A 144,179-nucleotide genomic window follows, 5' to 3' on the forward strand; every position below is an offset into this window, starting at 1 on the left:
GCATGACGAAAATATAGGGGCGTGGCTTCATGGGGAATGGGCATGGCCACAAACTAATACCAGTTCATATTATGCTGCACAGTAGTCTCCATTATTCAAATTACGCCGCACAGTAGCGCCACTGACACACATTACACCAGGTAGAGACACTCTTACACATTCCGACAGGTAGAATCCTCTTTTACACATTATGGCAGGTTGAGTCCCCTTTTACACATTATGGCAGGTAGAAACCCCTTTCACACATTACGGCAAGTAGAGTCCCCTTTTACACATTACGGCAGGCAGAGTCCCCCTTTTTACACATTACGGCAGAAGAGTACCCTCTTTTACACATTAGGCTGGCAGAGTCCCCCCTTTTACACATTTGGCAGGTAGAGCTCCCTTTTACACATTACACCAGGTAGAGCACATTATACATATTACCCCAGGTAGAGCCTCCTTATATACATTACGCCAGGTAGAGCACATTATACATATTACACAAGGTAAAGCCTCCTTATACACATTACGCCAGGTAGAGCACATTATACATATTACACCAGGTAAAGCCTCCTTATACACATTACGCCAGGTAGAGCACATTATACATATTACACCAGGTAAAGCCTCCTTATACACATTACGCCAGAGCCTCTTTTACGTGTGACGCCAGGCAGAGCCCCTTTTACATTGCCGAGGAGGAGGGGGAGGGAGAGTGTGTGTGTGTGTTATACTTACCTTTGGGTCCGTCCTCCAGCCAGCTATCTTTGTACTCCGCTCCCACCCTAACGCTGCAGCTCTTCTCAGCGCAGGACACTGGGGGTGGCTGTCCCAGAAGACCTGGTAGGGAGTGTGTGAAAAAGGGAGACGGGGGGCAGAGCTGGAGACAGAGACACAAGTTGCAGCATTGCACGGCTACCTATATGAGAAAAGGTAGCCAGGGTGCCAATGCAGCTGAGTTCACTGTCAGCCGGGGAGGTGGGTGGGTGGATGGACCCCACAATGCGGCGGTGGTGATGAGCACCACTGGCACACACCTAGTTACGGCCCTGCCTCCAAGCTTTTTAGGTGAGGGTGCTCCCCACTCTGCACATTACTCCCTGGGTGCTCCTCCACATATCATCAGTGCTCGCACACCGCACTGTCCATGTTGTGCTTAGGAGGGGTGAGGAGAGCAATATTTTCTCCCGTAGTGGCTCACTGCTGTACTCCTCAGATCTCTGGAGCACTGGCGCCTTGATTGTAGGCAGCCACCAGGGAGGCGACCCTCAGGATGTAAGGGAGCTGCATCCTCAGCATTTTATTCTGACGGTGTGGGGTCGGACTCGGATGGTGGGGCAGATGTTAAGAAGATTACATGTGGGAACATATATTTTCTCATGTGGGCACAAGATTTGGCGGCCAGTTCCGCCAACAGGGCTTCTGCGCTGTGCGACGGCACACCTTTAGCACTACCTTAGTTACGGCCGTGCATCAGGGGCTTTGGTACAGTACATGCAGTCACATTATACTATTATTGATAATGTTATAATGATGAGAGGAAAGCTGTACAGTTAAATGTACATTTTATTTTTTGCATAGATGCCCACAGGCACTGGTATAGATCTACTGCAGGCAGATCCTACAGTGATCTTACAGTCACTGAAAGATCACATAGGAAAGTTGAGGCAGCCTCATACAGGAAAGACTGCTGCAGCCCTGAGTCGCTGACTCCACTAGGGTAGCATCTAGTTTCTCTTCGAGGAGAGGACCTGGCTGTTGGCAAAGCACTGCTAGCACACACGTAGTTACGGCCCTGGTCTGCAGTGCCATAGACATTCAGTGGGATTTTTAAATGAGCCCCCGCTGCCTCGCAAACCTTGCCAGCCCTCCCATTTTTTTTTTTTTATATATTCTTTATTTTGGTTTTACAGAAAAAGTAGGAACGTTATCAAGAGTACAACAAGTCGTACAATATAGAAATACATGGGTTAAGATACCTGTAAAATATAAAACATCCAAAATCTACACAAAAACAAAACAAAGGTTAGAGGGGGGAAATGGGAATAAAATCAGGGAAGGGGAATGAGCGAGCTAATCAATCTTAACTAGATATTAGTTTGGGTTCTGTACAGCGAAGCGGGTTACACAGATAAGCGGCATCATGCTGAGTCTAGTGGGATCTGGTCTTTGTAGGTAGAGGTAGATTTAAATTCCATCCAAGAAAACGACGTGGCGACATAATCGGCACGTGAGTCAAGGACCGAATGAAAAATATCCTCCATTGATCTATAAAATTCTATCCGCTGAAACCATTCCCATATTCGAGGGGGGGCCGGAGACTTCCAATGGACTGGTACCACCGCTCTCGCTGCATTATTGAGGTGTTTGAGAAGGGAGTGTTTGTACTTTGCCAGTGGAATTGTAGAGTGGGAGAGCAACCAGACGTCAATTCCAGTAGGAGCCTGAAACCCTAGGATCTTGGAGGAGATTTGAATTATCTGGCTCCAAAAGGTAGCGATCAGGGAACAGTCCCACCATATATGAATAAGGGTGCCACACTCCTTTCCACATCTCCAACACAAGGGGGATACTGAGGGAAAAAACTTATGTAAAAGGGAGGGGCAGCGATACCATCTAGTAAGCAGTTTATACTGTGTTTCAATAACTTCTAAGCTTGTAGAGCAACGGGACATAACTTCACAGTGTTTCTGCAAGTTAATATGTGTCACAACTGAGGGCCTGAGCTGACGGGAGGCAGCCTCAGTTGTAGGGGCTGAGATGTAACGGAACCTGGGAGGTTGTATCAGACCCCTAGACATGTAAGTAACATGTAGAATAACTGCCCGAAGGCGTGACCACGACAACCAGGATAAAAGTCAATGATGTTTATTATGACAAACTCCGTAACACAGCAGCAGTAAAAGGAAACATAAAAGTCAACAGAGGATAAATACAATTCCTGGGTACTACAGGGTGGCAAGGGCCACAGGCACTGGTAGAGTGAGACAGTTCTTATAATCTTCTAGTTGGAAAGTCCTTACCAGGCCTGACTGTAGCAATGGAGAGAACCCAGGATCGTACCAGCTGATGTTCCAGGAAAGGCTGGGCTGCTGAAGGTAAAACGGCTGCTGTGGATACTGGCTGGAACCAGACTGTTGTTGGTACGGAGTGGATACTGGCTGGAACCAGTTAAATAATAAACGAACTTGAGAGCGATGAAATAATAATGAAGTTTGGAGTTTGAGAGCGGTGAAATAATAATACCGGTGGAGAGTGGTAAACTGCAGAAAAGGACACCGGCCCTTTAAGAGAAGCTGTACACTGCTGGAAGCTGAGCTGGAAGCAGGTGATGTTGTAGCTGGAAACAGGTGAGTCCAGAATGGATCGGAGAGTCAGGCTACACCGCAGATGGAATGCTGGTGCGGATCTCTATAGCAGAAGTCTGGAGACAGGAGCTGGAACCTGGAAGACAACCACAGGAGAGAGACAAACTGGAACTAGGTTAGACAACCAAAGCACTGACGCCTTCCTTGCTCAGGCACAGCATACTTATACCTGCAGCAAGGAAGGGGTTGGCTAGGCAATTATGCAAATCAACAATACAGACAGCAGATTGGTGGAAATAATCAGATGACAAAATCCAAGATGGCTGCGCCCATGCAGACACTTGGAGGGAAGTTTGGTTTGTAATCCATGTGAGAATTGAAACAGTAATGGCGACGCCGGCCACAGGAGACAGGAGACGCCAGACTGACAAGCGCACATTTAACCACGCGGGCACAGCGGAGGCCGCGGCTGATGAAATCACCACTCTGACATTCTGCATGTGGAAACTCAGGAACAGCGGAATCCGGTCCTGGAACGCTGAGCCAGCCTTAGGAGGCATCTGAAGGGTAAGTAATGGCGTCCAGATACCCGGATCGTGACAATATGTATCCCTCTAGGTGTGAGATCTGCATCCCATTTCGCACAGAAAGCGGGGTCACCAGGGAAACGACCATGTAGCAATATCTTATAGATACCTGATACAACATGCGAGGGTTCAGAGGATTGGGAGCACATTGCTCCAAAAGGGGTAAGACTACCAGTCAATGCAGCAGCTGTCCTGTGAGACAAAATAAAATGGCGAGTTTGGAGATAGAACCAGAAGTCAGTCGCAGGAATATCAGTTCCCTCCCTAAGGTCATTAAAAGCTTTGATCTTCCCTCCAGAGAGCAAATGTGTTATTCTAGTCAAGCCTGCCCTGCTCCACCTAGCGGCCACACCACCACCCATACCTGGTCCAAACAGCGGGTTGTCCAGGAGCGGGAGAAGCAGGGAAGTTGATGAGGAAAGACCCATTTTAAATCTCAGTGTTCTCCACAGAGCCAAGGTGGGTACAACCGTCAGATGTGAGGAACGGCCAATGGTTCCAAGCCAGGGTACTGCCTGTAAATGTAGACCCGAGGACCCTTTCTCCAAGTCAACCCACTGTTTAGAGCCGGTGCCAGATCGTGACCAATCTAGAACCTTATTCAAAATTGTAGCCTGATAATATGCCGAAACCATGGGTAGCTGTTGGCCCCCCTGAGCCTTCCTTAAGAATAGGTAGCAATGTTTAAACCTGGGTTTTCTGCCGCCCCAAACAAAGTGGCTGATAGCTTTGTGTGCATTTGCCAAAAACTGATGGGGGAGCTTTAAGGGGATAGTTTGGAAAAGATAAAGCAGCCGTGGCAGGATATTCATTTTCACAATGTTCATACGGCCTAGCCAGGAGAACTTCTGTTGGAGCCACTGCGACATTTCCTTACGCAGCTTGCGCAATAAAGGAAGGTGGTTCAGAGTGACAGTGGCCGAGAGGGAGGACGGGATCAGAATGCCTAAGTATTTAATATGTGAGGGGTGCCAGGCAAATGGGAATGCAGTCTTTAGGGACGAAACTAAATCCGTGGTGAGAGAGATACTAAGGGCCGTCGATTTAGCATAGTTAATCTTGAAATTGGACAATGCTCCAAAGCGTGCAAATTCTTTCATAAGACCAGACAGGGAAACAGCAGGGTTTGTAACGACCGCCAAAAGGTCGTCCGCGAATAATGCAAGTTTATGTTCGTTTCCGCCCACCCTCAGGCCAGTGACATCAGGGTTCTGCCTAATGGCTCTAGCCAGAGCCTCCATGCAGATAACATAAATTAATGGCGACAGCGGGCATCCCTGTCTAGTCCCATTAGAGATGGCTATCGGGTCAGAGAGTATTCCATTTACCCGCACTTGTGCCGAGGGTGCTCGACATAGTGCCAAGATTTTTTGCAAGAACACCTCTCCCAGGCCCAGTCGACGCAGCGTCTCTTCCATAAAGACCCAGTCGATGCGGTCAAAGGCTTTCTCAGCATCTATGGAGAGAAGCATCATGGGAACCTTAGCGGAGTTCGCATGGGCTATCAAGTCAATCACTCGTATGGTGTTGTCTCTTGCTTCTCTACCACGCACGAAACCAACCTGATCCGGGTGTATTACTGTTGGAAGCAACAGACACAGGCGGTTTGCCAAGAGTTTAGCATACAATTTTATGTCAACGTTAAGGAGGGAGATTGGCCTGTAACTAGATGGCAATGAAAGGTCTTTTCCGTCTTTAGGGATGACCGTGACATGAGCCCCCAGGGTTTGAGATGGGGGCCTGTGGAGAGACAGTGTTGCATGCGCGGAGCAGGAGGGGGAGAAGTTTATCTTGAAATGTTTTGTAATAGGATATGGGAAAGCCGTCGGGGCCCGGGCTTTTTCCAGACGGGGAGGACTTCAGAGCGGACAGCAATTCGTCGGCTGTAAAAGGGTCGTCAAGGGCCTCAATTATAGCAGGGGAGAGGGACGGGAATTTAATCTCTTCCAAATAATCCTCCACTACCTTCCCATGTAATGACTGCTCACAATGGGAGCGCTGTGACGCCAGATTATAGAGTTTCGTATAGTACGCATGAAAGATCTCAGCCATCTTACCGTCAGAAGCATGGGGCACACCAGAGGAGTCCTTAATCTCTCTAATATAAGTCAGGGATCTTTGGGCACGAAGGGCGCGGGCAAGAAGTTTCCCGGGTTTATTACCCCATCTATGGAACTTGTGTCGACAGCAGCGGAATGCCCTATGAGTGCCTTCATTCAGCAAGTCATTAAGAGAAGATCGAGCGTCTTGCAGCTCTGCTAACACGTCTGAGGATAGTGTGGATTTATGAATGAGTTCCAGCCGTTTAATTTTAGCAAGTAGAGCTTCCCGACATTCATTTTTTTGTTTCTTAAGGAGGGAGCCCAGTTGAATGCATTTGCCCCTAATCACACATTTATGGGCTTCCTACACCGTCACTGGGGAGACTTCATCAGTCATGTTAAGAGCTATATAGTCCTCAATAGCACTGTCCAATTGGGCCCGACAGTCTGGATCTCTGAGAAAATGCTTGTTAAAGCGCCAACGCCACTGGCGCGCGGGGGGGGGGGACAGCGCAAGGACAGGGTAACAGTAGTTGGGGCATGGTCAGAGCCGACTATTTGACCTATTGTGGCATCTACAAGAAAATCGAGGGAGTTATGGTCCACAAAGAGATAGCCAATACGGGTGTAACAATTGTGTGGGTGGGAATAAAACGTGTAGTCCCTATCTTTGGGAAGGAGCAGGCGCCAGGTATCCATTAACTGAAAATCATGTAAGATTGACTTAAAGCGTCTAACATCATTCATAGAGGATCTAGGCGCTCCAGTTGAAGTATCTAGAAGAGGCTCCAATGCCCAATTAAGGTCGCCACCTATCACTAATACCCCTGCCAGAGATTGTTCTATCAACTCCAAAGCCTCCCTCATAAAACGGATCTGACCCTGATTAGGGAGATAGAGGTTGACAAATGTAAAAATTTGGTCAGCGATGGTAGCCTTCACCATCAGGCCCCTCCCATCTCCAATAAGGATTTCTAATACGTCATGTAGTCTAATATGTTTAGCAAACAAAATTGCAACTCCATTGGCCTTAGCCCCAGAGAAATCATTATAATACCCCTGCGGGAAATGACGGGAGTGCAGCTTCGGAGAGGCACCTCTTTTAAAGTGCGTCTCCTGAAGGAACACCACGTCCGCTTTGTCGGTGTGCAAAGAGTGTAGGAGCCGGGACCTCTTCTCGGCGATGTTAAGGCCTTTTTACGTTAAACGATATTAACTTTAAATTAGCCATAGTGATCTAATATTCGTGAATACCAGCATTGCTAACTCGCTGTGGCACTCACACAACCCTACTAAAAGAGCAGCCGCCCAGAACACCTCATCTGAGTAAGGGGAGAGGGGTAGGAAAACACAAGAGGGAGGGAGGGAAGTAACAGAGACAAGAAGAGATAAAGAAAACAGCTGTCAATGCAACAGCAATACTCTGCATCGTTAGTCATGGGAGACCAGAAACGGCCCAAGATCTACAAAGGAATAGCAGAGCAAGGGAGGGTCTGGGGGGAACCGGGACACATCACCACAGGTAGCATTGAGGTATAAACAAAACTATTCAAAATTATTCAGTGGATAGAACAGTTCTAGTAAAGAAGAAACTAAATCAGTAAGCTGCAAAAACCAAGCAGGGCAGTAGGTACTTGGAGGCAAGACAACGTAACAGGGAGTGTTAATTCAGTATAAGAGCGACAACCTAGAAACCAGGAAACAAATACAGAAACCAAAGTACATAATGTGGCAGGGGGTATCAGTACGTAGGCATCCATGAGTGGCAAACGAGTACTGAAGTAGTCACCGGATTAGACTATTCAACCTGCATTGAAAGGACATTGTAAAAGAGAAAACAACATATCGTATACTCAATAAGCATATCCAATAGTCACGTGTCTTTGTAAATCATAGCCGGAGATCCTGTCCGTCCTCATCACCCCGTGCCATCCGTGGTACCTGTAGCATCAGGCACAGATGAAGATTCCCCGGACGTATCATTCCGCCGCCGCCTCCGAGGATTACGGACTCTCTGCCACCGTTCCTTTTGGGGTGGTGGAGCCAGTGAAAGTTCAAACGGGTCCAGCCAGTTAGGGAGGCTCGGGGCCGGGATATCCAGAGCTAAGCAAAAGTCCTTAACGCCCTCATATTCCTGCAGAACATAAAGGGATCCTTTATAGGTCACTTGGATAGATATTGGAAAACCCCACCGGAATTTGATGTTACGGCTTTTGAGTTCATCTGTGATGGGGCGGAGTATCTGCCTCTGCTATAAGGTAGACCACGAAATGTCCGGGAAGATTTGTATCCTATGGCCCTCCAAAGTAATGTCCGGTGCCCGTCTGGCTGCTCTAAGAATCTCCTCCTTCTCTTGAAAGTAGTGAAGTCTGCAGATAACGTCTCGGGGTCGTTCCGTCGGCGCTCCTCTAGGGCGCAAAGCCCGATGTGCTCTGTCAAACACCATCTGGTATTCGGAGTCCATCTCCAAAAGTTCATTGAATATTTTGGTTAGAGCAGATTCAAGATTTTGGGGCGCGACGTCCTCAGGTAAACCTCGTATTCGTAGGTTATTCCGGCAACCTCTGTTGTCCCAGCCCTCCCATTTTTTTGAATGTAGATCCAGACTGCGCATGTGCGACACTGGAAATGCAGGGGGCTTGCACAGGGGAGGCCACCGTGGGGCTGTGGGTAGCAGTGGCTGTCCTGCTGTGCCCGCAGAGCTGGGCAGTCTGAGCGGAGGCAGGGTCAGAGGAATAATCAGCAGAGCAGCCAGTCTAATGACAGCCAGGGCTTTGCTTTCCTGTGGCTGGCCCCACCCACCACACTCAGAGTGGGCTTCGTGTCACGGTTGATTCTATATCTGAGTGGGAGAAGGGACCTTCTGACGTATCTAGGGGAGGAGACCCGTCACCAGGGGGAGGAGCTACGGGCGAACAGGGTACCTGAAAAGTACCCTCGCAGGCTCGCTTCGCTCGCCACGCTTCGGGATCGGTGGCTCGCCACCTGATTACTAAAGGTAATAGTTGGTGGCGTGGATAGTAGAGGAACTATCCCACTGGCCTTGCTCCTCCCCCTTGTGTTGTGACTCCTCCCCCAGACGAAAAAGGTCCCTTAGCCCACTTGATTCTAGCATCTACCTTCGTGTTACAGCCCAGCCGTCCTCTTCCTGGTTCCTGCATGTGCTGCCTGAGCTGCCTTCCTCCACCACACTGTCCCAGGACAGCTCCCTGCTCTGCACAGGAAGGAGCAACAGAGCCAGATGGGTGCAGTATGTACTGGGGGTTATATGGGGCAGGGGGGCTGTGTATACTGTAATGTAACACTGGGTATAATATTGGGGGAGAAGGTTTTTTTTGTAGGGGGTGTATACTGTAATGTAATAAGGTGCCGTGTGTACTGGCTGTGATATTGGGGAGGGGGTCCTTGCAGGATGCCGCTGCGAGGAGAAGGGTTGGTGGCCAGTGTGTGTGGGCAGACCTAGACCCCTGCAGGGCCGGCTCCAAGCCTACTAGCACCCTGACCGAGAAAATTCCAAAGTGCCCCTACCCACCCACCATGCACGTGTGCTCCTGGAAAAGTACACACACACACACACACACACACACACACACACACACACACACACACACACACACACACACAATTAGCAGCCTTAAGGGCCCTACACACTTGCCAAGGTGCCCGACGGCCAATATGGCAAATGGGCGACCCGGTGGCAGGGGAAGGGGTGATAAGGGAGTAAAGTTTCTTCACTTCCCCCGTCACCCAGCCCCATAGCTGTGCATGCTAATATAGATGAGATTGTCCACATTGGCTTGCATGTTTAAACGAGCCGGCACCAGCGATGAACAAGCATGGGGCCGCGCATCGTTCATTGTTGGTGCCTACACACTGAAAGATATGAACAATGGGGGTCATTCCGAGTTGTCCGCTCGTTATTTTTTTGTTGCAACAGAGCGATTAGTCGCTAATGCGCATGCGCAATGTCCGCAGTGCGACTGCGCCAAGTAAATTTTCTATGCAGTTAGGTATTTTACTCACGGCATTACAAGGTTTTTTCTTCGTTCTGGTGATCGTAATGTGATTGACAGGAAGTGGGTGTTTCTGGGCGGAAACAGGCCGTTTTATGGGTGTGTGCGAAAAAACGCTACAGTTTCTGGGAAAAACGCGGGAGTGGCTGGAGAAACGGGGGAGTGTCTGGGCGAACGCTGGGTGTGTTTGTGACGTCAAACCAGGAACGAAACTGACTGAACTGATCGCAGATGCCGAGTAAGTGTGAAGCTACTCAGAAACTGCTAAGAAGTGTCTATTCGCAATTCTGCTAATCTTTCGTTCGCAATTTTGATAAGCTAAGATTCACTCCCAGTAGGCGGCGGCTTAGCGTGTGCAAAGCTGCTAAAAGCAGCTTACGAGCGAACAACTCGGAATGAGGGCCAATATCTCATTCATTAATGAATAAGATCGTTTATATCTTTCAGTGTAATCGGCCAGTGTGTAGGGCCCATTCCACATAACGTCCACAGTAGTGTTCCTTACACATGTCTCCAGTATAGTATCAGACACATAATGACCCCAGTAGTGCAGTGCCAGATACACATACGCCCCCAGTGGTGCCAAATACACATTATATGCCCCCAGCAGTGCAAAATACACATATGCCCCCAGCAGGTTAATTCATCTGTAAATTGACGATTGATCTCTGTGTCATAATCCACCCAGTCCTGTACGACAACTACTCCACCCTTGTCTGCTGGACGAATCACTGCTGGACGTTTCTGGTATAGGGTCTGGGGGTGCCCCCAGTACAGTTTGTTTATGGTGAGTTCCCTTTAGCCCACACCACGGGGATTATATGTTACTGTGACTTACATCATGCTGGTTATTTTCCCTGTATTGTGATTCGCGGTACGACGTTGCTATGCAACGACCACTAAGACTGTTGGATCCTTCCGGCTGGTGGAACGCACCCGGCGCATGACTTCCGGGTAATGGAACGCACCCGGCGCATGACTTCCGGGTAATGGAACGCACGCCGCTCGGCCGAGCGGCGGCGGTAAGCTCCCCTTCACAGGGCTTATTATATTTGACCTGGCGATATTGCTGTGGGCGATGTGAATACAAATATATATGGGGGATTGAGCATATTACTCTCTTTAGCATGGGAATAGGGTGATTTACCAATGTATCTGGGTTGATTGCACTTCCGGTCTTGTGCTCATATAAGGCATGCTGTGCCCATTAGGAAACACACAATCACACTGAATGGACGTCCATCTTCTGCCTCCAGTGGTAAGAGTTACTATTGCCCTCTTCTGATGAATATAGTTTTGATTGTTTGGCTTGATATCAGGTTAGGTTTATCTTTGAGATTTCTCATGATGCATTACTCATATTGCAGGGGGTTTATTGACTGATGTGCCACTGTATGGATAATTGCCCAGGAGTTATGTGTGAAGTAAGTGGAAGTCTTTGATGAATTCAGGTGTTACCTAGTATTACACCTGACTCTCAGTACGTTGGGAACTTGTAATATATATTTGTTGTCTCCCCAATAGGGCCCATATGCCGATTTGGCCGTCTGTCCTTTCTCAGTGTTGTACTGTTGAGTTATTTTATCCTAGTAAGTATGTTACTAGTACCTTTTTGGTGATTGGTCCTTGTTGGGTTTCTTTACTTTTCTTCACCTCACCTGGTATCCAAGAGAGATATATTTATATATATATATATATATATATATATTTTTATATATATATATATATATATATATATGTGTGTGCCAGTAGAGGAATGGGCGCACTTGGGTTGTTTTTCCACCCAATATTCAATGGGGAAAAACAGCAGTCTCCCTAAGATATTTACTCCTAATTCGTGAGCATAAAACCACATTTAACATGTTCCATGTAAAATTTACTACAACATAAAAGCAATGATACAAAACGGTATAGTATCTCTTCTTGCAGATAACACCATATAGTACAGAGGACCAGTTGAAATAACTTTGATAGATTCCTCCTTCTCCTTTGACAATTCGGAGATTTGATGTTTATGAACAAATAACCCGACGCGTTTCGTCTTACTCTAAGACTTCATCAGGGGTATGTCTCTAGTGCTTGATAAATACTGTTAGTGCATCAATGAAATGGCAATTACGTATTCTGGATACTTGAAAAAACCACACACCGGTGGGGTACATAGGTGAAAGTTAGATTAAGCCTTATGGTTAAGTGCTTGAATAACAAGTTCAAACGCATAGGCCTGAACGCAAGTTCAAATAGGTATGTGACCTTATGATTCAGGGATTTGGATAACAAGTTCAAATACACAGGTCTACCACAATTTCATATGCGTGTGTAACCAGTAGCTACAATAGCTTGAAGTCACAACCAGTATATATTTATATACTTGATTGTATTATTCCTGGCACTTTCTTCATTATGCATATTGCACTTTAGTGGTGAATTTCTGATTGGGCCCGTGAGACTGATTGCATTTATTTATTCCATGTATCTGTTATTTGGACAGGTTATGACCTTTTGCAATATGAAAATATGTATGGCTTGTCTTGATAAAGGCTCTGCTTGTTGAGCCGAAACGTCGACCTAATAAAGCCGATTATGATCTAAGAAAACACGTTTGGATGATTTGTGAAGGAGAGTGCCCCCAGGGAAACTGGAACTACGACTATATGTGTGGATCCACCGTGACTGTGTGGACTCTACTGGGTGCACCCCGCAGTTGATCATACACGGATGTGAGTGCAGGACTCCCCTGGATATTATGGACTGCCAGTATTTTACTGTCATTCTTTTCCTGACACCCGTCGCCTACTTTTGCCTTTTTTTCTTATATGTGAATGTATAATGTCAATCTAGAGACTTTCTGTATCAGGATTTTATGTTTATGTTCATGTCACTTTGATTGTCATTTATTATATTATGGCCCAAGGAGCAACATGTCTGTTCGATGAGGGACTTCTAACACAAGCTGAGCAAGGGACAGTTTTGTTTACTGACGATGAGATTGAGAAGGTATTGTTTGATAGAGTGGACTTTGAGGCACTACCTGCAGAGACGTCTGCTGATGTCTTCTACAGGTTGTTAAAGCTTAGACGACGTGAGGTTGACCTCCAGTTGCACGGTCGGCTCCTGTCCGAATACCATCGTCGTAAATTAATTCCTCGAAGATTTAGGATTAACAACATCCCGACACTGGGTCGTAGTAATCCAGTGTTTTGCACTAAATGGTGCGGGATATTAAATAAATGTTCCCTTGACCTCCTTGTGCTGGTAGTCGAAGAAGCTAGCAATGAGCTCAAAAAGGTTAAAAGTGAGATAGAGCAACTTGAGATCACGTCTATCCCTACTCATAGGGAGGATAAGAATTCTAGTTGGCTTGATAGACTACAAACTCAAGTTGATTCCTATCGTAAGGAACTTACTTCCTTTAAAAGGAAGAAATTAACTACAGTGACAACAGACTATCAGACGCATACGGTATATCATTGGTTACTTGGCAATAATAACCAATTTTCCACAGATAGACAAACACGTCCATATAGACAGCAGCGACGCCAATATTTCTCTAGGGAGCAGGGCTCCACTATCTCTACATCAGAGACTGATCTCTCAGACAGCAAAACAGGTGATTAACATTTTTTAGATTCAGGGGCCGATTCCAGGACCACACCCCCAGTGGGCACCGCAAGAGGCACCGCCCACACACGAGGAGGGGCGGTTGCAAAATGACAGGGCCGCAGGAATCGGACTTGAGTTCTGTATTCAATCTTTCTTCTACGGTATTAGATCACGCTGAAATACGTCTATTAGCACTGGGTTTGTCCTTTGTACCATTCTTTCCACACAAACCATTTGAGACTACTGTTGACCAGTATAGATTTGGTAGAAATTTACGCCTCAGAGAGTACTTTGCGGGTAAAGATAGTACTAAACCTAAGACACAGTTTAAGAAACACTCTAGGTTCGATCCTCTTTTGACTAATTCAAGTTTAAAACCCTTTCTTAGAATGGTCACCAAGGACACCCGTTCCATCAAACCACCCAGACTGTACAACAACCTACCCGCCGATGAGCGACAAGCACTTAAAAAATTGTGCTCCAATCCGAATCTAGTGATTTGTCCAGCAGATAAGGGTGGAGCAGTTGTCGTACAGGACTGGGTGGATTATGACACAGAGATCAATCGTCAACTTACAGGTGAATTAACCTACAGGAGAGTTAGGAACAACCCTTTGACACAGGTTAAAAGTCAAATTGACGCTTGTCTCAAGAGGGTCTAGACAATCAATGGATTGATGTAGATCTATTTGAATATATGACAGTTGAAAAACCTAGTTGCCCAATAATTTACACATTACCCAAAATACATAAAACCTTACATAGTCCGCCAGGACGGCCAATTATAGCGGCTGAAGGATCACTGCTGCAACCAATAGCTCAGTTTATTGATTCTCTATTACAACCATATGTCATTAAAAGTCTGAGTTACATTCGTGACACGAGTGACCTATTGGAACACCTGAAATCTTATCAGGATCTCCCTGAAAATATATTGCTTGCCACTATGGATGTACAATCTTTGTACACCGTTATACCTCATTCCGAAGGCCTGGGGGCATTAAGAGAATTGATTTCCCTTAAACCCACTAAGGGAATACCAACTGAATATATACTTGAGTTGACTAATCTTGTGTTAGGACTCAATCACTTCCAGTATAAAAACGAGTACTACTATAAGGTTTCAGGGACCGCAATGGGGTCTAACCTTGCACCTTCTTATGCTAATATGTATATGACGGTATTTGAACAAAGACATATATTGTCAGAGTTTGGACAAAATATTAAGATTTACAAAAGGTTTATAGATGATATACTTGTGGTTTGGCTTGGCACACGTGAGTCCTTCATTGCTATGATTGATCAGTTAAACAATTTAGACAGCCCGATTAAATTTACATTTGAGATTTCAGCTGAATATGTCAATTTTTTGGACATTACCATTGGACACACTGGGGGGGCTTTCACTACCACTCTCTTTAGGAAACCCACAGATAGGAACACTACATTGTTAACTAGTAGTTTCCATCCTCCTGCCTTAAAGAATAATCTGCCGGTCTCACAACTACTTCGAGTCATGAGAAACAATACTGATGACACTGTCAGAGAAGTCCAACTGAATGACATGATGCACAGATTTAGGCAGCGTGGCTATACTCCACGCATTTTGGGAAAATGTCTGCGTAAAGCACGTAACATATATTTGCACAAGGTTTCTAAATACCGTAAGAATACCAACAGAATGATTTATACTACCAAATATGACAGTTATGCATCAGAAACTAACAAGATTCTACGCAAACATTGGCCCATTCTAGCGACAGACCCTACTTTGCCCTTTACCCACACTAGGCCACCTATGATGGTCTATGGACGTGGGGCCAATTTGAGACAGATACTCATGCGTCCTACTCTCACTCCTGATGAGCGAATGAGCACTTCTCGAATGATGAGTTTGAAACCTGGCTGCTTCTCATGTGGGAATTGTACCACGTGTAGGGCTATGAGAATTGGGAATAGCTTTACACACCCACATACGGGAAAAAATATAAAAATTAAATACCATCTACATTGCAAATTAGACCATGTGATCTATTGTTTAATCTGTCCTTGCGGCTTGTACTATGTGGGACTTACATCTAGGTGTTTTAGAGACCGGATGGCAAATCATAGGACCACTATACGAGCTGCTATCCAAACTGGATCTTCTGACAAACCTGTAGCAAGACATTATTTGGAAAACAGGCACCAGGTAGCAAACCTTAAACGTTTGCTTATTGATTGGATTCCCCCCCTACCCAATGGGGGAGATAGGATATTGGCTTTAAAAAAGAAAGAAAGCTTTTGGATCAGTATGCTTGATACTGTTGACCCGAGGGGCTTTAATGAATACAACACCATGAACATTTTCCTGTGATGTGTCCATGATATATATATTTTTCTCTTTTCAGGCATGGACACAAGGTATTATTGTTCATGGGTGTTTTCTGATACAGATTATATCAATTGTTTTAACTGTGTGTATAATGTATTCATGTTTTGTATTGTAATTTGTTTATGTTGATTGTAAGTCTACACTCACGGGCCTGATTAGATACACCTATATATATGTTCGTATACTTATATGAATCTTTAGCCTTTGGGTATGAGACCTTGACATATCAGCCTCTGATGCATAGTATGATTGAAAATATGTATAGGATTCTGTGGACTGGTTATGTGAGTTATCCCCTATTCCCGCCCCGTGGACCCGTTTCTGGTTTAGGGTCTGGGGGTGCCTCCAGTACAGTTTGTTTATGGTGAGTTCCCTTTAGCCCACACCGCGGGGATTATATGTTACTGTGACTTACACCATGCTGGTTATTTTCCCTGTATTGTGATTCGCGGTACGACGTTGCTATGCAACGACCGCTAAGACTGTTGGATCCTCTCGGCTGGTGGAACACACCCGGCGCATGACTTCCGGGTTATGGAACGCACCCGGTGCATGACTTCCGGGTAATGGAACGCACGCCGCTCGGCCGAGCGGCGGCGGTAAGCTCCCCTTCACAGGGCTTATTATATTTGACCTGGCGATATTGCTGTGGGCGTTGTGAATACGAATATATATGGGGGATTGAGCATATTACTCTCTTTAGCATGGGAATAGGATGATTTACCAATGTATCTGGGTTGATTGCACTTCCGGTCTTGTGCTCATATAAGGCATGCTGTGCCCATTAGGAAACACACAATCACACTGAATGGACGTCCATCTTCTGCCTCCAGTTGTAAGAGTTACTATTGCCCTCTTCTGATGAATATAGTTTTGATTGGCTTGATATCAGGTTAGGTTTATCTTTGAGATTTCTCATGATGCATTACTCATATTGCAGAGGGTTTATTGACTGATGTGCCACTGTATGGATAATTGCCCAGGAGTTATGTGTGAAGTAAGTGGAAGTCTTTGATGAATTCAGGTGTTACCTAGTATTACACCTGACTCTCAGTACGTTGGGAACTTGTAATATATATTTGTTGTCTCCCCAATAGGGCCCATATGCCGATTTGGCCGTCTGTCCTTTCACAGTGTTGTACTGTTGAGTTATTTTATCCTAGTAAGTATGTTACTAGTACCTTTTTGGTGATTGGTCCTTGTTGGGTTACTTTACTTTTCTTCACCTCACCTGGTATTCAAGAGAGAGAGATTTATATATATATATATATATATATATATATATATATATTTATATACTTGATTGTATTATTCCTGGCACTTTCTTCATTATGCATATTGCACTTTAGTGGTGAATTTCTGATTGGGCCCGTGAGACTGATTGCATTTATTTATTCCATGCATCTGTTATTTGGACAGGTTATGACCTTTTGCAATATGAAAATATGTATGGCTTGTCTTGATAAAGGCTCTGCTTGTTGAGCCGAAACGTCGACCTAATAAAGCCGATTATGATCTAAGAAAACACGTTTGGATGATTTGTGAAGGAGAGTGCCCCCCAGGAAACTGGAACTACAACCATCCTCAAGATATACATATATCCATATATCCATATTCCTGTTATTACAATTTGTTAGGGAACATATATATATATATATATATATATATATATATACACATTTCCAAGAGTTCAGACCATGAGTTATTACCTTAGCTATCTAAATGTCTGGTTTGTAATTTGTCAGCTACAGCAAATTGAGTTTCTCTTCAAACTAGGTTCCTGGATATTTGTCTTTTTGTTTGTCCTGTCTTCAGATAAGACAATGACAATCCAGTATTTATTGTCTTCGACAGATACTGGACAACTCTAGAACAATGGGAGCAACCAAAGGTATTCTTCATAGTATTTCAAAGCTTTGCGTAAACAAGGCTGTCTAGTACATTGTATTAGAGTCTCTGGGAGGATAATTTATGTGTGAACCATCTTCTTGCTAATAGAAGGATGAGCAGACAGTGGGTGATTTATGCATTATATGGAATAAATATACGATATGTCTTTGTGGCTTTTCCATGCGAGTACAAATGCCTCCGTAATTACTCATACCTCGCGCTAACACTCACGACCGCATGAGCGATCAAACACAATTTGCGAATATGTGCACGCACGGCAGAATAAGTACGCGCATGGAGGCCATCTGTGTGATGTTTGTATGTGATGTGTGTACTGTAATATTTTCCGACTTCAACAGTCCACCCTTTGGCAGTCATTAATAACTGCCACTAACTAATCAATAAACAAAAAAATATTCCCTATACAATATATACAAAAGCTTGGATGATTGGGGGAGAGTGGTAGGTGGGAAATGTGTAACCTAGTGGGATAGTAAAAAAGCATTTTTGTATGAATCAATGTCTGAGGGGCATGTATCATCATGCCGTATATGTTCTAAATAAGCTTCAAGGTATTGCAAAGTATACATTAAATCCTTCTCATCCCGGATTAAGGGTCTGTAAATGGGCAAACAAACACTATCGAGCTCTTTTCTGCTTTTAATACCAACAAATGGGGAGCACATTTAGTTGATGATACATGGAAGGGGAATGTATGTGATTGCTAGTATATGTGGATAACACCTGTCGACTATGTGTGCCATTAACTGGAGCTTGCAGAGATGAAGACACAAACATAAAAATACATTCACATAAACATTTTGGGTAGGGTTGACGTCTTTTCCGGTTGGATGTATCTGGGCAGAAGGGGAGACAAACAAAAACGGGTGAAAGAAACAGTCCATGAAATTCATTTTTACAATCCTTATCATATCACAGTTTCTACTGAGGGGTCATAAATTAAATCTGCTGCTGTAACAGCGCTCTCGCTCCTTAGACTCATCAAATTTGTTCTGTGCTTGCGCCGCGTTAGAATTCGAACACACCTGAATATCAGACCAATAATTATGATGACTTCCAGGATACAAAGGAGAAACGCTTTCATAATGATATTTTGAGACCACTCTTCTAACCCTGAGAACCATTTGCGTGGGTTCAACCATGAGACCCAGCCAGTCAGTTCATTACCCACAGTTGCTAAGGTAAGGTTGTGCTTTCTCCTGAACTCCCACTTCAACTGTAAGATCTCATCCATCTTGTGATCGATTATCTCCGTGGGGTCGTCAGTGATGTTCTTAATATATGTACAACACTTCACACCATATTGAGTTGCCAGAGTAACACAGTACCCACCTGTCACGGCTGTAACATAATTAAGGACCATCCTGTGCTGGATCAGTTCCTTCTTGTAGGCTTGTAACTCCCTTCCCATATACCTGAAGGTGTCATCATACATCTCGGTGATATTGTCTATCAAGTTCACTAGCGCATGGATGTACCTATAATTTATAGTTCCTCTGGCAGTACGGGTGATATCTAATGCGAGAAGGAACTGAATCCCAGTGGATTTATGGATCAAATCAGAGGGTGCGTGCTCTGCCCTATCTATGAGGTGTCTCTTGATGATGTGTTCATAGTGGGTATGAATATAAGGAGTCTGAGCACTGCAGTGAACGTCTTTCATTTTGTCGTTGGTTATGGTCATGACCTTTGGCAGTACCCTTCCAATGTAACACAATCCCTCAGAGCTCGGAGCAAGCCACTTGTACGCTTTCCTCTCACATATGAAATAGGCATCATCTGGGAGAACATAGGGGACAAAATGTAACATCACCATATTGCAAACTTTCCATGTAAAGAAACCAATCCCTAGTTCTCTCATTTGCTCAGTACAAGTATCGGGCTGGATGATATGGGCAAATTACCCTGACAATACTTTTCCAACCCACATGGTCTTGCTTCCACGTGTATACCTATACCGAAAATACCTCCCACTGTTGGCTATCTGGCGTACAAGTTCAGAGTCAATAGGAATCCTATCAGCTCTGTGTGAAAAGGTCATTGTCTGGTTATTCCACGTCACTTCCCAATTTCCTGGTTTTCGGTAATTGGAAATATTAAAACACAACAGGGACCTATCTACGTTGTACTGGTGGAGCTTCAAGCTAGGGGGCCTAGAGATATTGAATTTCGTGTCCACCGGCCCCCACCCCGTAATTCGAGTACCTCATCTATTGCTAAAGGGTATGGTACTAATCCTGACTTACTCTGTCCTTGAGGTACCTGTGAGCACACCCAACATTCTGTCTGGTTTAAGACCTTACCCACTAATGAGTGGTAATTACTCAATGGATGTCGGTCCATGTCGATATTAATGTTGGACTGACATCTCTGGATGCACCCATCTTCAACTATGTTCTCACAATTCCTACAAATACAATATTCATCAGACAATAACCCTTCACATTGCCTCCGAGCTCCATGACTACCTGAGCGCTTACTGATACCAGCCTTTACTCGAGTGATGTGCTGCTCCTGAGATCCTACAAATTCGTACTCGCCATCAGAACCCATTCCAGATCCCTGCTCGACCTCTCTGGGACCCTCACCAAAACAAATTGTCCTGATCAAAAACAGAGAAGTAGAACCCGAAACGCAGTCTCTTGTGTTAGATCCATTTCGTTTAGGGGAAAGAAGGAAAAATAAGGATGAGAAAAGAAAGAAAAATGCAGGGGGTGGGGGGGGGGTGGTGAAAAAAGAAGATGGTGTGACAACCGCCTTGGTCTTGTTGCTCTCCGTGCTCAGGTGCCTTTCAACAGTCCTGCCTCTCAACTTTCCCAGAACAAACACTCTAGTGATACGAGGTTCTCTTCACCTTGCTCTTTGAACACACAGTTCTCTCCGGGTCAGCGACCTTCTTGCAGTGGGACGAGTGGACCCAAGTCTCTCTTTCAGCGACATTTAGTGCTGTCGTGCTGGTTAACAAGACTTGATATGGTCCTTCCCACCTGTCTATGAGGCAACCTGAGCGTAAGAAATTTTGAATCATCACATAATCCCCAGGCTCAATGTCATGACAATTACTGTCCGGTAGGTCAGGAATCACCAGCTTTAGATTTCTTTGTTGATTTCTCAGCTGCTGGTTCATCCTAACCAAATATTTCACAGTTATTTAATTATTGCATTTCAAATCATCCTGGGGGTCTATCATTACATGAGGTTGTCGACCAAAAAGAATTTCAAAGGGTGATAAGTTAAGCGGAGACCTGGGAGTGGTTATGATTCTGTACAGCACTAGTGGCAAAGCTTCTGGTCACAGCAATCCAGTTTCAGCCATCACTTTGCTCAGCTTGTTCTTAATAGTGCTGTTCACTCTCTCTACCTTCGCACTCGCCTGTGGTAGGTACGGAGGATGTAGCTTGCTATTAATTCCCATCAGTTTGCACATGACCTAAAAGACTTCACCTGTAAAATGGGTACCCCTATCACTTTCAATCATTCTAGGGATATCATAGCTACACACAAATTTCTGCACAATTTTCTGTGCAGTGAACGTAGCAGTATTTGTGGCAGCAGGGAACGCTTCTACCCAGTTGGAAAACACATCAATACATACTAACACATATTTCAAATTTCTACAGGGTGGTAACTGTATGAAGTCAATTTGTATTACCTGAAAAGGTCCGTCTGTAGGAGGGATATGGGATGGCTCTGTTGGTATTGTCTTACCAATATTCTTCCTCAGGCAAGTAAAACATGTCATTGCTCTCTTACCTGCATGAGAAGAGAATCCTGGCGCACACCAGTAGGCTCTTATCAGCTTGCACATACCCTCTTTGCCCAGATGAGTCAGACCGTGTGCCGCCTCAGCTAGACTTGGAAGATATGCTCTGGGTGCTACTGGCTTACCGTGTCCACCTGTCCTGAGGACTCCTGACCATACCCCTTTAACTTCCAGACCGCCTTTTCCTGTAGGGAACACAAATTTTGCATTTCAATTTTCTGTTGTGTGTTATCAGTTGTGTGAAGTAAACCGTCTCTGGATGAGAGAAGAGAGGGGAATAATAGTAAAAAAAAAAAAGAAAATGTCAGGTTTGGCATTCACCAACAGGCTGTCACACCAACATGCATATCGGTGTCTGTACACAGTCTCCTTTCACCAGTATTCTCATTCTCCACCCTTTGTGCATGACCAGGCACACTGCAGTAATACTGGTGTCCTTGTTCTGGTGACATATACTGGATTTGGGCAGAACTCTGAAGGACCAAGTAGGCATGTGACGTTTGTACTGTAATCGGGTCCATGTATTGTACCCTCCTGTGGGAGAACGTAAGATATGAGGAGGAAACTTTGAAGAAAAATCACATAGAGGTTAGTAACAGATAAGTTTGTAGAGGCAAAGAGGATTTTATAAAATTTGACAACTGGATTGGGCACTATAGGGTTCTATTACTTGGCCTATTCCCCTTAAAAAATATTCTATGTGTGTCGTATCTCTACTGGGACTATCCCAGCCATCAGTCCAGTGTCCTGTCCATTCTAAGTTCATAGGGAACCCGGTATCTGCGAGATAATTTCCTCTACCTGTGATGGACATGAATCTAGAACAGTGAAATGCAACATTAGTCTTCGTGGGTATCCAACATACTTTGTACTTCCTGTGCGCGAGCACGATATATGTATACCATATCTAACAAAATTCCTGTTACATTAATCAGGGGCCATTTCTGCTAGAGAAAGAAGCAAAAGTTTAGAGGCCTCATCTTAACCCCAGCAAGTTTTGTCAAAAGGGTAAAGTTGCATTTATTCCGTTCTTCCCATTAACCGAATCTGTGTTTTCTATATGGCTCGTGATTCCTTACTATATGTCCCTTGATCCCGTCTATGTGTTTAATAAAGTGGCTTGTTTTCTCTGTTTAGGGGTCTATATTGACTATGTGTCCTACTACTCCTACAATCTCTGGCAAAATGTCCTTTATTTCTACAAATGTAACATATTCTTGTTCGTGATGTACCACCAGGGGTCTGGGGTTTTGGCTGATGGGGCTTTCCTGTCAGAGCCTGTAGACTTACTGTCATCAGCTTCTCCTCCTGTTGTTCTCTTCGCCTAGCAATATTCTTGTGGTGTTCAATTGCGCACTCTCTAAGACCAGCTACTGTGACCCCTCTCCAATTAGGCAAAGATGTTTGCACCCTGTCCATTAATGTCTTATTGAGCCCGTCCATTAGCACAAAGACAGCCACCTCCCTGTAATTCGCATCGTTCCCTATATCCGATACCCCAATGTATCTATCCATTATTTGCAAAGCCGGATGGAAATATTCAGATGCCATTTCATTTTCTCTCTGTTCTCACTTAACAGTAGTGGGGAAATACAACTCTAGTTGCATGTTAATTCGTTCCACATTCTCCTGATTGTGTTCGTCAGTCATAGGACCATCCGACTCTAATTTACAATCAGTAATACATTTTTTAGGGTGTCAATATTAGGGGGTAGGCATGCTTTCAAAAGTATCCGCCAATCTTTGTTTACCGGTTCATATGCATTACACAGATCCTTTACCTACTTCTGACATCTGGCTAAATGCTTTCGGGGATCGGGGAATTCAGAAATGATTGACCGAAGTTCTGATCTGGACCACGGGCAGTACATTGCATTATTCCTGGTGAGGATTACTCCCTGACTATCGGTTCCCCCATTGGGAGTTACTATTTCCAGGACAGGATGTAATCCTACCATTCCATTCCTAATCTGCTCACTGTGAGGTGTTAATGTCTCTGTGTAATGAACAGTCTCACACTTACCGATGTCTGTGATCTCACCAGTCCTTTCAATGGGGGATACTGTTACTGCTCTTACCAGTTGGACAGGGCCCACCTGCATTTCCTGTAAGGCAATTGCCTGGATGAGGGCTGAGAGTGGGATGGATGCATCATTTTCCTCTGACTTATGACCTTGGAGTGAGTTCAAAACAGAATACAACTTGCAAGGGTTAAGGTTAACACATTGATCCTGCATTTTTCTATCATTTACAGATATACCATTGACTGTAGCCATCTTTTATCCTTCGACCTGTGTCGGTAATGGTGTGTTCATGCCCTCATTCCTGCTAGGTTTCGAACTTGCTTTGCGAGTTTGTTCCCTTTGCACCTCCCCCTCTTGTTGCCACAGGTTTAAACAATTGTTATGTCTAATCCTTTGTTTTCTGGATTTAATCAGACATATTTTACTACCTACATTCTGCAGTACCTCTGGTTCAAAGCTGCCCGCCCTAGGGAATGATACCCTATCTTCTGCAGTCATACGTATCCACTCATTGTACAAAGCCTCCGTGCGTGAACCATATTTCTCACACATGATAAACCTTGCTTACCCTTTTGTCCTCAATTCTCCAGCCTGAACCTTGCATAAACGTCTCTCACTTGAGCAACTGGCTCCCATATTTGTGGGTCTTTTTAATAACTAAAAATTCCCACAAACACCAAAATACTCAATGCAAGCAGTGAAAGTTACTCGAGCGCCTTTCACATGCTCTCGCCCACGCTGGCCAGTACAACGATACACTGTTGATAGTGGATCGCAATGTACCCAACTTAGGGCTCCTATAAGACCTTACAGCACCGTAACTTCTTTCGGTGGAGGTACTGTTGGAATATTTTCCTGAGAGAGGCAGCGAAAAATTCCTTTTCGGTATCTTTCCACTGGAATTTTGTAGGGTGCAAAATAGAGAAATTAGATAACTATCCTTCACCCTTTCCAGTGGAAGCCCACCAGGGAGATTTCCAGACGTTATCAAAGAAAAACCCCTTTGTCTATACAATCACGTCTGCGTATGCTATTCCACAGTGCATATGACACAATGGTATCACGATGTGCTGTGTACAACACACGGACATGCGATGCAATCGCACAGCCTATAGATACTAGTTATCTATATGCCCTACGATTGCTGTAGACCACCTGAAACACCTAGACCACTCTAGACCACCTGGTTGTATGGGACACCCAGACCACTCCAGATCACCTAGACCACCTAGTTCTGATCACGCAAGGTAGCGAACCCTACGCCACCGGGCCTCTACTAACCCAGTGTTCACCGACAGGATCCCGAATTCCCGGGTTCAGCTCCACTCACTCCGCTTTCACTCACTCAAATACATCTGGTTTATCTGTACAGAAAATTTCCACTCTTTCTGATCGGCAGCTTTTTCCCCAGAGGCAATACAGTTTAAACAAAAGTCTTATACTAATCTGCTTTTGAAATCGGATAGTTATGTGCTATTGTATTTAAAGTATACTATCCCACGTTAATTGAACAACTATCGTGTGGTTTTATTATACGCACACAACCCTACGCAAACTTGTGTAATTTCGCAACCATGCATACCTCTATGCCACGTGTGCAGCCTTCCGCCACATGCACATTTTTGTACGCTGTCCTCATGTTCCGTACCACGTGTACCGATGTGCGTACGCAATAAAACAAAATCACACAACTTCGATAAATGTGAGCAATAAAAACTACTATTGCCCACTAGACACAACCCACACTTGTTCTGTGTAACCCTTTATGACTGGGCCAGACCTGCGTGTTGTGTTTTTATAATTACTCCCTTAAATACATTTACTTCAAATTTATCTATATAGCAACAAATGTATCCGATTTCACACAGATCTAAACTGGTCTAGCAATTTATACTTTGTGGCAACAATATGTGAGAGGGTATGCAAAGTATCGGTGCCCTTTGTGTACGCTTTTGGCGCCAAAGAAAATTACACAGATTTTTAAATAGCTTTTTTCCTGTTTACCTACAGGTTCTATCAGCACCTCTGCAGACCAGACAGAGCAGACGCAATCTAACAGCACACAAATAGGGTTTTTAGAACATCCAACAACCAGAAAAAGGTTTAACGTAGATATCTTTCCACCCTTTGCTGATAGATTAAAGTCTGCTATGACCTGCTAGCCTGTGAGCATGTGAAAACCGGATGAGCTCCCAATTGTAAATGTTGATTTACTTACAGGACTAAAAAGCAACACTTTAAAAAGACATTCAATATACTTTAAATGGAGCCGCTGTGGCCGCTGTAATCAATCCTTAGCTTACGTACTTATTACCCAGTTTGCGTACAAAGCCCTGTACCATGTACGCACTTTGCATACAAACGCTGCGATGGTCGTAAAAAGTACACGCGGTGCACACACACACAAAGACACGCCATGAGCACTTTGCAGCTACACATGTGACTAGATTATATTTATATAACACTAGCAGGGAAAGAGAGACACAACACCAATTTGTATTTCAAAGACTATGTTGGGATCTGACCCACCAACGGTTCTTTACTAGCAGGGGGTTACAATAATAACAATACAATACAATAAGAAAATGGCAACAATACAATGGTACATACGTTTGGTTTCGCCAGCACCACGCGGTCCCAGTGCTCAGGTCTATCAGGCAAGATGACCCTTCAGAGAGAGAGAGATTACCAACCGGCTAGGCAGTTGGCTTTTTATACAGTTGATCAAAACATAATACAATAGACACTGTGTGCTCTTCTTCCATTGGTTTCGAGGTTGGACATATCCTGTGCACTGGGGATCATTGGTCAGCTCAAAAGGAGATGTGATTTCTGTTGTTTGTATCTTAGTTCCCGCCCCATGACCAGTTAAACCCCTCACATTAATCATACATAAATCTGGTATTATTAATAATTTATTGTTATAATATGTGACAATATTTCTTATTCCCACCAGATTAATGTTTACGTGACTCTGAACAATATGATCCCACACATGATATGATTATCTATTTCCATCCTCAAGATATACATATATCCATATAAACATATTCCTGTTATTACAATTTGTTAGGGAACATATATATATATATATATATATATATATACACACACATACATATACATAATTATATATATATATATATATATCTATATATATATATATAGATATATATCTATATATATACATATATATATAGATGTCCAAGTGGTCGGCACTCCTGATTAAATGAATATAATACCTGGTGCCTTCTCTTGCAGAGTTATCCACTGTATAAACAAATAGAATTGAGCGGCACTCTCAATATATATATATATATAGACACACACACACATTTCAGACCATGAGTTATTACCTTAGCTATCTAAATGTCTGGTTTGTAATTTGTCAGCTATTGCAAATTGAGTTTCTCTTCAAACTAGGTTCCTGGATATTTGTCTTTTTGTTTGTCCTGTCTTCAGATAGGACAATGACAATCCAGCATTTATTGTCTTCGACAGATACTGGACAACTCTAGAACAATAGGAGTAACCAAAGGTATTTGCCTTCTTCATAGTATTTCAAAGCTTTGCGTAAACAAGGCCATCTAGTACATTGTATTAGAGTTTCTGGGAGGATAATTTGTGTGAACCATCTTCTTGCTAATAGAAGGATGAGCAGACAGTGGGTGATTTATGCGTTATATGGAATAAATATATGATACGTCTTTGTGGCTTTTCCATGCGAGTACAAATGCCTCCGTAATTACTCATACCTCGTGCTAACACACACGACCGCATGAGCGATCATACACAATTTGCGAATATGTGCACGCACGGCAGAATAAGAACGCGCACGGAGGCCATCTGTGTGATGGATGTTTGTATGTGATGTGTGTACTGTAATATTTTCCGACTTCGAAAAAATTGTTTGGATCCCTGCACTCAGGTAAGAAAAGCGGACAGGATTCCCCGCCTTTAGGTGAGTATGGCTGTTGGGCTCTAAAAGGTAAGTAAAACTATTTGATTCCCAGCCTCAAGGTAAGTAAAGCAGACAAGACCCCCGCCTTTAGGTGAGAATTGCAGTTATCTGCAAGGTGGTAAGTAAAAGTGTTTGGATCCCATTACTCAGGTTATAAAAGCAGACAGGACCCCCACCTTTAGGTGAGTATGGCTGCCTGCTACAAGGAGGTAAGTAAATCTGTTTGTATCCCAGTCTTCGGGTAAGTGAAGTGGACAAAATCCCCGCAGTTAGGTGAGTATGGCTGCTGGACTCCAAGGAGGTAAATAGATCCGTTTTGATCCCAGCCTTTAGGTAAATGAAATGGACAGAATGAATGCCTTTAGGTGTGTATGGCTGTCAGGTTCCAAAGAGTAGGTAGATAAAACCATTTGGATCCCAACCCATAAGTAAGTAAACGGGCCATCTCTGCTTTCAGGTATATAAATCGGACATGACCCCCGCCTTAGGTGAGTATTGCTGCCGGGCTCAAAGGAGTAGGTAAGTAAAAACATTTGGAGATCGGGATTCAGGTATATAAAGCAGACAGGACCCATAAATTTAGGTGAGTATGGCTGCTGGGCTCTAAAAAGTAGGTAAGTAAAACGGTTTGGATCCCAACACTCAGGTAAGTAAAATGGACAGGAGCCTACCTTTAGGTAAGTATTGCTGCCGGCTACAAGGAGGTATGTAAAACGGTTTGGAGCTCAGCTTCCAGGTAAGTAAAGCTGACAGGACCTCAGCCTTTAGGTGAGTATTAATGTGGACAGGTAAGTGAAGTCTCTCCCACGTCTAGGAAATGCCATGTAGTCAGCCACCCTGTCCCCCTAATTGTATCCTTTAGGGGAACAGATCCCAGAAAAGTGCAGATGAGTCCACAGATTGGGAGAGTGCAGATGCCTTATTTTTAGCTGTACACCAGGTGCTTGATGTCTGGAACCTGACATTCAGGGAATATAAGGATATTTTCTCTTCTAAGTGTATGGTGAAGAGTCTGGTATTGTTTTCATCACAGGACTTGGAGGAGCTGGTCACCAAGACATGGACAAGGGTGGACCGTAATTTCCAAGTCCCCTGCAGATTTGTGTCAAGTTACCCTCTTGATTGGGGGGATACTGCTTAGTGGAAATCTTCTCTGCATATGTGATGCCTCCATGTCACCATCATTATCACCCATAGTACTCTATGTCCCTTATCAATGGCTTAGATCAGAGGATGAAAGACCTCCTGAATTCAGTATTTGTCAGGGACAAGACATCCCTAAAGGTGTGCACACACGGTGAGATCCTTGCTATGCCCGATTTTGACTATGCGATTTCTCTTGCACTCCCTCAGAGCCCAGATAGCACAGATTTTGACTATCTGTACTTTCGATTTTGACTATGTACGATTTTGACTAAGTGCCAATTTTGATTATACTTTGTAGTAGATCAGGGGTGGGGAACGTCCGGCCAGGGGGCCGGATCAGGCCTGCACAGCCTCTTCATCCGGCCCGGCGGCCAGTGCTGCATCCGCTGCTATGTGAGGGGAGGAGAGCGCAGTGCAGCACCTCTCCTGCCCCTCGATGTGCTCAATGATGTCTGGACTCCGGTCTTCGGTCTCCGGCGGCGGGGTGAATCTCATTGGTTTGTTATCCAGCCCAGGCTGCACATGCGATCGCACACTTGCATCTTGCAAAGCAAAAATACACTCCCCCATGTGCGGCGACTATGCGTTTGCACGGCTGCAAAAAGTAGTTAGCGAGCGATCAACTCGGAATGAGGGCCTAAGTCACCAACTTGGTTACCTGCGAAACATCCCCAAACCATCACATTGCCCTCCATGCTTAATTGTTGGCGCTACACAGTCTGGGAGAAAGCGCTCACCTGGACGATGATGCAGAAAAACCTCGGCGATGCGAGCCAAAAAGTTAAAATTTAGATTCGTCGGTCCAAAGCACCCTCTTCCAGTGTTCCTCAGTTCAATATTTATGCTTCTTAGCCCATGCGTACCTTTTTGCTACGCTTATAGCACGTAGAAGTGGTTTTCTTACCGCAACCCTACCACTAAAGCCATATTCCTGCAAGTGCCTGGCCACAGTCCTATTGGACACGACTCCATTCCTATTTCCGAAGCGGTCAAGTGTCTGTTATGCTTGCTAGTAGTCACAATGAAGTTGTCCTCACGAACAGTTGTTGTTTTTGTATGTTTGTTCGTTTTCTTGTAACATTTTGACCCGTTTTGACTTTCGTTCAATAGCCCGATGCACGGCCCCAACGGATACCTTCAACCATTTGTGGATTTGCCGCAAAGAATAACCTTCCCCCAAAACAATGATATATTTTGTTATTTTTTTTATCATACTCCATTCATGCACAAGTAGCAGAATGTACGAAAAACAAGCTTGTTTTTGATTTCAGGGGGTGTGCTCAGACATATATATATATCTATATATCTATATATATATATATATATATATATATGTATCAATGCAAGGACCAGCACTCCCACTAGCTCATGGCGTCCTGCTCCGGTGGCCTCTGATATATATAGACACAGGACTTACTAAGGAACAGTGGCACTCAGAAACTTTAGGCAGCAAAAATGGGTATACGAACTCTGGGTCGACACCACTTAGGTCGACACCCATTAGGTCGACACTCATAGGTGAATAGGTTGCCACTAGATATAGGTCGAAAGTATTCATAGCGCTTCACTTTTTCCACATTTATAGGGCGCCACAAGTGTTTCGCAGCACCGTACACAGGACAGTACAGGGAGACATAATTTAGCATTACAGTGAATAAATAACAGAATAGAGTACAGGTAACAAAGAGCACCACAATTCTCAAAACATAACACAGCTTAGATGTAAGTAGCGAGGGAGTAATCATTGTAGTACTTGGGGCTGGATAGATAGAGATGAGCCTTTACCAGCAGGAGAAAAAGCGGCTAAAGATGGTCGCTGAGTAGGAGAGAGCTGCGAGTGAAATGTGTCGAGAAGAGGGCTTTGACAACAAGAGGAAAGAGGGCCCTGCTCTGAAGAGCTAACAATCTAGTGGGGAGGGGTGACAGACAGATGACATGAGGTGCAAGCAAGCGGGAGGAGGCTTGATGGCAGTATGTAAGCAAAGCAGAGATGTTCAAGGCATGGGGCAGGGGGATGGAGGAGCAGCCTAAGGACTAGGTTATGCATCGGAGGGGTACTCTTTTATAAATAGGTAAGTTTTCAGTGTCCGTTTGAAGCTTTGCAAGGTCGGGGAGAGTCTAATGGAGCGGGGGAGAGCATTCCACTGAAGGGGTGCAGCACGGTCAAGATCTTGAACTCAAGCATGGGAAGCAGTGACCAGGGCAGAGGAGAGCCAACGGTCATTGGCTGACCGTAGTGGGCTGGAGGGAGTATGAAGGGAGAGGAGGTTGGAGATGTAGCGAGCAGTGGAATTAGAGATGGCCTTGTATGTGAGGGTAAGGAGTTTGAAGAGGATTCTGTAGGGGAATGGGAGCCAGTGTAGATTTTGTTGAAGGGGAGTGGCGGATGTGGAGTGGCGAGAGAGGAAGATGAGCCTAGCTGCGGAGTTGAGGACAGATTGGAGGGGAGCGAGATGGGAGCAAGTGAGGCCAGTGAGGAGAACATTGCAGTAGTCAAGTCGTGAGATGACCAGTGAGTGGATGATAAGTTTAGTTGCACGCTGCTGCCCCGCTGTGTGGGGTCCGTGTTGTAACCGCCGCCCGCACCCGCCGCTAATCCCGGCCGCCCGCCCCAGCCGCTCCGTCCGCGCTGTCGGGGCTCAGCGCCCGCCGCAGCACAGCCCCGCCGCCAAGAGCCGCTCCATGCCGCTCCGGCCCGCCGCACTCCGTGCACACTCGCCGGCCACACTTCCAGCACGGCCGCTCTCCTTATAGCGCGCTCCCCGCCTCCCTGCACTTACTCCGGACAGGTCCGGCTACCGCTCCCCGCTGAGACACAGCGCTACACGGAGCACAGGGGGAGGGGGGAGAGGTCTGCACACAGGCAGCACAGCTGCAAGGAGGGAAAAGCATAGGCTGCATGGTTGGTTCTATATCGGAGGGGCTGAAGGGACCTTGTGACTTATTGAGGGGAGGAGCTACGTCACCAGGGGGAGGAGCTATGGGCGAACAGGGTACCCGAAAAGTACGCTCGCCACGCTTCGCTCACCACCTAATTACTAAAGGTAATAGTTGGTGGCGTGGATAGTAGAGGAACTATCCCGCTGGCCTAGCTCCTCCCCCTTGTGTCATAACTCCTCCCCCTTACGGAAAAGGTCCCTTAGCCCACTTGATTCTAGCATCTACCTAGGCTGCATGGCTGCCTGCCATATTACATAATACTATGCTGCATGGGGTATAGTGTGCTGCATGGGGTATAATATGCTGCATGGGTTATATTATGCTGCATGGGTTATAATATGCTGCATGGGTTATATTAATAGGCTGTTAAGCCTATATTAAAGGCAATGTCAGGTACAGGTTATAGAGTCATGTATTGTAAACTGCCTTGTGATTCTAACTGTAAGCATGGAATGTGGGCCTTTTTTAACATGTTTCCTGTGTCTTCCTATGATTCCAGAACGTTCCTGTACTACATCTCTACTCCACCGGAGGCGCAGGGGTGTAAGGGTGAATTTCATATCAGGTTTCATATAGTACTGGCCACGTACACTGCACTGCGGCTATATATATATATATATATATATATATATATATATCTATCTATCACACCTTAGTAACAATTTTACTGAGTCGTGCAAGTGTCTGTCTTTGTTTATTGTGTTGTCTGTCTGCATAATGAGTACGGCACCAGCAAAGACTAAAAAAAAAAAAAGGAAGTTTTACTGCAATGTCTGTACATGAATCTACCACATGTTCAGTATGTTTTGTAGGTTTCCACTCCGGAACCCGGTTTCATTCCTATGTTACGCAAATGTAATGGCTTGGTTGCAATTAGAATTGGCCGCCGCTCGACACGAGCGGCAAGATCGGAGTCTCGGATGAGACCGCCAAATCTAACGGAGGAGTCTCAGCCGTTGCAAAGGTCCAACTTCACTTTGGCAGACATTGATAATGACCAGTGCGTCAGTCTCTGAAGTTTACAGAGACTAAGGAGCCTCCAACAAAACCACAGGGATCTCCAATGGGGTTCTTATTTAGGATATCTTAATAAGATGTTAGTAGAAACACAAAATAACCGAATAACCGGTTCTATACCTTCTACTTACCCGTTTCCACATCTACATTGGAGAATCCGCCATTGGTGGATTCGTCTGTGTCAAACCTTATAAAGACCCTTCAGATGTAAGATAGATTTGGGTCACTAAGGCGCTCTTTGTATGGGAACATTGACGATCACGTTATACTTATCGTTAATCAAATCTGAGAAGCTGCTGAGTATCTATGTACAGCTTCTGCTGCCGGCTGTTAGCTCGCTTCTCGCTTTTCATCGTCGCTAGTTACAGCACGACAAGTACTCTGGCTGCGTTCTTGGCAAGCGGAGTCAGAGGTCAAAAGAACGGTGGCCAGAAGTTGTTTGGTCCTAAATTGGACAAATGCATTTCTCAGGCCAAGGCGGGGAGGGGGGGGGGAAGTCTAGTTTCCTGCCATTGCCTCCACCGGTACCAAGACGGAAATACTCTGGTCCGGCGTTCAAAGCCTTTAGGCTTCAGTCCTTTCAAGGCTGTGGTAGAGAAACAGCCACGCCTTGTAACGCCAGGGCGCTAAAGTCACCAACAAGCCAGTGGCTTAACGGGCTCCCAGGCCATCTCGGATTTCCAATTGTGGGAGCGCGCCTTCAGACGTTACATTTGCCGGGATTCCAGACATCCACTGATGGATGTATCCGCTATTTAGTGTTAAAAGAAAGCTGTCTCCCGCCACTGCGCTTTTTCAAGACAGGACTGCCTCTGTCGGACGACAAGAAGGCGTTTTGGCAGATTGCCATTCAGTCTCTGCTGGATTCAGCAGTTTTTAATTCCAGCCCTGGTACACCAACAAGGTCAGGGTTATTATTCCCGTCTGTTTGTGGTACCGAAGCCGGAGGGCTCCGTCACAGTCTCAATCAGTAAGTCACTTACTACAGATTGCAGATGGAATTTCTGCAGTCAGTAATTGCAGATTTGGAGCCACAAGATTGCATGATTGCGCTTGATCTCAAGGATGCGTACTTACACATTCCGATTTGGTCACCTCATCAGAGGTTCTTGTGTTTTGCAATACGCCACAACCATTAACAGGCTCTACCGTTTGGCCTCTCGTCAGCGCCTCGGGTATTCACCAGATTGATGTCTGTGATGATAGCTCATCTCAGATCCCTGGCAGTGACAATCGTTCCGTGCTTAGACGATCTGCTCATAAAAGCTCCGTCTCAAGAGATGCGCTGCTAACGTACACCACGGTTGGAGTGTCAACTTCAAGAAATCGCATCTAATTCCGTCTCAACGACTTCAATTCCTAGGTATGATTCTCGATATGGTAAATCAAAGAATTTACCTACTACAACAGAAAGTACAGATTATTCGCCATCTGGTACAATTAGTGCTCAAGCCACGCACACTCTCGGTACATTTGTGTATTCGCCTATTAGGAACAATGGTGGTGGCTTTCGAAGCGCTTCAGTTCGGAAGATTTCACTCGCGTCCATTTCAACAGCATGTGCTCGCACAGTGGTCGGCCTCGCATCTGCAGATTCCCCACAGGGTGAGGTTGTCGGCAAGGGCGAGGGTGTCTCTACTCTGGGGCTCAAGGTACACAATTTAACCGCAGGCGGCGGCTGGAATTGAATAATTCTAACGGCGAACGTGAGTCTCAGAGGTTGGGGAGCTGTAGTTCAAAATTGTCAGCGACAGGGTCTCTGGGCGGATCACGACAGATTGCTGTCTATAAATGTCCTGGAACTCCGCGCAATTTACAATGCACTACGACAAGCAGTACACATGCTTCCCTCTCAGACTGTCCAAGTGCAGTCAGACAACGCGACGGCAGTCGCATACATCAACAACCAAGGAGGAACGAGAAGCCGCATGGCAATGCGGGAAGTAGCTCGAATCCTCAATTGGCCAGAATACCACCAGGTGATATTGTCGGCAGGGTTCATTCCGGGAGTGGACAACTGGGAGGCGGATTATCTCAGCCGTCGGGATTTTCATCCAGGAGAATGGGCATTAAATCAAGAGGTGTTTCAAATGTTGGTCCACAGGTGGGGTTACCCTCAGGTGGACCTGATGGCATCTCGCCACAATTACCAAACGCCCCAGTATGTGTCCAGAACGAGAGATCCAAGGGCAGTGGCGGTGGATGCTCTCACAATCACGTGGCTGTACAGCCTCGTGTATCTGTTTCCACTGTTTCGGCTGCTCTCTCGGTTGCTAAAACGGATCAAAAGAGAGTCCGTCACAGTCATACTAGTGGTGCCTCATTGGTCTCGGAGAGCTTGGTTCTCGGATCTCCGCGAACTACTCGCAGACGATCCTTGGCCGCTCCTACTACGTCCAGACCTGTTACAACAGGGTCCGTTCTTTTACCCCGATTTAGCGCGGCTGCGTTTGACGGGGTGGCTGTTGAGACCGCCCACTTAAGAAGAGAGGGCATTACAGTATCTGTTATACCAACCATGTTACGAGCTAGGAAGCCGGTTACGGCAGCTCATTATTACAGAATTTGGCGTGCCTATATAGGTTGGGGTGAAGCTCGGAAGTTTCCGACATCATCTTTCAAGTTATCCCGTCTTTTGTTATTTCTACAGACGGGGTTAGATGGAGGACTGCGTTTATCTACACTAAAGGTGCAGGTATCTGCGTTGTCAATTTATTTATTTTCAAAGACGATTGGCTCTATTGCCGTCGGTACACACTTTTCTACAAGGTGTCCTCAGAGTACAGCCTCCATTCATTCCACCTACAGCGCCATGGGACTTGAATCTGGTTTTAGATTTCTTACAGTCTTCATATTTTGAACCCTTACAGCAAGTGGATATTAAGTTTCTCACTTGGAAAACAATTTTTCTTCTAGCCTTAGCTTCGGCAAGGCATGTTTCAGATTTGGGTTCCTTGTCATGCAAGCCACCGTATTTGGTGTTTCATGATGACAGAGCGGAACTTCGGACGAATCCCGCTTTCTTACCAAATGTAGTGTCATCTTTTCACATCAATCAGCCAATAGTAGTTCCTGTGTTAACAGCACATTCTGGAACTCTGGATGTGGTACGCGCATTACGCGTTTATGTATCCCGAACGTCTACAGTTCGTAAGACGGATACGTTGTTTGTTTTCTATGATGCTGCCAAGATGGGTTGGCCAGTTTCTAAGCAGACCTTATCCAGATGGATAAAACTGACTATACGTCAGGCTTACCTTAATGCTAGGTTACAGCCGCATACATCAGTAACAGCTCATTCCACACGTTCTGTGGGAACTTCATGGGCAGCTGGTCGTGGAGCTTCTACGACGCAGCTTTGCCGTGCGGCTACATGGTCTTCAGTGCACACGTTTGTGCGCTTTTACAAGTTTGATACGTTTTGCGGCATCAGCATCTAGCTTTGGCCGCCTAGTGTTACAGGTGTCAAACAGCTCTCCCGCCCACGGGGGAAGCTTTGGTACGTCCCAAGAGTACTCCAGTGACCCCTAGTGGATGAAAAAGAAAATAGGATTTTGGTACTTACCAGGTAAATCCTTTTCTTTGAATCCATAGGGGGCACTGGACGCCCACCCAGAGCAGTTTTACCTGGTTTGTGGTAAGCTCAGGGGATCTTATGGTAACACATTTTCACCGACTGGTTAAAATTTTCTAGTTCTATCGGTTATGGTGTCAACTGTTTCGTTGTCAGTTACGTTATGTGTCAACTTTATGGTTGTCCGTGATGTTATAGGTAATTCTCCATTGTCAACCTCTCTATCGCTCCTGTTCGGCTCAGTAAAAAACACTGAGGTACTCTGGGAGTATGGAGGGGAGGAGTGTTGCTGAATTTGAATATTCAGTGCCCTGTTCCTGCGGAAGCCGTCCATAGCCAAGAGTACTCCAGTGCCCCCTATGGATTCAAAGAAAAGGATTTACCTGGTAAGTACCAAAATCCTATTATTTACTGAGGACAACAGATATGAATGAGACTGCAGGGCGCTGGGGCTAATTAGTTCAGGACTGGGAAACTGCTGGGAAGCGAGTCACTGAGCGATAGGAAGCCGAGGTTGTATAACTGTGAAGGATGTTCATAGGTTGATATAAGGACGAGGCTGAAGAATTGTGAAGACGAGTTAGTAGAATGATGCAATGGCAAGGTTGAAGAGCTGTGAAAGCTGGTTGCTAGAGAGTATGAAGACGTGGATGAAGAACTGAGAAAACTGGATGATGGATGATTTGAAGACATGGATGAAGAACTGTGAAAACTGGATGCTTGATGATTTGAAGACGTGGATGAAAACCTGAGAAAACTGGATGCTGGATGATTTGAAGATGTGGATAAAGAACTGGGAAAACTGGATGCTGGATGATTTGAAGATATGGATGAAGAACTGGGAAAACTGTACACTGGCGAACCACCATGGGGATCCTGCGGAATCCGAAGGCACCGGTGGGAGAGCGGGCGACTGTGACCGCACGCGGAAGTGCTGGCGGGCGTTGCACGGCGAGAGTCGGCAGAGGACTCAGAGAGCCAGACGGGACCAATTAACTGGAGATACACAGAACAAGCTGCGGGAGCACAGAGCTGAGGCACAGAGTAACTACAACAAAGCACTGTCACAGAATGCAAAAATCCCAGCCTACTTATAGGCAGCAGGGGATCAGGATTGGCTGTCACTCACCCATCACACTCATTGGTGCTGCACTTTGGTCTTCAACATGGCCGCCCCCATACTGCAGACACACAGGGAAGCTTTGGCCACTAGGTCCTCCCCCCTGCCTCCCAGAAGCAGTCACTCCCGCCGCCGACCGCGCCGCACTCCCCGCAGTCCAGCGCCGCAGCCAGCTGACCGGACCCGGACGGACCCCAGGGCCCACCGCCGCAACGGTAAGTGCTGCGGCTTGACAGCTGAAAGATGAGCCGTCACCCCAGTCTGAGGTCAAGAGCGCTCTGGAGCAGGTTTTCATCCAGGATGTCTCTCTACATTGCTGTATTCATCTTTCCCTCTATCCTGACTAGTCTCCCAGTTCCTGTCGCTGTAAAACATCCCCACAGCATGATGCTGCCACCACAATGCTTCACTGTATGGATGGTATTGGCCTGGTGATGAGCAGTGCCTGGTTTCCTCCAAACATGACGCCTGGCATTCATGCCAAAGAGCTGAATCTTTGTCTCATCAGACCAGTGAATTTTGTTTCTCATGGACTGAGAGTCCTTCAGGTGCATTTTGGCAAACTCCAGATGGGCTGCCATGTACTTTTTAGTAAGGAGTGGCTTCCGTCTGGCCATTCTACCATACAGTCCTGATTGGTGGATTGCTGCAGAGATGGTTGTCCTTCTGGAAGGTTCTCCTCTTGTCAAAGTCAGAAAAATATCACTATGCACACTGCCATATTTGCACCTCATACATGTCCGCTCTGCGCATGCGTACACTCTCCCGTGCGTGCGCATACACGCAGTCGCGTGCACCCGCAGGCGCACGATATGCGGATTTACGGTAGAGTTCATGTGTTCGTAGCGAGCGACTCAAACGTTACATATTTTCACTATATAATGTATTTTATAGATCATGGTCCCCTTGATAGATTCTGAAAGTTTAGTTAATATAGCATGTTCATGGACAGAGAGATCCCTCTTTGTCTGATACAATGGGTCAGACAAGGATTATACAGTGGTGTTTAGTATCCATCGGAAGAGTATTTAATTAGCAACATTCCGGTGTTGGTTTGAAGCGAATTAATCGCTCGTGCGAATAGTTATGGACATAAGAAGTTTATGTCCATTTACTATTATTTGCACTTACTTATCCATGCGGCGGGAAACCTAGTTTCCCACCCACCTGAGCAGTTGGAAATGGTCTCAGCCCACCTGTATGAATCAACCTATGACCTCTTGTTATAATGCGAAGACGAATTCCTGTGTCCAATGAACAATGAGATTGTAGGGACCATTGAATTGTATTGTGTGTGGGGCATAAATAGACAAGCCGATCATATCCAGCTCACTCTCTTCCACGGTTCTCATTGCTGATAATCGGGAGCTGGATATCGAGGCGCATGCGATCGTTTCCCCTTGTGCGTAAGTTTTTCTCCGCAATCATATTGTCTTTCTTGTTATTGTGAGCCATATCTCTCTCTCTCTCTCTCTCTCTTCTCCTCTTTCTCTCTTATATTCCCTTAAACATAATAGTATTGTATTGTATTTCCTGTGTAGTTATCTGGTTAGTTAGTCTATGTTATATTGTAGTGTATGACTTGTACTGTATTATTCTTTTTGCAAGTATAACATTCATATAAGGCGTTAGACCCTAAGCCCGGTAGTTGTGTATTTCTTATAGTGTTAAGTATTCTCAGAGCATCGGTGACGCTCGAACAGCTTTTAAGTTAATAAGGTTACATTGTGTTGCATCTACACCCTATCACTACACTAAGGTTTTATTGCATATTACATTGTTTATGGTTTAGATATAAAGGTTTAACATTGTGAGCGTCTGCGCCGCTGGTGATCTCCTCGTGGTCCCGAGCGTCCGCTACGCTATAGCGAACCATTACGTTAGTCAGCAGCCAATAGCGTGCCTGCCTGTGATCTCTTGGCCGTGAGCGAACGTGACGCTTGAGCGTCTCGACCACGGCTGAGCGATTGTTACGCAACGTGCGTACCCTTACGGTACTCCATACGTCAATAGCGTACAGTGTTCTTAGACCTCTTAAAGGGTTTTAAATAAGATAAATATTTAGCTTTATCAATTGGCGGCTCGTCCAGTCCTTCACATATCTCTGCTAGGTAATTTCAGCAGACATTATCCATCAGCAAAGGGCGGGAGATCATATTCTTCGCAGTGCTGACGGGATAAGCGTCTGCTTCGCTTAGTAAAGGGTGCTGAGGGAATCCGGAACCGGAGGTAAGAACAACACGCTAGTGTCTTTTAAAACTGTTTATTTCTGTCTTGCGTACGCACGCACGCATATATATATATCTGCATTTCTTTTTCACTCGTGTATTTTCATATATCACTCTCCTGTTTGCCATTTTATAATTGATAAACGTGCTAAAAGAGATTTGTCGCTATTTCATAGTTAAAGTGTAAAAGTAATATATTAAGGGATAAATTGTAAAGCGCATACGCAACTCTACCTAAAGGTACAAGGAGAGATTGGTGTGGTGCTCGGTAGACGATCGAGGATCATCTACATTGATAAACGTGTTAGTTGTGTTGCGGTGGACATTTGCTTTGTGTACACGTGTCTCTAACAAAAGACTGAGACTCACGTACGCAACTCAAAGGCCGACGCACGCAGCGTAAACTACGCAACGGAGCGTCTGGGTACGCCCACGTAACTCAAGTCACACGATAGTGTTGATTTTTAACAGGCGATAAATAGCGCAACAGGCGATAAATAGCGCAACAGGCGATAAATAGCGCAAAATGCGATAAATAGCGCAAATCTATTTTAATATCCGAAATTTAAATTAACAGATCCTTCTCCAAATTTACAACACATCTGGTCTAAAGAAAAATTTCTGCGCAGAAATAGAAATAGAAACAAAAGTGTACATGTGGTGAGTGAGTGTGTTGTGTTGTATACAATTTTGAGGTTGAACCACAAGAAAAGTATCGAGTTCTCGTGGAGGTACATACATGTAAGTGACGTGCATGGTGGCTTGGGAGGCATCCCTTGTTAAACATAAAATTTGAGCATTAGAGTATAGCAGACCAGGAGGTCATACTGTAGCACAGACCAGGAGGTCCAGAACAGACCAGGAGGTCCAGGTACAGCAGATAAAGAAGTCCGCTATAGAGACGAGTAGCACAACACCAGGAAGGGTTGGTGCGGAACCCATATAGGCCATTAAGCTCTGGCTGAAGGAATTCGCAGCCGTAATTTTCGATTCCACTGGTCGCTCCGCACATAAGATTAGTTGCTTATGTGCTGAACGATTGTACCGCACGTAATTGTGTGCATTAGTTAGTAATTTGACCCAGTACCATTTGTGTACACTAGAGGGGTCATAAACGCTATTTGTACATTTTAACGTGATTTGTGAATTTTTTTTATTTTAAGGGAAGTTCGCTGGTCACTCAGGAACTATCCAACAACCGATACTTGCTGGGAAACACGCCCCAGTAAATAAAGGTTCACAGGGGCCCTAGGTTGGGTACAACAGCTCTGGATACAGTGATTGCAGTACTGGCCAACGTGGGCGAGAAGTGAGTGGAGTACTCGGTAAACTTCACCGCCAGCCTGCCCCGGACATCTTGGTTTTTGTAAGGGTTCGCTGAAGAAAAGCAACACCTGCAAGTTATGGGGGCCAGTTGTTCAGGTAGGGGGCGATCAACCTCGGTTCGGGTTGATTTAGTAAACCGACCAGTCGGGTCGGCAAGGTACGTGATGTGTGAAAAATACGGTTCACACACAGAGGTTTTATGTGATGAATGGGAGAGAATGACGGTACATGACGGGGAGAAATTCCCAAGAGTAGGTAGCTTCAGCCCAGAAGTGTTAATGAATTTAAGGAGGAGGATATGTCTCATTAAATCAACAAAGAGACGAATCCAACATTATGATTATTTGCAGTTATGGCAACAAGAGGGTGAAATACAGAGAGGATTGGCTCTGGCGGCGGGATTTAATCCTATCAAGAAACTGATAGCCACGGCACCGCCGCCACCATACATTGCAGGAGAGAAATTGGTTGCGGAGAATGACGCACTAAGGTGTGACAAACAAACACTTAGCAACTGTGTAAATGTTAAAGATAATGTTAACCAATTAACCAATGCAAGTATTAACCCGTGCAAGTTGTACCCTGTTTTGAACTTTCCCCAGGAGTGTGATCAAGAGGACGAATCGGCAACAATATCAGCGCTCTTTCTAGCAGCCACCATAGCAGAGACAACAGTAGGCACAGCTCCACCCCCGAGATTAGTAACAAAGGCCCCTAGTGGAGGGATAGGTGAGGTCGTATCAACGGGTAAGTACGGCACCATACACTATGCTGAAACTGTTTCACCACAGGCTGTAGAATCTACACAGAATGATGTTGTTAGACTTAATCCTGTTAGGGTAATAGCAGTGCCAAATGGGAAAACGGACACTTCAGGAGTCACTCCTGTTAGGAACATTGCCATGTACAGCCCGTTTTCCCGAATGGAATTAAGGACCATAGTGTCTGAATTCCCTGACCCCAGAAAAGACTTAGTTGCTAGCCAAAAATACATCAGAGACCTAGGAAACACTTTAGAGCCCAATAACAAAGATTGGCAGATATTGCTGAGGGCATGTTTACCCTCCAATGTCGACGCAGCTCAATTTTTAGCTGACTGTGGATTAGATCAGGATGTACCTCTTACAGATGTGTACAACAAAGATAATGTAAAAAGAATAAGTTTACAGTTAAAGGAGTATTTCCCAGCCGTAGTTAAATGGAACAAGATATTCTCCATTAAACAAAAGGAGTCAGAAACAGCTGCAGAATATTTTCACAGGGCATTATTAGAGATGGCAAAATACACAGGCATAGAGGACATTAAAACAAACATAAACCATCGAGAAGTAGCAGTATCTGTACTAATGGATGGTTTAAAAGAGGCATTAAAGACCAGGGTACAGACCACGCAACCATGTTGGCGAGGTCTGTCGGTGGCTACTTTGAGAGAGGCTGCTATTGATCATGACCGGAATATCACCAAACACAGGGAACAACAAGGTGATAAATTAATGGCCGTAAGTATACAGGCCCTGACCACAAGGCAGCCTTTGTATAATTCACCAAACCCTGTGGGTAAGTCAAATGTGGTTACTTGTTATTCTTGTCTTAAACAGGGACACATAGCACGAGACTGTAGAGTGAAAAATTCACAGAGATCATACCAACCCCCTAGACAACGACACGAGACACGACATTGGGAGCAGGGTCCGCAGAAACGGAGTTATGAGCCACATGCAGGGGAAACAAAAAGATACCCCCCGAACAGAGACTGGCAAGCCACTGGTAGTTCCCAATTAACTCCGTCACAAGTAGTTGCTGCCAGCGGGATTCAGGGAGGTCACCATACCCATTAGGGGTGTGGCCATACCTGTAATCTGCAGCCAGTAAAATTGATTGCAAGTCTTGGAAGTGAACCTGAAATTGCAATTAATGTAGCTGGTAAAACATTAAACTTTCTTGTAGATACGGGGGCGGCCAAATCAGTGATAAATTCGACAGTGGGCATGAGAACCACTGGTAAGACAATTCCAGCCATGGGAGTAACAGGAGTAGTCCAGCACTACCCTGTTAGCAAACCAGCCGAGATTACAATAGGGCCTTTACATACCAAGCATTCCTTTTTGCTGGCTGCATCGGCACCGACTAATCTCCTGGGAAGAGACTTATTGTGTAAAATGGGGTGCGTCATTTATTGTACTCCTGAAGGTGTATTCTTGGACATACCTGAGAATCACGCTCAGGAAGTGCGAGACATGTTAGACTCCCCATCAAAATTAATGTCACATACCATTATGACAAATAGGACTCCATCCCAAGTAGAAGAAATGACATCCCAGATACCAGAGTCACTTTGGACTAAAGATGGACAGGACACTGGATTAATGGCAAACGTAGCTCCGGTAGTTGTACAAGTAAAAGATGGTAGGATAGCTCCAAAAATCCCACAGTACCCTCTGAAGCCAGAGGTGGAGTTAGGAGTGTATCCCGTAATAGAGCGCTTGCTACAACAGGGCATTCTGGTAAGAACATCCAGCACTGCCAATAGTCCCATCTTCCCTGTGAAAAAGAGTGGGGGGAGGGGTTATCGGCTAGTGCAGGATCTAAGGGGGATTAACAAAATAGTTGAGAGTCAGTTCCCCGTAGTGCCAAATCCAGCTGTCATCCTTATGCAAATCCTTACCACTGCGAAATTTTTCACTGTTATTGACCTCTGCTCCGCTTTCTTTTCGGTACCTCTGCACCCTGACAGCCAATATTTGTTCGCATTTACATACAGGGGAGTCCAATACACATGGACTCGATTACCACAAGGTTTCATAGATAGTCCAAGTATATTTTCTCAGGCTTTGCATGATTGTTTACAGTCTTTCCAACCAGGGAGTGGATCAATATTGATACAGTACGTGGATGATTTACTACTGTGTTCAGATTCATTGGAAGCATCCCTGAAGGATACGAAACAGCTCCTGTTTCATCTTTCAGACACAGGACACAAGGTTTCCAAAGACAAGTTACAATTATGCCAAACTAAAGTAAAATATTTGGGACACTGTCTAACACAAGGACTGAGACACCTGACCGCTGATAGAATTCAAGCAATTAGAGACATGACTCTGCCACAAACCCAGCAACAGATCAGAACGTTTTTAGGAATGTGTGGGTATTGCCGTAACTGGATCCCAGGATTTTCCATTCTAGCGTTACCTTTGCAGGAGATGGTCTCCTCAAACAAGCCTGATCGGATTTCGCATACAGACGAGTCCGAAATGGCATTTGAGAGACTTAAACAGTGCCTAACGCAGGCGCCAGCATTAGGTATGCCAGACTATGGGAAACCCTTTGAGCTGTACGGAACAGAAAGTGCTGGTTGCGCGGCAGGCGTCCTAACCCAAAAGCACGGTGATGCCAGCAGGCCAGTAGCATACTACAGCGCTCAGCTAGATACGGTAGCGCGATCCCTCCCCACATGCTTGCGAAGCGTTGCTGCGATAGCATTGCTAGTAACGAAAAGCGAAGATATAGTGCTAGGGCACAACCTCACAATTCATACACCACATGCAGTGTCAGCCTTGCTAAATTCTGCCCAAACCAGGCACGTCTCATCAGCGCGGTTTACAAGATGGGAATTGGCACTAATGGCCCCCGTAAACATCACCATAAGGAGATGCAGTGCATTAAATCCTGCAACATATCTCCCAGGTGTGCCTGGACAGGCACAAAGGGTGGAGGATGAGAGTGGTGGGGAAGGAGGATTTAATACAAAGGAGGACACACATGATTGTATGGAATATTTGACCCAAAATTTTACCGCAAGGCCTGACATCAGTGACAACCCACTGGAAGATGTAGATCTAACTTTCTACACGGACGGTAGTTGTCATAGACAGTCAGACTCGGGAGACTTGTGTACTGGATACGCAGTCGTAGATGACCAAGGCACCATAGAAGCAGAACCGCTAGGCCCACCTCACTCAGCCCAGGTTGCTGAACTGGTCGCCCTAACCAGAGCATGTGAATTGGCTAAGGGTAAGTCAGCCAATATCTACACCGACTCTAGATACGCATTCGGGGTAGTCCATGATTTCGGAGCCCTATGGCGCCTCAGAAATTTCATGACGGCAGCTGGTACACCGGTAGCACATGCAGCTCACATTAAAAGGCTTCTAACAGCGATACAGGAACCCGACAGAGTGGCTGTTATCAAGTGTAAAGCACACACATATAGCCAGGACCCAGTATCACTTGGTAACAGCCGAGCAGACGAAGCAGCTAAGTTAGCAGCTGGTACCCCCAGACAGACAGACACCACACAACTGATGGTATTTAATACCATCAACACACAGAAGTTGTGTGAAATGCAAAATTTGTGTTCCACACAGGAAAAGGCAGTCTGGAAGGCAAAGGGATATGGCCAGGAGTCCTCAGGACTCTGGACGGATGGACAAGGTAAACCAGTGGCCCCCAGAGCATATCTTCCATGTTTAGCTGAGGCAGCTCACGGGCTGACTCATCTGGGCAAGGAGGGAATGTGCAAGTTGGTAAGAGCATATTGGTGCGCCCCAGGATTTTCATCTCATGCGAGTAAGAGAGCAATGTCATGCCTTACCTGTTTGAGAAAGAATATCGGAAAGGCAATACCAACAGAACCATCTCATATCCCACCTACAGGCGGCCCTTTTCAGGTAATACAGATTGATTTTATTCAATTACCCCCTTGTCGAAATTTGAAATATGTACTTGTTTGTATAGATGTATTCTCAAATTGGGTCAAAGCATTTCCTGCGGCCACAAATACCGCTATGTTTACTGCTAAGAAAATTGTGCAGGAATTTGTATGTAGATATGGTATCCCTAGAATAATCGAAAGTGACAGGGGTACCCATTTTACAGGTGATGTCTTTCAAGGAATGTGTAAGTTGATGGGAATTGATAGCAAGCTGCACACTCCATACCGTCCACAGGCGAGTGCGAAGGTGGAAAGAGTGAACAGCACTATTAAAAATAAACTGAGCAAAGTTATGGCAGAGACAGGATTGACATGGCCAGAAGCTTTACCCATTGTACTGTACAGCATCAGAACCACTCCCAGGTCCCCTCTTAATCTGTCTCCCTTTGAAATCTTGTTTGGTCGACAACCGCATGTTATGATTAACCCTCAGGATGATTTGAAGTGTAACAATGAAGTGACTGTAAAGTACCTGGTTAACATGAGTAAACAGCTAAGGAATCAAAATGATAATTTGAAGTTGGTGATTCCTGATTTACCAGATAGTAATTGTCATGACATTGAACCTGGGGATTATGTAATGATACGGAATTTTCTACGCTCAGGTTGCCTTATTGACAGATGGGAAGGACCATACCAAGTCTTATTGACTAGCACTACAGCATTGAAGGTTGCCGAGAGAGAGACTTGGGTTCATTCGTCCCACTGTAAGAAGGTTGCTGATCCAGAGAGGTCCCGGGATAAGGAACAGACGGTAGAGGAAGTTGTATCACTGGAGTGTCTGTTCCAAGAGGACTGAGGCGGCACCTGAGCATTGAAGATCACAAGATCAAAAGCAGTTGTCGATTCCCTGTTCCCTTTTATTGTTTTTCCTCACTTCCCATCCCCTCTCCCTCAATTATTTTTTTTCCCCCCCTTCTCATTCTTCTCCGTTTCCTCCTATAAGATGGACTTGCCCCAAGAGACTGTGATCCGGATTTTCCTGTTGACCATGATGTTGACCAGAGCAGTCTGTTCCGGCGAGAGTACCATGGAGGTCGAGAGAGGTTCTGGAATGGGTTCTGATGATAAAGATGGAGGCGTAGATTTCCAAGAACAACATAATCAACAAGTAAAGGCGAGTATCAGAAAACGATCCGATAGCATTGACAATAGAAGGAATTGTGAAGGATTGTTAGCTGAAGAAAACTGTATCTGTAGGCTCTGTGACAACGTAGTTGAGGATGGGTGCATTAAGAAATGCCAATCCAGTTTTAATATCCACATGGACCGGCATCCATTGAGTGACTATCACTCCTTAGTGGGTAGTGTGTTAAATCAAACAGATTGTTGGGTATGCTCTCAAGTACCTCAAGGTCATAGCAAATCAGGGCTAGTACCATTTCCTTTAACGGTAGGGGAGGTACTTGAGCTAAAGGGTGGGAGACCGGTGGACAGGAGGTTTAATATCTCCAGTCCTCCTAGTTTGAAGCTCCACCAATATCATGTGGATAGATCCCTAATATGTTTTAACATTACCAATCCCCGAAAGCCGGGAAATTGGGAAGTGTCATGGAGTAACCAAACCATGACCTTTTCATATAGAGCAGATAGAATGCCTACAGATACAGAGCTTATACGCCACATAGCCAGTAGAGAAAAATCTTTCCGATATAGGTATACCCTGGGAAGTAGGATTACGAGAGTTGGAGAGGTATCACCAGGATACTGTGCACATATCGTACAAACTGATACGTGTACTAGACAGATGGGAGAATTAGGGGTAGGAGATTTCACATGGAGGATGTGTAATATGGTTATGTCCTACTCCGTCCCATATGTTCTCCCCGATGATGCATATTTCATATGCGGGAGGAAGGCGTATAAGTGGCTTGCCCCAAACTCTGAGGGATTGTGTTATATTGGAAAAGTACTGCCTGAGGTAATGACTGTATCACATGCCAAAATGAAAGATATACACCGTGTTGCCCAAGCTCCTTATACTCACACTCATTACGAGCACGTAGTTAAACGGCACCTGATAGAAAGAACAGAGCATCCGGCCTCTGACATGATCCATGAATCCACCGGGATTCAGTTTCTAATCGCGTTAGATTTCACTCGCACCGCCAGAGGAGTGTTGAATTATAAATACATATCTGCACTCGCAAATTTGTTAGATAATATCACTGAAATGTATGATGACACGTTTAGGTATACTGGAAGAGAACTTCAAGCTTATAAAACAGAACTGGTACAGCATAGAATGGTTCTCAATTACCTCACAGCAGTGACAGGCGGATATTGTGTCACACTGGCAACACAGTACGGCGTGAAATGTTGCACATATATTACGAATAGCACCGAGGATCCGGTCGAGGTCATAGACCAAAAGATGGACGATATTCTCCAGTTGAAGTGGGAATTTCGCAGGAGACACAATCTCACTCTTGCTGCTGTAGGTAATGAGCTGACTGGTTGGGTGTCATGGTTGAACCCGCGAAATTGGTTCTCTGGTTTAGGAGAATGGGCTCAAGGAGTCATATTGGATGTTGGGAAGTTTCTTCTATGTATCTTAGGTGTTGTCATATCCATTGGCTTGATATTTAGATGCGGTCAGGCTTTAATGAAGTGCAAACGTAGTACCAGGGTAATGAGTCTAAGGAGTGAGGAAATTGTAATTCCAATGGATTTGATTTATGACCCAACTGTAGAAACAATGATGTGATGAAAATGCGATTATACGGTCCGTTTCTTTCACCTGTTTTTCCGTTTTCTCCAAGGTAAAAAGACCCACCAGGACGAGGAATTTGATGATCCTGTATACAGACAACTGATGGATTAAAGAAGAAGTTTTGACAACCTTATACACAGATATTTGATGAACTATGCCATAGACCCCCAGTTTCCCTAGAAAATGTAAAATTACGCTAGCCCAACACTTTTGTAAGTCTATGGACATTGACAAAGCTTTTTGCCCACACCTATTGGCAAAAGCCCAAAGAAGACTGCATTCAACAGACACCGAACAAGACTTCAACCGACAAATGTTCATTAACCTGACATAGAATACCACTGCATTTACCATAAGTGTTCTTTATCTTCATCTCTACAACCTTCAGGTAATGACACACATAGTCGATAGGGAATACAGGCACAGATATCAGCAATCACATATTCCCCCATTCATGTATCATCAACTAAAATGTGCTTCCCCATTTTGTTGCAACCAAAATCCGAAAAGAGCTCGGTAAAGTTTGACAGCCCATCCACAGACCCGTACCACGGGATAAGAAGGAATTCAAATGTATACTTTGCAATACCTCGAAGCTTGATTTAAAACACGTACGGCACGATGATACATGACCCCCCAAACATGGATTCATACACACATGCTTCTGCTATCTCACTAGGTCATACCCTCTTCACACCTTCTCCTCTCTCCCCCCTTACCCAACCATGGAAATGTATTAACCCCTGACATATATTTTTCTCGTTTTGAAATGTTTAGAAGGTGGCAGTTATTGTTGACTGCCAAAGGGTGGACTGTCAAAGTCAGAAAAATATCACTATGCACACTGCCATATTTGCACCTCATACATGTCCGCTCTGCGCATGCGTACACTCTCCCGTGCGTGCGCATACACGCAGTCGCGTGCACCCGCAGGCGCACGATATGCAGATTTACGGTAGAGTTTATGTGTTCGTAGCGAGCGACTCAAACGTTACATATTTTCACTATATAATGTATTTTATAGATCATGGGCCCTCATTCCGAGTTGATCGGTCGGTATTTGTCATCGCATCGCAATGAAAATCCGCTTAGTACGCATGCGCAATATTCGCACTGCGACTGCGCCAAGTAATTTAACAATGAAGATAGTATTTTTACTCACGGCTTTTTCATCGCTCCGGCGATCGTAATGTGATTGACAGGAAATGGGTGTTACTGGGCGGAAACACGGCGTTTTATGGGCGTGTGGATGAAAACGCTACCGTTTCCGGAAAAAACGCAGGAGTGGCTGGAGAAACGGAGGAGTGGCTGGGCGAACGCTGGGTGTGTTTGTGACGTCAAACCAGGAACGACAAGCACTGAACTGATCGCACAGGCAGAGTAAGGTTGAAGTTACTCAGAAACTGCAAAGTAGTTTGTAATCGCAATATTGCGAATACATCGGTCGCAATTTTAAGAAGCTAAGATACACTCCCAGTAGGCGTAGGCTTAGCGTGTGTAACTCTGCTAAATTCGCCTTGCGACCGATCAACTCGGAATGAGGGCCATGGTCCCCTTGATAGATTCTGAAAGTTTAGTTAATATAGCATGTTCATGGACAGAGAGATCCCTCTTTGTCTGATACAATGGGTCAGACAAGGATTATACAGTGGTGTTTAGTATCCATCGGAAGAGTATTTAATTAGCAACATTCCGGTGTTGGTTTGAAGCGAATTAATCGCTCGTGCGAATAGTTATGGACATAAGAAGTTTATGTCCATTTACTATTATTTGCACTTACTTATCCATGCGGCGGGAAACCTAGTTTCCCACCCACCTGAGCAGTTGGAAACGGTCTCAGCCCACCTGTATGAATCAACCTATGACCTCTTGTTATAATGCGAAGACGAATTCCTGTGTCCAATGAACAATGAGATTGTAGGGACCATTGAATTGTATTGTGTGTGGGGCATAAATAGACAAGCCGATCATATCCAGCTCACTCTCTTCAACGGTTCTCATTGCTGATAATCGGGAGCTGGATATCGAGGCGCATGCGATCGTTTCCCCTTGTGCGTAAGTTTTTCTCTGCAATCATATTGTCTTTCTTGTTATTGTGAGCCATATCTCTCTCTCTCTCTCTCTCTTCTCCTCTTTCTCTCTTATATTCCCTTAAACGTAATAGTATTGTATTGTATTTCCTGTGTAGTTATCTGGTTAGTTAGTCTATGTTATATTGTAGTGTATGACTTGTACTGTATTATTCTTTTTGCAAGTATAACATTCATATAAGGCGTTAGACCCTAAGCCCGGTAGTTGTGTATTTCTTATAGTGTTAAGTATTCTCAGAGCGTCGGTGACGCTCGAGCAGCTTTTAAGTTAATAAGGTTACATTGTGTTGCATCTACACCCTATCACTACACTAAGGTTTTATTGCATATTACATTGTTTATGGTTTAGATATAAAGGTTTAACATTGTGAGCGTCTGCGCCGCTGGTGATCTCCTCGTGGTCCCGAGCGTCCGCTCTGCTATAGCGAACCATTACGTTAGTCAGCAGCCAATAGCGTGCCTGCCTGTGATCTCTTGGCCGTGAGCGAACGTGACGCTTGAGCGTCTCGACCACGGCTGAGCGATTGTTACGCAACGTGCGTACCCTAACGGTACTCCATACGTCAATAGCGTACAGTGTTCTTAGACCTCTTAAAGGGTTTTAAATAAGATAAATATTTAGCTTTATCACTCTCCACAGAGGAATGCTGTAGCTCTGACAGAGTGACCATCGGGTTCTTGGTCACCTCCCTGACTAGGGCCCTTCTCCCCCGATTGCTCAGTTTAGATGGCCGGCCAGCTCTAGGAAGAGTCCTGGTGGTTCCGAACTTCTTCCATTTATGGATGATTGAGGCCACTGTGCTCATTGGGACCTTCAAAGCAGCAGATATTTTTCTGTACCCTTCCCTAGAATTGTGCCTCGAGACAATCTTGTCTCGTCGTTCTACAGACCATTCCTTTGACTTCATGCTTGGTTTGTGCTCAGACATGCACTGTGAAGTGTGGATCCTTATATAGACAGGGGTGTGCCTTTCCAAATCATGTCCAATCAACTGAATTTACCACAGGTGGACTCCAATTAAGCTGTAGGAACATCTCAAGGATGATCAGTGGAAACAGGACCCACCTGAGCTTAATTTTGAGCTTCATGGCAAAGGCTGTGAATACTTATATACATGTGATTTCTTTGTTTTTTTATTTTTAAGAAATTTGTAAAAATCTCATAAAAAAACTTTTTTCACGTTGTCATTATGGGGTATTGTGTGTAGAATTTTGAGGGAAAAAATTAATTTATTTCATTTTGGAATAAGGCTGTAACATAACAACATGTGGAAAAAGTGAATCGCTGTGAATAGTTTCTGGATGCACTGTGTATAATCTGCCTGCCTCTTTTTTTAGGGGCCCCACTGTTTGAAGTGCCCCAGGCCCCCCATAGTCTTAATCTGGCTCTGATGCTGTGATGTGTAGTTCCACAAACTTGGAGGGCTGTATGGTGAATATCCCTGTCTTATTTGATCCAGAACTTGATATTGTCATTTACAGGTTACAAGGGTCAAGAGTTCTTATTTGCTGGTTAATACAGTACCTCTAGACCTGCAGTCAGTGTCCCAGATTAAGGTCATTTCAAACTTCAAGTAGTGTGAGGAGTCTTTTGAGGTCCACTCTCCATCCTTCAATATTTCTCATACCCCTTTTCCACTGACAAGAAAATCCCGGGTTATTGCACAGGAACCCGTGATTTTTGTCAGTGGAAACGGCACAACCTGGGTCCAGTGACCCAGGAATCCTACCCTGCTATCAAGAGGGTTTTCCCGTACCGGCGTAAGGCTCAATGTAACGGGTAACCTGGATTGATCCGACCCAGGACCCATTTAAAGCAGAGGAAGAGCCAGCGCTTGGAGATGATGTCGCATCAGAGTTGGATCAGTGTACAAAATTCAGATTGTGACCCGGCATTTTGATCTGATAGGGGTTATAAGAATTCACCCCTCTGTCATTGTACTAACTTCATATTTCATTTACTGTTTTTGCTGTGTTGTAATTTCCTGCTGGTGCTATGAAGAATACATATAAAAAAAAGAAGCCACTGTCCACATACACAAACTTTTTGCGTTTTCAGCAAAAAAAATAAATTATTTAATTCATCATAAATCAGCTGCCATGTCCTGCTACATACTGTATCAGAATGTAAACCTGAGCAATCTGGGGTTACACAGTCCAAAAGAAGCCACAAGCAGAACTTTGGCAGTTTATATTTTTGTTCATGGACCATTTAAATTATTTTGCCTCCACTATGTCATGTCGAGTTTGTTAAAACGTTTGGTGGAACTTCTCCTGTGACTGTGGGTTTAAATGCCGGATGCAACATGTATGGGCGTTATGTACTGTACTGTACTTATAGGTGGTTACATGGGGTGCAGTATGGTATTCCGGCGGCCGGGATCCCGGCGGCCAGCATACCGATGCCGGGATCCCGACCGCCGGCAGCTGGGTGAGTGCAAATGAGACCCTTGCGGGCTTGCTGCGCTCACCACGCGCGCCATGCTATTTATTCTCCCTCCAGGGGGGTCGTGGACCCCCAAGAGGGAGAATAATTGTCGGTATGCCGGGTGTTGGGATTCCGGCGCCAATATACCTTGTGCCGGGATCCCAACAGCCGGCATACTGAAGACCACACGTTACATGGTGTAGGGATAATTAGTATGGCAGTGTTTACCATGTGCATTGATACCCAGTTCATCATGTTTATTATAAAAAAATGACCAGAGGGAATATAAATGCCTCTCGATTCAATGCCCAGTTATAATGGTTTCTAGTAATATACTGTAAGGTGATCTAAATGATAGATCTAACATGCACTTGTCTTACAAAATCTGATAACTCACTATTTAGATGTAGCGTTCATCTTTACTGCGATGCGTACGTGCAGACATATGCACTGCGGCAGCCACTTGCATCGGGCTTCGACTGTTCGCGATCGCATAATATAACATCTATGGATCACGGGTGCGAATAGTCACACGTGTCCCCTAATATGCACGCGCATTGCGGCGAGCTAGTGGCACCCGTGAAGCTTGCTACAGCTGTTCATAGTCTGTTCATCTGATGGACTCGTGGGTTGAGGCCCTTGCAAAATTTAGAGATTGACACTTGTTCCATTTTTTTTTTTATTTTTTTTAAATTCTAGCAGAATTTCTCTTCATTAATTTGTCAGCAAATTATAAAATTCTACATTTTCAAACACGATAAAGGGTGAGGTAAACTAGGGCTATATTATTTTGACATTAGAAGGGAGGGTTAGGGGGTGGAATGGGGAGGGGTAGTATACTTACCTAGTGGGTGTCGGGATCCGACACGTTAGGATGCTGCTGTCTGTATTCTGACCGTTGGCAACCCAAGCTCCGGGATCTGATACCATCCCATTCTGAAGGTGGTAGGTTGCCAGTGTTTAAGATGAACCAGCCGCTAGAGATGAAGCCTGTACGCCTCCTAGGCTGTAGTCAGTGAGGCTAATTCAGAGATGTACATACAGTATATCTACGATTCTTGTTAATCTGTGCCTGCACAGGAACTGTACGGTGCATGAGTCGCAGTGCTCCCTAAGGCCCAGCACTATTGATTGCGACTGTTTGGGGGCAGAGGATGGGCACCGACGGCCAGCGTTACAGAAAACGGGGGAGAGGTCTTTGGATGCAGTGTGAATTACATGCCCGTCTTTAGTAACCCGAGGGTTACCCAAATGACCGATGAGGATTAGGTAAACATCGGAATGGTCTGGACCCGGAACGCAGGACTGGACTGGTTATTACCCCATCCCTGGACCATAAGGGAAGGCTGTAATCTCTCTCTCTCCACCTCCCTGATGACAGTTGTCACAGGCACCCCCAGGACAGGACACCCCCATATGAGGACAAGAACTCCAAGCTCCAAAATGGCAGAGGTTGCTGCAAGGAGCCGTTCCAGTTTGGCGTTCCGGTGTATACACCATTCCGGTTTTTACCCAATCCCTGACCGATGTTCATGCAGTTGATCCGATGCTGCATATTCGGATGCAGCTATGGATCACCAAAGCCGGCATTAGCATATCATAACACAGCACATGACCTGCGTCAATCTCTCAATCAGTGTTGTGATTGGTCTTTTTATTTGAAGCTATTGAAACCAGCAGCTGAGGAGAGGGATCTTAGCTGAGACACAGCCTTGTCCTATCAGGTGTAATGGGCCTTAAAGGGCACTGCAGACTGGGCGACCCGCCGCTGAGCTGCCCAACAGGCGATACGGCCGACACGGCAGCAGGGGGGGAGGGGGGGGGAGTGAAGTTTCATCACTTCCCCTGTCACCATAGCAATGCATGCTAATACGGACAATCTCGTCCATATTGGCCTGCATGTATAAGCGACCCGGCACCAAAGATGAACGAGCACGGCCCGCACATCTTTCATCGTTGGTGCATACACACTGAAAGATATCCCCACCCGACCCTCCCCAGGAGGGACACAATGCTCTGCTTCTGGACTTCCCTCTTAATGTATGATTGCCATCACCTGTGCTGAACAGGTTAATTAATAAGAAAGGTGTTTCACCACAGGTGATGGCAATCATAAGTTAAGAGGGAAGTCCAGGAGCAGCATTCTGTGCCTCCTGGAGAGGGTCGTTGGGAGGCATGCTTTCAGTGTTACAACGTAGTGTGTAGGGCCTATACAGAATAGAGCAAATCAGGCGCATGCTCAGTGGGGTATTAGCGACAATGGAGGTCTGCTTTCCACAAAGACTTATAAAACACACACACACACACACACACACACACACACACACACACACACACACACACACACACACACACACACACACACACACACACACACACACACACACACACACTTAAGATAAATGACCGCTATCATATGAGGACGCTGTAATAAGGAACGCATGTTTACATTTGGGAGCTGCAGCAGAACAGCAGCGGAGGGGTTAATGTGCTCCGCAGAGAATGCCGGGTATAGAACTCTCTCCGCCCCTCGGCTGGTTAGCAGCAGTACTACTAAGGACTTTCTGCCTGCGCTGCCGCTTACAATATGCATGGAACGTTGGGGATTTAAATGGCCACACATATAACGGAGGGACGGGCTCGGTGCGGCCATCGCCTCCCAGGCTGAGATAGGTGAGTGCTCTGTGCCTGCGCTGCGTAGTGTGTACAGTGCTATAATATAATGCAGTCACTGCCAAACATATTTGATGGGGTTATATATTGCAATGTATGGTGTAAACTGTATAGCAAATAACAAGAATGTGATGGGTTCGCTGATGTCAGTGTGCACACCCTAAAGCCATCATACACTGTGCACAACAATCACATCACGTCACACAGCGGAGCGTCACACTGCAGGTAATCTGATGAAAGGTGCGTATTTGTTTTATTTACATACAGAATGCAGTGAGGACATTCCCATCGGTATGCTGGGGACAGCAGGAGCTGCAAGCTAGAACCATATGAGGTGCTCGGTTCTGTGCTGGTGAAGAAGGTTAGTGCAACAATGTAGTGATTGCAAAATCTAAGGCCCCCATTTAACAACGATGCTTATTAGCAGCAGCATATTTCATTTAGTATTGCAGTGATCCTAACGCATGTGCCTTTGGTATGTAACATCACTTACCCCTCCGGCGAGGTCCCCATCCTTGGCGGTGTCCAGTGGCGCTTCTAGAGAGGAGGAGGCCGGTGTGCAGACTCTGCCTGGGCCCCCTCATCTGTAGCCAGCAGCGCTGTAGGCTCTGGGCACTAGGGGACGATAGTACTGTACCAGAGTCTAGTGCGTATGCACAGATCTCCGGAAATATGTCAGCAGCGCCATTTACCGGAGATTGCTTAGAGATGCTGCCGCCGGCAGGGGACTCCAGAGAGGTGAGTATTTAAAATATGGGAGCAGAGTGTGCTGTGTGCGCTCCCCCCCCCCCCCCCCTGGACCCCGGAGCTTTCAGTGTGTAAGCACCAACGATGAACGATGCGCGGCCCCGCGCTCGTTCATCGTTGGTGCCGGGTCGCTTATACATGCAGGCCAATATGGCCAATCACGTCCTTATTAGCTTGCATTGCTATGGGGCCGGGTGATGAGGGGAGTGAAGAAACTTCAGCGGCATATCGCCTAATGTGTAGGGCCCATTACACCTGATGGGAATCAGGCAGTGCCTGGTAGGCTTTTCTGTGGGGACCGTAACGCTATTGCCATCTAAAGATGGTGTAAGCGGTACAGTGACAAACTGCGGGAAGCTAAGCTTACTGCTGTTTGTTAAATACTGAAAGGAGGCCATGCAGGTACTAAAGGGGTTTTGTCTCGTTGTTAAATGGGCCCTAAGGATCTGACCTTCTGCAGCCACGGGACTGAATTTCCTGAAGTATTAATGGATAAAACTAACATTTACAAAAACTATTACAAGGTACTATGCTGTACTGTGGAGATATGTGCGGCTGTTGCAGAATTGGTCACAAAATGGGGGTTAAATTCATTCTGGAACAATCTGCACACAAGAATAGCCCTATGCAGAGCTCTAGATGCGTTCCTGTCATAAACAGTAGCATTTGGGTCTGATTTACACCAGATTCGTTCAATAGACACTTGTGTTACATCTACATCCATGTTGTAAACTATTTTATGTGCAAGAAATGCTTTCATCATTCGGAATCAATACATCGGAAGCCTTTCTCCTGAACACACCCAAAACATTGCTTTAATACCTCCACAAGAGCGTAGAGTTGATCAAGAAAGTACCAGGTGATGTCTACGGTGTGTTTGCGAACAGGTAATCGCTTGCGTGGCGACATAATCATCACCTGCCTCTGTCCACCTGCACATAAACCAGCTTTCTCTTACGTCCCAGAAGATGCTGGGGTTCACATTAGTACCATGGGGTATAGGTGGGTCCACTAGGAGCCATTGGCACTTTAAGAGTTTAATAGTGTGGGCTGGCTCCTCACTCTATGCCCCTCCTACCAGACTCAGTTTAGAAAATGTGCCCGGAGGAGCCGGTCACAGCTAGGGGAGCTCCTAGAGCTTCTTTGTTTTTTTTTTTAATGTTTTTTTTTCTAAGAGTGTTTAGGCACAGGGAGGCTGCTGGCAACAGCCTCCCTGCTTCGTGGGACTTGGGGAGGGGGAGTAGTGTCCAACCTAGAGAGGTTAATGGCTACTATCTCCGCTGACAGGACACTGAGCTCCTGAGATTGATGATCGTTAGCCGCCCGAGGCGACCACTCACTTCCGCAGCATGCCGCCACCCCCTAACAGCCAGAAGATTCCGGTGGTGAGTGTGATGGCGGCAACAGGTTGGGAGCGCAGTACTGACGCTGCGCTCCAGAGGCTCAACGGTACACAGTGCGGCGCTAGGAGGGGTGCCCTGAGCCAGCGCACATACCCTAAACTGGTCACTCAGGCTATCGGGGACCTCAGTAATGTTGCTAGCACCATACCTCCGGCCAGTATAAAGATTTCAGAGTGCAGGAAGACGCGCCATGTTCAGGGGGCAGAGCTTCTCCTCAGAGTGGACCCAGCAGCTCACCAGCACTATATTTTCCCTGCAGATCTGTAGACTGAGACGCTGACAGGGAGCGCTGTCCCTCCACACGACTCCAACTATCCTGTGCGGTACCAGGGGGTTGTAGAAGGAGGAGGCGGAGGAAGGGGGGGCGGTAGTTTACTGTGTAGTCTATTAAGGGTGCACAGGCAGCGCCAGGTATTTAATTTATAACTGCCTGATATAGCGCTGTGTGTGCTGGCTCCAAACTCTGTGTTCTTTTGAAAGTACTTGGGGGAAACTGTGTCTGACATTTTTCTGTGTCCAGGGACTCTGTGTCTTATGCTGCAGAGGAAGTATCTTCTCCAGCGGAATCCAATCCGTGTACTCAGGAATGTAATACCATGTTTCAAGCTCCTGAATCTGAGACCTAATGGCTGGCTTCCATTAAGGGAATGATATCTCGGATTTCTACTAGGGTAGCCCATACTGAGGCTGAAACTCAGGTTTTAAAGAAATCTATGGAAGTTTGGTCAGGTTCTATCCCTATTACTTCTAAGCCCCCTGGCATTTACCCAAAGAAATGTGCACTTGCCCAGATTATGCAAGCCGACACGGATACCGATTTTGACACGGCGGACGGTGATGGGGATGTGCTGAGGGGGGCGGCATCCCTTGCAAAGGTGGTGCAGCTCATGATTGAGGCCATTAGGGATGTGTTACACATTACTGACACACCACCTGAGCAGGTTGAGGAGGCTTACTTTACAGACAATAAGTAAGCCTCGCTAACCTTCCCTGCGTCTAAGGAATTAAACGCATTATTTGAAAAGTCCTGGGAAACCTGGGAGAAAAAATTCCAGATTCCAAAAAGGGTTCTTGTTGCTTTTCCCTTCCCTGAGGAAGATAGAAAAAAAATGGGAGAACCCTCCCATAGTTGACGCATCTGTCTCCAGATTGTCAAAAAGGTGGTTTTAACTGTCCTTGGATCTACCGCGTAAAAAGATCCGGCTGATCGCAAGATTGACACTACGCTCAAATCCATATACACTGCTTCAGGAGTGGCGTTAAGGCCCACTATTGCTTGTGTATGGATTTCTAAAGCCATAGTAAAGTGGTCAGGCTCATTACTAGAGGATTTAGATTCGATGGATAGAACTGTTTTTACGTAAAACATACAGGTACAGAATTCTGCTGGTTTCAGGGTAGAGTCCATGAAGGACCTGGGTACTATGAATGCGAGGATATCTTCCATGGCTGTCTCAGCACGCAGGGGACTCTGGCTTCGCCAATGGTCTGCAGATGCGGAATCCTGGAGAAGTGTGGAGAACCTACCCTTCACAGGTCAGGTTCTATTTGGGGAAGCGTTGGATGCGTGGATTTCCACGGCAACTGCGGGTAAGTCGACCTTTCTTCCCTCAGCTGCTCCTTCTATGAAGAAACCCTTTTCTGCATCATCATCACAGTCCTTTCAGACTGCAAAGACGAAAAAGTCCAAGCCTCCTACCACCTTCTTTAGAGGTGGTCGAGCAAAATCCAAAAAGCCTGCACCTTCCCAGGAACAAAAGCCTGCTTCTGCTTTCTCAAAATCTTCAGCATGACGGTGGACCGCACAGCCTGGAGAACGGGACGTGGGTGCGAGGCTCAGAAGTTTCAGCCACGTCTGGGTGTCGTCCGGCCTAGACCCCTGGATACTGGATGTTGTGTCCCAGGGGTACAGGCTAGAGTTTCAAGAACTCCCGCCTCCCCGATTCTTCAAATCAGGCTTGCCAACTTTACTGACGGAAAGAGCTATTCTACAGGAAACCATCCAAAAATTGGAAAAGTCAGAGGTCATTGTTCCAGTTCCACCTCATCTGAAACACACCTCATCTGAACCTTTTCGTGGTACAGAAACCTTATGGTTCGGTCAGACCGATTTTGAACTTAAAATCGTTAAACCCTTATCTGAGGGAGTTCAAATTCAAAATGGAATCTTTGAGAGCGGTGATCTCAGGTCTGAAGGAGGGAGAGTTTCTGGTATCCCTAGATATCAAGGATGCGTACCTCCACATTCCAATTTAGCCCCCGCATCAGGCTTATCTCAGATTTGCACTGTTAGACAGTCACTATCAGTTCCAGGCACTGCCATTCGTTCTCTCCACGGCGCCAGGGGTGTTCACCAAGGTGATGGCAGAGATGATGGTTCTCCTCCGCAGACATGGAGTGAACATAATTCCATATCTGGACGATCTGCTGATAAAGGCATCGTCCAGGGAGAAGTTGTTGCTCTCATAACTCATCTGCTCAGGGATCATGGTTGGATCCTGAACCTTCCAAAGTCACATTTGGAGCCGACAAGGAGATTGTCTTTCCTGGGGATGATCCTCGGCACGGAAGTGCAGAGGGTGTTTCTACCGGTGGAGAAAGCGTTGGTGATACAATCAATGGTCCAGGATGTCTTGAAGCCTGCCCGGGTATCGGTTTCAGTGCATTCGCCTTCTGGGGAAGATGGTTGCCTCCTACGACGCTCTACAGTACGGAAGATTTCATGCTCGGTCCTTCCAACTGGATCTCCTCGACAAGTGGTCAGGATCTCACCTACACATGCACCAGAGGATACGTCTGTCGCCGAAAGCAAGGATTTCACTCCTCCGGTGGCTGCAAATTCCTCGCCTTCTGGAGGGCCGCTGGTTCGGGGTTCAGAACTGGTTCCTTCTAACCACGGATGCAAGTCTCAGGGGCTGGGGCGCAGTCACTCAAAGGGAAACCTTCCAAGGAAGGTGGTAAAGTCTGGAATCCATTCTTTCAATAAACATTCTGGAACTAAGAGCCGTATACAACAGTCTTCTCCAAACGGCACATCATCTGCAAGATCAGGCCATTCAAGTACATTCGGACAATGTAACGACGGTGGCCTACATCAACTGACAGGGAGGAACAAAGAGCAGAGCTGCTATGTCAGAGGTAACGAAAATCAGCTGTTGGCAATCTTCATTCCAGGAGTGGACAACCTGGGAAGTGGACTTCCTCAGCAGGCACGATCTCCATCCAGGAGAAAGGGGCCTCTATTCGGAGGTGTTCACAGAGGTGACCAGTCGTTGGGGCGTGTCTCAAATAGACATGATGGCCTCGCATCTCAATAAGAAACTTCGGAGGTACTGTTCCAGGTTGAGTACCCACAAGCAGTGGCGGTGGATACCCTAGTAACACCGTGGGTGTTCAAATCGGTGTATTTGTTCCCTCCACTTCCACTCAGTCCAAGAATTCTAAAACTCATAAAGAGAACAAGAGTTCAGGCAATTCTCATTGCTCCGGACTGGCCAAGGAGAGCTTTGTACGCGTATCTTCTGGACTTACTGCTGGAAGATCCGAGGCCTCTTCCTCTTCGCGAGGACCTTCTGCAACAGGGGCCGTTCGCTTATCAAGACTTACCGCGGCTATGTTTGACTGCATGGAGGTTGAACGCCAGATCTTAGCCCGGAAGGGTATTCCGTGCAAGGTTATTCCTACCCTGATACAGGCTAGGAAAGGAGTAACGTCTAAACATTACAATCGCATTTGGAAAAAATATGTATCTTGGTGTGAATCCAAGAAGTTTCCTACGGTGGAGTTTTAACTTGGACGGTTTCTCCTCTTCCGGCAAGCAGGTGTGGATATGGGCCTGCGTTTGGGATCCGTAAAGGTCCAGATTTCGGCCTTATCCATTTTCTTCCAGAAACAATTGGCTGCCCTCCCTGAGGTTCAGACTTTTTTGAAAGGGGTTCTGCACATCCAGCCTTCCTTTGTGGCGCCGACGGCACCTTGGGATAATTAACGTGGTGTTGCATTTCCTGCAATCGGATTGGTTTGACCCTTTACAGGAGGCTGAGGTCAGGTTTCTCATGAGGAAGGCTGTCCCTTTGTCCTTGGCTTCTGCTCGACGTGTGTTGGAATTGGGGGCTTTGTCCTGTAAAAGCCCCTACTTAATCTTCCATGAAGATAGAGCTGAGCTCAGGACGCGTCAGCAATTCCTTCCAAAGGTTGTCGGCTTTTCATATCAACCAACCTATTGTGGTGCCAGTGGCTACTGACTCCTCAATTGCATCAAAGTCCTTGGATGTTGTGAGGGCTTTGAAGATCTATGTGAAGAGGACTGCTCGTCACAGGAGATCGGACTCTGTTTGTCCTTTATGATCCCAAGAAAATTGGGTGTCCTGCTCCTAAACAGACGATTTCTTGCTGGATCAGGTCCACTATCCAGCATGCTTATTCTACGGCAGGATTTCCGTGTCCAAAATCTGTTAAGGCCCACTCTACTCGTAAGGTGGGTTTTTCCTGGGCAGCTGCCCGGGGTGTCTCTGCTTTACAGCTTTGCTGAGCGGCTACTTGGTCAAAGTTGAACACGTTTGCTAGGTTCTACAAGTTCGATACTTCAACCAAACTTTAGGTCCTCGGAGGCCAATCAGTTCTGCAGGAGCCTCCACGCTCTTCCCTCCTGTTCTGGGAGGTTTGGTACATCCCCATGGTACTAATATGGACCCCAGCATCCTCTAGGTTGTAAGAGAAAATAGGATTTTAATTACCTACCGGTAAATCCTTTTCTCGTAGTCCGTAGAGGATGCTGGGCGCCCGCCAAGCACTTTGTTCTCCTGCAGTTGTTGTTTAGTTCAGTACTGCTTTGTTCTTAAGTGAGTACTGTGTTGTTACTTGGTTAAGTATGGTTCTTCAGCTGTTGCTGAGTTTTCAAGCTGATTAGCTTGTTTTGCCTTGTTTGTGTGAGCTGATGTGAATCTCGCCACTATCTGTGTAAATTCCTTCTCTCGAAGTTGTCCGTCTCCTCGGGCACAGTTTCTATACTGAGTCTGGTAGGAGAGGCATAGAGGGAGGAACCAGCCCACACTCTCGGGGGGTCATTCAGAGTTGATCGTTCGCTGGCTAGTTTTAGCAGCCGTGCAAACGCTATGCCGCCGCCCACTGGGGAGTGTATTTAGCTTAGCAGAAGTGCGAACGCATGTGCAGCCGAGCTCTGCAAAAACAGTTTGTGCAGTTTCTGAGTAGCTCTGAACCTACTCAGCGCTTGCGATCACTTCAGCCTATTCGTGTCCGGATTTGACGTCATACACCCGCCCAGCCTTGCCTGCGTTTTTTTCAGATACGCCTACGTTTTTGCAAACCCTCCCTGAAAACTGTCAGTTGACACCCAGAAATGCCCCCTTTCTGTCAATCTTCTTGCGGCCGTCAGTGTAAATGAAAACTTCGCTAGAACCTGTGCACAACCACAATGGGCTTTGTACCCGTACGTCGCGTGTATGCATTGCGGGGCATACGCATGCACAGAAATGCAGTTTTTTTTTAGCCTGATCGCTGCGAACAATGGCAGCTAGCGGTCAACTCGGAATGACCCCCTCAAACTCTTAAAGTGCCCATGGCTCCTGGTGGACCCGTCTATACCCCATGGTACTAATATGGACCCCAGTATCCTCTACGGACTACGAGAAAAGGATTTACCGGTAGGTAATTAAAATCCTATTTTCCATGAAGGTTGAAGATCCAAAATTTTACAAATATGGTGAATATTTTCCTGCAGGAAAGTCACAGAGCTCCCATTCAGATAACATTTCCAGAATAAATGTATATACCGGAGTCTTATGCTGCACTACCCGGTACGGTATAAAAACAATTCCTAGCCGACCTGATGTTCCAATCTCTGGAGGCCTTGAATCTTCTCCATGTACCAAAAAGGAGCTGCAGGCCGACATTGCAGCTTCTTACTGATCCTCTTCCTCACGCCATGGCTGTGATTTAAAGTTGGCAAAACAGTAATTTAAACTTTCAATAAAAAAAAAAAAAAAAAAAAAAAAAAAAGTTCACCAAACAGCAGGTAAATATAAATGCAATGAGTAAGTGGAAATACAGTTTTATACCTGGGGTCAGGGTTGGACTGACCCAAAGGGGCACAGGGGAAATGGCTAGCGGGCCCCACCCCCTCCTTTAGAGGTCGGGTTCCAAACTGTCAATTTATACATTGTTACTCTATTAGACTGTCCGTTACCTGGAGGAACATTTTACCCATATATGAAAAGTGACGTCTTATACTTTCTAGTAGGTACAGTGCCCCCGGCAAGAGAGTACTTTGAAGATGGACATGCTTGAAAGGCCCATTGCAAAAAGAATGCTCTCTTTGGATGCTCTCTGTCTGGTCTTGGAGATCTGACAGGTAGCTTCCCTTTTCCCCATATGATGTTCCCTCCCCAGGGTATTTTTCCCAAACCGACCAGTTGGCATCTAGGGAGTTGTGGCATCATGCACCCCAATCTATACAAGAATACAGCAGAGGGGGCCATAAGCAATGCTCACCATATGGAGCCACCCCTGCTGGAAGAAGATCCTGGGGGGCTCCCCCTCCTTAACTCCACTCTGCCTCGGCCCACTCTGCACTTGAGGCAAGCACTGTAGACACACAGCCTCCACCTCTCCTACCTGGAGACGACTAAACGAGAAGATCAATGCCATCTGGGGGGACCCATCCTCCTGTGATAAGCCTGTTTTAACTCAACACTAAAGGTGTATACACACAGAGATTTTGACTGAGAGATTTCCCTTGAACTGGCAGTAGGAGATTTTGTACACATGGTGAGATCCTTGCAATGCCCGATTTTCACTTGTGATTTCCCTTGAACTCCCTGGAGCCCAGATAGCACAGATTTTGATTAACTGTTCTTGAGATCTGGACTGTGTGTGCTGACGATTTTGGCTTATGTGAGATTTTGGCTTATGTGAGATGTCATTGACATGTGAGATGAACTAGATAGTACACCGATCTAGCAAGGATTGACTTGCCTGCACAGTCTATCTTTTCTTGAGATTCCGACCTGACTGGATCGAATCGGGATCTGCACTAACTTTTCTTGCGATTTTGACTATATAGTCAAAATCGTAAGAAAATATCTCACTGTGTGTACACACCCTAACTTTACCAGAGATTTTGACTAAGTGTGCCAGAGATTTTGGCTATGGGAGATTTTGGCTATCTCATTTAAATAAGGGGATGAGTGGGAGAGTATGTATGTATGTATGTATGTATGTATGTATGTATGTAATCCTCACTGGACACAACAGCAATCCTCTGCAGCCTCCTCAAGATGTGAGCCGTACCACGGGCTCAATGGATTTACATGTAGAAAGAACAAATGAGGGGCGCGGAGTATAACATCCGATATGGAAATGACCTTGATGGTTGAAACGCGTTGGCGTGACGACAGAGTGGACGTGCTGACGTCCTGTATGCTGCCCTGACTGTGTAACGCGTATACCGGTGAGCGGGGAATTGCCGGCGGGAGGTTTCCATATCGGATGTTATCCGGAGACACCGAGGGGGACCGACTGAGCCGTTTATAATAAACTGATATGTATGTATCTATGTAATACAATTAAAATAACTGTTGAAGCACTTTACTTATACTCCGCGCCCCTCATTTGTTCTTTCTCTAACGTCCTAGTGGATGCTCTGGACTCCGTCAGGACCATGGGGATTAGCGGCTCCGCAGGAGACAGGGCACAAAAATAAAGCTTTAGGATCAGGTGGTGTGCACTGGCTCCTCCCCCCATGACCCCCCTCCAAGCCTCAGTTAGGTTTTTGTGCCCGTCCGAGCAGGGTGCAATCTAGGTGGCTCTCCTAAAGAGCTGCTTAGAAAAAGTTTTTAGGTTTTTTTATTTTCAGTGAGTCCTGCTGGCAACAGGCTCACTGCAACGAGGGACTTAGGGGAGAGAAGTGAACTCACCTGCGTGCAGGATGGATTGGCTTCTTAGGCTACTGGACACCATCAGCTCCAGAGGGATCGAACACAGGCCCAGCCATGGAGTCCGGTCCCGGAGCCGCGCCGCCGACCCCCCTTGCAGATGCCGAAGATTGAAGAGGTCCAGAAACAGGCGGCAGAAGACTTTTCAGTCTTCATGAGGTAGCGCACAGCACTGCAGCTGTGCGCCATTGTTGTCAGCACACTTCACACAGCGGTCACTGAGGGTGCAGGGCGCTGGGGGGGGGCGCCCTGGGCAGCAATGTATAATACCTTTTTTATGGCTAAAAATACATCACATATAGCCCTTGAGGCTATATGGATGTATTTAACCCCTGCCAGATCTCACAAACTCCGGGAGAAGAGCCCGCCGAAATAGGGGGCGGGGCTTATTCTCCTCAGCACACAGCGCCATTTTCCTGCTCAGCTCCGCTGTGAGGAAGGCTCCCAGGACTCTCCCCTGCACTGCACTACAGAAACAGGGTAAAACAGAGAGGGGGGGCACTTTTTTGGCGATATTACTATATTTAAGCTGCTATAAGGATACAACACTTATATAGGGTTGTTCCCATATATATTATAGCGCTTGGGTGTGTGCTGGCAAACTCTCCCTCTGTCTCCCCAAAGGGCTAGTGGGGTCCTGTCTTCAATAGAGCATTCCCTGTGTGTCTGCTGTGTGTCGGTACGTGTGTGTCGACATGTATGAGGACGATGTTGGTGTGGAGGCAGAGCAATTGCCGGTAATGGTGATGTCACCCCCCAGGGAGTCGACACCGGAATGGATGGCTTTGTTTATGGAATTACGTGATAATGTCAGCACATTACAAAAATCAGTTGACGACATGAGACGGCCGGCAAACCAGTTAGTACCTGCCCAGGAGTCTCAGACACCGTCAGGGGCTGTAAAACGCCCTTTACCTCAGTCGGTCGACACAGACCCAGACACGGACACTGAATCTAGTGTCGACGGTGAAGAAACAAACGTATTTTCCAGTAGTGCCACACGTTATATGATCACGGCAATGAAGGAGACTTTACATATCTCTGATACTGCAAGTACCACAAAAAGGGGTATTATGTGGGGTGTGAAAAAACTACCTGTAGTTTTTCCTGAATCAGAGGAATTGAATGATGTATGTGATGAAGCGTGGGTTAACCCAGATAGAAAAGTGCTAATTTCAAAAAAGTTATTGGCATTATACCCTTTCCCGCCAGAGGTTAGGGCGCGCTGGGAAACACCCCCTAGGGTGGATAAGGCGCTCACACGCTTATCAAAACAAGTGGCGTTACCGACTCCTGATACGGCCGCCCTCAAGGATCCAGCTGATAGGAGGCTGGAAACTACCTTAAAAAGTATATACACACATACTGGTGTTATACTGCGACCAGCCATCGCCTCAGCCTGGATGTGCAGTGCTGGGGTGGTCTGGTCGGATTCCCTGACTGAAAATATTGATACCCTGGATAGGGACAGTATTTTATTGACTTTAGAGCAATTAAAGGATGCTTTTCTTTATATGCGAGATGCTCAGAGGGATATTTGCACTCTGGCATCGAGAGTAAGTGCGATGTCCATATCTGCCAGAAGAAGTTTATGGACGCGACAGTGGTCAGGTGATGCGGATTCCAAACGGCATATGGAAGTATTGCCGTATAAAGGGGAGGAATTATTTGGCGTCGGTCTATCGGATCTGGTGGCCACGGCTACTGCCGGAAAATCCACCTTTTTACCTCAGACCCCCTCCCAACAGAAAAAGACACCGTCTTTTCAGCCGCAGTCCTTTCGGTCTTATAAGAACAAGCGGGCAAAAGGACAGTCATATCTGCCCCGAGGCAGAGGAAAGGGTAAGAGAGGGCAGCAAGCAGCTCCTTCCCAGGAACAGAAGCCAGCCCCGGGTTCTGCAAAGCCCTCAGCATGACGCTGGGGCTTTACAAGCGGACTCAGGAGCGGTGGGGGGTCGACTCAAGAATTTCAGCGTGCAGTGGGCTTGCTCACAGGTGGACCCCTGGATCCTGCAGGTAGTATCTCAGGGTTACAGGTTGGAATTCGAGAAGTCTCCCCCTCGCCGGTTCCTAAAGTCTGCTTTGCCAACGTCTCCCTCAGACAGGGCGACGGTATTGGAAGCTATTCACAAGCTGTTTTCTCAGCAGGTGATAGTCAAGGTACCCCTCCTACAACAGGGAAAGGGGTATTACTCCACACTATTTGTGGTACCGAAGCCGGACGGCTCGGTAAGACCTATTCTAAATCTGAAATCTTTGAACCTGTACATACAAAAATTCAAGTTCAAGATGGAGTCACTCAGAGCAGTGATAGCGAATCTGGAAGAAGGGGACTTTATGGTGTCCCTGGACATAAAAGATGCTTACCTGCATGTCCCAATTTGCCCTTCACATCAAGGGTACCTCAGGTTCGTGGTGCAAAACTGTCATTATCAGTTTCAGACGCTGCCGTTTGGATTGTCCACGGCACCTCGGGTCTTTACCAAGGTAATGGCCGAAATGATGATTCTTCTGCGAAGAAGAGGCGTATTAATTATCCCTTACTTGGACGATCTCCTGATAAGGGCAAGGTCCAGAGAACAGCTGGAGGACGGAGTAGCACTAACCCAAGTAGTGCTGCAACAACACGGGTGGATTCTGAATTTTCCAAAATCTCAGTTGACCCCGACAACACGTCTGCTGTTCCTGGGAATGATTCTGGACACGGTTCAGAAAAAGGTGTTTCTTCCGGAGGAGAAAGCCAAGGAGTTATCCGAACTTGTCAGGAACCTCCTAAAACCAGGAAAAGTGTCTGTGCATCAATGCACAAGAGTCCTGGGAAAGATGGTGGCTTCTTAAGAAGCGATTCCATTCGGCAGATTCCACGCACAAACTTTTCAGTGGGATCTGCTGGACAAATGGTCCGGATCGCATCTGCAGATGCATCAGCGGATAACCTTATCGCCACGGACAAGGGTGTCTCTTCTGTGGTGGTTGCAGAGTGCTCATCTGTTAGAGGGCCGCAGATTCGGCATACAGGACTGGGTCCTGGTGACCACGGATGCCAGTCTGAGAGGCTGGGGAGCGGTCACACAGGGAAGAAACTTCCAGGGAGTATGGTCAAACCTGGAGATATCTCTTCACATAAATATACTGGAGCTAAGAGCGATTTACAATGCTCTAAGCCTGGCAAAACCCCTGCTTCAGGGTCAGCCGGTGTTGATCCAGTCGGACAACATCACGGCAGTCGCCCACGTAAACAGACAGGGCGGCACAAGAAGCAGGAGAGCAATGGCAGAAGCTGCAAGGATTCTTCGCTGGGCGGAAGATCATGTGATAGCACTGTCAGCAGTGTTCATTCCGGGAGTGGACAACTGGGAAGCAGACTTCCTCAGCAGACACGATCTACACCCGGGAGAGTGGGGACTTCATCCAGAAGTCTTCCACATGATTGTGAACCGTTGGGAAAAACCAAAGGTGGACATGATGGCGTCTCGCCTCAACAAAAAACTGGACAGGTATTGCGCCAGGTCAAGAGACCCTCAGGCAATAGCTGTGGACGCTCTGGTAACGCCGTGGGTGTTCCAGTCAGTGTATGTGTTTCCTCCTCTGCCTCTCATACCAAAAGTACTGAGAATTATACGGCAAAGGGGAGTAAGAACGATACTCGTGGCTCCGGATTGGCCAAGAAGAACTTGGTACCCGGAACTTCAGAAGATGCTCACGGAAGATCCGTGGCCTCTACCTCTAAGACGGGACCTGCTTCAGCAGGGACCGTGTCTATTCCAAGACTTACCGCGGCTGCGTTTGACGGCATGGCGGTTGAACGCCGAATTCTAAGGGAAAAAGGCATTCCGGAAGAGGTCATTCCTACACTGGTAAAAGCCAGGAAGGAGGTGACTGCACAACATTATCACCGCATTTGGAGAAAATATGTTGCGTGGTGTGAGGCCAGGAAGGCCCCCACGGAGGAATTTCTATTGGGTCGATTCCTACATTTCCTGCAAACAGGATTGTCTATGGGCCTCAAGTTGGGGTCCATTAAGGTTCAAATTTCGGCCCTGTCGATTTTCTTCCAGAAAGAATTGGCTTCAGTTCCTGAAGTCCAGACTTTTGTAAAAGGAGTACTACATATACAGCCCCCGGTTGTGCCCCCAGTGGCTCCGTGGGACCTTAATGTAGTTTTGGATTTTCTCAAATCCCATTGGTTTGAGCCACTCAAATCGGCGGATTTGAAATATCTTACGTGGAAAGTAACCATGCTACTGGCCCTGGCTTCAGCCAGGAGAGTGTCAGAATTGGCGGCTTTATCGTATAAAAGCCCATATCTGATTTTCCATTCGGACAGGGCAGAACTGCGGACGCGTCCTCATTTTCTGCCTAAGGTGGTGTCAGCGTTTCACCTGAACCAGCCTATTGTGGTGCCTGCGGCTACTAGCGATTTGGAGGATTCCAAGTTGCTGGACGTTGTCAGGGCATTGAAAATATATATTTCAAGGACGGCTGGAGTCAGAAAATCTGACTCGCTGTTTATACTGTATGCACCCAACAAGCTGGGTGCTCCTGCTTCTAAGCAGACGATTGCTCGTTGGATTTGTAGCACAATTCAACTTGCACATTCTGTGGCAGGCCTGCCACAGCCTAAATCTGTCAAGGCCCATTCCACAAGGAAGGTGGGCTCATCCTGGGCGGCTGCCCGAGGGGTCTCGGCATTACAACTCTGCCGAGCAGCTACGTGGTCGGGGGAGAACACGTTTGTAAAATTCTACAAATTTGATACCCTGGCTAAAGAGGACCTGGAGTTCTCTCATTCGGTGCTGCAGAGTCATCCGCACTCTCCCGCCCGTTTGGGAGCTTTGGTATAATCCCCATGGTCCTGACGGAGTCCCCAGCATCCACTAGGAGGTTAGAGAAAATAAGATTTTACTTACCGATAAATCTATTTCTCGTAGTCCGTAGTGGATGCTGGGCGCCCATCCCAAGTGCGGATTGTCTGCAATACTTGTACATAGTTATTGTTACAAAAAAAATCGGGTTGTTATTGTTGTGAGCCGTCTGTTCAGAGGCTCCTACGTTGTCATACTGTTAACTGGGTTCAGATCACAAGTTGTACGGTGTGATTGGTGTGGCTGGTATGAGTCTTACCCGGGATTCAAAATCCTTCCTTATTGTGTACGCTCGTCCGGGCACAGTATCCTAACTGAGGCTTGGAGGGGGGTCATGGGGGGAGGAGCCAGTGCACACCACCTGATCCTAAAGCTTTATTTTTGTGCCCTGTCTCCTGCGGAGCCACTAATCCCCATGGTCCTGACGGAGTCCCCAGCATCCACTACGGACTACGAGAAATAGATTTATCGGTAAGTAAAATCTTATTTTCTCTAACCTCCTAGTGGATGCTGGGGACTCCGTCAGGACCATGGGGAATAGCGGCTCCGCAGGAGACAGGGCACAAAAGCAAGCTTTTAGGATCACATGGTGTGTACTGGCTCCTCCCCCTATGACCCTCCTCCAAGCCTCAGTTAGGTTTTTGTGCCCGTCCGAGAAGGGTGCAATCTAGGTGGCTCTCTTAAAGAGTTACTTAGAAAAAGTTTTTAGGTTCTTTATTTTCAGTGAGTCCTGCTGGCAACAGGCTCACTGCATCGAGGGACTTAGGGGAGAGATTTTCAACTCGCCTGCGTGCAGGATGGATTGGATTCTTAGGCTACTGGACATAGCTCCAGAGGGAGTCGGAACACAGGGCTCGCCCTGGGGTTCGTCCCGGAGCCGCGCCGCCGACCCCCCTTGCAGACGCTGAAGATGAAGAGGTCCGGAACCAGGCGGCAGAAGACTCTCAGTCTTCATCAGGTAGCGCACAGCACTGCAGCTGTGCGCCATTGTTGTCAGCACACTTCACACAGCGGTCACGGAGGGTGCAGGGCGCTGGGGGGGGGCGCCCTGGGCAGCAATGTATAATACCTGTATGGCGAAAAATACATCACATATAGCCCTTGAGGCTATATGGATGTATTTAACCCCTGCCAGATATCTAAAACTCCGGAGAAGAAGCCCGCCGAAAAGGGGGCGGGGCCTATTCTCCTCAGCACACAGCGCCATTTTCCCTCACAGGCTGGTGGGAAGGCTCCCATGCTCTCCCCTGCACTGCACTACAGAAACAGGGTTAAAACAGAGAGGGGGGCACTGATTTGGCGATATGTGTATATATATATTAAAATGCTATAAGGGAGGAACACTTATATAAAGGTTGTCCCTGGATAATTATAGCGTTTTGGTGTGTGCTGGCAAACTCTCCCTCTGTCTCCCCAAAGGGCTAGTGGGTCCTGTCCTCTATCAGAGCATTCCCTATGTGTGTGCCGTATGTCGGTACGTGTGTGTCGACATGTATGAGGAAAATATTGGTGAGGAGGCGGAGCAAATTGCCTGTAATGGTGATGTCACTCTCTAGGGAGTCGACACCGGAATGGATGGCTTATTTATGGAAATTACGTGACAATGTCAACACGCTGCAAGCCGGTTGACGACATGAGAGGGCCGGCGAACAAATTAGTATCTGTCCAGGCGTCTCAAACACCGTCAGGGGCTGTAAAATGCCCATTTACCTCAGTCGGTCGACACAGACCCAGACACGGACACTGATTTCAGTGTCGACGGTGAAGAAACAAACGTATTTTCTTTTAGGGCCACACGTTAAGGGCAATGAAGGAGGTGTTACATATTTCTGATACTCCAAGTACCACAAAAGAGGGTATTATGTGTGAGGTGAAAAAACTACCTGTAGTTTTTCCTGAATCAGATAAATTAAATGAAGTGTGTGATGATGCGTGGGTTTCCCCCGATAGAAAATTATTGGCGGTATACCTTTTCCCGCCAGAAGTTAAGGCGCGGTGGGAAACACCCCTCAGGGTGGATAAGGCGCTCACACGCTTATCAGAACAAGTGGCGGTACCATCTACGGATAGGGCCGTACTTAAGGAGCCAGCTGATAGGAGGCTGAAAAATATCCTAAAAAGTATACACACACATGCTGGTGTTATACTGCGACCAGCGATCGCCTCAGCCTGGATGTGCAGAGCTGAGGTGGCTTGGTCGGATTCCCTGACTAAAAATATTGATACCTTTGACAGGGACAGTATTTTATTGACTATAGAGCATTTAAAGGATGCATTTCTATATATGCGAGATGCGCAGAGGGATATTTGCACTCTGGCATCAAGAGTAAATGCGATGTCCATATCTGCAAGAAGATGTTTATGGACACGACAGTGGTCAGGTGATGCAGATTCCAAACGGCACAAAGATGTATTGCCGTATAAAGGGGAGGAGTTATTTGGGGTCGGTCCATGGGACCTGGTGGCCAGGGCAACTGCTGGAAAATCCACCGTTTTTTACCCTAAGTCACATCTCTGCAGAAAAAGACACCGTCTTTTCAGCCTCAGTCCTTTCGTCCCTATAAGAGTCATATCTGCCCAGGGATAGAGGAAAGGGAAGAAGACTGCAGCAGGCAGCCCATTCCCAGGAACAGAAGCCCTCCACCGCTTCTACCAAGTTCTCAGCATGACGCTGGGACCGTACAGGACCCCTGGATCCTACAAGTAGTATCCAAGGGGTACAGATTGGAATGTCGAGAGGTTTCCCCCCTCGCAGGTTCCTGTAGTCTGCTGTACCAATGTCTCCCTCCGACAGGGAGGCAGTATTGAAAACAATTCACAAGCTGTATTCCCAGCAGGTGATAATAAATGTACCCCTCCGACAACAAGGAAAGGGGTATTACTCCACACTATATGGTGGTACTGAAGGCTAGGTGAGACCTATTCTAAATCTGAAAAATTTGAACACTTACAAGGGTTCAAATCCAGATGGAGTCACTCAGAGCAGTGATAGCAAAGAACAAGGGGACTATATGGTGTCCCGGGACATCAGGGATGCTTACCTCCATGTCCCAAAATTTGCCTTTTCTCACCAAGGGTACCTCAGGTTCGTGGTACAGAACTGTCACTATCCGTTTCAAGACGATGCCGTTGGATTGTCCAAGGCACCCCGGGTCCTTACCAAGGTAATGACCGAAAGGAGGATTAGTCTTCAAAGAAAATGGACGACCTCCTGATAAGAACAAGGTCCAGAGAACAGTTGGAGGTCGGAGTAGCACTATCTCAAGTAGTTCTACGACAGCACGGGTGGATTCTAAATATTCCAAAACCGCAGTTGTTCCGACGACACGTCTGCTGGTCCTAGGGATGATTCTGGACACAGTCCAGAAAAAGGTGTTTCTCCCAGAGGAGAAAGCCAGGGAGTTATCCGAGCTAATCGGGATCCTCCTAAAACCAGGAAAAGTGTCAGTGCATCATTGCACAAGAGTCCTGGTAAAAATGGTGGCTTATTACGAAGCGCTTCCATTCGGCAGATTTCACACAAGAACTCTTCAGTGGGATCTGCTGGACAAATGGTCCGGATCGCATCTTCAGATGCATCAGCGGATAACCCTATATCCAAGGACAAGGGTGTCTCTCCTGTGGTGATTACAGAGTGCTCATCTTCTAGAGGGCCGCAGATTCGGCATTCAGGATTGGATGCTCGTGACCACGGAGGCCAGCCTGAGAGGCTGGGGAGCAGTCACACAAGGAGTGTGATCAAGTCTGGAGAATTCTCTCCACATAAATATACTGGAGCTAAGAGCAAATTTATAATGCTCTAAGCTTAGCAAGACCTCTGCTTCAAGGTCAGCCGGTATTGATCCAGTGGGATAACATCACGGCAGTCGCCCACGTAAACAGAAAGGGCGGCACAAGAAGCAGGAGGGCAGTGGCAAAACTGCAAGGATTTTTCGCTAGGCGGAAAATCATGTGATAGCACTGTCAGCAGTGTTCATTCCGGGAGTGGACGACTGGGAAGCAGACTTCCTCAGCAGGCACGACCTCCACCCGGGAGTGGGAACTTCATCGGGAAGTTTTCCGCATGATTGTGAACCGTTGGGAAAGACCAAAGGTGGACATGATGGCGTCCCGCCCGAACAAAAAAATGGGACAGGTATTGCGCCAGGTCACGAGACCTTCAGGCGATAGCTGTGGACGTCCTGGTAACACCGTGGGTGTAACAGTCGGTGTATGTGTTCCCTTCTCTGCTTCTCATAACCAAGGTATTGAGAATTATAAGACATAGAGGAGTAAGAACTATACTCGTGGCTCCGGATTGGCCAAGAGGGACTTGGTAACCGGAACTTCAAGAGATGCTCACAGAGGACTAATGGCCTCGGGAGCTAAGAAGGGATTTGCTTTCAGCAAGTACCATGTCTGTTCCAAGAGGAACCGTGGCATCGGCCTTTAAGAAAGGACCTGCTCCAGCAGGGACCTTGTCTGTTCCAAGACTTACCGCGACTGCGTTTGACGGCATGGCGGTTTGAACGCCGGATCCTAAGGGAAAAGGCATTCCGGAAGAGGTCATACCTACCCTGGTCAAAGCCAGGAAGGAGGTGACCGCACAACGTTATCACCACATGTGGTAAAAATATGTTGCGTGGGTGAGGCCAGGAAGGCCCCACGAAAAAATTTCAACTAGGTCGATTTCTGCACTTCCTGCAAACAGGAGTGTCTATGAGCCTCAAATTGGGGTCCATTAAGGTTCAAGTTTCGGCCCTATAGATTTTCTTCCAGAAAGAATTGGCTTCAGTTCCTGAAGTCCAGACGTTTGTCAAGGGAGTATTGCATATACAGCCCTTGTGTGCCTCCAGTGGCACCGTGGGATCTCAACGTAGTGTTGGGATTCCTCAAATCATATTGGTTTGAACCACTCAAATCTGTGGATTTGAAATATCTCACATGGAAAGTGACCATGCTGTTGGCCCTGGCCTCGGCCAGGCGATTGTCAAAATTGGCGGCTTTGTCTTACAAAAGCCCATATTTGATTTTCCATTCGGACAGGGCAGAACTGCGGACTCGTCCCCAGTTTCTTCCTAAGGTGGTGTCAGCGTTTCACCTGAAACAACCTATTGTGGTGCCTACGGCTACTAGGGACTTGGAGGACTCCAAGTTGCTAGACGTTGTCAGGGCCCTGAAAAAATAAATAAAAAAAAATAAATATATATATATATAATATAGTGGAGGGGGGGGGATGAGGTAATTCAAGCGACCAAGGTGTCTAATCAATAATTGAGAAAAACAGGTACTATATAAAAAAAGTGAGATTTAATAATGGGAATACAAAGCACTAAAAAAAGGGGGGGTAACATGCAATACAATATAATAAAAATGTAGCTGGGTTGGTATAAAAAGAAGTAAAAGGGGAGGAGGTTTAGACTAAAAAATACAGCAAGAGTAAATGTATAAAAAATTCATAAAAGTACATAATAACATTAAAAAAATCTTTAAAAAAGCAAAAATGCATAGGATAAAATGCAGGAAAAGGTGAGGAGAAGTAGCTTATCTTAGCAGGGTTTAAGATGAGATCAGAATGTCACCCAACGCGTTTCGTCCCTCATGGACTTCATCAAAGGGTACTGTAATGCTAGAGACAGAACCTATTTATGCCTTGAGACTAGGGAAGTGATGCTGACATCACTTCCTGTTGAGTTAATTGAAAACAACATGTCTATGATAAAAATGCAAATCTGTGCGGGTAAGTTTGAAGAGGATAAGGTGGGGACCATAGCTAATGTATTTTCTAATTAAAACGAGACCTGATTATGGTTTAAAACATCAATAACATGTGTATGAGTCCACTTCCGGTCCGGAGGCTGTTGCTGACAACATCCGCCCCAAAGTCCGCCTCACTTCCGCCCCACGTCCGGCGGCCTTGAAATGCTTCTGCGCATGCGCCTGGTGGGCACAGACGTGATGAACACAATTATTGCATTTTCTTCTTGCTTTGAGCGGCGGCCATCTTTTCGGTTGGTTATATGAAATACGTCACAGTGCTTCTTACTTGGAGCGGTGGCCATCTTTTTGGTTAGTTATATGAAATACGTCACAGTGCTTCCGAGAAATTGACTTCAAAAGACGTGAATGCGTCTATAAAGGCGTTGTGGCTCCCCATCGGGTACATGGAGGGAAAAGAGATGCTTAATTCAGATAACAATAAAAACGGAGGACAATAAAAATAAATTGTATATATGGGGAGAAATAGCTAAAACCTATTTATAAGGAATATAGATGCGAACGAGCAGATGCATATATGAGAGAGGATGAATGAAATATTACACATGTAGACATTTGTATAGGGACAGGAGCAGCTGAAAAATGAAAAAAATAATAAAAATAAATAAATAATAAAAATAAAAAAATAATAATAAAAAATAAAATAGAAAAAATTGAAAAAAATTATGAAAAAAATTTGAAAAAAATGAAAAAAAATGTAAATACAAGTATGTAAAAATAAAAATAAACATGAAAATAAAAATAAAGATGAAAAATGTATATAAATATAATGCTCAAGTGAAATATACGATAGGAAATTAGGATATGAGTGAATGGAAGGCAAGGGGAGGGATATGGGACTGGCAACTGTAGTAAGTCCTTAGGGAACCAGGTAGAATGCTGGTGTGAATGAAGGGGTAATGACGTTATAGCTACCGACAGTGAAAATAGGTCAATAAGTACTAAGGAACAAATAAAATCATATATGTATGTAGTCCACTGAGAGTTTGTCAGAAGTTTCCCCTGTTTTGCCTGTTTTGACTCCAGGACGGCTGGAGTCAGAAAGTCTGACTTGCTGTTTATATTGTAGGCACCCAAAAAGCTGGGTGCTCCTGCTTCTAAGCAGACTTTTGCTCGTTGGATTTGTAGTACAATTCAGCTTGCACATTCTGTGGCAGGCCTGCCACAGCCAAAATCTGTAAATGCCCATTCCACAAGGAAGGTGGGCTCATCTTGGGCGGCTGCCCGAGGGGTCTCGGCTTTACAACTTTGCCGAGCAGCTACTTGGTCTGGGGCAAACACGTTTGCTAAATTCTACAAATTTGATACCCTGGCTGAGGAGGACCTGGAGTTCTCTCATTCGGTGCTGCAGAGTCATCCGCACTCTCCCGCCCGTTTGGGAGCTATGGTATAATCCCCATGGTCCTGACGGAGTCCCCAGCATCCACTAGGACGTTAGAGAAAATAAGATTTTACTTACCGATAAATCTATTTCTCATAGTCCGTAGTGGATGCTGGGCGCCCATCCCAAGTGCGGATTGTCTGCATTACTTGTACATAGTTATTGTTACAAAAAAATCGGGTTATTATTGTTGTGAGCCATCTTTTTTAGAGGCTACTTCATTGTTATCATACTGTTAACTGGGTTCAAATCACAAGTTGTACGGTGTGGCTGGTATGAGTCTTACCCGGGATTCAAGATCCTTCCTTATTGTGTACGCTCGTCCGGGCACAGTACCTAACTGAGGCTTGGAGGAGGGTCATAGGGGGAGGAGCCAGTACACACCATGTGATCCTAAAAGCTTGCTTTTGTGCCCTGTCTCCTGCGGAGCCGCTATTCCCCATGGTCCTGACGGAGTCCCCAGCATCCACTACGGACTATGAGAAATAGATTTATCGGTACGTAAAATCTTATATATATATATATATATATATATATATATATATATATATATATATATATATATATATATATATAAGTATGTATGCCAGATACTCTCCCCCGTGGGACAGCTGCACTGAGTCTGCAGCAGTGTCCATCCCGCGGCCCACCTCCTGGCTGTGTCCTATCAGTGGCTGTGTGTGCCGACAAGGGGGAGTGCTGTGGGCAGACTAAAGCAAAGCTAATCTGTGCGCGCTGTGTGATGCCAGCGCCGCACAGCATGCAGAGTAGTTTAGCTTTGTCCCGCCCACAGCATTCCCCCTCATTGGCGCACACAGCCACTACTGCAGGACCTGGCTTCAATATGGCAGCATTAGCATGCGCCGCCCTTTAAAGCTGGCGCCCTGCGCGGCCACTCTTTTGGAACATGCCTGGAGCCGGGGGTTACGGTAAGGCACACTCGGGGGGGTGGGGGGGTGTTAGGGATAGGCTACAGAGAGGGGGGTTAGGCACTAAGGGGAATGGGAATGGGTTAGGTCCGTAATTTTCAACCTTTTTTTTTTTTTTTTTTACTCGCGGCACACCGAACAATATTTTACAATTGCCAAGGCACACCATCAGTTCCCCACAGAAAAAAACAAAAAACACACATTGGCCCTTTAGTGTAGAAAAAAAAAAATCCACACATACATTGGCCTACACAGTAAAAACAATCGCATTGCTCCCCACATAAATCATATTGCTCCCCACATGAATTATTCACATTGTTCCCCCTTCTCCCCCATCACAAATCCATAAATCCTATTGCTCCCCACAGGAGAAATAACATAACAGATATTAGTCCCTGCTGGTCAGCTGTCCTCCTCCTTGTCCCTCAGTAGCGGGGGATGTTTATAGTAGAGTGCTGTGAATACTGAGGTGTGGATGTGGGTGGGCAGGGAAAGCTGTGGATGCAGGCGGGAACTGAAAGATGTGTATGCAGGCGGGTGGGCTTGCTGAGTGGTGAGATGCGGTGGCTTTGACCTATGATATCACACCGCCGCATCATCAAGGCATAGGTCACGGCCAGAGCATGACTGATCCTCTAAGAAGAGCCCAGACCAACAGTTCACTCTGAAGGTGCAGGAAGCTGCTCTGGCTCCGTGGCACACCTTGCAACTGGTCGCGGCACACTAGTGTGCCACGGCACACTGGTTGAAAAAGCCTGGGTTAGGTATAGGCTATGGGAAAGGGGAGGATGGGTTTAGGCTGTGGGTAAGGGGGGGGGGGGGGGTTAGGCTGCAGAGTGGGAGGGTTAGGGGAACGTGAGGGAGGTTCGGGCACTCTCTGCACCCTTGTCGCCATTACTGTGATTTGAATGCCGGCATCGGTATACTGAACGACGGCCTCCCAGCAGGTGACTTTTTGGACACTTGGTACAGCCACTGGGATTCGAGAGAGAGACGGAGGAAGGGAGAGAGACCGGGAAAGACCAGACGGGCAGAGAGACAGGGAGAGAGATGGAGATCTAGACAGGAAGAGAGACAGGGACACAGAGGCAGGGAGAGAAAGAGATAGTGATTGATGCACAGGGGTATATTTACTAAATTTCAAATTTCTGCCGATTTCAGCCGAGATCAATCTCTGCTGACATCGGCAGTGTGAGAATGCAACTTTTTGATAAAAAAACACGGTAATTTACTAAACTACTGTGTTTTTCCAAATTGAATTCACCAATGTCGGTGTAATTTGTATTGCCGGCAGTGTATTACGGGAGTGAATAGTAAAACACTGCCAGAGTTTACACAATGAAGCCCGGCCGGATCAGTGAGATCTGTGCAGGGCTTCACTGTGGGGATCCGGTCTGAAGATCGACAGTATCTAGGTCGACAATGTTTAGGTCGACCACTATAGGTCGACAGTCACTAGGTCGACATGGATGGAAGGTCGACAGGGTTTCTAGGTCGGCATGTGCTAGGTCGACAGGTCTAAAGGTCGACATGAGTTTTAAAAAAAAATTTTTTTCTTTTTTTTTAATTTTTTCATACTTAACGATCCACGTGGACTACGATTGGAACGGTAAAGTGTGCCGAGCGAAGCGGTAGCGGAGCGAAGGCACCATGCCCGAAGCATGGCGAGCGGTGCACTAATTTGGGATCCCGGTCACGGGAAAACGACAAAAATAAAATAAAATGCTCATGTCGACGTTTAGACATGTCGACCTAGCACATGTCGACCTAGAAACCCTGTCGACCTTCCATCCATGTCGACCTATAGTGGTCGACCTAAACATTGTCGACCTAGATACTGTCGATTTGATGAACCACACCCTTCACTGTGTACAGTATTTAAAAAGTGAAAAGTAAAAAAAAAAAGAATATTGTGTCTTGCTGTGGAACTACAAGTCCCAGCAAGTTTCCCCCGCATGCTGGTACTTTGAGAACCACGAGTACCAGCATGCTGGGAAATAACGGACCTGCTGGTACCTGTAGTTCCAGAACAAAAGAAATACCCAAATAAAAACACAACTCGCACACCGTGAAAGTAAAAATTTATTTAAACACACTCGCATATACTTACCTACATCCCACGCCGATCACGTCCACTTGTCCAGTAGAATCCAGTAGGGGTACCTGTGAAAAAATAAGATTTTACTTACCGATAAATCTATTTCTCGTAGTCCGTAGTGGATGCTGGGACTCCGTAAGGACCATGGGGAACAGCGGCTCCGCAGGAGACGGGGCACAAAATAAAAGCTTAAGGATCAGGTGGTGTGCACTGGCTCCTCCCCCTATGACCCTCCTCCAAGCCTCAGTTAGGATACTGTGCCCGGACGAGCGTACATAATAAGGAAGGATATTGAATCCCGGGTAAGACTCATACCAGCCACACCAATCACACCGTACAACTTGTGATCTGAACCCAGTTAACAGTATGATAAACGCAAAGGAGCCTCTGAAAAGATGGCTCACAACAATAATAACCCGAATCTTTGTAACAATAACTATATACAAGTATTGCAGACAATCCGCACTAGGGATGGGCGCCCAGCATCCACTACGGACTACGAGAAATAGATTTATCGGTAAGTAAAATCTTATTTTCTCTGACGTCCTAGTGGATGCTGGGACTCCGTAAGGACCATGGGGATTATACCAAAGCTCCCAAACGGGCGGGAGAGTGCGGATGACTCTGCAGCACCGAATGAGAGAACTCCAGGTCCTCCTCAGCCAGGGTATCAAATTTGTAGAATTTAGCAAACGTGTTTGCCCCTGACCAAGTAGCTGCTCGGCAAAGTTGTAAAGCCGAGACCCCTCGGGCAGCCGCCCAAGATGAGCCCACTTTCCTTGTGGAATGGGCTTTTACTGATTTTGGCTGTGGCAATCCTGCCACAGAATGTGCAAGCTGAATTGTACTACAAATCCAACGAGCAATCGTCTGCTTAGAAGCAGGAGCACCCAGCTTGTTGGGTGCATACAGGATAAACAGCGAGTCAGATTTTCTGACTCCAGCCGTCCTGGAAACATATATTTTCAAGGCCCTGACAACGTCAAGCAACTTAGAGTCCTCTAAGTCCCTGGTAGCCGCAGGTACCACAATAGGTTGGTTCATGTGAAATGCAGAAACCACCTTAGGTAGAAATTGAGGACACGTCCTCAATTCCGCCCTGTCAGAATGAAAAATTAAGTAAGGGCTTTTATATGATAAAGCCGCCAATTCTGACACACGCCTGGCTGAAGCCAAGGCTAACCGCATCGACACCTTCCATGTGAGATATTTTAAGTCCACAGTGGAAAGTGGTTCAAACCAATGTGACTTTAGAAAACTCAACACCACATTGAGATCCCAAGGTGCCACTGGAGGCACAAAAGGAGGCTGTATGTGCAGCACCCCTTTTACAAATGTCTGAACTTCAGGTACTGAAGCCAGTTCTTTCTGGAAGAAAATCGACAGGGCCGAAATTTGAACCTTAATGGACCCTAATTTTAGGCCTATAGACAGTCCTGTTTGCAGGAAATGAAGGAAACGACCCAGTTGAAATTCCTCTGTAGGGGCCTTCTTGGCCTCACACCACGCAACATATTTACGCCAAATGCGGTGATAATGTTTTGCGGTTACGTCCTTCCTGGCTTTGACCAGAGTAGGGATGACTTCTTCTGGAATGCCTTTTTCCCTCAGGATCCGGCGTTCAACCGCCATGCCGTCAAACGCAGCCGCGGTAAGTCCTGGAACAGACAAGGCCCCTGCAGTAGCAGGTCCTTTCTTAGAGGTAGAGGCCACGGTTCGTCCGTGAGCATCTCTTGAAGTTCCGGGTACCAAGTCCGTCTTGGCCAATCCGGAACCACGAGTATAGTTCTTACTCCTCTCCTTCTTATGATTCTCAGTACTTTTGGTATGAGAGGCAGAGGAGGGAACACATACACTGACTGGTACACCCACGGCGTTACCAGAGCGTCCACTGCTATTGCCTGAGGGTCCCTTGACCTGGCGCAATATCTGTCCAGTTTTTTGTTTAGACGTGACGCCATCATGTCCACCTTTGGTTTTTCCCAACGGTTTACAATCAGGTGGAAGACTTCTGGGTGAAGTCCCCACTCTCCCGGGTGAAGGTCGTGTCTGCTGAGGAAGTCTGCTTCCCAGTTGTCCACTCCCGGAATGAATACTGCTGACAGTGCTATCACATGATTTTCCGCCCAGCGAAGAATCCTTGCAGCTTCTGCCATTGCCCTCCTGCTTCTCGTGCCGCCCTGTCTGTTTACGTGGGCGACTGACGTGATGTTGTCCGATTGGATCAACACCGCCTGACCCTGAAGCAGAGGTTTTGCTTGACTTAGGGCATTGTAAATGGCCCTTAGTTCCAGAATGTTTATATGAAGAGACGTTTCCAAGCTTGACCACAGGCCCTGGAAATTTCTTCCCTGTGTGACTGCTCCCCAGCCTCTCAGGCTGGCATCCGTGGTTACCAGGATCCAATCCTGAATGCCAAATCTGCGGCCCTCTAGTAGATGAGCACTCTGCAGCCACCACAGGAGAGACACCCTTGTCCTTGGCGACAGGGTTATCCGCTGATGCATCTGCAGATGCGATCCGGACCATTTGTCCAGTAGATCCCACTGAAATGTTCTTGCATGGAATCTTCCGAATGGAATCGCTTCGTAAGAAGCCACCATTTTCCCCAGGACCCTCGTGCACTGAGACCTGTCCTGGTTTTAGGAGGTTCCTGACTAGCTCGGATAACTCCCTGGCCTTCTCCTCCGGGAGAAACACCTTCTTCTGGACTGTGTCCAGAATCATTCCTAGGAACAGTAGACGTGTCGTTGGAATCAGCTGCGATTTTGGAATATTTAGAATCCACCCGTGCTGACGTAACACTACCTGAGATAGTGCTACTCCGACTTCTAACTGTTCCCTGGATCTTGCCCTTATCAGGAGATCGTCCAAGTAAGGGATAATTAAAATGCCTTTTCTTCGTAGAAGAATCATCATTTCGGCCATTACCTTGGTAAAGACCCGAGGTGCCGTGGACAATCCAAACGGCAGCGTCTGAAACTGATTCTTCCAGGTTTGCTATCACTGCTCTGAGTGACTCCATCTTGAATTTGAACCTTTTTATGTAAGTGTTCAAGGATTTCAGATTTAAAATTGGTCTCACCGAGCCGTCCGGCTTCGGTACCACAAACAGCGTGGAATAATACCCCTTTCCTTGTTGCAGGAGGGGTACCTTGATTATCACCTGCTGGGAATACAGCTTGTGAATGGCTTCCAAAACTGCCTCCCTGTCGGAGGGAGACTTTGGTAAAGCAGACTTCAGGAAACGACGAGGGGGAAACGCCTCGAATTCCAGTTTGTACCCCTGCGATACTACCTGTAGAATCCAGGGATCCACTTGCGAGTGAGCCCACTGCGCGTTGAAATTCTTGAGACGGGCCCCCACCATATCTGAGTCTGCTTGTAAAGCCCCAGCGTCATGCTGAAGACTTGGCAGAAGCAGGGGAGGGCTTCTGCTCCTGTGAAGCGGCTGCATGGTGCAGTCTTTTTTCTCTTCCTCTGCCCCGGGGCAGAAAAGAATGGCCTTTTTCTCGCTTGTACTTATGGGAACGAAAGGACTGAGTTTGAAAAGACGGTGTCTTTTTCTGCTGATGTGGAGTGACCTGGGGTAAAAAGGTGGATTTTCCAGCCGTTGCCGTGGCCACCAGGTCCGATAGACCAGCCCCAAATAACTCCTCCCCTTTATACGGCAATACTTCCATGTGCCGTTTGGAATCCGCATCCCCTGACCACTGTCGCGTCCATAACGCTCTTCTGGCAGAGATGGACATAGCACTTACTCTTGATGCCAGGGTGCAAATATCCCTCTGTGCATCACGCATATATAGTAATGCATCCTTTAAATGTTCTATAGTTAACAAAATATTGTCCCTATCCAGGGTATCAATATTCTCGGTCAGGGAATCCGACCATGCGACTCCAGCACTGCACATCCAGGCTGAGGCGATTGCTGGTCGCAGTATAACACCAGTATGTGTGTATATACTTTTTAGGATATTTTCCAGCCTTCTATCAGCTGGTTCTTTGAGGGTAGCCGTATCAGGAGACGGTAACGCTACTTGTTTTGATAAACGTGTGAGCGCCTTATCTACCCTAGGGGGTGTTTCCCAACGCGCCCTAACCTCTGGCGGGAAAGGATATAATGCTAATAATTTTTTATCGGGGGAAACCCACGCTTTTTCACACACCTCATTTATTTCCTCTGACTCAGGAAAAAATATTGGTAGTTTTTTCTCACCCCACATAATACCCTTCTTTGTGGTACTTGTAGTGTCAGAAAGGTTCAATGCCTCTTTCATTGCCGTGATCATGTAACGTGTGGCCCTACTGGACATTACGTTTGTCTCGTCACCGTCGACACTAGACTCAGTATCTGTGTCAGGGTCTGTGTCGACCCACTGAGGTAACGGGCGTTTTAGCGCCCCTGACGGTGTTTGAGACGCCTGGACAGGCACTAATTGATTTGCCGGCTGTCTCATGTCGTCAACCGTTTTTTGCAAATTGCTGACATTATCACTTAATTGTTTAAATACAATCATCCAGTCAGGTGTCGACTCCCTAGGGGGTGACATCACCAACACAGGCAACTGCTCCGCCTCCACATCATTTTCCTCCTCATACATGTCGACACACGCGTACCGACACACAGCACACACACCGGGAATGCTCTGATAGAGGACAGGACCCCACTTAGCCCTTTGGAGAGACAGAGGGAGAGTCTGCCAGCACACACCCAGCGCTATATATATATATATATATATATATATATATATATATATATATATATATATATATATATATATATATATATATATATATATATATATATATATATATATATATATATACAGGGATAACCTTATATAAGTGTTACTCCCTTATAGCTGCTGTTAATATATTTATTTGCTGCCAAACGTGCCCCCCCTTCTCTTTTTTACCCTGATTCTGAAGCAGGACTGCAGGGGAGAGTCAGGGAGCCGTCCTTCCAGCGGAGCTGTGAGGGAAAATGGCGCTTGTGTGCTGAGGAGATAGGCTCCGCCCCTTCACGACGTCCTTATCTCCCGCTTTTTTGTGTAAAATGGCAGGGGATTAAAATACATCCATATAGCCCAGGAGCTATATGTGATGTATTCTGTTTTGCCACCTAAGGTATTCTGTTATATTGCGTCTCAGGGCGCTCCCCCCCCAGCGCCCTGCACCCTCAGTGACCGGAGTGTGAAGTGTGCTGAGAGCAATGGCGCACAGCTGCGGTGCTGTGCGCTACCTTAGTCTGAAGACAGGATGTCTTCTGCCGCCGATTTCACCGGACCTCTTCGTCTCTTCTGGCTCTGTAAGGGGGACGGCGGCGCGGCTCCGGTGACCCATCCAGGCTGAACCTGTGATCGTCCCTCTGGAGCTAGTGTCCAGTAGCCTAAGAAACCCGATCCACTCTGCACTCAGGTGAGTCCGTTTCTTCTCCCCTTAGTCCCACGATGCAGTGAGCCTGTTGCCAGCAGGACTCACTGAAAATAAAAAAACCTAACTAAACTTTTATTCTAAGCAGCTCAGGAGAGCCACCTAGATTGCACCCTTCTCGGCCGGGCACAAAAATCTAACTGAGGCTTGGAGGAGGGTCATAGGGGGAGGAGCCAGTGCACACCACCTGATCCTTAAGCTTTTATTTTGTGCCCTGTCTCCTGCGGAGCCGCTGTTCCCCATGGTCCTTACGGAGTCCCAGCATCCACTAGGACGTCAGAGAAACAAAAAACAAAACCCTTCACCTATTATCCGGTGAAGTTTGTTCCAGTAGTGTCCGGGGTCGGAGGGAGTGGCTGCACAGTGGGATAGTGCCGAGTGTGTCCCTGTGGCCAGGCAGCGCACATAGTGTTTAATATTACATCCTCCATACACAGCGCAGGCACCTACCACACACAGACAGTGCATGCACCCCCACATACAGACGGCACATGCCCCCCCCCCCCCTCCAAATACAGACAGCGCAGGCATCCCTCCCTCCACATACAGACAGCGCAGGCACCTCCCCCCTCCCTCCCTCCACATACAGACAGCGCAGGCACCTCCCCCCTCCCTCCCTCCACATACAGACAGCGCAGGCACCCCCCCCCCCTCCACATAGTCAGCGCAAGCACCCCCCCCCCCCTTTCCTCCCTCCACATACAGACAGCGCAGGCACCCCCCCCCCCCCCTCCTCCCTCCATATACAGACAGCGCAGGCACCCCCCCCCCTTCCTCCCTCCACATGCAGGCACCCCCCCCCCCCCTTCCTCCCTCCACATACAGACAGCGCAGGCGCCCCCCCTTCCTTCCTCCACATACAGACAGTGCAGCCACCACCCCACCCCCTCCATAGACAGAAAGCTATGAAAAAGCTGCTATTCCACCACCAGCAGCCCCCTGCCTTCCATAGGCAGACATCACACCACCAACATTCTCCCCCTGCCCCCGCCCCCCAAATAGACACAGGACAGTGGAATCATCTCCCTCTACCCCATAGACAGATAGGACAGTACCATCCCGCCCGCCACCATAGACTGACACAACATAGACACCCCCCCCCCCCCCCCTTTCCCATCCCTCCTCCATGGACAGGACAGCACTGCACCATCATGCCCCCTCCATAGACTGGTGGGACAAGTGCACCCCCCCCCCCCCCACACACACACACACACACGCAGCATAGCACCATCAATCCCTCACACACAATAGCACCACCACCGTCTACCCCCCTCATCCACAGACAGGACAGCACCATCATTCCCCCTTCCCCATAGACTGGCAGCATGGCACTATCACAACCCCCCTTCATGAACCTTGCTCCCACCCCACGGCTGTCACCTCTCACAGCACGTCAGCCTGAGAGAAGCTGCCCCCTGTCTCCTCTATATGCCAGCCTGCAAGACGCACCGGGAAGCTCCGGACTAAGCGTTATCCCACTGTGCAGCCATACACCCCCGTACCCCCCCCCCCCACTGTGCAGCCATACACCCCCCCCCCCCCCCCCCCCCCCGCGCCATACCATTGTACAGCCATACACCCCCCCGCACCATCCCACTGTGCATACACCACCCCAAACCCCCCCCCCCCCCCCCCGACGCCTTCACCCTGCCCCTGGCCGGATACTATGCCAGGCTGAGGAGAAGTATACTTACTCATGCTGCTGGCTCTTTCCTCTTCAGCCTCCGCTCGGCACGCACTGAGGTAACAAAGTGAGCAGCGGGGAGTGGCTAGAATTGATGAGATCAAAATCGCTGGGGCCAAAAAAATATGAGCGATTTGCACTAACTTTATCAGCGACCTAGTGAAAATTTACTTGCCTGCACAGACTATTTTTTCCCAGCGACCTGGCGGGGACGCACATCGCTATCGTTGCCTGTGTACACACAGAGCGATATGAACTAACTTTCTGAGCGATTTTGACTATATAGTCTATAGTGACTTTGACTATATAGTCCAAATCATTTAGATATATCGCTCCGTGTGTATGGACCTTAAGTCTGTTTTAACCTAACAGAATTGTTAACCAGCCGTCAGAAATCAGCTGCTTCTTGGAATAGCCCTCTGTTACTTCTACACCCCCACGGCACACTTATACTCGGTGCAGACTCTTAGTTACACCTAGAGGACAACAGTGGAGCTGCTGCTGAGATGGGTACAACTCTGTATTGCCCGTATTTGCTTATGTAGACTCCGACACACGCGCAGTTGCTGAAAACAGCGATATCTGCAGAGCGGACTGGCGTGCACCTCTGAATCAGTCCCGTATTGTCTTTTCTATGTTATATGCGTTATATGGTGATAAAGATATAAATAAAGTAAAAAAAAAAAGTTATGCAAATAACAAATCTGCACTTAGTCAAGGTGCCACATTGTATCAAACATTACTGTACTGTAAGGGCTTCATTCTCACTTCTTGTTCTAGGTTATCCAAAGATTTTTGCTTAACTAGAGGAGACTGGTAAGTTGCCAGTAAGTCAGCGTTCGACTCTGATCTAATAGTGACAGACACATCCGCTACCATTAAGTTTAGTTGACACTTGACCTATTAATGCTGCCTTAGTAAGGAAACAGAATCTAGGCCTGTTGTGCATTTCCCCATGACTTGTGTATCAGCATGGTGAGAGTAGTATCCTTCTGCATCTACCTACTGTATCTGCAGCATTGGCTTTCAGTGTTTGTGCAGAGGCAAATGACCACATAATGATTTGTCAGAGATTTAATTGTTTGTCTCCCCCCCCCCCCCCCCCAGGTGTACACGTCTTTGGGACGCACTCCTTGCCAAACTGACATCTAACCAATACTTGCCTTGCCTGTCTAGAAACATCACCAAGATTCACTCTACCATCCCGACGGTCACCTACTGCCGAAGTAAGAGATTGATTGTTACACGGGAGAACTTATTGTTAGTATGAAATAGTTGTTGTGTATACGTTGCTCTCAAACTGTCCTCAAAACTGGTCAATATTTAACATAACGATATTATGGAATACCTGTGGACATGCGTAGAATGCGGTGATAGGCTAGCCTAGACTGACACTTTCATGCAGCAATATTTTGAGTTTGGTCTATTATAGTGGTTCTCAAACTCGGTCCTCAGGACCCCACACGGTTCACGTTTTCCATGTCACCCAGCAGGTGCACTGTGTATAACCAACTGTCACATTTTAAAAATCTACAGGTGACCTGCAAAACATGGACCGTGTGGGGTCCTGAGGACCGAGTTTGAGAACCTGTGGTCTATTAAGAAATGACTAGACTTATTGGAGTGAGAAAGACAGAACTTTTAAAATGTTAAGAGGAGAATCTAATTGTGGGTTGCGTGCAGAATGATGCGAATTCAAGGTAAGAGCGGGCAGCGAGGGTTGCAAGATGCAGGACTGTTGCTGGACTTTTTTTCCAACGCTGCTGCAACAGCAACTCGCACCCCTCGTCTACAGTTGGATTCTCCCCTAAAACTAGAATGGACTAAGGCGATACTAGCTAATACGTCTGTAAATTGGGATTGCAAAAATAGAAACTAAAAATGTCGGTAGAATCCATTGAATGATGTCACAAGTGGGCGGGCATATTCAAATAGGTCTCCTGGCCAGACATATAAGGCGGATGATTGGAAAGTGTGTATGCACAAGGTCATTTGTGCATAAATCTGACAAATTGATAAACCGGTCGGACAGATCCATTGGCCAAGTGTGTACCTGGGCTTAGAATACATTGAAGTGAGAAGATAAGATACATATTGGATCTAGGTAATAATACAGGGGATGTGATATTTACCATGTTTTTCAAAAGCATAATTTCATATTTCTGCAGCGGGGTACACTGGGTTCCACAGGGAATAACATTGGGGGTGTACAGTAGGATCTTGATCCAAGGTACCAACAGGCTAAAGCAGGGGTGGGGAACCTTTGGCCCTCCAGCTGCTGTTAAACTACACATACCAGCATGCCCTGCTACAGCTTTCCTATTTGGTCATGCTAAAACTTTTGCAGGGCATGCTGGGATGTGTAGTTCAACAACAGCTGCAGGGCCGCAGGTTCCCCACCCCTGGGCTAAAGCTTTGACTGTTCCCAAGATGCTCTGCGCCGCCTCCTCTATAACCCCGCCTCCGTGCACAGGAGCTCAGTTTGTAAGTTGGTGCCTGCAGTGCAGGCAGCTAACAGGCAGGGCTGCTCCAGCAGCCCTGAAAATAGCTTTTTAAAGTGAAGAAAAAAGTCTTCAAGGGCTACAGCAGAGGCACTCTTAGATGTCATTCTGACATCTGCTGCAGCTCCATCACCTCCACCAGCGGCGCTGTATACTCCCGTGTCCCTGGTTGCCGGGAACTTACAGCGGAGGCTCTGGTTCTCTACGTCAGGCGCACACACCAGCCGCAGCTCTTCGGGATCGCGTGGCCGCACTTAGGGAGGAGGTAAGAGGGTCCCCCAAGTGGAACCCGCTGGAAATAAAGATCCGGCGCGGCCAGTGGGAGGCGGACGCCTGCTGGCGTGGACACTGGTAGTACAGAGACCCGACTAGACCACCAGGGCAGAGGCACAGGTCGGTTTTACTAAAAACCGTTTACATTTGGCCCACAGTACCCAGTGGTGAAGTCCAGCAAGGGGATAAGGCTCTGACCTGTAGCCCCTCCCCCAGCCCCAGGGCGCCATTTAGAGCAAATGTTCCCGCCCTGGAGCTGCATTTCTCTCTCTCTCTCTCTCTCTCTCTCTCTCTCTCTCTCTCTCTCTCTCTCTCTCTCTCTCTCTCTCTCTCTCTCTCTCTCTCTCTCTGCGTTTGGGCGCCATTACCGCATGCTGAGCTGATCCTGGGACTGTTTGGTAAAACCTCCTCTGTAAAGCCGCCTGCATGTCAGCGCTGTGCATTTTACAGGACACTTAAATAATCTACTTGTCTGGTGACAGTGTTAGTTAAGAAATAGTGCATTACTCCAGGGTTACGTAGTACAAGTACCCTGCGATATACATCCAGTGTTTACTGTGCATTGATATATCTATTGATCTGTGAAGCTTTACTTCGTATTGCTAGTCCAGTGCAGTTTTATTGCTTGTCCTAATTTCTGCATTGTACATGTGACTGTGTGTGCATATAGCTACTGCGTGATTTCTGTTCTGTGTATCTCACTCAGTTTGCTATCCCTATATTCTGTACCCTGAGGGGGTCTAAGTGCGTCAGGGTTATTAGTTGATATAGGTGTTTCACAGGATATACTTATTGTGTATTTTTCTGTGATTTTCAGTCACTTTATACCTCTTGAATCCTCTGTTTGTGCTATCACACTGCACAGGGGGTTATTGGTAAGGTATTATACTGCTGATATTGTACTGTGTTGCCCCTGGTTCACGCTTTCATATGTCCGCTTCAAGGGGCGACGGTTCTGCGGCTGATCCCACACTGCGTGGTGGTGACGTTGCAGACAATTTGGAGGACAAGATAGCAGTAGAGGGTTCAGGTTCTGGGGGCTCCCTGCCCCCCAGCAGGGCCGTAGCAACGGGGGTTCATAATGACCCACCTTGGGCTACTTTTTCTTCTCTAAATACGCTGGTAACTAGACTCACACCTCCTATGGGACCCCAGGTGCCGGTACAGCCACATATTGTCCCAGCGGTTAATCCGCCATTGGGCAGATCTCCTGTCCACTCGGTTACAGCAATTGAATTACTCACTGAACAAACAAAAACCTAACTCTCGCCCGCCTAAGACCAAGGGGTCCTCTAAGCGGGCCATTACTTCCTCACAATCCACCCATGTTCCAGACACATCGTCTAATGAAGATGGCGTATATACTGACCCAGATGCTTCTGATAGGGAATCTGTTTTGCAGGTGGATGTTCCTAACTTGTTGGAGTCTATCAGGCTTATTCTTCAAATTGACGATGACCCAGAACCTGTTACCTCTAAGAAACCGGATAGGTTTTAAACGTCAGAAGGTTATCGAACAAGTTTTGCCTCATTCTGACCACTTGGTTGACATACGTCAGGAATCCTGGGAAAATCCAGTAAAGAAATTCACACATTACAAGAAGATGCTGGCTCGCTACCCCCTCGCTGCGGAGCTAAGTAAGAATTGGGAAACACCGCTACCGGCGGATTCGTGAGTGGCGCGGCTGGTGGTATCCTCTGCTCTGCCTGTAACTACCATCACCTCTCTGAAAGAACCGACTGATAAGCGTGTGGAGGGTTGCTTAAAAGCTATTTACACCCTCGCAGTAGCTGTGCATCGTCCCACTACTGCAGCTACTTGGGCTGCAGAAACTATTGAAGCGTGCGCTCAGGAGGTGGAAGCAGAGCTGCAGTCCAACTTTCCAGATAATGCTAGACAATGCCTCACGTATATTGTCACAGCATCTCATTTATCTTTAAGGAGGCTGCTTCTGATGCCGGTATTCTGGCGGCCAAGGCTTCTACTACGTCCATTTTGGCTCGCCGGATTCTCTGGTTAAGGTCCTGGTCTGTGGATCTGGACTCTAAGAAAACCTTGGAGATGCTCCCTTTTAAGGGAGACATTCTTTTTGTTGAGGATCTCAACAAGATTGTGGCTGACTTAGCTTCTGCTAAGACGGCATGTCTACCTAGTACTGCTCCTTCGGTCCCGAAGGTTAAGGGTACTTCCTTTCGTTCATTTCGTCCTCCAGGTAAAGCAAAAGGTCAGGCGTACCTGAAACAGGTACTCGCTTCCAAATCCTGTAAGCCCAAACCTAAAAGTGCCTGGGCTGCCCGTCAGCCTGCTTCCAAATCAGACAAGCCTGCTGCATGACGGGGCGGGGATCCCAGGGTGGGAGGCCAACTTCTAAGGTTTACCCAGGAATGGTTGAAGACCACTTCAGACGCCTGGGTACGGGGAGTCGTCACTCACGGATACGCCATATCCTTCAAGAATTGTACCCAGTCATCGATTTTGCCTGACAGACATCCCTTCGGATCCGGTGAAGGCAAAAACACTTAATTTGGTGGTACAATCCCTCCTGGACACATGAGTGGTATTGCCGATGCCTCTGGCTCAGAGAGGCAAGGGGTACTATTCACCGCTGTTCCTAGTCCCGAAACCGAATGGTTCCTCCTGACCCATTCTCAACCTAAAGTCCTTGAACAAACTGGTGAGAGTCTCCAAGTTTCGGATGGAAACTCTTTGCTCTGTTCTGGCTTAGGAGCCTGGGGACTATATGGTCTTCCTGAACATACAGGATGCTTATCACCATATTCCTATTGCCATGTCGCATCAGCAGTACCTGAGGTTTGCTATTGTTAACCTCCATTATCAATTTCGGGCGTTACCTTTTGGTTTGACCACGGCTCCGTGAGTCTTCACGAAAGTCATGGCGGTAATAACAGCTTTACTCCGCTGTCAGGGTGTCCGGATCCTGCCGTATCTGGACGACTTGCTGATCCTGGCGAATGCCCCAGAAATTCTCCTCCGTCATCTGGATCTAACGGTCCAGTTTCTGCAAGCAGACGGGTGGCTCATCAACTGGAAGAAATCCTCCTTGGTCCCCGCTCAGAGCATGGTGAAACTCTGGGCATTGTTGGACACACTCAACCAGAGGTTGTTCTTGTCTCAGGAGAAGGTCCTGAACCTTCAGGACAAAATTCGATGCTTCCTTTCTCGTCCGCGTGTGTCGATTCACTGTCTGCTTTTGACATAGTGGAGTACGCTCAATTTCATTCCCGCCCTCTGCAGAAACTGATTCTTGCCAAGTGGGACGGCCTGCCTCACCGTATCAGGTCTCAAATGATCTCATTGTCTTCGGAGTTTTGTCTGTCACTGAACTGGTGGCTGCGGGACCAACAATTCAACAGGGGTCGTCTCTACTGGATCTCAAACTGGGTCCATCTGATGACGGATGCCAGTCTGAGAGGTTGGGGCGCGGTGTTGGAGCAACACCCCCTTCAGGGTCGGTGGACCAAAGAGGAGTCCCTCCTCTCAATAAACCTTCTGGAATTGCGGGCAGTGTTCAATGCTCTGAACCTGGCCCAGCATCTGATACAGAACAGGCCTGTTCAAGTACAGTCAGACAATGCCACCACGGTGGCGTACATAAATCATCAAGGAGACACTCAAAGCCACATGGCTATGATGAAAGTGTCAAAGATTCTTCAGTGGGCGGAACGCCATCTACCAGCCATATTGGCGGTGTTCATTTCGGGGGTCCTCAACTGGATAGCGGACTTACTCAATCGTCAGGATGTACACCCCGGAGAGTGGAGCCTCTATCCAGAAGTGTTTCAACTCCTCGTGGATGGGTGGGGCCTTCCAGATGTGGACCTGATGGCGTCTCGACGCAATCACAAGGTTCTAGTCTTCGGAGCAAGGACAAGGGATCCTCAAGCAGCGTTCTGATCGCTCCAGCGTGGCCCAGACGGCATTGGTTCTCAGACATACAGGGTCTCTCGATAGAGCATCCTCTTCTACTTCCACAACACCCAGACCTCCTTGTTCAGGGCCCTTGTGTATACCAGGATTTGGTCCGGCTGGCTTTGACGGCGTGGCTCTTGAAGCTTACGTTCTGAGGGTCAAAGGATTTTCTGAGGCGGTCATTCAAACCATGTTGAAGGCCCGTAAACCGGCTTCTGCTCTGATTTATCATAGGGTCTGGAATTCTTACTTTGCTTGGTGCGCAGCTAACAATCATGATGCTTACAAGTTTAGTACGGCCAAACTTTTGGCCTTTCTGCAACGGGGCCTGGACTTGGGCCTTCGTCTGGCCTCCATCAAGGTTCATATTTCTGCCTCGTCGGTGTGGTTTTAGAGAAAAATTGCGGCTCTGCCTGATGCTCATACATTCACTCGGTGTGTTACGGATTCAATCTTCCTATGTCCCGCCTGTGGCTCCTTGGGATTTGTCGGTGGTTCTGGAGGCCTTGCAAGAGTCTCCATTTGAACCTCCTGAGTCCGCAGACCTTAAGTGGCTTACTCTTAAGGTTCTGTTTCTGCTGGCTATTGCCTCTGCTAGACGGGTTTCAGATTTGGGTGCCTTATCCTGTCGGTTTCCCTTTCTGATTTTTCACCGTGACCGGGCAGTCCTTCGGACATGCCCTGGTTATCTACTTAAGGTGGTATCTTCTTTCCATCTTATACAAGAGATTGTGGTTCCGGCCTTTATCTCTCCTGAATTGTCATCCAAAGAGCGGTCTTTGGACGTGGTACGGGCTCTCCGTATCTATGTGAAGAGGACTTCTTCCATTCGGTTGTCCGATTCTCTCTTTGTACTTTTTGGTTTTCACAAAAGTGGCTGGCCTGTGAATAAGCAGACCCTGGCCAGATGGATTAGAATGGTGATTGCACATGCTTATGTACAGGCTGATCTTCCAACTCCTGCTACCATCAAAGCCCATTCCGGCCTGCCGTGGTGCGACCCTTGAACAATTGTGCAAGGCGGCTACGTGGTCCTCGGTGAACACGTTCATAAGGTTCTATGCCTTCAATGCCTCCTTTGGACGCCGGGTTTTTGTGCCCGCTACAGTGCGTCCCCTCCCATGAGGAACTGCTTTAGGACATCCCTGATGTTATTCCCTGTGGAACCCAGTGTACTCCGCTGCAGAAAAGGAGATTTATGGTAAGAACTTACCTTTTGTTAAATCTTTCTGCGAGGTACTGGGTTCCACAGGGCGCCCACCCTGACGCGCTTAGCTTCTTTGGGTTTGTATGGCATTAGCCGCTGATACTTTCTCCTGTCGCGAGAATGTGGTGTACGTGGCTACGAGCTATTGTCTTCTCTTTTGCCTGCTACTGCATTGGACTGGTTAACGAAACTGAGCTCCTGTGCACGGAGGCGGGGTTATAGAGGAGGCGGCGCTGAGCATCTTGGGAACAGTCAAAGCTTTAGCCTGTTGGTGCCTCGGATCAAGATCCTACTCTACACCCCCGATGTTATTCCCTGTGGAACCCAGTGTACCTTGCAGAAAGATTTAACAACGGTAAGCTCTTACCATAAATCTCCTTTCTCTGACGTCCTAGTGGATGCTGGGAACTCCGTAAGGACCATGGGGTATAGCGGGCTCCGAAGGAGGCTGGGCACTCTAGAAAGATCTTAGACTACCTGGTGTGCACTGGCTCCTCCCACTATGACCCTCCTCCAAGCCTCAGTTAGATTTCGTGCCCGGCCGAGGTTGGATGCACACTAGGGGCTCTCCTGAGCTCTTAGAAAGTTATAGTCTTAGAATTTGTTATTTTTAGTGAGACGTGCTGGCAACAGGCTCACTGCAGCGAGGGACTAAGGGGAGAAGAAGCGAACTCGCCTGCTTGCAGCCGGATTGGGCTTCTTAGGCTACTGGACACCATTAGCTCCAGAGGGATCGACCGCAGGCCCAGCCTTGATGTTCGGTCCCGGAGCCGCGCCGCCGTCCCCCTTACAGAGCCAGAAGCAAGACGATGGTCCGGAAAATCGGCGGCATGAAGACATCCTGTCTTCACCAAGGTAGCGCACAGCACTGCAGCTGTGCGCCATTGCTCCTCATACACACTTCACACTCCGGTCACTGAGGGTGCAGGGCGCTGGGGGAAGGCGCCCTGAGGCAGCAATAAAAACACCTTGGCTGGCTAAAATACCTCAATATATAGCCCCTGGGGCTATATATATGAGGTAAATACCCCTGCCAGAATCCCATAAAAAGCGGGAGAATACGCCGCGAAAAAGGGGCGGAGCCTATCTCCTCAGCACACTGGCGCCATTTTTCCCTCACAGCTCGGCTGGAAGGAAGCTCCCTGGCTCTTCCCTGCAATTCTACAGTACAGTAAGAGGGAAAAGAGAGGGGGGGCATTAAAATTGGCACTGTATACAGTATATTATATTGAAAAGCAGCTATTAGGGACATAACTCAGTTAGTCCCTATATATATATATATATATATATATATATATATATATATATATATATATATATATATATATATATATATATATATATATATATAGCGCTCTGGTGTGTGCTGGCATACTCTTACTCTGCCCCCCCAAAGGGCTTTTGTGGGTCCTGTCCTCTGTTGGAGCATTCCCTGTGTGTGTGGAGTGTGTCGGTACGGTTGTGTCGACATGTTTGAGGAGGATAATGATGTGGAGGGGGAGCAGATGCCTTTAGCAGGGATGTCACCCCCTGGGGGTCAGACACCTGAGTGGATGGTATTATGGCAGGAAATGAGTGCACGTATAGACTCCTTACATAAAAAATATGCCGACTGTGGGACAGCCGAGTCTTCAGCTCGTGCCTGTCCAGGTGTCTCAAAAGTCATCAGGGGCTCTGAAACGCCCGCTATCTCAGGTGGCACAAGTAGATGTTGACACGGATACTGACACCAGTGTCGACGACGATGAGTCAAATTTTATGCCCGTTAAGGCCATTCACTGCATGATTGAGGCAATGAAAGAGGTGTTAAATATTTCTGATTTACATCCAGGTACCACAAAAAATAAGAATTTACTTACCGATAATTCTATTTCTCGGAGTCCGTAGTGGATGCTGGGGTTCCTGAAAGGACCATGGGGAATAGCGGCTCCGCAGGAGACAGGGCACAAAAAAGTAAAGCTTTACTAGGTCAGGTGGTGTGCACTGGCTCCTCCCCCTATGACCCTCCTCCAGACTCCAGTTAGGTACTGTGCCCGGACGAGCATACACAATAAGGGAGGCATTTTGAATCCCGGGTAAGACTCATACCAGCCACACCAATCACACCGTACAACTTGTGATCTAAACCCAGTTAACAGTATGACAACAGAAAGGGCCTCTTAAAGATGGCTCCTTAACAATAACCCGAATTAGTTAACAATAACTATGTACAAGTATTGCAGATAATCCGCACTTGGGATGGGCGCCCAGCATCCACTACGGACTCCGAGAAATAGAATTATCGGTAAGTAAATTCTTATTTTCTCTATCGTCCTAAGTGGATGCTGGGGTTCCTGAAAGGACCATGGGGATTATACCAAAGCTCCCAAACGGGCGGGAGAGTGCGGATGACTCTGCAGCACCGAATGAGAGAACTCCAGGTCCTCCTTTGCCAGGGTATCAAATTTGTAAAATTTTACAAACGTGTTCTCCCCCGACCACGTAGCTGCTCGGCAGAGTTGTAATGCCGAGACCCCTCGGGCAGCCGCCCAAGATGAGCCCACCTTCCTTGTGGAGTGGGCTTTTACAGTTTTAGGCTGTGGCAGGCCTGCCACAGAATGTGCAAGTTGAATTGTGTTACAAATCCAACGAGCAATCGACTGCTTAGAAGCAGGTGCGCCCAACTTGTTGGGTGCATACAATATAAACAGCGAGTCAGATTTTCTGACTCCAGCCGTCCTTGCAATGTATATTTTTAAGGCTCTGACAACGTCCAACAACTTGGAGTCCTCCAAGTCGCTAGTGGCCGCAGGCACCACAATAGGTTGGTTCAGATGAAATGCTGATACCACTTTAGGGAGAAAATGCGGACGAGTCCGCAGTTCTGCCCTATCCGAATGGAAGATTAGATAAGGACTTTTATAAGATAAAGCCGCCAATTCAGATACTCTCCTGGCAGAGGCCAGGGCTAGTAACATAGTCACTTTCAATGTGAGATATTTCAAATCCACCTTTTTCAATGGTTCAAACCAATGGGATTTGAGGAAATCTAAAACTACATTTAGATCCCACGGTGCCACCGGAGGCACCACAGGAGGCTGTATATGCAGTACTCCCTTGACAAAAGTCTGGACCTCAGGGACAGAGGCCAATTCTTTTTGGAAGAATATTGACAGGGCCGAAATTTGAACCTTAATGGATCCCAATTTGAGACCCATAGATAATCCTGATTGCAGGAAATGTAGGAAACGACCCAGTTGGAATTCCTCCGTCGGAACCCTCCGATCCTCGCACCACGCTACATATTTTCGCCAAATGCGGTGATAATGTTTCACGGTGACTTCCTTCCGTGCCTTAATCAAGGTAGGAATGACTTCTTCTGGAATGCCTTTCCCTTTTAGGATCTGGCGTTCAACCGCCATGCCGTCAAACGCAGCCGCGGTAAGTCTTGAAAAAGACAGGGACCCTGCTGTAGCAGGTCCCTTCTCAGAGGTAGAGGCCACGGTTCGTCCGTGAGCATCTCTTGAAGTTCCGGATACCAAGTCCTTCTCGGCCAATCCGGAACCACTAGTATTGTTCTTACTCTTCTTTGCCGTATGATCTTCAATACCTTTGGTATGAGTGGCAGAGGAGGAAACACATACACTGACTGGTACACCCAAGGAGTTACCAGTGCGTCCACAGCTATTGCCTGTGGATCTCTTGACCTGGCGCAATATTTGTCCAGTTTCTTGTTGAGGCGAGACGCCATCATGTCTACAATTGGTCTTTCCCAACGGTCTATTAACATGTTGAAGACTTCTGGATGTAGACCCCACTCTCCCGGATGAAGATCGTGTCTGCTGAGGAAGTCTACTTCCCAGTTGTCCACGCCCGGGATGAACACTGCTGACAGTGCTATCACGTGATTCTCCGCCCAGCGAAGAATCTTGGCAGCTTCTGCCATTGCCCTCCTGCTTCTTGTGCCGCCCTGTCTGTTTACATGGGCGACCGCCGTGATGTTGTCCGACTGAATCAACACCGGCTTTCCTTGCAGGAGAAGTTCCGCCTGGCTTAGAGCATTGTAGATTGCTCTTAGTTCCAGAATGTTTATGTGAAGAGACTTTTCCAGACTCGTCCATACTCCCTGGAAGTTTCTTCCTTGTGTGACTGCTCCCCAGCCTCTCAGGCTGGCGTCCGTGGTCACCAGGATCCAATCCTGAATGCCGAATCTGCGGCCTTCTAATAGGTGAGCCTTCTGCAACCACCACAGAAGTGACACCCTTGTCTTTGGTGACAGGGTTATTCGCAGGTGCATCTGCAGATGCGACCCTGACCATTTGTCCAACAGATCCCTTTGGAATATTCTTGCATGGAATCTGCCGAATGGAATTGCTTCGTAAGAAGCCACCATTTTTCCCAGGACTCTTGTGCATTGATGTACTGACACTTTTCCTGGTTTTAGGAGGTTCCTGACCAGATCGGATAACTCCTTGGCTTTTTCCTCTGGAAGGAAAACCTTTTTCTGAACCGTGTCCAGAATCATTCCTAGGAACAGCAGACGAGTTGTCGGGATTAAATGGGATTTTGGAATATTCAGAATCCACCCGTGTTGTCTTAGCACCTCTTGAGATAGTGCTAAAGCTGTCTCCAGCTGTTCTCTGGACCTTGCCCTTATTAGGAGATCGTCCAAGTATGGGATAACTAATACGCCTTTTCTTCGAAGAAGAATCATCATCTCGGCCATTACCTTGGTAAAGACCCGAGGCGCCGTGGACAATCCGAACGGCAGCGTCTGAAACTGATAGTGACAGTTTTGAACAATGAACCTGAGGTACCCCTGGTGTGCGGGGTAAATCGGAACGTGTAGATACGCATCCTTGATGTCCAAGGATACCATAAAGTCCCCTTCTTCCAGGTTCGCTATCACTGCTCTGAGTGACTCCATCTTGAACTTGAACTTTTTTATGTAGAGGTTCAAGGACTTCAGATTTAGAATAGGCCTTACCGAGCCATCCGGCTTCGGTACCACAAATAGAGTGGAATAATACCCCTTTCCTTGTTGTAATAGGGGTACTTTGACTATCACCTGCTGAGCGTACAGCTTGTGAATGGCTTCCAACACCCTCTCCCTTTCGGAAGAGACGGTTGGTAAGGCAGACTTCAGGAAACGATGAGGAGGATCCGTCTCTAATTCCAACCTGTACCCCTGAGATATTATCTGCAGGATCCAGGGGTCTACCTGCGAGTGAGCCCACTGCGCGCTGTAATTTTTGAGACGGCCCCCCACTGTCCCCGAGTCCGCTTGAGAGGCCCCAGCGTCATGCTGAGGTTTTTGCAGGAGCCGGGGAGGGCTTCTGTTCCTGGGAAGGAGCTGCCTGTTGGTGTCTCTTCCCTCTTCCTCTGCCTCGTGGCAGGTACGACAAGCCCTTTGCTCTCTTATTTTTGTAGGAGCGAAAAGGCTGCGGTTGAAAGGTCGGTGCCTTTCTCTGTTGGGGAGTGACTTGAGGTAAAAAAGTGGATTTCCCGGCAGTAGCCGTGGCCACCAAGTCTGATAGACCAACTCCAAATAACTCCTCCCCTTTATACGGCAAAACCTCCATGTGACGTTTTGAATCCGCATCGCCTGTCCACTGTCGTGTCCATAAGGCTCTTCTGGCTGAAATGGACATAGCACTCACCCGAGATGCCAGTGTGCAAATATCCCTCTGTGCATCACGCATATAGATAAATGCATCCTTTATTTGTTCTAACGACAGTAAAACATTGTCCCTATCTAGGGTATCAATATTTTCAATCAGGGATTCTGACCAAACTACTCCAGCACTGCACATCCAGGCAGTTGCTATAGCTGGTCGTAGTATAACACCTGCATGTGTGTATATATTCTTTTGAATAACTTCCATCTTTCTATCTGATGGATCCTTAAGTGCGGCCGTCTCAGGAGAGGGTAACGCCACTTGTTTGGATAAGCGTGTGAGCGCCTTGTCCACCTTAGGGGGTGTTTCCCAGCGCGCCCTAACCTCTGGCGGGAAAGGGTATAATGCCAATAACTTTTTTGAAATTATCAACTTTTTATCAGGAGCAACCCACGCTTCATCACACACGTCATTTAATTCTTCTGATTCAGGAAAAACTGTTTGTAGTTTTTTCACACCATACATAATACCCTGTTTTACGGTATCTGTAGTATCAGCTAAATGTAACGTCTCCTTCATTGCCAAAATCATATAACGTGTGGCCCTACTGGAAAATACGTTTGAATTTCTACCGTCGTCACTGGAATCAGTGCCCGTGTCTGGGTCTGTGTCGACCGACTGAGGCAAAGGGCGTTTTACAGCCCCTGACGGTGTTTGAGGCGCCTGGACAGGCATTAATTGATTGTCCGGCCGCCTCATGTCCTCAACTGACTGTTTAAGGGAAGATAAACCATCACGTAATTCCACAAATAAAGGCATCCATTCTGGTGTCGACCCCCTGGGGGGGTGACATCTGCATATTTGGCAATTGCTCCGCCTCCACACCAATATCGTCCTCATACATGTCGACACCACGTACCGACACACACCGCAAACTCACAGGGAATGCTCTAATGAAGACAGGACCCACTAGCCCTTTTGGGGAGACAGAGGGAGAGTCTGCCAGCACACACCACAAAGCGCTATATATACAAGGGATATCCTTATATTAAGTGCTCCCTTATAGCTGCTTTAATATATATATATATATATATATAGCCATTAATGTGCCCCCCCTCTCTGTTTTACCCTGTTTCTGTAGTGCAGTGCAGGGGAGAGACCTGGGAGCCGTTCTGACCAGCGGAGCTGTGACAGAAAATGGCGCCGTGTGCTGAGGAGATAGGCCCCGCCCCTTTTTCGGCGGGTTCTTCTCCCGCTATTTTTCCAGTCAGGCAGGGGTTAAATATCTCCATATAGCCCCTATGGGCTATATGTGAGGTATTTTTAGCCTTGTATAAGGTTTATATTTGCCTCTCAGAGCGCCCCCCCCCAGCGCTCTGCACCCTCAGTGACTGCCCAGTGAAGTGTGCTGAGAGGAAAATGGCGCACAGCTGCAGTGCTGTGCGCTACCTTATGAAGACTGAGGAGTCTTCAGCCGCCGGTTTCCGGACCTCTTCACGCTTCAGCATCTGCAAGGGGGTCGGCGGCGCGGCTCCGGGACCGGACTCCACGGCTGGGCCTGTGTTCGATCCCTCTGGAGCTAATGGTGTCCAGTAGCCAAGCAGCAAATCCACTCTGCATGCAGGTGAGTTTACTACTTTCCCCCTAAGTCCCACGTTGCAGTGATCCTGTTGCCAGCAGGACTCACTGTAAAGAAAAAAACCTAAACTAAACTTTCTCTAAGCAGCTCTTTAGGAGAGCCACCTAGATTGCACCCTTCTCGTTCGGGCACAAAATCTAACTGGAGTCTGGAGGAGGGTCATAGGGGGAGGAGCCAGTGCACACCACCTGACCTAGTAAAGCTTTACTTTTTTGTGCCCTGTCTCCTGCGGAGCCGCTATTCCCCATGGTCCTTTCAGGAACCCCAGCATCCACTTAGGACGATAGAGAAAAGGGTATTATGTTTGGGGAGAAAAAACTACCTGTAGTTTTTCCCCCGTCAGATGAATTAAATGAAGTGTGTGAAGAAGCGTGGGCTTCCCCTGATAAGAAATTGGTAATTCCTAAGAAGCTACTAATGGCGTTCCCTTTCCCGCCAGAGGATAGGTTACGTTGGGAAACACCCCCGAAGGTGGATAAAGCGCTCACACGTTTGTCTAAAAAGGTGGCACTACCGTCCCAGGATACGGCCGCCCTTAAGGAACCTGTTGATAGAAAGCAGGAGGCGATCCTGAAGTCTGTATATACACACTCAGGCATTATACTCAGACCAGCTATTGAATCAGCATGGATGTGCAGTGCTGCCGCTGCGTGGTCAGATAAACTGTCAGAAGATATTGACACGTTAGACAGAGACACGATCCTGCTAACAATTGACCATATCAAAGACTCAGTCTTATACATGAGAGATGCACAGAGGGAAATCTGCCGGCTGGCATCTAAAGTAAGTGCATTATCCATCTCTGCTAGGAGATGCTTATGGACTCGCCAGTGGACTGGAGATGCAGATTCCAAAAGGCACATGGAAGTTTTGCCTTATAAGGGGGAGGAATTATTTGGGGATGGTCTCTCCGACCTAGTTTCCACAGCAACGTCTGGGAAGTCAGCATTTTTACCCCATGTCCCCTCACAGCCTAAGAAGGCGCCATTTTATCAGGTTCAGTCCTTTCGGTCCCAGAAAAACTAGCGGGGAAAAGGAGGGTCTTTTCTGTCAAGAGGCAGAGGCAGGGGAAAAAGGCTGCAGCAAACAGCAGGTTCCCAGGAACAAAAGTCCTCCCCCGCTTCCTCTTCCAAGTCCGCCGCATGACGGTGGGGCTTCACAGGCGGAGCCAGGTACGGTGGGGGCCCGCCTCAGGAATTTCAGCGATCAGTGGGTTCGCTCACAGGTGGATCCCTGGATCCTTCAAATAGTATCTCAGGGATACAGGCTGGAATTCGAGGCGACTCCACCCCGCCGTTTCCTAAAATCCGCCTTGCCGATTGCTCCCTCAGACAGGGAGGCGGTGCTAGCAGCGATTCACAAGCTGTATTCCCAGCAGGTGATAATCAAGGTACCCCTACTTCAACAAGGCCGGGGTTACTATTCCACACTATTTGTGGTGCCGAAACCGGACGGTTCGGTGAGACCCATTTTAAATTTGAAATCCTTGAACACATACATAAAAAAAATTCAAGTTCAAGATGGAATCGCTCAGGGCGGTTATTGCAAGCCTGGACGAGGGGGATTACATGGTATCCCTGGACATCAAGGATGCTTACCTGCATGTCCCCATTTACAATTCTCACCAGGAGTACCTCAGATTTGTGGTACAGGATTGCCATTACCAATTCCAGACGCTGCCGTTTGGACTCTCCACGGCACCGAGGGTATTTACCAAGGTTATGGCGGAAATGATGATACTCCTTCGAAAAAAGGGAGTTTTAATTATCCCATACTTGGACGATCTCCTAATAAAGGCACGATACAAAGAACAGTTGTTAGTGGGAGTAGCACTATCTCAGGAAGTGCTGAGCCAGCACGGTTGGATTCTGAATATCCCAAAGTCACAGCTGGTCCCCACGACACGTCTAATGTTCCTGGGAATGATTCTGGACACGGCCCAGAAAAAAGTGTTTCTCCCGGAGGAGAAAGCCAGGGAGTTGTCTTCTCTAGTCAGAGACCTCCTAAAACCAAAACAGGTATCGGTGCATCACTGCACGCGGGTCCTGGGAAAGATGGTAGCTTCTTACGAAGCAATTCCATTCGGCAGGTTCCATGCCAGAATTTTTCAGTGGGACCTGTTGGACAAGTGGTCCGGATCGCATCTTCAGATGCATCGTTTAATAACCCTGTCTCCACGAACCAGGGTGTCTCTTCTGTGGTGGCTGCACAGTGCTCATCTTCTGGAGGGCCGCAGATTCGGCATACAGGACTGGGTCCTGGTGACCACGGATGTCAGCCTACGAGGCTGGGGGGCAGTCACAAAGGGAAGAAATTTCCAAGGACTATGGTCAAGTCAGGAGACTGCCCTTCACATAAATATTCTGGAACTAAGGGCCATTTACAATGCCCTAAGTCAAGCAAAATCCCTGCTCCTACACCAGCCGGTGCTGATCCAGTCAGACAACATCACGGCAGTCGCCCATGTGAATCGACAGGGCGGCACAAGAAGCAGGACGGCGATGGCAGAAGCCACAAAAATTCTCCGATGGGCGGAGAATCATGTACTAGCACTGTCAGCAGTGTTCATCCCGGGAGTGGACAACTGGGAAGCAGACTTTCTCAGCAGGCACGACCTCCACCCGGGAGAGTGGGGACTTCATCCAGAAGTCTTCCAAATGATTGTAAATCAATGGGGTCGTCCACAGGTGGACATGATGGCGTCCCGCCTAAACAAAAAAACTAGAGAAGTATTGCGCCAGGTCAAGAGACCCTCAGGCGATAGCTGTGGACGCTCTAGTGACACCGTGGGTGTACCGGTCAGTTTATGTGTTCCCTCCTCTACCTCTCATACCGAAGGTATTGAGAATAATAAGAAAGCGAGGAGTAAACACAATTCTCGTGGTTCCGGATTGGCCGAGAAGAGCGTGGTACCCGGAACTTCAAGAGATGATCTCAGAGGACCCGTGGTCTCTGCCGCTCAGACAGGACCTGCTGCAGCAGGGCCCCTGTCTGTTCCAAGACTTACCGCGGCTGCGTTTGACGGCATGGCGGTTGAACGCCGGATCCTGAAGGAAAAGGGCATTCCGGAGGAAGTCATTCCTACGCTTATTAAAGCCAGAAAAGAGGTCACAGCAACTCATTATCACCGCATATGGCGGAGGTATGTTGCATGGTGTGAGGCCGAAAAGGCCCCAACGGAGGAATTTCAACTAGGTCGATTTCTGCATTTCCTGCAAGCAGGAGTGAATATGGGCCTAAAACTGGGCTCCATTAAGGTACAGATCTCGGCTCTGTCAATTTTCTTTCAAAAAGAACTAGCTTCAGTACCTGAAGTTCAGACATTTGTGAAAGGAGTGCTGCATATTCAGCCCCCATTTGTGCCTCCTGTGGCACCTTGGGATCTCAACGTGATGTTGAGTTTCTTAAAATCACATTGGTTTGAGCCACTAAAAACCGTGGATCTGAAATATCTCACGTGGAAAGTGGTCATGTTATTGGCCTTGGCTTCAGCCAGGCGAGTGTCAGAGTTGGCGGCTTTATCATGTAAAAGCCCTTATCTGATTTTCCATATGGATAGGGCAGAATTGAGGACTCGTCCCCAGTTTCTCCCTAAGGTGGTGTCAGCGTTTCACCTGAACCAGCCTATTGTGGTGCCTGCGGCTACTAAGGATTTGGAGGACTCCAAGTTGCTAGACGTTGTCAGGGCCCTGAAAATATATGTTTCCAGGACGGCTGGAGTCAGAAAATCTGACTCGCTGTTTATCCTGTATGCACCCAACAAGCTGGGTGCTCCTGCTTCTAAGCAGACTATTGCTCGTTGGATTTGTAGTACAATTCAGCTTGCACATACTGTGGGAGGCCTGCCACAGCCAAAATCTGTCAATGCCCATTCCACAAGGAAGGTGGGCTCATCTTGGGCGGCTGCCCGAGGGGTCTCTGCTTTACAACTTTGCCGAGCTGCTACTTGGTCAGGGGCAAACACGTTTGCAAAATTCTATAAATTTGATACCCTGGCTGAGGAGGACCTGGAGTTCTCTCATTCGGTGCTGCAGAGTCATCCGCACTCTCCCGCCCGTTTGGGAGCTTTGGTATAATCCCCATGGTCCTTACGGAGTTCCCAGCATCCACAAGAACGTCAGAGAAAATAAGAATTTACTCACCGGTAATTCTATTTCTCGTTGTCCGTAGTGGATGCTGGGCGCCCATCCCAAGTGCGGTTTATCTGCAATACTTGTACATAGTTATTGTTAACTAAATCGGGTTATTGTTGAGCCATCTGTTGAGAGGCTCTATTGTTTCATACTGTTAACTGTGTTTCATATCACGAGTTGTACGGTGTGATTGGTGTGGCTGGTATGAGTCTTACCCGGGAGTCAAAATCCTTCCTTATGGTGTACGCTCGTCCGGGCACAGTACCTAACTGAGGCTTGGAGGAGGGTCATAGTGGGAGGAGCCAGTGCACACCAGGTAGTCGAAGATCTTTCTAGAGTGCCCAGCCTCCTTCGGAGCCCGCTATTCCCCATGGTCCTTACGGAGTTCCCAGCATCCACTACGGACTACGAGAAATAGAATTACCGGTGAGAGAATTCTTATTTTTTCCAAATACACGATTGGTCCATAAGATCAGCATACTTGTAGTTATGGATTAAAACAATGGTCCCCAAACACTGTGCCTAGGCACTCTGGGCTGCAGCAAGGCTCTCTCAGGGGTGTCTTGGCTTAGTGGTCCAGGAGCAAATTAAATTATTTATGGTCAAAGTGGTGGGCAGTCTCTATCGCTGGTTTTGCCTAATATAAATTGTGGACAATCAGAAGCACAAGTGTATACTACCCCTTAACTGACCCGAAAGCTGGATACACACTATAAGATTCTGTCCAATCTTTCTGGTTGGAATGAAAATATGGTAATGTTTGGCAGTAAATGACGATTGACCATTTGCTCCCAAATACTGGGAAACAGATTGAAACAATTTACCAAAACGACCATTTTTTTTTGTTTTCCGGCTTTTGGGAGCAAATGGTTGCTGTCATTTGCTCCGAGACATTACCAGATCGAAAATATAATTATATTGTATATCCAGCTTTAGGGTGACAGGTAGGCACAATTAACTCAATTTTTTTTAATTTTTTCAAATTAAATTTTTTTTTTTTGTGTGTGTGCCTCTTGCACTATGTCTACTGTAGTTGACTTCCAATATTTTAGATAGTTATACATATTTTCCTATGTAAATCCACTTCCCAATTTCTGCCTTTGTAGCCTGTCCGCCATGGATGAAACCGAGCTGCAGTTGATGGAGTTTTTCTCCTGGGAAGAATTTTGTGTCTTTTTTGACGATTGGTGTGAGAAGAGGAAAACGCTCTTCTTCCTCAGAAATTACATCCCGCTAAACAAGTGTAAATGGGCCGTGGAGAACCTTCAATGGGAAGTGGTTGAAGCGCTGAAATATAGTTCTGCTCGTCTCGCTTGTAAAAATGTGAACATTTCCAGCAAGAAAGAAATGGGGTGAGCAAGAGACGGTGGTGGTTAGAAAAAGGTTTATAATGTCACTTTTTTTTTTTTTTTTTTTTTTTTTTTTTTGCTGTTTTTGAAATATATTTTATAGTATTTTTAATTATTTGAAAACTAGTTTTTATAGGGTAAATGTTGTATCAACATTTTGGAAAACGCCAAATAGCATGCTCAGACTTGAGCACAGCAGGTTTCTGTTGTGAGTTGTGTTCTGTTACCTGCAGACTACACTAACCACCATTAATGCAACTTTGCCAATCTGCTCAAGAGCTTGTAGAGCATAGTACTGTGACCTTGTGTGTACATTGAAGAGCTATCTGATCACTCAGTGATTGGAAATATCGGGATTGGCACAAAATGCTAGGTCGACATTTAAGTCATTGTCGACGGTTCCTGTATCTGCTGTGCTGCAGGGCCGATGTTATGTCTGTAAACGATGACGTTCAGACATATCAGCTGTACACAAGAGCCGATGTACTTAACGATATTTCTCTTAGGTCCTTGGGATACCGGGAATCCATCTAGTACCATGGGTATAGACTGTCCACTAGGAGCCTTGGGCACTTTAAGAATTTGATAGTGTGCGCTGGCTCCTCCCTCTATGCCCCTCCTGCCAGTCTTAATTTAGAAAATGTGCCTCGGATGAGCCGGTCACATCGCTGGAAGCTATTGAAGTGTTTTATGCATTTATTTAGTATGTTTGTTATTTTCAGGCAGGTCTGGATGGCACCAGCCTGCCTGCTTCGTGGGACTTAGAGGGGGGGAACGGCCCAACCTCTTGAAGGGTTAATGGTCCCGTTCCCCGCTGATAGGACACTAGCTCCTGAGAGAACTATTCGCAAGCCCTACCATGGCAAGCGTACATTCCCGCAGCACGCCGCCACCCCTAACAGAGCCAGAAGAAAGAAGAGTGGTGAGTACTAAGCCGGCGTCTCGGTTAGCGGGTCGCTGGCCATTAGGGCGGCATGAGGGTACGGAGACGCACATCTTCAACGTGGGGCGGCTGTATCTCCAGACTCAGTACACAGTGCAGACGCACCGCTTCTGAGGGAGCAAACTGAGTCGAAGTACACTACGTGTGTACACAGTATCCAGACTGGCATTACAGACTTAAAAGGGGGCTGACTCCATTTTAGGCACTAAAATTACCTCAGTCAGTATAAAGAAGCGGGAAGACCGCACGCCATTGAAGGGGCGGATCCAGCAGCTCACCAGCGCCATTTTCCCTCTGCAGTGGACACAGACGCTGATTGACAGGTACGTGCAGCTCCTCCGGAGAGACTCCAGATTACCTTAGTGGTACCAGGGGTCATATCAGGGGTGCGCGCTTAATAGTATACTAAGTCCCCAATCTGGGTACTTAGTCTGCGACCCGGCTAAGCTTGGCATTAGCAGTAAGGGCGCTGTGTGCTGGCTCCAGACTATCTGTGTCTCTCTTGAAGGGCTCTTTGTGGGTTTAATTGTGCATTTAACCTGTTCCTGTGTGTGCTGTCACTGTCACAGTATATCAGACAAAGAGTGTGTTTGATGTAAGGCACAGTGTTCCACTTCTCCAGGGGGTTCACTGCAGTGTACTCAGTACAGTGCACCCTCCAAGTCTAGTGGGGCAGGGCCAGCTTGGCTGGATTCCATTAGGGGAATGATTTCCAATATTTCTGCTAAATTGTCCCGCAATGAGAAAGAGACTCAATACTTAAGACAATTGATGACTGAGTTTATGAACAGAGACTCGCTACCCAAACCAGCGTCTCAGTCCCCTACCATTTGTCCGCAAAAACGTCCTTTGGCCCATATCCTGCAGTCTGACTCTGATGATGAGGGGTCAGACATGGGGGAGGTGGACTCAGAGTTGGGGGAGGCTTCTATGTCACAGGGAATAGAGGCTCTCATAGAAGCTATCTGAGAAGTTCTGCATATCCCTGATAAGGTAACAGAGGAGACTAAGGAATCTTATTTTAATATAAAAAAGAAATCCTCAGCCACTTTAAATACCGTTTGAAGAACCATGAGTTAATCCTTATATGAAATTTAAAATCCCTAAAAGGTTGATATCCTCTTTTCCCTTTCCTCCTGAGGATAGAAAAAAAATGGGAAAAATCACAGATAGTGGATGCATCAGTATCCAGGCTGTCACGGAAAATTGTTTTGCGTGTCCCTGGTACAGCCTCCCTAAAAGACACGGCTGATCAGAGAATTGAGGATACACTCAAATCTTTGTATACAGCTGCTGGGGTGGCCCAGAGACCCACTATAGCATGTGGGTGGATTACGAAGGCCGCTGGGTAACCTAATTGAGGGGTTAGGTACCTTGCCTAAGGGGGCAGATTATTTTACTCCTGCAACATATACAGGCAAATTTTATAGTGGAAGCCATAAAAGAAATAGGCTTGCTTAATGCACGCACCACTACTATGGCAGTGTCAGCATGCAGAGGCTTATGGCTACGCCAGTGGACTGCTGACGCGGACTCCAGGAAAGGCGTGGAAGGCCTACCCTTCACAGGAGAGGCCTTATTTGGAGACTAACTAGACAAATGGATCTCTAAAGCTACTGCGGGTAAGTCCACGTATCTTCCTTCTGCAGCTCCCTCAGCCAGGAAGGCCTACTCAGGACCTAATCTACAGTCCTTTCGGACCTCCAAGTTTAAGGGCAAAACCAGAGGTTCTTCTACAGCCACCAGAGGCGCTAGAGGTAAACCAGCAACTACCGGTTCACCGGAACAGAGCTCAAGCTCTGCTTCCTCAAAACCTTCAGCATGACGGTGGACCGCGATGACTGGCAGATGGGAGCCGATGAAAAATTTTCAGTCACATCTGGACAACAACATGCCAGGATCCCTGGGTCATAGATCTTATTTCCGAGGGTTACAGACTGGCGTTTCAGGAGCTCCCACCTCACAGATTCTTCAAATCAGGCTTACCAGTTTCACAGGAAGTAAGTATAACCACAGGACGCCATTAAAAAACTGGTACAGACTCAGGTCATTATGCCAGTTCCACCTCATCTGCAAAACAAGGGATATTGGTGGTCATTCCGAGTTGTTCGCTAGCTGTTTTCGTTCGCAGTGCAGCGTTCTGGCAAAAAAGCGGCACTTCTGCGTAAGCGGCGCAATGCGCACGTGCAACGTACTTTCACAAGAGTCTAAGTAGTTTCACACAGGCTCTAGTGAAGCTTTTCAGTTGCACTGCTGCCTGCAGAGTGATTGACATGAAGTGGGCGTTACTGGGTGTTAACTGACCGTTTTCAGGGAGTGTTCGGAAAAACGCAGGAGTGGCTGGCTGAACGCAGGGCGTGTTTGTGACGTCAAAACAGGAACTGAATGGTCTGAAGTGATCGCAAGCGCTGAGTTTGTCTGGAGTTACTCTGAAACTGCTCAAAAATATTTTGCAGCCGCTCTGCGATCCTTTCGTTCGCACTTCTGCTAAGCTAAAATACACTCCCAGAGGGCAGCAGCTTTTCATTTTCATGGCTCCTAAAAACAGCTAGCGAGTGAACAACTCGGAATGAGGGCCGTTATTCCAACTTGTTTGTAGTACCGAAACTGGACGGTTCGTTAAGACCGATTTTTAATTTTAAATAGTTGAACCCGTACTTACGAGTGTTCAAATTCAAGATGGAGTGTGTGAGAGCGGTGATCTCGGGTCTGGAGGAGTTGCAATTTCTAGTGTCTCTGGATATCAAGGATGCGTACCTTCACATTCTGATCTGGCCACCTCATCAGGCTTCTCTACGGTTTGCACTGCAGGACAGCCACTACCAGTTCCAGGCCCTGCCATTTGGTCTTTCCACGGCACCAAGAGTGTTCACCAAGGTGATGGCAGAGATGATGTTTCTATTCCGCAAACAGGGAGTGAACATAATTCCATACCTGAACGATTTTCTGATAAAGGCACCGTCCAGGGAGCGGTTGTTGGACAGCACTGGCCTCTCAACCTGACAACTCCTGGATCACGGGTGGATTCTGAACTTGCCAAAATCTCACCTGGATCTGACGCAGAGGCTTCCTTTCCTGGGAGTGATACTGGACACAGAGTCTCAGGGTGGTCCTTCCCTTGGAGAAGGCTATGGAAATCCAGTCGATGGTTCGGGCTGTACTGAAGCAAACCCGGATCTCTGTGCATCCACCTTCTGGGAAAAATGGTGGCCTCTTACGAGGCGCTTCAGTACATAAGGTTTCATCCGAGGCCCTACCAGTTGGATCTGTTGGACAAATGGTCCGGATCGCATCTTCAAATGCACCAGAGGAACGGTCTGTCACCGAAAGCCAGAATCTCCCTTCTGTGGTGGCTACAGACTTCTCTCCTCGTCGAGGGTCGGAGGTTCGGGATTCAGAATTGGATTCTGCTAACCACAGACGTAAGCCTTAGATGTTGGGGAGCAGTCACCCAGAGGGTGCAGTTTCAAGGAAGATGGTCAAGTCGGGAAGTTGTCCTTCCAGTAAACATCTTGGAACTCGGTGCAATCTACAACGCCCTTCTGCAGGACTCATCTCTATTTTGGAATCAGGCCATTCAAGTCCAGTCGGACAATGTAACGGCGGTAACGTACATAAACCGACAGGGCAGAACGAAAAGTGGAGCAGCAATGTCAGAGGTGTCAAGATTTATCCTCTGGGTGGAAAAATACGCTGTGGTGTTGTCGGCGGTCTTCATTCTGGGAGTAGAGAACTGGGAAGCAGACTGCCTCAGCAGACACGACCTGCACCCGGGGAAGTGGGGTCTCCACCCGGAGGTGTTCCGGTTTTTGACACGTCGGTGGGGATATCCACAGATTGACATGATGGCCTCTCAACAAGAAGCGCTATTGTTCCAGGTCGAGAGACCCACAAGCAGTGGCGGTAGACGCTCTGACAACTCCGTGGGTCTACCAGATGGTGTATGTTTTTCCTCCAATTCCTCTGATCCCAATAATTCTGAAAAGAATAAAAAGGGAAAAGGTTCAAGCAATCCTCATTGCTCCAGACTGGCCTCGAATGGCCTGGTACGCGGATCTGCTTGAGATGCTGATCGAAGATTCGTGGCCTCTACCTCTTCGCGAGTATCTTCTGCAACAGGGCCCGTTCGTCTATCAAGACTTACCGTGGCTACGTTTAACGGCATGGAAGTTGAACGGCTGAGTCTAACCAGGAGAGGGATTCCTGACAAGGTCATCCTGACTATGATCCAAGCCAGGAAGGGGGTAACGTCTAAACATTACCACCGTATTTGGAAGAAGTATGTCTCTTGGTGTGAGAGCAGACTATTCTGCGGTGGGATTTCATCTAGGACGTCTCCTGCTTTTTCTGCAGTCGGGAGTGGATGTGGGCCTACGCCTAGGCTCCATTAAAGTCCAAGTTTCAGCCTTGTCTATTTACTTTCAGAAACAAATGGCTTCTCTCCCTGAGGTCCAGACGTTTTTGAAAGGTGTTCTGCACATCCTGCCTCCCTTTGTGCCTCCCCCCGCACCTTGGGATCTCAGTTTGGTACTACAGTTCCACCAATTGGACTAGTTACCTGTTACAGGAGGTTGACATAAAGTACCTTATGTGGAAGACCGTCACACTGTTGGCCTTGGCTTTAGCAAGACGTGTCTGAGGTAGGGGCGTTGTCTCACAAGAGCCCCTACTTAATTTTCCATGAGGACAGAGCTGAACTCGGAACGCATCAGCAATTTCTTCCTAAGGTGGTGTCCGCGTTTCACATCAACCAACCTATTGTGGTTCCGGCTGTTACGGACACCTCTGCTACTTCAAAGACTTTGGATGTTGTGAGGGCCTCAAAGGTGTACGCAAAGAGGACAGCTCGTCACAGGAAATCTGACTCGCTGTTCGTTCTCTATGATCCCAATAAAATTGGGTGTCCTGCTTCAAAGCAGTCTATTGCACACTGGATCAGGCTCACTATTCCACGGCAGGATTGACGGTTCCAAAATCAGTACAGGCCCACTCTACTAGGTCGGTGGGTTCTTCTTGGGCGGCTGCCCGGGGTGTCTCTGCTTTACAGCTCTGCCGAGCAGCTACTTGGTCAGGTTCGAACATGTTTGCAAAGTTTTAAAAGTTCTATACTTTGGCCTCTGAGGACCTTCAGTTTGGTCAATCAATTCTGCAGGTACCGCAGCACACACCCACCCGGTTTGGGTGCTTTGGTACTTCCCCATGGTACTAAATGGTTTCCCAATATCCCCAAGGACGTAAGAGAAAATAGGATTTTAATTACCTACCGGTAAATCCTTTTCTCGTAGTCTGTAGGGGATACTGGGCGCCATCCCGGTGCTTCGTTCTTCCTGCAATGTTACCTGATTAAGTATTCTGGTTTGTTCAGCTGTTGCTGTTCATGTTTCAAGTTTGGTTAGCATGGCTTTCCTATTGTTCTGTGTGCTGGTTCGTAATCTCACCACTTTCCTTATCTATCCTTCTCTCAAAGTATGTCCGTCTCCTCGGGCACAGTTTCCTAAATTGAGTTTGGTAGGAGGGCCATAGAGGGAGGAGCAAGCGCACACTATCAAATTCTTAATGTGCCCAATGCTCCAAGTAGTACCCATGGTACTAAATGGATTCCCAGTATCCCCTACGGACTACGAGAAAAGGATTTACCGGTAGGTAATTAAAATCCTATTATCGTTTGTCGGCTGTGTGATATAACGCATAGCAGGGGTAATTCAGACGTGGTTGGAGTTGCTTTACATTTCAGCAACATACTGATTTTCGGTACTTTGCACATGTGCAGGACCCATTCTCTGCATGCACGAACGGGTCCTGCGGTGACAGAAGCTGATCGGCATCAGACTGACATTGATGGACAGTCTGATGCTGTTTGGGAGCGGGGAGGGGTGGTGATGACTTCAGTTTCTCTAAAAAGAGCTATGTCGCCGCCATTGCGGTGGAAGGAAGAGGACAGAGTTTTCCCGGCCTCTGTGTACAACTTGCCGTGGCCGGCTTGTGCAGCCCTATGGGTCACACAGCCGGCTGATGGAGCCGGGGAAGATCCGATATTGTGTCCCTGAACTCCGATCAGATCAGTAATGCAGCAGAGGGCATGACGCCCCCTACTGCATTACCATATTAGTGCATATAAGCAGCAGTAATAGCAACTCCAGTGTGTACCCAGCCTTAGTGATGGGATTGGGTACAGAATCAAGTAAACAAATTTGTTCCAAACACTGTTTTGCACATTTGATGTCCACAGTTTTCTTAAATATTGCTTTGTCCTTTGTTCTTTAATGTGCCTTTTATTTGTATTTTACTTTCTATTCCCCGTTTATACAGAGCACATAAAGAGAAGAAAGGGCAAAGTATCCTGGAGGAAGAAGAGCCTAAAGATCACCAAAGCTGCAGTGCCTATATATTCTTAAAGATAAGTGAGAAGAAAAACAGCCTTGTGGTCACAAAGTGCCAACTAAGACACAACCACGCACTATGCCCTCTTGAGTTTGATTACTATTTCAAAAAGGGTTTGTTGCTGGCAAACTGCTGTCTTCCGGTACGCACCACCAACAAAATCTCTAAGCAGTTTGTGGGAGCACAGGATATAAAGCGCCTTTTATCGTACTGCAAAACCAAGGGTCACGGGGTCATGGACACATTGCAGTCTCTTGACAGCCTTTTTGATAATGATCCAGATGCTAAGGTGAAACTGGTATTCTTAGAGGATGAAGTTGTGGTCAAGACTGTATTTATCATCACTTCTTCGATGGTTTCTCTCTGCCAGCGTTTCCCATCTGTGCTTTTCTTCAACAAGGTCTTGAGTTTCAATGAAGAATTTGACTTGTTTAGTTTTCTGTGTGTGGATGATAATATGCAAGGTAGAGACTGTGCTTATCTTCTGGTCAAGAAAGGGACACCCAATGTCTTGCGTTTTACTTCGGCGTCGCTAGTGCAAAGCATTCCCGATGTAAAGTTCAAGGTACAATATGTGATACTTGGTGTAGATATCGGGGAGAAAGAGGTGATCAAAGAAATTTTTCCCCATGCGGCAGGTCAGATTTTACGTTCCCAAGTTTTACAGACCTTGCACAGTAAGGCTCATGAGATGGGCGTCAAAGAAGATGAAAAGATCTGGCCTTTGCTGTGCCGCATAGCGTCTTCTAAGTCACCTGACGAGTATAATCATGCGGTGAGAGACATGGGCTTATACTGTTCCAAAAGCTTTATGAAATATTTTATGGACCAGTGGCACACGTCTCGTGACATGTGGGTTGATATTTGGGGTTTCAGCTTGGTGCATCTTGATACCACCGAGGTTGTCTCTCAGAATAAGCAGAAGCTAACTGCACAGTTGTCTAGAAATGCAACAGTGGCCGAATGTATTCTTCTTCTTACCAATTTGCATTCCATAAACACAGAAGAACATTTAAATGAAAGTGAAATTGCCTCCCAGTACAAATCTGTTTGTAATCCCGAGGCAGCCAGTATGATTGAGGAAGAACTTGGCTTCCTAAGGGATGGTAAATATAATATCAAACAGACTCCTGGTGGGTATTCACTCCATGATGGTGTATCTGAATTTTTTATGAATCAAGATCTCCTAACATGCAGCTGTACAATCCATGTCTCTAGCCTTCTTCCCTGCCGCCACCTCTTTGCCACCCGTCTACAAACTCGGGGAGAACTTTTTGACTTACAATTGTTAGCAAAGAGCAACGCACCCCTTACATAGTTATGCAAGATTAGATGCTTTAAATGAACGAACAGTTTGTTTGAGAGGCAGAAGCCCATGTGCAATTGGACCATATTAACTCTATTGAGCCTAGTCTTCATTAGCAAAGATATTTTGACGGGTATGGGACGTTGGGTCGACACACATTGGGTCGACATGCGTTTGGTCGACCACTAAAGGTCAACATGCACTAGGTCGACAGGGTCGTTAGGTCGGCATGTGCAAGGTCGACAGGTCAAAAGGTCGACGTGGGTTTCTTGACTGTTTTTGGTGTCGTTTTCTTCGTACAGTGACGGGGAGCCCCAATTAGTGCACCGCGTCCCCTTGCACTCGCTGCGCTCTGCACAGATTACCGTTCCCATTAGTAGTCCACGTGGACTGTAAAGTATGAAAAAGGTCGAAAAATTTTAAAAACTTATGTCGACCTTTTTACCTATTGACCTTCCACATGTCGACCTCATGACCCTGTCGACCTAGTGCATCTCGACCTTTAGTGGTCGACCCAATGCATGTCGACCTAACGACCGCAACCCATTTTGACTATGAGCGTAATTAGTTTAAATCATTGACCAATTACTAGCCACCTCTTTACAACACTGCTCAGCGGTGGAGATGCTTTACATTTCTGACAGTTCTCCCTGAGCTATGTATCTATGTCTACACAGCATTAAATACAAATGCTTTTCTTATTGGATGGATAATAAAATACTAAACTTTGACTCTCTGCTGTAAGTTTTTCCAATAAACGCCACAATTGTTTTAGATCCTACGTCTAGACCTTTTGTAAGTGACTCTCATGGTTTTGTTTCTGTATAATTTGTATGCATTAGTTTAAAGCTAGCTTTAAAATATTTTTTTCTCTTACGTCCCAGAGGATGCTGGAGTCCATGAGTACCATGGGGTATAGATGGGTCCACCGGGAGCCATTGGCACTTTAATAGTTTAATAGTGTGGGCTGGCTCCTCCCTCTATGCTCCTCCTACCAGACTCAGTTTAGAAAATGTGCCCGGAGGAGCCGGTCACAACTAGGGGAGCTCTACAGAGCTTGTCTAGTAAAAAGTTTTTTAGAGTTTGTTTTACAGGGAAGCTGCTGGCAACAGCCTCCCTGCATCGAGGGACTGAGGGGAGGAGCAGTGTCCACCCTGCGGGGTCTTGAGCCACTGCCTTACGCTGACTGGACATTGAGCTCCAGAGGGGACAGATTGTGCCTCACCACAGGGGAACGCTCACCCCGGCAGCCAGCCGTCACCCCCTCACTGTACTGAAGTGTGGCGAGTTAGTCACTGTCCCCCCTTGCAAACGAGGGGGTCAGTGTGAAAAGGGCGGCTTAAGGGTGGGAACGTGGTATTAACCGCGCTCCCGGATGGCTCAGCGGTACTGCGGTGCGGCGCTGTGAGGGGCGCCCTGAGCCAGCACAGAACCCTGCACTGACCATTTCCAGCCTGTCTGGGTCCGCGGATCTCAGCCAGTGCAAATTTCCTAAGGCCAGTATAATCTTCAAGAGCGGGAAGACAGCGCCATTGAAGGGCCGGAGCTTCTCAGAGCGGACCCAGCAGCGTTCAGCGCCATTTCTCTGACGTCCTAGTGGATGCTGGGAACTCCGTAAGGACCATGGGGAATAGACGGGCACTCTAAAAGAAAGATTAGGTACTATCTGGTGTGCACTGGCTCCTCCCACTATGACCCTCCTCCAGACCTCAGTTGGATTTCTGTGCCCGGCCGAGCTGGATGCACACTAGGGGCTCTCCTGAGCTCCTAGAAAGAAAGTTTATTTTAGGTTTTTATTTTACAGTGAGACCTGCTGGCAACAGGCTCACTGCATCGAGGGACTAAGGGGAGAAGAAGCGAACCTACCTGCTTGCAGCTAGCTTGGGCTTCTTAGGCTACTGGACACCATTAGCTCCAGAGGGATCGACCGCAGGACCCGTCCTTGGTGTTCGTTCCCGGAGCCGCGCCGCCCCTTACAGAGCCAGAAGCACGAAGATGGTCCGGAAAATCGGCGGCAGAAGACTTCAGTCTTCACCAAGGTAGCGCACAGCACTGCAGCTGTGCGCCATTGCTCCTCATGTACACCTAACACTCCGGTCACTGATGGGTGCAGGGCGCTGGGGGGGGGGGCGCCCTGAGCAGCAATAAAAACACCTTGGCTGGCAAAATAATCACAATATATAGCCCCAGAGGCTATATATGTGATAAATACCCCTGCCAGATTCCATAAAAAAGCGGGAGAAAAGTCCGTGAAAAAGGGGCGGAGCTATCTCCCTCAGCACACTGGCGCCATTTTCTCTTCACAGTGCAGCTGGAAGACAGCTCCCCAGGCTCTCCCCTGTAGTTTGCAGGCTCAAAGGGTTAAAAAGAGAGGGGGGGGGGCACTAAATTTAGGCGCAATATTGTATATACAAGCAGCTATTGGGAAAAATTCACTCAATATAGTGTTAATCCCTAAATTATATAGCGCTCTGGTGTGTGCTGGCATACTCTCTCTCTGTCTCCCCAAAGGGCTGTGTGGGGTCCTGTCCTCAGTCAGAGCATTCCCGGTGTGTGTGCGGTGTGTCGGTACGGCTGTGTCGACACGTTTGATGAGGAGGCTTATTTGGTGGCAGAGCAGATGCCGATAAATGTGATGTCGCCCCCTGTGGGGCCGACACCAGAGTGGATGGATAGGTGGAAGGTATAAACCGACCGTGTCAACTCCTTACATAAAAGGCTGGATGACGTAACCGCTGTGGGACAGCCGGCTTTTCAGCCCGCGCCTGCCCAGGCGTCTCAAAGGCCATCAGGGGCTCAAAAACGCCCGCTCCCTCAGATGGCAGACACAGAAGTCGACACGGAGTCTGACTCCAGTGTCGACGAGGTTGAGACATATACACAATCCACTAGGAACATCCGTTACATGATCCCGGCAATAAAAAAATGTGTTACACATTTCTGACATTAACCCAAGTACCACTAAAAAAGGGTTTTATGTTTGAGGAGAAAAAGCAGGCAGTGTTTTGTTCCCCCATCAAATGAGTGAATGAAGTGTGAAAAAGCGTGGGTTCCCCTGATAAGAAACTGGTAATTTCTAAAAAGTTACTGATGGCATACCCTTTCCCGCCAGAGGATAAGTTACGCTGGGAGATATCCCCTAGGGTGGATAAGGCGCTCACACACGTTTGTCAAAAAAGGTGGCACTGCCGTCTTAGGATACACGGCCACTTTGAAGGTACCTGCTGATAAAAAGCAGGAGGCTATCCTGAAGTCTGTATTTACACACTCAGGTACTAGACTGAGACCTGCAGATAGTGCTGCTGCAGCGTGGTCTGTAACCCTGTCAAACAGGGATACTATTTTGCGAACATAAGACGTCGTCTTATATATGAGGGATGCACAGAGGGATATTTTGCCGGCTGGCATCCAGAATTAATGCAATGTCCATTCTGTCAGGAGGGTATTAGAGACCCGACACTGGACAGGTGATGCTGACTTTAAAAGGCACATAGAGCCTTATAAGGGTGAGGAATTGTTTGGGGATGGTCTCTGGGACCTCGTATCCACAGCAACAGCTGGGAAGAAAAATTTTTTACCTCAGGTTTCCTCACAGCCTAAGAAAGCACTGTATTATCAGGTACAGTCCTTTCGGCTTCAGAAAAGCAAGCGGGTCAAAGGCGCTTCCTTTCTGCACAGGGACGAGGAAGAGGGAAAAAGCTGCACCAGTCAGCCAGTTCCCAGAATCAAAATTCTTCCCCCGCTTCCTCTGAGTCCACCGCATGACGCGGGGGCTCCACAGGCGTAGCCAGGTACGGTGGGGGGCCGCCTCAAAAATTTCAGCGATCAGTGAGCTCGCTCACAGGTGGATCCCTGGATCCTTCAAGTAGTACCTCAGGGGTACAAGCTGGAATTCGAGGCGTCTCCCCCCCGCCGTTTGCTCAAATCTGCCTTGCCGACAACTCCCTCAGGCAGGGAGGCTGTGCTAGAGGCAATTCACAAGCTGTATTCCCAGCAGGTGATAGTCAAGGTGCCCCTACTTCAACAAGGACGGGGTTACTATTCCACACTGTTTGTGGTACCGAAACCGGATGGTTCGGTGAGACCCATTTTAAATTTGAAATCCTTGAACACATACATAAAAAAATTCAAGTTCAAGATGGAATCGCTCAGGGCGGTTATTGCAAGCCTGGAGGAGGGGGATTACATGGTATCCCTGGACATCAAGGATGCTTACCTACATGTCCCCATTAACCATCCTCACCAGGAGTACCTCAGATTTGTGGTACAGGATTGCCATTACCAATTCCAAACACTGCCGTTTGGACTGTCCACGGCACCGAGGGTCTTTACCAAGGTAATGGCAGAAATGATGATACTCCTTCGAAAAAAGGGAGTTTTAATTATCCCGTACTTGGACGATCTCCTTATAAAGGCGAGGTCCAAGGAGCAGTTGTTGGTCGGAGTAGCACTATCTCGGGAAGTGCTACAACAGCACGGATGGATTCTAAACATTCCAAAGTCACAGCTGGTTCCTACCACACGCCTACTGTTCCTGGGGATGGTTCTGGACACAGAACAGAAAAAAGTGTATCTCCCGCAGGAGAAAGCCAAGGAGCTGTCATCTCTAGTCAGAGACCTCCTGAAACCAAAACAGGTATCGGTACATCACTGCACACGAGTCCTGGGAAAAATGGTAGCTTCTTACGAAGCAAATTCCATTCGGCAGGTTCCATGCAAGAACTTTTCAGTGGGACCTCTTGGACAAGTGGTCGGGATCGCATCTTCAGATGCATCGGCTGATAACCGTGTCTCCAAGGACCAGGGTATCTCTACTGTGGTGGCTGCAGAGTGCTCATCTTCAAGAGGGCCGCAGATTCGGTATACAGGACTGGGTCCTGGTAACCACGGATGCCAGCCTTCGAGGCTGGGGGGCAGTCACACAGGGAAGAAATTTCCAAGGACTTTGGTCAAGTCAGGAGTCGTCCCTACACATAAATATTCTGGAACTGAGGGCCATTTACAATGCCCTAAGTCTGGCAAGGCCTCTGCTTCAAAACCAGCCGGTACTGATCCAATCAGACAACATCACGGCAGTCGCCCATGTAAACCGACAGGGCGGCACAAGAAGCAGGATGGCGATGGCAGAAGCCACAAGGATTCTCCGATGGGCGGAAAATCACGTCTTCGCACTGTCAGCAGTGTTCATTCCGGGAGTGGACAACTGGGAAGCAGACTTCCTCAGCAGACACGACCTACACCCGGGAGAGTGGGGACTTCATCCAGAAGTCTTCCAACTGTTGGTAAACCGTTGGGAAAGGCCACAGGTGGACATGATGGCGTCCCGCCTAAACAAAAAACTAGATATTGCGCCAGGTCAAGGGACCCTCAGGCAATAGCTGTGGACGCTCTAGTGACATCGTGGGGGTACCAGTCGGTTTATGTATTCCCTCCTCTGCCTCTCATACCAAAGGTACTGAGAATAATAAGAAAACGAGGAGTAAGAACGATACGCGTGGTTCCGGATTGGCCAAGAAGAGCTTGGTACCCAGACCTTCAAGAAATGATATCAGAGGACCCATGGCCTCTACCGCTCAGACAGGATCTGCTACAGCAGGGGCCCTGTCTGTTCCAAGACTTACCGCGGCTGCGTTTGACGGCATGGCGGTTGAATTCCGGATCCTAAAGGAAAAGGGCATTCCGGAGGAAGTCATTCCGGAGGAAGTCATTCCTACGCTGATAAAAGCCAGGAAAGAAGTAACCGCAAACCATTATCACCGTATTTGGCGAAAATATGTTGCGTGGTGTGAGGCCAGGAAGGCCCCAACAGAGGAATTTCAGCTGGGTTGTTTTCTGCACTTCCTACAGTCAGGAGTGACTATGGGCCTAAACTTGGGTTCCATTAAGGTCCAGATTTCGGCTCTGTCGATTTTTCTTCCAGAAAGAACTGGCTTCACTGCCTGGAGTTCAGACATTTGTAAAGGGAGTGCTACATATTCAGCCCCCTTTTGTGCCTCCTGTGGCACCTTGGGATCTCAACGTGGTGTTGCGTTTCCTAAAATCACATTGGTTTGAGCCACTTAAAACTGTGGATTTGAAATATCTCACGTGGAAAGTGGTCATGTTATTGGCCTTGGCTTCGGCCAGGCGTGTGTCAGAATTGGCGGCTTTGTCATGTAAAAGCCCTTATCTGATTTTCCATATGGATAGGGCAGAATTGAGGACTCGTCCCTAGTTTCTCCCTAAGGTGGTATCAGCTTTTCACTTGAACCAACCTATTGTGGTGCCTGCGGCAACTAGGGACTTGGAAGATTCCAAGTTACTGGACGTAGTCAGGGCCTTAAAATTTTTATTTCCAGGACAGCTGGAGTCAGGAAAACTGACTCGCTTTTTATCCTGTAGGCACCCAACAAAATAGGTGTTCCTGCTTCTAAGCAGACTATTGCTCGCTGAATTTGTAGCACAATTCAGCTGGAGCATTCTGCGGCTGGATTGCCGCATCCTAAATCAGTAAAAGCCCATTCCACAAGGAAAGTGGGCTCATCTTGGGCGGCTGCCCGAGGGGGTCTCGGCTTTACAACTTTGCCGAGCTGCAACTTGGTCAGGGGCAAACACGTTTGCTAAATTCTACAAATTTGGTACCCTGGCTGAGGAGGACCTTGAGTTCTCTCATTCGGTGCTGCAGAGTCATCCGCACTCTCCTGCCCGTTTGGGAGCTTTGGTATAATCCCCATGGTCCTTACGGAGTTCCCAGCATCCACTAGGACGTCAGAGAAAAAAAGATTTTACTCACCGGTAAATCCATTTCTCGTAGTCCGTAGTGGATGCTGGGCGCCCATCCCAAGTGCGGATTGTCTGCAATACTTGTATGTAGTTATTGCCTAACTAAGGGTTATTGTTGAGCCATCTGTTGAGAGGCTCAGTTATATTTCATACTGTTAACTGGGTATAGTATCACGAGTTATACGGTGTGATTGGTGTGGCTGGTATGAGTCTTACCCGGGATTCAAAATCCTTCCTTATTGTGTCAGCTCTTCCGGGCACAGTATCCTAACTGAGGTCTGGAGGAGGGTCATAGTGGGAGGAGCCAGTGCACACCAGATAGTACCTAATCTTTCTTTTAGAGTGCCCAGTCTCCTGCGGAGCCCGTCTATTCCCCATGGTCCTTACGGAGTTCCCAGCATCCACTACGGACTACGAGAAATAGATTTACCGGTGAGTAAAATCTTATTTTTTTTCCTGCCTGCAATCACTGCCAGTGGATATCCAGGTCCAGCCACGGCAACTCCAGCTATCTGTACGGTACCAGGGGGCTGTATTTAGGCTGTGTCACCTATTAAGGGACACAGTCAGCGCTGGTTAGGGTCTCCCTATACCTCTAATAGCGCTGTGTGTGGGATGGCTCCAATCTCTGTCTCTCTGCCATTCTTGGGGGGGAAACTCTGTCTAGTAAATACCCTGTGTGTTTGTGGGGTGTTTGTCAACATGTCTAGGGACAATGTTTCATATGCTGGAGAGGATTTGTCTTCCCAGGAAGACTCCATACCATGTAATCAGGATTGCACTGTTGTAGCGCAGATCCCAGCTAGAGAACCGGAGTGGTTAGCCTCTCTTTGGGGGACTATTTCTCAGATTTCTGATAGGGTTGCTAGGACTGAGCATGCCACTCAGGTCCTACAATCCTCAATGGTTGCATGGTCTGATACTGCTTCCTCGGGGTCCCCTGTGGTACATTCTTAGAAACTTGCAATGCTTACTGTCAAAGTCAGAAAAATATCTCTATGCACACTACCATATTTGCACCTCACACAGGTCCGTGCTGCGCGTGCGTACGCTCTCCCGTACGTGCGCATACTCACAGTCGCGGGCACCCGCAGGCGCATGGTATGCGTATTTACGGTAGAGTTTATGCGATCATAGCGTGCGACTCAATCATTACATATTTTCACTAATAATGTATTTTGTAGATCATGGTCCCTTTGATAGATTCTGAAAGTTTGGTTAATATAGAATGTTTATGAACAGAGGAATCCCTCTTTGTTTGATACGAAGGGTCAGATAGGGGTAATACAGTGGTGTTTAGTACCCATCGGAAGAATATTTAATTAGAAATATTCCGGTGTTGGTTTGAAGCAGATCAATCGCTCGTGCGAATAGTTATGGACATAAGAAGTTTATGAACATTTACTTTATTTGCACTTTATTACCCATACGGCGGGAAACCCAGTTTCCCTCCCACCTGAGCAGTTGGAAATAGTCACAGCCCACCTGTATGAATCAACCTATGACCTTTTGTTATAATGCAAAGCCGAATTCCTGTGTCCAATGAACAATGAGATTGTAGGGACCATTGAATTGTATTGTGTGTGGGGCATAAATAGCAGGCCGACCATATCCAACTTCACTCTCTTCAACGGTTCTCATTGCTGATAATCGGGAGCTGGATATCGAGGCGCATGCGATCGTTCCCCTTGTGCGTAAGTTCTCTCCGTAATCATATTGTCTTACTGTGAGCCATTTCTCTCTCTCCCTCTCTTCTCTTTCTCTCGTATTTTTCCTTGATTGGACTTGAATTGTATTGTATTGTATTTCCTGTGTAGTTATCTGGTTAGTTGGTTTATGTTATATTGTAGTGTATGCTTTGTACTGTGATTCCTTTTGCAAGTATAATAGTCATAATACACATAATAGGTTTCGGACCCTAAGCCCAGGTATCTGTGTATTCTTTATAGTGTTAAGTATTCCCTGAGCATCGGTGACGCTCAAGCAGCTTTGTAGTTAATCAGGTTACACAAGGTTGCACTTACACTTTGTCTCTACATTAAGGTTTGCTGTGTATTTCATTGCCAAAGGTATAGATATAAAGGTTTAACGTTGTGAGCGTCTGCATCGCTGGTGATCTCCTCGTGGTCCCGAGCGCTGCTACGCTATAGCGATTCATTACGATAAGTCAACAGCCAATAGTCTGCCTGCCTGCGATCACTTGGCCGTGAGTGAACGTGACGCCTGAGCGTCTCGATCACGGCTAAGCGATCGATACGCAACTTGCGTACCCTTACGGTACTTCTTACGTAGATAGCGTACCGTGTTCTTAGACCTCATAAAGGGTTATATACACGATAAATATTTAGCTTTATCAATTGGCGGCTCGTCCTGTCCTTCACATATCTGCACTAGGTAGATCAGCAGACATTATCCCTCAGCAAAGGGCGGGAGGTTGTCTCGTAGTGCTGACGGGATAAGCGTCTGCTTCGCTTAGATAAGAGTGCTGAAGGAATCCGGGAACCGGAGGTAAGAACAAAACGCTAGTGTCTTTTAAAACTGTTTATTCTTCTGTCTTGCGTACATACGCACGCACACATATATATCTGCATTTCCGTTTCATTTTCGTATATCATTCTCCTGTCTGCCAGTTTTATAGTTGAAAAAAAAAGTGCCAAAAGAGATTTGCTGTTATTTCATAAGTTTAAGAATAGAGGTAATATAGTTAAAAGATAGACAAACACACAGTTTTGCCTGGAAGATAAGGCGAAGTCAGTGTGTTGTGTGGTAGATGACCAGGGATCATCTACATTGATAAAAATATAAATTGTGTTACGGTGGATCTTTGCTTTGCGTACACGTGTCCCTAACAAAAGACTTGTGTACGCAATCCAAAGGCAGACGCACGCAGCGTACATTACGCAACGGAGCATCCAGTTACGCCCACGTAGCTCAAGTCACGATAAGTTGATTTTTAACGCAACGCGATAAGTAACGCAAAGCGGTAAATAGCGCCACAGGCGATAAATAACGCAAGTCTATTTTTGGAAATCCAAAATTTAAATTAACAGATCCTGCTCCTAATTGGTAACACAGCTGGGCTAAAGAAAAATTTCTGCGCAGAAATAGAAATAGAAGCAAAAGTGTACATGTGATGAGTGAGTGTTTTTGTATTACATAAGTTTATATAACTTAAAGGTTGAACCACAAGAAAAGTCGAGTACTCGTGAGGTACACGCGTGTAAGTGACGTGCACGGTGGCTAGGGAGGCATCCTTGGTTAAACATAATATTTGAGCATTAGAGTATAGCGGACCAGTATAGAACAAGACCAGGAGGTCAGACCAGGAGGTCGTACAGAACAAGACCAGGAGGTCATAGTAGACCAGCAGGTCCAGGTACAGTAAACAGGGAAGTCCGCTATACAGTTCAGAGGCACAACACCAAGAGAAGGGTTGGTGCAAGACCCATATAGGCCGTACAAGCTCTGGCTGAAGGAATTCGCAGTCGTAAGTTTCGATTCCATTGGTCTTTCCGTACACAAGCTTAGTTGTTTGTGTACTGAACGACTGGACCGCACGTAATTGTGTACAGTAGTTAGTAATCTGACCTAGTACCATAAGAGTAAAGGGGTCACAAACGCTATTTGTACATTCTGACGTGATTTTGTGTAATTTTTTATTTTTCAAGAAGGGAAGTTCGCTGGTCACTCAGGAACTATCTGACAAACCTCACCTTTACTGGAAAGAGTAAGTGTTCTGCGGATAACCCTCGCATGTTCCAGTAAACAACGGTTTTTATAGGTGCCCTGGGTCGAGTGCGCCAGCACCATATCGGTGTGATCAGGTCGCATTGGTCGGCGTGGGCGAGTGAGTGGGGTAAACCGCCACCGTCAGCCTATTGTGAACAATCTGGTTTTCTGTAAGGGTTCGCTGAAGACCTTGGTATAGAGATCAGAGGTAGAGCAAGCAACGCCTGCAGAGTTATGGGGGCCAGTTGTTCAGGTAGGGGGCGATCAACCTCGGTTCGGGTTGATTCAGTGGTCCGACCAATTGGGTCGGCCAGGTATATCATGTGTGAGAAATATGGAAGTCACACAGAGGTTTTATGTGATGAATGGGAGAGAATGACGGTACAAGACCGGGAGAAATTCCCAAGAATAGGTAGCTTCAGCCCAGAGGTGTTACAAAATTTAAGGAGGAGGATATGTCTCATAAAATCAACAAAGAGACGAGTTCAGCATTATGATTATTTACAGTTGTGGCAACAGGAAGGTGAGATACAGAGAGGTTTGGCTCAGGCGGCGGGATCTGGCTCTCACAGAAAACTGATTGCCACGGCCCCGCCGCCACCATATATATCAGGAGAGAAGTTGATTACGGAGAAAGACGCACTAAGGTGTAACACAAAATCACTTAGTAACTGTGTAAATGTTAATGATAATGTTAACCCATTAACCCATGCAAGTATTAACCCGTGCAAGTTGTACCCTGTTTTGAACTTTCCTCAGGAGTGTGATCAAGAGGACGAAGCGACAACGATTTCAGCGCTCTCTCTAGCAGCCACCATAGCAGAGACCACAGTAGGCACAGCAACACCCACGAGATTAGTAAAGGCCCCTAGCGGAGGGATAGGTGAGGTCGTATCAACTGGTAAGTACGGCACCATGCATTATGCTGAGACTATTTCACCACAAGCTGTAGAATCTACACAGAATGAGGTTGTTAGAATTACTCCTGTTAGGGTAATAGCAGTTCCCAATGGGAAAACAGATGTATCAGGAGCCACTCCCATAAGGAACATTGCCATGTACAGCCCATTTTCCCGAATGGAATTAAGGACCATAGTGTCTGAATTCCCTGACCCTAGAAAAGATTTAGTTGCCAGCCAAAAATACATCACAGACTTAGGAAACACTTTAGAGCCCAATAATAAAGATTGGCAGATATTGCTAAAAGCTTGTTTACCCTCCAATGTCGACTCAGCTCAATTTTTAGCTGATTGTGGACTAGATCTGGATGTACCTCTTACAGATGTGTACAACAAAGATAACGTAAGAAGGATAAACTTACAGTTAAAGGAGCATTTCCCAGCAGTTGTTAAATGGAACAAAATATTTTCCATTAAACAAAAAGAGTCAGAAACAGCTGCAGAATATTTCCACCGGGCACTATTAGAAATGGCAAAGTACACTGGTATAGAGGACATTAGGACAAATCCAAACCATCGAGAAGTAGCAGTATCTGTACTAATGGATGGTTTGAAGGAAACATTAAAGGCAAGGGTACAGACCACGCAACCATGTTGGCGAGGTCTGTCAGTGTCCACTTTGAGAGAGGCTGCTATTGATCACGACCGAAACATCACCAGACACAGGGAGTCGCAGAGTGATAAGCTAATGTCAGTAAGTATACAGGCTCTGACCACAAAGCAGCCTGCGTATGTACCATCCAACCCTGTGGGTAAGTCAACTATGATAACATGTTATTCTTGTCAAAGACAGGGACACTATGCACGAGACTGTAGAGCGAAAAATTCGCAAAGATCATACCAACCCCCTAGACAACGACACGACACACGACATTGGGAGCAAGGTCCGCAGAAACGGAGTTATGAGCCACATACAGGGGAAACAAAAAGATATCCCCCAAACAGAGACTGGCATGCCTCTGGTAGTTCCCAACTATCTCCCTCACAAATAGTTGCTGCCAGCGGGATTCAGGGAGGTCACCATACCCAATAGGGGTGTGGCCATACCTGTAATCTGCAGCCAGTGAAATTGATTGCCAACCTTGAAAGTGAACCCGAGGTCGCAATTAATGTAGCTGGTAAAACTTTGAACTTTCTTGTAGACACAGGGGCGGCCAAGTCAGTGATAAATTCGACAGTGGGCATGAGGACCACTGGTAGGACAATTCCAGCCATGGGAGTAACAGGAGTAGTCCAGCACTACCCTGTTAGCAAACCAGCCGAGATTACAATAGGGCCTTTGCATACCAAGCATTCCTTTTTGCTGGCTGCATCGGCACCAACCAATCTCCTGGGAAGAGACTTACTGTGTAAAATGGGGTGCGTCATTTATTGTACTCCTGAAGGTGTATTCTTGGACATACCTGAGAAACACGCTCAGGAAGTGCGAGACATGTTAGACTCCCCATCAAAATTAATGTCACATACCATTATGACAAATAGGAATCCATCCCAAGTAGAAGAGATGACATCTCAGATACCAGAGTCACTTTGGACAAAAGACGGACAGGACACTGGATTAATGGCAAACGTAGCTCCAGTAGTTGTACAAGTAAAAGATGGTAGGATAGCTCCAAAAATCCCACAGTATCCTCTGAAGCCAGAGGTGGAGTTAGGAGTTTACCCAGTAATAGAGCGCTTGCTACAACAGGGCATTCTGGTAAGAACGTCCAGCACTGCCAATAGTCCCATCTTCCCTGTTAAGAAGAGTGGGGGGAGGGGTTACAGGCTAGTGCAGGATCTAAGGGGGATTAACAAAATAGTTGAGTCAGTTCCCCGTAGTGCCAAATCCAGCTGTCATCCTAATGCAAATCCCTCCCACTGCCAAATTTTTCACTGTTATTGACCTCTGCTCCGCTTTCTTTTCGGTACCTCTGCACCCTGACAGCCAATATTTGTTTGCATTCACATACAGAGGAGTCCAATACACGTGGACTCGATTGCCCCAAGGTTTCATAGATAGTCCAAGTATATTTTCTCAGGCTTTGCATGATTGTTTACAGTCTTTCCAACCAGACAGTGGATCAGTATTGATACAGTATGTGGACGATTTATTACTGTGTTCAGATTCACTGGAAGCATCTCTGAAGGATACGAAACAGCTCCTGTTTCATCTTTCAGACACCGGACACAAGGTGTCCAAAGACAAGTTGCAATTATGCCAAACTAAGGTAAAATATTTGGGACACTGTCTAACACAAGGACTGAGACACCTGACCGCTGATAGAATCCAAGCAATTAGAGACATGACCCTGCCACAAACCCAGCAACAGATCAGAACGTTTTTAGGAATGTGTGGGTATTGCCGTAATTGGATCCCAGGGTTTTCCATTTTAGCGTTACCTTTGCAGGAAATGGTCTCCTCGAACAAACCTGATAGGATTTCGCATACAGACGAGTCCGAAACAGCATTTGAGAGACTCAAACAGTGCCTAACGCAGGGACCAGCACTAGGTATGCCAGACTATGGGAAACCCTTTGAACTATACGGAACAGAAAGTGCTGGTTGCGCGGCAGGCGTACTAACCCAAAAACACGGTGATGCCAGCAGGCAGTTGCATACTACAGCGCTCAGCTAGATACGGTAGCGCGATCCCTCCCCACATGCTTGCGAAGCGTTGCTGCGATAGCATTGCTAGTGACAAAAAGCGAAGATGTCGTGCTAGGCCACAACCTCACAATCCATACGCCACATGCGGTATCAGCCTTATTGAATTCTGCCCAAACCAGACACGTCTCATCAGCGAGGTTTACAAGATGGGAATTAGCACTAATGGCCCCCGTAAACATCACCATAAGGAGATGCAGTGCATTAAATCCTGCAACATATCTCCCAGGTGTGCCTGGTCAGGCACAAAGGGTGGAAGGTGAGAGTGCTGGGGAAGGAGGATTTAATACAAAGGAAGATACACATGATTGTATGGAATATTTGACCCAAAATTTTACCGCAAGGCCTGACATCAGTGACAACCCACTGGAAGATGCAGAACTCACGTTCTACACGGACGGTAGTTGTCACAGACAGTCAGACTCGGGAGACTTGTGTACTGGATACGCAGTCGTAGATGACCAAGACACCATAGAAGCGGAACCGCTAGGCCCACCTCACTCAGCCCAGGTTGCTGAACTGGTCGCCCTAACCAGAGCATGTGAATTGGCTAAGGGTAAGTCAGCCAATATCTACACCGATTCTAGATACGCATTCGGGGTAGTCCATGATTTCGGAGCCCTATGGCGCCTCAGAAATTTCATGACGGCAGCTGGTACACCGGTAGCGCATGCAGCTCACATAAAAAGGCTTCTAACAGCGATACAGGAACCCGACAGAGTGGCTGTTATCAAATGTAAAGCACACACATATAGCCAAGACCCGGTATCACTTGGTAACAGCCGAGCAGACGAAGCTGCTAAGTTAGCAGCTGCTACCCCCATACAGACAGACACCACACAACTGATGGTATTCAATACCATCAACACACAGAAGTTGTGTAAAATGCAAAATTTGTGTTCCACACAGGAAAAGGCAGTCTGGAAGGCAAAGGGATGTGGCCAAGAGTCCTCAGGACTCTGGACGGATGGACATGGTAAACCAGTGGCCCCCAGAGCATATCTTCCATGTCTGGCTGAAGCAGCTCACGGGCTGACTCATCTAGTTAAGGAGGGAATGTGCAAATTGGTAAGAGCCTATTGGTGCGCCCCAGGATTCTCCTCTCATGCGAGTAAAAGAGCAATGTCATGCCTTACCTGTCTGAGAAAGAATATTGGAAAGGCAATACCTACAGAACCATCCCATATCCCACCTGCCGGCGGCCCTTTCCAGGTAATACAAATTGACTTCATTCAATTACCCCCTTGTCGGAATTTGAAATATGTACTTGTTTGTATAGATGTTTTCTCGAATTGGGTCGAAGCATTTCCTGCAGCTACAAATACCGCTATGTTTACAGCTAAGAAAATTGTGCAGGAATTTGTATGTAGATATGGTATCCCTAGAATAATCGAAAGTGATAGGGGTACCCATTTTACAGGTGATGTCTTTCAAGGAATGTGTAAGTTGATGGGAATTGATAGCAAGCTGCACACTCCGTACCGTCCACAGGCGAGTGCGAAGGTCGAAAGAGTGAACAGCACTATTAAAAATAAATTGAGTAAAGTGATGGCAGAGACAGGATTGACATGGCCAGAAGCTTTACCCATTGTATTGTACAGTATCAGAACCACTCCCAGGTCCCCTCTTAATCTGTCCCCCTTTGAAATCTTATTTGGTCGACAACCGCATGTCATGATTAACCCTCAGGATGATTTGAAATGTAACAATGAAGTAACTGTAAAGTACTTGATTAACATGAGTAAACAGTTAAGGAATCAAAATGATAATCTAAAGTTGGTGATTCCTGATCTACCTGATAGTAGTTGTCATGACATTGAACCTGGGGATTATGTAATGATACGAAATTTTCTACGCTCAGGTTGCCTTATTGACAGATGGGAAGGACCATACCAGGTCTTATTGACTAGCACTACAGCATTGAAGGTTGCTGAGAGAGAGACTTGGGTCCATTCATCCCACTGCAAGAAGGTTGCTGATCCAGAGAAGTCCCGTGATAAGGAACAGACGGTAGAGGTTGTATCACTGGAGTGTCTGTTCCAGGAGGACTGAGGCGGCACCTGAGCCTTGAAGACCGAGAGCTGTTGTCGACTCCCCACTCCCTTTTATTGTTTTTCTTCCACTTCCCATCCTCTCTCCCTCAAATGTATTTTTCCTCCTTCTCATTCTTCTTCGTCTCCTCCTCAAAGATGGACTTGCCCCAAGAGACTGTGATCCGGATTTTCCTGTTGACCATGATGTTGACCAGAGCAGTCTGTTCCGGCGAGAGTACCATGGAGGTCGATAGAGGTTCTGGAATGGGTTCTGATGATAAAGATGGAGGCGTAGTTTTCCAAGATCAACCTAACCAACTAGCAAAGGCGAGTATCAGAAAACGATCCGATAGCATTGACCATAGAAGAAATTGTGACGGATTGTTAGCTGAAGAAAATTGTATCTGTAGGCTCTGTAACAATGTCATTGAAGATGGGTGCATTAAGAAATGCCAATCCAGTTTTAATATCCATATGGACCGGCATCCATTGAGTGATTATCACTCCTTAGTGGGTAATGTATTAAACAAAACAGATTGTTGGGTATGCTCTCAAGTACCTCAGGGTCATAGCAAATCAGGGCTAGTACCATTTCCTTTAACGATAGGGGAGGTACTTGAGTTAAATGGTGGGAGACCGGTGGACCGGAGGTTTAATATCTCCAGCCCTCCTAGTTTGAAGCTCCACCAATACCACGTGGATAGGTCCCTATTATGTTTTAACATCTCCAATCCCAGAAAGCCGGGAAATTGGGAAGTATCATGGAGTAACCACACCATGACCTTTTCACATAGAGCAGATAGAATGCCTACAGATACAGAGCTTGTACGCCACATAGCCAGTAGAGGAAAATCTTTCCGGTATAGATACACCTTAGGAAATAGGATTACTAGAGTTGGAGAAGTATCACCAGGATACTGTGCACATATCGTACAACCTGATACGTGCATTAAGCAGATGGAAGAATTAGGGCTAGGAGATTTCACCTGGAAGGTGTGTAATATGGTAATGTCTTTCTCCGTCCCATATGTTCTCCCCGATGATGCATATTTCATATGCGGGAGAAAGGCGTACAAGTGGCTTGCCCCAAACTCTGAAGGATTGTGTTATATTGGAAGAGTATTGCCTGAAGTAATGACTGTAACTCATGATAAAATGAAAGACATACACCGTGGTGCCCAAGCTCCTTATACTCACACTCATTACGAGCACCTCGTTAAAAGACAACTGTCAGAAAGGTTAGAGCATCCGGCCTCTGATCTGATCCATGAATCCACCGGGATTCAGGTTCTGGTGGCGTTAGATTTCACTCGCACCGCTCGAGGAGTGATGAATTATAGATACATTTCTGCACTCGCCAATTTGTTAGATAATATCACTGAAATGTATGATGACACGTTTAGATATACTGGAAGAGAACTTCAGGCTTATAAAACAGAACTGGTACAGCATAGAATGGTTCTTAATTACCTCACAGCAGTGACAGGCGGATATTGTGTTACATTGGCAACACAGTACGGCGTGAAGTGTTGCACGTATATCACAAATAGCACCGAGGATCCGGTAGAGGTCATAGACCAAAAGATGGACGATATTCTCCAATTAAAGTGGGAATTTCGCCGAAAACACAATCTCACTCTTGCTGCTGTAGGTAATGAGCTGACTGGTTGGGTGTCATGGTTGAACCCGCGAAATTGGTTCTCTGGTTTAGGAGACTGGGCTCAAGGAGTCATAATGGATGTTGGGAAGTTTCTACTATGTATCTTAGGTGTCGTTATATCGATTGGATTGATATTTAGATGCGGGCAGGCTTTAATGAGGTGCAAACAAAGTACCAGAGTGATGAGTTTGAGGAGTGAGGAAACTGTAATTAACCTGGATTTGATTTACGACCCAACGATAGAAACAATGATGTGATGAAAATGCGATTTCTACGGTCCGTTTCTTTCACCTGTTTTTCTGGTTTTTCTCCAAGATAACAAGACCCCCTTGGACGAGGAAGTTGATGAGACGCTATACAGACAACGGATAGACCAAAGAAGAAGTTTTTGACCACTTGAGATATGGACACTTGATGAACTTTGCCATGGATCCCCAGTTTCCCTAGAATTCTTAAAATTACGCTAGCCCAACATTTTTTGTAAATCTAATGGCATTGACAAAGCTTATTGCTCACGCTTAATGAGCAAAACAGCGCAAAGAAGACGACTTTCAACTGATACCGAACAAAACTCCAACCGACAGATGTACATTAACCTGACATAGAATACCACCGCATTTACCGTAATTATGTCTTTTCTTCATTTCTACAACCCTCAGGTAATGACACACATAGTATAGGGAATACAGGCACAGATATCAGCAATCACATATTCCCCCATTCATGTATCATCAACTAAAATGTGCTCCCCATTTTGTTCAAAATCCGAAAAGAGCTCGGTAAAGTTTGACAGCCCATCCACAGACCTGTACCACGGGATAAGAAGGAATTCAAATGTATACTTCGCAATACCTCGAAGCTTGATTTACAACACGTACGGCACGATGATACATGACCCCCCAAACATGGACTCATACACACATGCTTCTGCTATCTCACTAGGTCATACCCTCTTCCCACCTACTCCTCTCTCCTCCCTTACCCAACCATGGAAATGAATTAACCCCTGACATATATTTTTCTCCTTTTGAAATGTTTTCAGGAAGTGGCAGTTATTATTGACTGCCAAAGGGTGGACTGTCAAAGTCAGAAAAATATCTCTATGCACACTACCATATTTGCACCTCACACAGGTCCGTGCTGCGCGTGCGTACGCTCTCCCGTACGTGCGCATACTCACAGTCGCGGGCACCCGCAGGCGCATGGTATGCGTATTTACGGTAGAGTTTATGCGATCATAGCGTGCGACTCAATCATTACATATTTTCACTAATAATGTATTTTGTAGATCATGGTCCCTTTGATAGATTCTGAAAGTTTGGTTAATATAGAATGTTTATGAACAGAGGAATCCCTCTTTGTTTGATACGAAGGGTCAGATAGGGGTAATACAGTGGTGTTTAGTACCCATCGGAAGAATATTTAATTAGAAATATTCCGGTGTTGGTTTGAAGCAGATCAATCGCTCGTGCGAATAGTTATGGACATAAGAAGTTTATGAACATTTACTTTATTTGCACTTTATTACCCATACGGCGGGAAACCCAGTTTCCCTCCCACCTGAGCAGTTGGAAATAGTCACAGCCCACCTGTATGAATCAACCTATGACCTTTTGTTATAATGCGAAGCCGAATTCCTGTGTCCAATGAACAATGAGATTGTAGGGACCATTGAATTGTATTGTGTGTGGGGCATAAATAGCAGGCCGACCATATCCAACTTCACTCTCTTCAACGGTTCTCATTGCTGATAATCGGGAGCTGGATATCGAGGCGCATGCGATCGTTCCCCTTGTGCGTAAGTTCTCTCCGTAATCATATTGTCTTACTGTGAGCCATTTCTCTCTCTCCCTCTCTTCTCTTTCTCTCGTATTTTTCCTTGATTAGACTTGAATTGTATTGTATTGTATTTCCTGTGTAGTTATCTGGTTAGTTGGTTTATGTTATATTGTAGTGTATGCTTTGTACTGTGATTCCTTTTGCAAGTATAATAGTCATAATACACATAATAGGTTTCGGACCCTAAGCCCAGGTATCTGTGTATTCTTTATAGTGTTAAGTATTCCCTGAGCATCGGTGACGCTCAAGCAGCTTTGTAGTTAATCAGGTTACACAAGGTTGCACTTACACTTTGTCTCTACATTAAGGTTTGCTGTGTATTTCATTGCCAAAGGTATAGATATAAAGGTTTAACGTTGTGAGCGTCTGCATCGCTGGTGATCTCCTCGTGGTCCCGAGCGCTGCTACGCTATAGCGATTCATTACGATAAGTCAACAGCCAATAGTCTGCCTGCCTGCGATCACTTGGCCGTGAGTGAACGTGACGCCTGAGCGTCTCGATCACGGCTAAGCGATCGATACGCAACTTGCGTACCCTTACGGTACTTCTTACGTAGATAGCGTACCGTGTTCTTAGACCTCATAAAGGGTTATATACACGATAAATATTTAGCTTTATCATTACGCAGGATGACACGGACACCGACTCTTAACACTGCAGATGGTGACGGGGATGTGTCAAGGGGGACGGCATCACTTGCTAAGGGGGTAGAGTTGATGATTGAAGCTGTAAGGGATGTGTTACATATTACTGACACAGCTCCTGAGCAGGTGGAGGAGGCCTTCTTTACAGATAATAAGAAGCCCCCCCTCAACTTCCCAGCATCCAAAGAATTAAACGCTATCTTTGAAAAAGCCTGGGAAACTTCGGAAAATAAATTTCAGATCCCTAAGAGGGTCTTGGTTGCTTTTCCCTTCCCAGAGGAAGATAGAAAGAAATTGGAGTCCCCGCCGATAGTCGACGCCTCTATCTCCAGGCTGTCCAAACAGGTGGTGTTGCCAGTCCCGGGATCTACTGCGTTGAAGGACCTGGCAGATCGCAAGGAGGATGCTACGCTAAAATCCATTTACACGGCTTCTGGGGCTATATTACGGCCTACTATAGACTGTGCTTAGATTGCAAAAGCTATTGCCAGGTGGTCAATCACTCTGCAGGAGGAATCTGTTTCGCTGGATAGAGGTGACGTTGATTTATTTTTACGCCATATTCAGGATTCTGCAGGGTTCCTGGTGGATTCCATGAAGGACGTGGGTTCCATGGCTGCGGGGATCTCCTCCATGTCTGTATCGGCTCGCAGGGGTCTCTGGCTGCACCAATGGTCTGCGGACTCTGAATCCAGGAAGAGCGTGGAGGGCCTACCCTATACAGGTCAGGCTCTCTTTGGGTAGGGATGTAAGTAGTTCAGCGCTCACCTTTAGCTTGCATTAATTCAACATAAACATGAATATTTGTCTGATAGAATCTGTCTTAAATAATGAATAAAACATATATAAACACAAATTAATTCATAGTATACGTATTTTATTGGTGAATAAATAGTTTTTTTTTTAAAAAGAGGAAGAAATTAATATATATATATATATATATATATATATATATATATATATATATATATATATATATATATATATATATATATATATATATATATATATATATATATATATTCCATAGACAAAAAACCTTACGGTTTCACATGTCCCATTAAGGCTTCTTAGACATGATCGAAATTTCAGAAACCTGTTGTAACTCTTCCACTCAAACTCCAAAAAGCAATGAAATTCCGATCATTAAGGCTGACGCCTTAATGGACGTGTTCCTTGCGCAATACAGATATGGTATGCCATCACAGCCTGTGGGTAAGTGCAGATTCAGCACTCTCACAGAGTGAGATTGCTGTCACTCACACAATGGTGGAGCTGCTAATTCACAGATTTGTGTGCTCATTGGAATACACACATGCGTCTATGCAACTGAAGGTCTGAGCAGTTTTGTGGTGCTCCCATCCCACACAGTGCCCACAACCATCCCATTCAGTCAACACAACAAAGCCACCTTGTTACAACATCCTTCTAACTCCATACATCCATGTCACTTAGTATACACATTTAGCTCCCTCAAACATCTTGGTTAATTGCTAAACTATAATACCCCATCTACGGTCTATGCATCTACACTTACTTCCCCTATACACCCCCATGCTGCCCGGTCTTCCCCAATCCCTACTGCTGTGTTCTCCCATCTGTGCTAGTCTGTACTAACTTATCTGTACCATCTGTCTTTCCCCACCTGTACATTGTCTGTACCACCGTTTCCTTCTCTCTGTGCTGCTCAGTGTTTCCTTCTTCAACGTCACTCTGCCTCCTCCAGTACATGGCACACTGTCTTCTCTCCCATCTGCACCAGTTTTCTACCCATCCATGCCAGTGTTTTCAACCCATCTGCACCATTTCCCCCATCTGCACCGCTCTGTCTCCCTTCCCATACTTGCTGCTTAATCTACCCCCTATCCACACCACTCTTACCCTATTCATGTAGCTGACATCCTGAAGGTAAATTTAGTGGATCCTGCGCTCTTGGCAGGGGGATAACCGCCACAGCCCACCCCCCAGTGGTCCGGAAACGCCTCCGTTGTGCAGACCATGCCCTGCCAATGGCATTCTAACGCTGTTTGCACGCCCCCCTCCTTCCCCGCAACCACCTCTGCCTATCAATCAGGCAGGGTGATAGCATCTCACTGGGCTCCTGGGGTACGCACGCGCAGTGCGGCCATTGCACGTGCGCACCTCACAAACTAATTCAGACTGCAATCGCTGCTGCTGCCTGAATTACCCCGTGTTTCTCTGTCCCCCCCATTAGTGCTGCTTAGTGTTCCCTCTATCCACACACTTCTGTTCCCCCATCCACACCGCTCTCCTCCCTCCAATCAACAACACTCTTACCTCATCTGAGCAGCTTTGTCTTCCGCTCAGACCTTCAGTTGCATAGACTGCATGTGTGTATTCCAATGAGCACACAAATCTGTGAATTAGCAGCTCCACCATTGTGTGAGTGACAGCAATCTCACTCTGTGAGAGTGCTGAATCTGCACTTACCCACAGGCTGTGATGGCATACCATATCTGTATTGCGCAAGGAACACGTCCATTAAGGCGTCAGCCTTAATGATCGGAATTTCATTGCTTTTTGGAGTTTGAGTGGAAGAGTTACAACAGGTTTCTGAAATTTCGATCATGTCTAAGAAGCCTTAATGGGACATGTGAAACCGTAAGGTTTTTTGTCTATGGAATTTCATCGCTTTTTTTACATTTATTTTTTTTATTCAGAAATGTAAAATTTCACTGTGAGAATAAACATTTGATTTTTTAAATGTTTAATGAAAATGTTCGTATAACATCACTGTTCTGTGCAAAATTATTTTATTAACCAAACCAAATTGTTTAAGGTCCGTACACACTTAACGATAAAATGAGCGACGTCGCTCATTAAATCGTTAAGTGTGTATGCAGCCAGCGACAAACGATGCGCGGCCCCGCGGGTCGGCAACAATCTTCGCTGTCGGTAGGGCATGCAGGAAGGATGTGGACTGTCGTCCACGACCTTCATGCAGGGCTGGCGGGGGCGTGACGTCACTGAGCGATATGAGCGGTCATATCGCTCAGTGTGTACAGTCGGCCGCCGGCCGGCCCGGGAGGGGAAACATTAGACGATGTAGCTCACAGAGCGACATCGTTTAATGTGTACGGGCCTTTAGACTTTGGTCAAAATATTTTGCTGCCTTTGCAGCTGATGCAGGGAGGGGGGTAGGCGGCAGCAGCCTGTAACTGAGGCTGGAGGTAGGCGTGAAATGCATTGCTTGTACGTGTGAGTGCGTGGTGTCAGGTGCTGCCCGTGTATATGTGTGTGTGTGTCAGGTGCTGCCTGTGTATGTGTGTGTCAGCTCCTGTGTATGTGTGTGTCAGGTGCTGCGTGTATATATGAGTGTGTCTGATGGTGCGTGTGTATGCGTCAGCTGCCGCACGTGTGTGTGTGTGTGTGTCAGGTGTTGCGGGTGTATATGTGTGTGAGTATCAGGTGCTCCGCGTGTGTACAAGTGTATGTCTGGTGCTGTGCATGAATACGTATGTCTGTGTCAGGTGCTGCGCGTGTACATGAGTGTGCGTCAGGTGCTGCGCGTGTACATGAGTGTGCATTAGGTGCTGCGCGTGTACATGAGTGTGCGTCAGGTGCTGCGTGTGTACACGAGTGTGCGTCAGGTGCTGCGCGTGTACACGAGTGTGCATCAGGTGCTGCGCGTGTACATGTGTGTGCCTCAGGTGCTGCACGTGTCTATGTGTGTGTGAGTAAGGCACTGCGTGTGTATGTGTGTGTCTGATGGTGTGCGTGTATGTGTCAGGTGCTGCGTGTATATGCATGTGTCAGGTGCTGCGTGTATATGCATGTGTCAGGTGCTGCGTGTATATGCATGTGTCAGGTGCTGCATGTTTATTTTATTGTGTCTGATGGTACGTATGTGTGTCAGGTGCCGCACATGTATATGTGTGTGTGTCAGGTGTTGCGCGTGTATGTGTGGGTCAGGTGCTGCATGTTTATTTTATTGTGTCTGATGCTACGTGTGTGTGTGTCAGGTGCCGCACGTGTATGTGTGTGTGTGTGTGTGTGTCAGGTGTTGCGCGTGTATGTGTGGGTCAGGTGCTGCATGTTTATTTTATTGTGTCTGATGCTACGTGTGTGTGTCAGGTGCCGTATGTGTGTGTGTCAGGTGTTGCGCGTGTATGTGTGTGTCAGGTGCCGCGCGTGTATGTGTGTGTCAGGTGCCGTTCCCCTTCTTCCCATCCCAGCTCTCTCTGTAGAATACAGCTCTGCACCCAGAGAGAGGGAAAGACTAGGGGGCTGATCACTGCACTGCTCACTTTTTGGTCATGAGTTCGGCCTCCTGTTTCTTCCAGTGCTGTGTTCCTGCAGCCTAGCCCTCCCTGTTGTGCCAGAGAATCAGCCCTTCCTTCCCCTGACAGAGAGAGAGAGCCCGAGGCAGAGACACTCTTCCCGTAGCTGGCCTACCCCCAGTACTTCAGCACTGGCCATGCGGCAGTCAACAAAGGAGACCAGCAGGGGGTTCTGGCAGCATCAGCTGTGGCCGCAGCTGGATCGGGGAGGCCTGCAGTGTCTGAGGTGGGCAACACTTCCTCCGCCGCTGTCACCTTCCCCTGCCGGAGAGAAAGCCAGAGACATACCCTTCCCGCAGCTGGGATACCCCTAGTACCTCAGCGCTGGACAGGCAGAAGTCTATGGAGGGGACCGGCAGGGGTTTCGGGCCGCAGCAGTAGCAGCGGCCGCAGTCAGATCAGGGAGGCCTGCAGGGTCAGAACTGGGCAGCACTTCCACCAACACTGTCACCTCTGTGCTGGGCATGTACACCAGTCCGTACGGACGGAGGTGTCCACAACAGGCAGCAGTATAATGAGTCAGACAAACTCATTACACGCTGCCCACTGCTGCGCCGCATGCCCTCGATGGAGGAAGCCTAGATGCGGTCCCCAGCGTCAGCGAGGGAGAAGGGTGATCACATCACCCTTCAACCCGGCACCTCACAATCAGCTGGGGATCTGCAGTAGCTTCATCTCTCTCTTCCTCTCCCTCTCTGACAGCACAGCAGCCCCTCTGGGTCCCATGTAGCTCTGCCCCCCTGCTCACAGTTCACTCGGCCTCTCCTGATTAAAAAGAAAATAAGAGCCTGACCTGCTGCTCAGATGCGAGGAGGGGACGGGCGGTAGGTCCTCTGTGAGTACACTACACAGTCAAAATTAACTCTGACTCCTCACAACAGTGTGGACTGCAGGCGACGTCAGATGCCAATTTGGGTGTGCTTGCCGCACTACCTGCCCATCAAGCCCAACGTGGCATTTTGTATTAGGAACCCTATAACAGCATTCCGACATCCCTCCCTATGACGCTGCCATCCATACACTGCCGCTCTCATACATCCGTACACCGCCACTCATACATCCGCACACTGCCGCTCTCACACAACTGTACACTGTTGCTCTCATACATCCATACACTGCCGCTCTCATACATCCGTACAACCCCGCTCTCATACATCCGTACAACCCCGCTCTCATACATCCGTACAACCCCGCTCTCATACATCCGTACAACCCCGCACTCTTACAGCCGCACTCTTACAGCCGCACTCTTACAGCCGTACTCTTACAGCAGCACACCGCCGCACGCATACAGCCGCACACCATCGCACTCATACAGCCGCACACCGACGCAGTTATACAGCCGTACATTGCCGCTCTCATACATCCGCACACTGCCGCCCTCATACATCCGCACACTGCCGCTCACATCTATACATACATAGCCTCCATACATCTACACATCCAATCCCCGCGCAAGGGAACACTGAAATCACTATCACTTTTCCCCGGGGTGTGACCACAGCCAGCCACTACTCCGGCCACCTTCTTGTGACACCAAAATGCATCTTACCTATCATCAGGGTGGTGCTGCTGCTGGGGGCAGGTTGCTGCCTCAGTCTCCTAGTTGGTGCTGCGATTGGAGGGGGTACTGCTTCCCTGTGCTGCCACTGTCTCCCGGATCATCGTGCCGCTGGCTGAATTGCAGCTTGACGCTACTGCTGCCGGGAGTAACAGCTTCCTGACTGTTGTTGCTGGTGGCTGCCTACTGCTCATTGCCGCCGGAACACTGACCGGCTCGGCAGTGATGCTGGCGGAGGAGTAGTGGCGGTCGGGTGGTGCCTGCTCCCTTCCCTCGAGCATGCCGCAGTGTAAAAAAATAAATAATAGAGAGCATACCAGGGTGAGAGTCTGTATGGATCACAGTGATTACACGGGGCACAGCATAAGGACACCTTGCTGTGAGGGGCTCTGCCCACACAGATTGCTGCACCCTCTCTGATGTCAGCCGCTGCCCTCTCGTTCTCTGGGCGGCCAGTTCCAGTGTGAGGTAGGAGAGGAAGAGAACACACAGGTGTTAGGCGCCGTGGTCCGCGATGTCCTCGCGGCCCGGCGCCTAGCAACTAGGGACGCCGAGCGTGCTAGCCGCCGGCTCCCTAGCAACGCTAGGACGCCGGGCGCGCTGAGCCGCCTGGACCCTAGCAACGGGGACGCCACGGACGGACTGCGCTCCCCTTGCAGGGTCAATCAAGTGAACTACACACACACACTTGTCTTCTGGTCGTGCAGCAAGGCAGCTGCACGGCATTGTGCTAATCAGGCTCTGAACTTCTGATTGAAGGACTCCCTGCTAAATACCTTCTCAGTGCTTCACACAGACGCCGGTAATAGCTTCCTGCATGCTGCTTTGGTTTGCTGACGTCTGTTCCAGTTCTGCTGTGTCCGGTCATTCCTGTCCTCAGAGTTCCTGAATCTTAGTGTTGTCATCTCTTCCCAAGGAGTCTTCCAGTCCTCATTTACCCGCAACAGTCGCTAGAGGATCTCGTGTGGTTTTCGTGAGTGGCGGCTCTGCCGCGTGC

At 47.1% G+C, this 144,179-nt stretch overlaps 1 protein-coding gene across 4 annotated transcripts; it reads left to right on the plus strand.

The window, feature by feature from the left end:
• Positions 1–55,209: 55,209 nt before the first annotated feature.
• On the plus strand, positions 55,210–117,822 carry ZSWIM9 (zinc finger SWIM-type containing 9). Of its 4 annotated transcripts, XM_063942672.1 has the most exons (6): positions 55,210–55,534; positions 55,802–55,895; positions 88,567–88,602; positions 88,894–89,012; positions 108,174–108,419; positions 115,669–117,822. In XM_063942672.1, exons 5-6 carry the CDS (start codon positions 108,184–108,186, stop codon positions 117,056–117,058), a joined length of 1,626 nt encoding a protein of 541 aa, XP_063798742.1. In that variant the 5' UTR covers positions 55,210–55,534; positions 55,802–55,895; positions 88,567–88,602; positions 88,894–89,012; positions 108,174–108,183; the 3' UTR covers positions 117,059–117,822. The 4 variants fall into 4 exon arrangements, with proteins under 4 accessions (XP_063798742.1, XP_063798741.1, XP_063798743.1 ...); XM_063942671.1 differs by lacking the exon at positions 88,567–88,602; XM_063942673.1 differs by lacking the exons at positions 55,802–55,895; positions 88,567–88,602.
• The last annotated feature ends 26,357 nt before the right edge of the window (positions 117,823–144,179 follow it).

The sequence above is a fragment of the Pseudophryne corroboree genome, chromosome 10 (genome assembly GCF_028390025.1).
Source record: "Pseudophryne corroboree isolate aPseCor3 chromosome 10, aPseCor3.hap2, whole genome shotgun sequence".
NCBI lineage: Eukaryota > Metazoa > Chordata > Amphibia > Anura > Myobatrachidae > Pseudophryne > Pseudophryne corroboree.

Coding starts and splice junctions, on each gene's coding strand:
- ZSWIM9 (XM_063942672.1), top strand. CDS start 108,184: ATGGATGAAACCGAGCTGCAGTTGATGGAGTTTTTCTCCTGGGAAGAA. Junction 108,420..115,668: donor TCCAGCAAGAAAGAAATGGG/GTGAGCAAGAGA, acceptor CCGTTTATACAG/AGCACATAAAGAGAAGAAAG.